This window comes from Protopterus annectens, chromosome 4.part1 (genome assembly GCF_019279795.1).
Source record: "Protopterus annectens isolate FY-2018-M chromosome 4.part1, PAN1.0, whole genome shotgun sequence".
NCBI lineage: Eukaryota > Metazoa > Chordata > Ceratodontiformes > Protopteridae > Protopterus > Protopterus annectens.
In genome coordinates this window covers 569,329,150-569,473,328 of record NC_056734.1, presented here as the reverse complement: position 1 = coordinate 569,473,328, position 144,179 = coordinate 569,329,150, and positions in this window count along the sequence as shown.

Below are 144,179 nucleotides of genomic sequence, written 5' to 3'. Positions count from 1 at the left end.
GGTTAGAACCTAGCACTGTATCTTATCACAAAATTATCCAGCCATCCTTCAGTAATAAACTAGACCTTAGTATCCTAAATAGCGTCCATAAATATCTGCATCCCAGTTCAGGGCAGCCAACCGTTACATCAGTTGAAACCTCACCCTAACACTGCTGTCACCTAACAAAGTTCTAGTAAAAACTAACACATTTTGAAGATTTGTACAGAAATGCCCTCTTCAGATTTTATGTAGGCAACTTCAGGAGTAAGCTTTCACAGTTACCGACTTAATAAACTACACATCCTTTAAAAATAAACTTATACTGCACTTTGAAAAACAAACCATATGCAGAGCCTTAACCAAAATACTGATAATCATAAATGATATTTACCCAATATGTCTTAGTTTATTTTCTGACAAACAGTTCCAACTTGTTTTAATTGTATGTCTGCAACGTGCCACTTATGATTTCAGGTGACATCATTACCTCTTGCCTTCTCTTCAGATGTTCTATTCTCATATGAAGCACAGAGTTTAACTCCTGTATTCTCTTAGCCCAAACTTTAAATCCTAATATCATACGCTTCACAATATTCTTTGCAACTTCTAACACTATCCCCTACTGAACAGAAGCTGAAATAGGTAAGGAACGAGTACATGTGTGTGTGTGTGTAAATGCCCCCATATAATGGGCTTGGTGGCTAGAGGTATTCAGGCTCAAACCCTATACCTTTAGTACAGGGTAAAAAGAGCCTACTATCCCTAGCTACCACCATTTCTGAGTGAGTTGAGAGCTATGATAAGTGAGAACATGTTTTTCTTTGTGCTAAGAGTTTAGAGCTATGATAAGAAGTGAGCACACAATTTGTATTCCCCTATTATTGTTTTTGTGCTAACAGTTCAGAGATATGGTGAGTGAGAAGTGAGAACTGAATTTGTATTCCCCTATTGGCTTTGTTGTTTGTCCATGTTTTTTGTGTTGAGGTTAAGAGTTATGTTGAGAAGTGAGAAATGAATTCACTAAATGACGGCTATTAAGTTTTAGTCTTCCTATTTTTCAGGCAGCTGCTGATTTGGGATAGTGGTATGTTGTTCTGAATGTAGTGCCTAGAGTCCTGTGTTCAAAACCTGCCAGTGAAATGCATGATGGTAGCACAACATTTTATTCTAGCAACTTTACAAAATTATACAAGCAATGTGTAAAATGTGTCCCTGGTTGATCCTTTGTCCCCCCCCCCCCAAAAAAAAATGAAATTGAAAATTCAAGTGCGATACGCTGTGCAAGATGCCTATGGCTTACACTACTGTCATTCTATGTATAGTGTGGGTGTGGAAGCAGACTTTTATGATGGAAAAGTACTGAATTGTGCAGTTTTGTCATTATTAGTTCATGTGTTTTGTTTCATTGCCTACAGTACAGATTACTGGTAAAATGTTCAAACAATAAATTTAAAATGCTTTCTAACATGTGTGTTATACAAGGAATATAATTTAATAAAGTCAGGAAGGTGTATAAAGAAAAGAACACATGTATGTTTTTTGTTTTGTGTGCAAGGGGCCAATGATTTGAAAACAGCCCAAAGGTAATCTTTATCCACCACTGACCAGATGCATTTTCTTTGGATGTGGTGTGGGTTTCAATGCTGTTTCAATGAATGTGAGTTTCAAGGGCAAAGTTTAATGTCAAGCCTATTTTCATTGTGAGACAGTATTGCTTTGTTTACCAGATGATGTATTTTAGTGTTTCTGTATTGTTGTGCTGTAAAATGTAAAAATAAAAATTCAAATCATTGTAGAAGTAAAGCAGTAATGCATACATTAGTGTTTATGGTAAATGGGGCAAAATAGCCAGGTAACAGGACACTGCAATGGCTGCAGGGGGACTCTGGTGCCATGGTTTGGTTGTCTGTTCTTCAATTTGCGTTCGAAAGTTGGTTTCCCACAATTACATTGGAGTGGGTGGGGTTACATAATTATGTATGCAAATTAGATGTTAATCAGCGTACAGATTCGTACCTATTTTTCATGGGCCTTGTCCAAATTTTTGATGTTTCCAGGTTGAGAGGTATGGCCTGCTGTGTAATACTTCAGATAACCACTGTCATGGCAACTCAGTACTATAAAATACTGACTCATGTGGGTGTTGTCCCTTAACCTTTCCAGTATGGAGGACATCCTTTCTGTATGTGGGCAGCTGTGTTACAGACAGCAGGTTGCAATACCTCTTACAGCAGGAATTGCAGACACAGGCCAATTACACATTTTTATGAGGTTCCAGACCTACAGTCAGAGTGAGTAGTGTTGTTATATGCATTGTATATTGCTGGTCTTGCAGTGTTTGTGTGTACATAGTAGTTTAGGATGGAATGCAGTCTGTCTGCATAGCTCTCAACTGTGGGCCTAGCCACATGATGGCCAGTGGATTGTCTGTTTGGTTTGGTCTGTGCACTACACAGGTCTTGTCCTAGATATATCACTGTCAGTCTGTATGTTGTGTGCTATCAGTACATGGCTACATCCATTTGTGTTTCTGATGTCGTATTCCTGCATAAGGGTATGTTGCAACAAATCCTGTAACACCAGCAATTTCCAGGATGTGTAACAGCGATATTGCTAGTATGGCCCTGTGTTCCTGCCTCTGTCCAACACATATATGGTAGGCTTTGTCTTGTTGTGATACAGGTAGAGGTTGTTGGGTAATGGCCTATTATTTACTGCTAGTGTTCCTGCTACTATCCCAGTCATATTGTGGACTCCCACAAATATGTTGGTCAGGGTCCATACATGTGACAGATACATTGACATTACCACAACTAATACATTTCCCCCTAGGGCTTGACTGCAGGGTGTAATTGGAGGCTGCTGAAATACATCTGTAATTGTTGATTGTTACCTATCTTGAAGACAAATCCTTTGTCTACTGTTGTACTAATTGAAGGCCTTGGCCTGGACAGCATAGTATGTTATATATATCCATATTGCTTGCATCTACTGTTTTGTGTGGGCCTTGCATTCATCACTGATTACATATTTCAAACTTTATATGCTGTAAGTAATGGCATACATTATTGTATAGTACACAAATAAAGGTTTTCTGTGTATGCATACCGGTGTGTCGTGTCATGTCCTTTGAATTGTGAGTGGGTATATGTTTAATGTAAGTATTCTCATTTGTGGGAATGGTTGCCACACCAAACATTTCACAGGTACCAGTTACAGGGCTTTTGGCTGAGGGATATACTTTGCACCCAATACTTCCACACTACTTCTACATATGTATGGCTACTGATACCTTTTGTCTGTGTATATGTGTATGTACCTATATATATATATATATATATATATATATATATATATATATATATATATATATATCATACATCTATATATATATATATATATATATATATATATATATATATATATATATATATATAGCCCAATATATATATATATATATATATATATATATATATATATATATAAAATATATATGCATATACCTGATCATATTTGTCAGTGTATAGATGTGTGTGCATGTCTGAACCATTGTAATGTGTACTCCTTCTACATTGCACATTCCCTATGGCAGAATGACTATTCTGCATGATATGTTACAGATATTGTCCTGACATTTACAGGTGAATTGGCTTACTGTTAAAGCATTGTGGCTGTGTTGTGGAGGGTTCTGCAGTCAAGAACTGCATGTGCTGGATATTGGATTGCACAGCATATCCGTTAGGGCTGTAGGGGGGGTAACATAGCACTAATTACCAGGTATCCCTCATTTGAGCCCCCACCCCCATTAACAGTGCATATGATCTGTTATGTTGTAGCTCAGGGTTTTGTTCCCATGTGGTAATGCTATACACAGTTCTATCTGTATATATATATATATATATATATATATATATATATATATATATATATATATATATACACACACACACACATATAGCTGTCTATCTGTCTACATTTCCAGATATATATCTGTCCATATGTCCATGCATGTTCAACTCATATTTTTGGCCTGTACCTCATTCTCTTGGCAATTGGCATGGATGATCACAGGACTGTGGTCAGTAACTAGTGCCATCACTTTTGTGTTTCAGACTTCATCTCCTTCAATATATGTGTTCTAATACATATAACTGTGTAACTAGCAACATTGTAGGTGTCTTAGAGCAGTATTTGACATATATCCTTACTTGTACCCACATTTTGGCACACTTTGCCCAGAATTCTTGCATTAAGAGGTTGTGTGGTATGATATTACTACATTTCCTGTACTGTTGACTGATTGTGTTGGATGATATGTTTGTGAAAACATCAGGTTATGTATATCTGCCATGGTTTAGTGGTAGATCACTTTGTGTATGGAGTGCAGGGTCCTGAGTTTGAGCCTTGGAGAGGCAGTTCATTTTGTTGCTGGGCAGAACAAGAGATGTTGGCTACAGAGTGATTAAGGCACTTTTAAGCAGTTGTAAGCGGATTTGCACAGGTTTGCGCAACGGTAAGCAATGCTAACCTCCGCTTATGTTTTCTTACAGTTAGTTAACTTCAAATTTCTCAACCTGTGTAGGCATAGCTTACCCCCGCGCATACCCACAGAAACCCACTTACTGCTGCTTAAAGGTGCTTACTGCCGCTTACCCCATGCTAATTTCTTTAAAAGAAAAGAAAAAGGGGTTGATAGGAAAGTGGTGAAAAATGGGGCACAAAGAGGGAAAGACAGTAGGAAAAATAGCTAGGCATGTGCAGGAAGGAAAGATCCATAGCTGCCCATTTCTTCTACAGCAGCAGCTGTGCATATATTTTAAATTTGCAGGTACATTTGGACCCTCAAACCCCTGGTGGAGGGGTGAGGACAACATATATTTATTGTGATGACAATTAGACCAGATTACATGTGTCCAGTGGACAAATGTGCAAAATGGACAGCTATGTATGGGGCGAGATTTTTTTTTGGGAACAGATTGCCTTTTTTTATTTTTTTTTCAGGTGAGAGTGGGATGTTGGGGAAGGGTAGTATGTATATTTGGGGAGGGAGGTTGGGTAGGTTAACAGACAAGACACACAAGACGCATACAGGGCCGGTATATGACACGTGGGGGGTAAACACCTTGGACGGGGAGGGGTATTTGGAAGTAGCAAGCCCATGAGCCCCGAACTGGAAACAGTGGGACTGAGGTCCCTACCCATGGGCAGTCACCACTGCACCTTCACGGCCCCAAAGGTGGTTGTGCTGGGGGCTGTGTAGGAGAGGCAGGCTCACCCTCTAATAGCACCACTCGGCCCTCAAGCTGGCGTAGCCGCTCTCAATACTCCAGATCGAGCTCCCTATGCACCACAGCCTGGACCTGTTGGTGGGTGACAGGCTCCCCTCCGTGCCCACTCCGAGGGGGGGGCGAGCCCCATCCCCTGCAGTGATTCCTCCCAAAGGTGGTGCAGGGCCCACGGACGAGTAGGTCCCAGGCTGGGCCTCAGATGTGCTGGTGCCCGGTGCCATGACCAGCTGAGGTGGGACAGGTGGGTCCACTGGGACCGGCCTTCCCATACGAGCTGTGTTGTCACAGGTTTATGACAGATATGGGTTAGTAACAGTCAACAGCATTCAGGATTAGTTATAACAGCAAGCATAGGTATTCCAATTAACCCGACACACCAGATTTAACACAGCTGCAGAGCAAGCAGAACACATGCATATATGGAACAGCAGTGGCCATTACAGGAGCATGTGGGTTTCATTGATGTCAACAGGCCACCAATATGGATGTATTTTAACATGGCACATGCATAGAAACAAATATGAATATTTATAAACCATTAGGGCATATGTCCCAACAAAAGTTTGGAGTGTACACATACCAGTTGAGGAGTGTCATTGGGTTATTATGCACATATGATAGGGGTGAGAGAGAGGGTTCAGTTAACAACTAATATGTCCTTGTAGTTTTCACAACATTCTTAGTCACTGCAGTGATCTTTCCCTTACATGTATTATTACACTACACAATGGCCTTATATTGTACACTGGTATATTTATAGATTATTATATATGTGACATGTTCATAGGTTCATAGGTATGTACTAGGCTATTGGCCCTAGGGCCTATATAAGCCTAGCCAAAGGTACCCTGGCTTTCGCCACCCAAGAAAACTATTTTCCTGTGCCACTGTCGAGCAGAGCCACAGAAGTGATCCCTGGGGTGAATTTCCTATCTCCCATCCAATCATCAATATTTTTCTTGAACAGTGCTAATGAGGAGCTTTGTTTGATATAGATAGGTAGTTTTTTCCAGAGTATGGGAAGTCTCTGGGACAGGAATCTATCCCTCCAGCATGTTCTGTTTATTGTGGTGATGAGGTTTAGGTCCCTAGAGCGTGTAGCTCGTAGGGATTGGGATTTCTTTAAGTGGAGCATGTCTAAAAGCTCTGGGTTTGACATAGCTTTGTGTGTTAGGCAGAGATCACCTCTGAGTAGGCGATATGCAACAGAGTAAAGTTGCAGTTATTTGAGACGGTCTGCATAGGGCATCTCTTTGAGGTCGGTAATCCTCTTTGTGAGGTATTTCTGTGGCCTTTCCAGTTGTTGCAGATGTCTTGTGAGGTACATACCAAAAGGGGCATTGTACTCTATAATGGGTCTAATGAGTGACGAGTAGAAGGGAACAATGACCTCTTTTTTCCTGGATGAGAAACCTTTTGTGATGAGGTGTGCCACATAGAAGGATTTCCTGACTACTGTGGCAATGTGATTATCAAAGAAGAGACTACTGTCTACCTGTGTCCCAAGGTCTCTTATCACACTTTCGTTGTTAAGTAGACTACCACCTATGTCGTAGTTCATGGGTACTGAGTTTTTACCAAAATGAATGACAATGCACTTTTTGGCATTGAGCTTGAGGCCATGGCTTTGACACCAGGCATCTGTCTCAGCAAGGCCCTTTTGTAGGATGTCCACATCTTTTGGAGTTTTGATTATGGCTCCTAGTTTGCAGTCATCTGTGAACTTCATTAGCCAAAGACCTTCTGTGATGGCCTGTACTTCAGAGAAGTAGATACCAAACAGGAGAGGACCCAGGACTGAACCCTGTGGTACTTCACTTGTCACTGGTCTGAAGCTGAATTTGGAGTCTGCTACTTTCACAGTGTGTGTTCTGTCAGTGAGCCAGTTGGCAACCCATCTTGTGACATAGGGATTTATACCTAGTTTAGTGAGTTTATCTATAATTCCAGAGTGGGGGATGGTGTCAAAAGCCTTGGCGAGATCTAGATAGGCTGTGTGAACCACCTTACCCTCATCTATGGCTTTGGTGACTGCTTCAAAGAAGTCTATCAGGTTTAGGAGACATGATCTGCCTTTTACAAACCCGAACTGGGTGGGGTCCTGAGTTTGGAGATTACCAATGTCATTGTTTATAAGTTCTAGGATGATACGCTCCATAGCCTTGCAGACCAGACTCGTTAGGCTAATGGGACGGTAGTTTCTGGGGTCTCTGGTGGCTCCCCCTTTGTGGAGTGGGATAACTGTCACTGTGCGCCATTCAGTGGGCACATAGCCTGAGGTGAGGCTATGATTGAACATGGTACTTAGGTGGGGTGCCAGTTCGTTCTGTAGTTCATGTAGAACACAGCCTGGGATGTCGTCAGGTCCCATGGATGCTGTGTTCTTGGCTTTGGATAGTGTTTTTTTACCTGTGCAGCCGTGATTACAGGAACTTTGCATTCTTCTGGTATAGAGGTGGGCCCTTTAGGGGATGACAGAGGGGTAAAGTTAGCACTGAACCTATCTGCCAGGATGTTGGCAATATCCGTTGGTTCTGTATATTTAGTGCCATTGTGCTGTAACTCAGAGCAGATCTGAGTGTTGCCATTGAGATTCTTGACATAGCTATAGAATGCTTTGTGGTTGTCTTTAGAGTCAGTGGTGATTTTGTTTTCATAACTAGCTTTGGAGGATTTTATGAGGGATCTCAGCTTCTTACTGAAGCTGACCAGGGAGTTTCTCCAATCATGAGATTTTACTCTTTTTTGCAACAGTTTCTTTCTTCTGTTGTAGAGTTTGTTTATGGTAGGGGACCACCAGATTGGCTTCCTTTTTTGGAGGATAGCATCTTGGTTCTGTTAGGGATTGCACGATCCATGCACTCATGTAAGTGCTTATAAAGTGCATTTGTGTAGGATTCAGCAGTCATACCTCTATTGTCCATCAGCATGGGTGCCGTGAAGTTTGCCACTTCTGTCTTAAGAAGCGTGAAGTTGGCTTTGGAGAAATTTTTTACTGTGGTTTCCCTAATGGGGGGTGGGGGAGGGATGTGGATTACATACAGGTGTGACAGGCTGCAGGTGTTGATGTAACATATGTTGAGAATTGCTGTCATACACTTTGGGTGAGGTGCTAGAATGACAGGTTTGTTTTCATATACATTCTCTGACTATGTACACGTTTGACTATCAGTTATATGTCATTGACAGCTGCCTAAATTTCTTGGATCATCACACTGAATTTTCAGGGGAACAGGGAACCAAGCTGCTGATATGGGCCATTTATCTGGACATGTTGGACAGATTGGAACAGTTGTGGGTTATAAATATGCATACAACGTACAATTTGAACATTCAAGCAAATTCTGTACAGTTGGGTGTAATTATGCATGCAGCTTTCTATCTAAACATTGTATCACAATCTGTACAGTTGTGGGGTATGATTATACATACAACTTAGTAGCACACCCAGGAGTCAAACCCCTGCTGTGTGTAACAAAAAAAATTATAGCTAACATCACAGTACACTGTGCTATCAGGAAATTGATATATAACTTTCAACTGTTTTCTATCTAAGTCTCCCTAACTTGTACGATATGACTGACCTATTGGCACTTCCAACATTGTTATGCAGGACTTCATACCCATTTTATCTGCATACCACAGTGTGGGTGACACTGCTTAAGATACAACAGTACTATTTATAGTATGGAACAGCTCACCAACATATGAGAGAAGAGTAAACAGAAGCACTCCAGGGGTTATGCCTATATTCACAGACTATTACACATTTATTTCTACTGGTACAACACTTTCTAAGGCTCTTATATTTTTTGTTACGACAGTACATGCAGACTGATTACTAACCTGCCTCGCGATGCAGCATTTGCAGCCAAGCATCATGGGCTTGCTGGTTCACAGCCCGCTCATCTGCAGCTGTCAGAGAAATGCACTGATATTTAGCCATACCTATCCGTAGTATACACAAGCTGGGCAATTATTTACTACTTAGTATAATGTGTACTTACTCAGTACTGGGGCATTGGCCATCCACTGAGACTCCTGGATCCACTGTTCCAGTACATTCCCCCTCCGCCGCTTCAGGTCAGCATGGTAGTGCCTGACCTGCTCACCAGTCCGGGAGATACCTGTGGCACTAGTGAGGTCACGGGCGCGGCTATCCCAGGCATCCATTTTGTACTGCGAGCCCTGGTACTGGCCCTGCAGTAGTGTCTGATCATGGTGTTTTACCAGGAGCCATACCATGATTTTTTACTCCTGGATGCCTCAGCGCTGCGCTCTAAATCGAGTGCCTTCACCCACACCAGCCATTCTGCCTGCAGTAGGAAGCTACAACCAGTTATGAGAAGTATTCCCACCTGTGGGGTTTAAATACGGCCATTTTCCCACACTTTTCCGTGATTGGCCAGTTTTGAAAAGGTTAAGCTATGGGCACACCTGCTTACATAAGGTTGGCACTGCTTAAAGAGGTATACCACTAAGCAGATTGAATTGGCTCCGCTGCACATTGCTTACACTTACTAACATGAGCTGTGCTGCGGTTAGCATTGCTTAATAGTTGATTATCACTATATTTGCCATTTGGCAATGATTTATTCTTCATTACAGGTTATATATGTGTCTGGTATCCGTGATTCGTGTGTACATACACTGTATGGGGATCTGGGGACTTCTACACTTTATTACAATCACACCTCAGATCTATGCTTACTGCAGTACTCCAGTTCACATATTTATCTTATGTAGAAGGTTATACCACTTCACACTGTACATAGATTCAGTTCACATGTTTGGTTTTCCTTTGGTGAGGATTTGTTTGCTGATACCTCATTCATATCTATTGCTATGATGGCTTAGTCGTTAACTACTGTGACTGTAGTGTACAGGGTCCTGAGTTTGAGCCTTGCAGAATCAGTTTATTTTGTTGCTGGGCAGAATATGGGCCGTTGGATACAGAGTGATTAAGGCACTTTAAAGCAGTTGTGAGCGGGTGTCGCAGGTTTGCACAATGGTAAGCAATGTTAACCTCTGGTTAAGGTTTCTTATACTCAGCTTCTACTTTGCTTAATCTGTGTAGGCAATGCTTACCCTCGCGCAAACGTACTTAAACACGCTTAATACTGCTTATTTGTGCTTACACCTGCTTACTAGTGGCTTATTCATTATGACACTGACACTTCACATGTGCATTTAATGCAGTACTCCAGTTCACATTTAAATGTTATTATGTAGGTTATACGGCAAAAAGAAGTGAGAATATGTTCATATACAGGTTTCACATGGAAAATGATATGTGCTGCAGTGGGACTCGAAGTGGGAATGCCTGTTCATTAGGCGGATGCTCTAACCACTACACTATTGATGTGCTGCTTCATTTGTATATATATTCCTTGTTATCCTCTTCAGCCTTTTCAGCTGCTTTACCCTTAGCTAAGCGATGGGCAAACCCACGCACCTACGGTTAGCTGTACTTGGGGTTTTAAAAAAATTACTACAAGGGTTTCTTCATTTTATTTCAGTGTACTGTTGATGTTGAACACATGGGGACTATTGGTGGGGGTATGCAGACACTTATGAGCGGTCTCGCTCATTTATTTACACATTCTTCTGTTCTACTTTGCAGGGGCGTGTTTATTCTGAGAGCTCTGCTCTCAGACACGCCCCCTGCACTCGTCCTCGCTCCGTGTAGCTTTAGGAGTTCAGACAGCATGCCTTCCTTAATATGCATGGCGCATTGCCATCCTCCTCTTAAATTGCCACTTCCGTGCAGGACTAGATTAGTCCTGCATGGAAGATTAGTGAATCTGGGGGCATATGTTTAACATTTTTTAAATTGTAAAAAAAAAAAAAAAACCCCGAAAAACCTACCTGTACATTGCTAGCAGGAGGGCAAGCCCCCCCCCCCGCTATTTAAATATACCAACTCTGAGATCACACCACAGTGTGGAAAATGGAAATTTTCCCGTTCCACATTATAGGGAGCTGTCCGTACAGAATGGTCGAACTTCCAAAAGTCAATCATATGGTCTCGGACATATGAAAGTTGGCCTTTTGGAAGTTCGATCATCCGTAGGGGACCCATATATATATATATATATATATATATATATATATATATATATATATTTATAAACGTAGTAAAAATTCTGTGGGATGTTATTTCTAGCTGCTTTATAGTTTTCAATGATTTGAGATTTGATGTTATGAGTTTTTGACGATTTGAGTTTTCGACGATTTGGTCTCGATGATTTGAAATTCGATGAAATGATAATTCGATGATATGAAGTGGAACTATATATATATATATATATATATATATATATATATATATATATATATATATACACACACACACACACACACACACACACACACACACACATATATATATATATATATATATATATATATATATATATATATATAGATTCACTTCATAACACTGAAAACTCAAAACACTGAAAATGAGAAAACTTCATAATATAGAAGACCAAAACACTGAAACTTCAAAACACTGAAAACTCAAAACACTGAAAACACATATCATACATATACTGAGTTTAAACAACATAAATCATAGCACTTTCCACCAAGTGTAAGATGGGAGGCAAGCACCCCTGCACCCCCACACCCCCTGCTACTTAAATATATCAACTCTAAGATTGCACTTAGTATAGTTTTCTATATTGGTGCGTATATATATATATATATATATATATATATATATATATATATATATATATATATATATATATAAATATATATGAAACACTGTGAATGCAGACTGCAGAAACTCATATTGCTTCCACTGGCAAAGTACAGGCTTTCTCTTATTAATACAATGGACATATGATTACAAAAATAATAAAGTCATTGTTTGTTATCCTTTTGTAATTGACCTAATTCATCATGTAAACAATAACTGACATACTGTACATCAAATGTCCAGATTTTTTCAGAACGTCCAGATTTCTACCTCATAATTTTGGTTTATCTTCATAAAATTTGCAATTTTCTGGCAAATCACCAAGGATTGTAGTCACTAAATAATGGCATACATTTTAGTGTTAGACTTCATTTCCTTCAAAAAAACTGCATGCTAACACATTTTATGTTACTCTGGCAACATTCTAAGCATGTAAGAGCAATATTTAAAATCTGTTCCTATTTTTAGGCCTTTGACCCCTCATTAGTTTAGGCTTTGTCCAGAAATCTTGTGTTAAGAAGTTGAGAGGTATGAAATTGACGTTCATAATTTTACATACACACTTTTTTTATCTTAGCTGAGCTTTCCTGGGCAGGTTGAGACATTCATCCACTCCCCCAAAAAGGACTCACCATTAGGAAAAACAGCTTTCTATATTTGTACGTCATTTAGTTTCAGAATCATTTATTCAATAGTAATAGCATCTATTTCCCTTTTCTTGTAACAAACATTTGGTGGACAAGAGCATTAGGTATTAAAATTGACTGATATGGTGAGCACTGAACTATAACTGACAAACTGAAGTAGTCTAGGACAAATTACACATTTCACAATCCATTAAAAACAGTTCATACATCCCCACTTATTTATACTGTGCAGAATTCTGGAAACCTAAATTTTGCAAACAAGTAGGCAAGATAAATGGTGGTATTCATAGTTCTGACGGTCACATTTTCATAATGGTTATTCATGAAGATTGCTGCAGTGCATATATGCAAATTCAGTTATCACAGGTTATTTGCTCTAAATGAGTACATGTGAAAGCATTTTTTTAAAAATGCCAACTTTCATCAAATGTGTAAACTAGTTGAAGGAAATCTTTAAGTATGTGTCAAGTAATGTGTGAAAACATAAGTGCTCATATAATTACAGAAATTTTGAGGTATTATGAATGAACTCAGCTATGCGCAAGCATGTCTGAAATATTTAATGCAAGTGACATGCAGTGCGGATATTTTTATTAACTTTTAAAAAATATAAAGGGATTTTATATGTTTTTTATAGTGGTATCCTTTTGTGGACACCCTGTTGGTTTCTTTGAAAGCGTGGAAAGAGGAAGATAGGAAAGACTAAAATGAGGAAACATAACAAAGAGGGAAACACAGAAGAAATACAAAAAAAGGGTTGTGCTGGTGGATGTGGGAGAGGAGGTGTACTATATTTTGGTGAGGGATAGACCTCTTATTTTTCAAAATTTTTTTTTTTTTTTTTTTTTTAGGTAAGAAGTTAGTTTGGGTAGGAATCAGGTTAGATGGTATAGCACAAAGGATTAAGGTAGGAGGGAGATGAAGAGGAGTTAGTCTCAGATGGGCACCTGGTCTACAGGACTTTAAATATTTCTACTGCCTGATGGTGTTGCAGTGGATTGCATGGAAGCCTGTGGTGACATGGTGGTCAGCGCCGACCAGAGCAGTGAGTCTTGAACCCACTTAAGAGCATCCTGGAGTGGCTGGAATGCCTCTCTGCTTCCTGCTCTACCACATCCTCAGCCAAGTCCCAAAGCTCATGGTCTGTGAGACTTGCCAGGCTGCCATGTAACAGGGTGCCTACAGGACTGGTGCCACCATCCTGAATATGTGAGGATGTCCCTTGATGAGTAAAGTGTGAATGCTCCCTGACCTTGGAGAAATTTAGTTGTGCTGCTCCTAGGGATTCAGGACTAGTAGAAATCAGTTTTGTGCAGCATACTGGTGTTTCAGTTTTCTCCATGTACAAATCCCCTTAGAGGCAGACAGTGATTTGGTCAGACCAGTTTGAAGTTCATCACAGGTGCTGCTATCTTTCAAAATGCCAGTACCAAAATGAATTATGTCAGTGCAGGGCTGTGGTTCATAGGGATGGAACCACACCCTCTGGAGTGACATTACCATAACCAAACCTAGCTACCATGCAGTGCATTAGACATGGAACTGGTATTACTGACAAGTTTGGTTTTACCAAACTGCTTTGTCACAGATCATTTTTTCTAAAGGAATATTTTTTACATTTTCTTGCCATGGTAAATAAAAGTCAGTAAAGAAATAATTACTTTTTAATGCTTTTTAAGTCACTTATACAGTGGATATAAAAAGTTTACACACCCCTGTTAAAATGCCAGGTTTTTGTGATATAAAAAATGAGACCACGATAAATCATTTCAAAACTTTTCCCACCTTTAATGTGACCTATAACCTGTACAATTCAATTGAAAAAACACACACATCTGTTAGGGGAAAAAATATAAAAAATAAAAAATGTACAATATGCTGGTTGCATATGTGTGCACCCCCTTAAACTAATACTTTGTTGAAGCACCTTTTGATTTAATTACAGCATTCAAGTCTTCTTGGGTAGGAGTCTATCAGCATGGCACATCTTGACTTGGCAATATTTGCCCACTTTTCCTTGCAAAAGTGCTCTAAATCTTTCATATTGAAAGGCCATCTCTTGTGCACAGCCCTCTTCAGGTCACCCCAGTTTCCATGCTGACTCTCTCACATCTCCTGCTACTCACCCGCTAAACATCTTTACCTTCACACTTCAGCACAACCTATCACATCATCCAAGTTTCACTATCCAACATGCTGCAGCACACTCACCCAAGATAACACCCACCTCATACTCTCCCAATACCACAGACTGTTTCAAATGCAAGCTACTCTTATGCAACCCCATAATTCATAACCTAAAATTAAAATTTAAAATGAAATGCTTATCTTACAACCAACATATCTCCCCCAAAATAAAAGTTAATGGCAGTATTCATCCAAATCCTGGACCAGCTACATCTTCACAAACCTTTAACTCTACAACCCCCACAAACCACACCCCTCCAATAAAACATAGCACTACTTGCTCTTCCCTTAGCATTATACATTTAAACATTAGAAGCATATGCAATAAAATACCACAGCTCCATGCCTGGCTTAACCTACATGCTCCAGATGTAGTAGTACTGAAATCTGGCTGAAAAACAGAAGATAATAAAATTCTACCCACAAACTATAATATACTAAGAACAGGCAGACAAAATAAATAGGCAGATGGAGTTGCAATACTACACAAAACTTCTCTGCAGCTTACCAATTCATCACTAAATTCTCCACAATTTGGTAAGGCAGAAGTTTTCATATCTACCCTCAAACTCAACCAAAACATGACATTGGCTATCATAAGTGCTTATTTGACACCAGCTATAATCTCTCTACTGCAGACTTCTTCTGCTGGATCTCATCCAGCATCTCCCAAGAAAAATACATACTGAGTGATTTTAATATTGACTGACTCTCTCTCTCTCCTCTGACTCACCTAAAAAATCAATAAATCTCTTTTGATCTCTCACAGCTAATCTCCACTCCCACCTGTTATAATAAAAATAGCACTAAGCGAACATTAATTGACCGGATTCTTACATCTATGCCTCATAAAATCTTTATCTCAGGTACATTTCCAGATAGCCAAGAGATCATCTCCTTACCTACATAATAAGAAAGCAAACCAATATTCAAAAGCAGCCACATTTCAGCATAGCACATAACCTCACACATTTCAACAAAGATTCCTTTATCTCCTATCTAAATCTATATAACTGGAATGCTCTAAAATACAATTCACTAGATGATGCAGTAGTTCTTTTTAATTAAAGAGAGTAAGGGCAAAATCTCCCCCAGGTTGTCTCAAAATAAAATAACACATTATGAGACTTAGAGACAGCCTGGAATATATGGCTATCCAATAAAACACTAACAAATCTCCAAAAATACAGAGAACTCAGAAAGCAAACTAAAACTTAATCAGATTTAAAAAAAAAAAAACTTACTCCACTGACCTGCAACATAAAAAACAGGTGTTCAATCCCAGCTGTACCACTCAACATTTCCTACACTTAACACTAACAACTGTAACAGCTCTAATGATGCTTTCAGGTTTCATTTCATTCACTCAGTCTCATCTGTACTACAAAATTCCCATAATACTAACAACCAGACAACAGCACCACCCATTCCTCTTCATAACCTCTCCTTCTAACCAGTCCCCATTTGCCATAAAAAACTATTGCTTAAATTGAAACCCACTGCCTTAGCCCCCCAACAATCTACATGGTGAATACCTTAAGATGGCTACAAAAGCAGTAGACTATCCCTTCTCAATTCTAATAAATCACTCCATCAGTGAAGCATATTTCCCTACCCTTTGGAAAAAAAGCCACATTCTTTCCCTCCACAAAGGAGGGCATTTAACAGTACTTTTCCAAGTACAGCCTCATTGCTATCATCTCGTCTCTATCAAAAATGCTTGAAAAAATGCATCCAGTCATAACTCTTCCATTACCTCATGAAAAATAGAACAGCCTCCTGTCTTCATCTCAGCATGGCTTCCATCCCCTCCAAAGTACCTCTACTGCTTTAGTTGCACCAATACAGTAAACACAAATAGGAATGGTGGAAACCTGGTGTCTATTATCTTCTTTGATTTATCTAAGGCATGTGACACAGTCTGTCTCTCTGTTCTCTACACAAACTTCATAACCTAGGATTTGACACCACTGTAATATCATGATTTCATAGCGACCTCCAAAATAGAACTCAAGCTGTCATGTGGCAAAAAGACATCTCATCCTTTCTCCCTGTCCAAGTTGGTGTACCACAAGGATTAATCTCTGAGCCCCATTCTCTTTAACATCTTCATCAATGACCTACATAAAGCCTGTAAAACTGCATTCCTAGTACAGTATGCAGGTGATACCACAGTTGTCTGTATCGCAAAAAACATTAACAAACTACAAGAACTTACCCAGAAGTCCTTCTCCTTTCTAGAAACCCTGGCTGACATCTGCCCAGCTATTCCAAAAAACAAGCAAATCCAAACTAATCCTATTTACTTGCAAACAGCTTACAGTCAACCAAATCTCCTTCTAAAAATCGAATTTGTCACATATACTAAACTGCTAACCTAAAATTCGACACACTCATCCAAAACATTGTGAAAAAATTGCACTGAAAACTACATTCTCTCTGCAGAGCCAAACCCTTCCTTTTAGACACTATAAGAAAACACATTGCCTCTTCTCTTCTCTTGCCTACTCTGACATATTCTGCTCCTATCCTTAACAACATCTGAGTGACATAGCTAACAAATTCAGTGTTACTATAAAATAGCAAGATTCACTGCCAACCTTCAAACAGAACCCACCACTGTGCCATCCTAAGGGAATTACAGTGGCTGGAATTCCCACATTATCTAACCTACAAACAACTTCCAGAAATCCATAACATTTTATATAAACCTAACAACTGTCCATCCATTTCCAACCACATACACATATATAACCCTTCCAGGCCACTATATTCATTGGACAAGTATCTATTACATGTATCCAAACCCAACAATTCTACTGGCAAATTACTACTCTCCCACCACCTCACTAAATCCTGGAATTCCATCCCACTATCACTATGACAAGAGCATGCCCTAAAATCATCTAAAACTCAACAAAAGTCCTACCTACTCAGTTGCAAGCTCTGTACATATGATATTCCTGGATAATCTCCAAACCCTTACTGTCACCCCTCTTTTATGAAACTGACCATAATACAGCTACCTCTTCACAATCTGTAACTATCTGACTATCATCTACACTCCTCCACTACTATCTCTATCTCTCTTTTACCTGGATCTCCTCAATATTCCTTCATAGGTTCATAGGTGTTTACTAGGCTAACGACCACAAGGGCCTTTTTAAGCCTAGCTATGCATCCCAACACATTTCATAATTTGTAACCCTCTTCATCTTATAATTACTTCACTGTCTGCTACTGGTACCATCCGCTGAAAATAGGCTTGTGCCCAGTCAGACTTTCTCAATAGATAAATAAATAAATATTACAAAGAATGCTACTGGCACTGCCCTGGTATGACTTAGAAGTACAGTACAAGCCATAAAAACTGATGGATACTACAGATACCTTAAACAGAACATATTTCAGAGAATACAATGATGATTTGCTGGAAGAAGACTTAGAACTGTTATGGGCTGTGACACCAGTGCCGATATAAGCTGCTCTTAGAGAAGACCTAGGGATGCGACTGTTAGCTGAAACCATCAAGACAGGGTCGTTAGTCAGATGGTGTAAAACAGATGCTTCCTTGACTCAAGCCTTACTTTAAATTTCTAGAAGAGCTTTCCTGTTGAGAAGAACTTGCATTCAAAGGTAGTAAAGTCGTTATTCTACTCATTTAGAAGTTAAATATTACAACAGCTGTATGAATTTGTAGTGCAGCTGTCCTGATGTAGTCCAGGGTCTGAGTCCATTAGCTTTCATTTGCTTACAGTGTGATCTTGAGCAAGTTACTTAACCTGAAAGTCCTCCTTGTCATCCCTGTAAAGGGACACTTGTCGATAACAACTAAATAAAATAAAATATAATAAAATAAGAAAAAAAAGCACCTTTTGGAGGGTATGTCAACATATAAAAAGAGTTTGGAACATTATTATCTACCAGGAATACCTATACAATTAGACAAAATACAGGATTGTGCTTGTATGGCATTTTTAGAAATAAAAATTAGAATAAGCAACTGATTCCATATGACCTTCCAATATTGCCACAGCTACAGCTGGGAATTGATTTATTTCCACAAACCAAAGGCAACATTCGAAGCTGTGTTGATTACTATTCAGACTAAATATTTGAAAGTAATTCAGTTTAAGGACAATACAGCCAATATTGTGATCAATGTGCTGAAGACCCTGTCCTGGTCTTCAGCTGTTAGGACCACAACCTTATGATGCATAAGCAGAAGCAATAGCCAGAGCCACAGAATTTGACAAAATTTGTACCGCCACTTAACAAATTTTGGGAGGAACACAAAAGTGACCTTTACAGAAATCCCTTTCAAAGTCTTTATATATTCAGTCCTGAAGGCACTGTACATCTTAAAAACATGGAAAAGGAGGACATGGTCCACATTGCTTGGGTTGTGAGATTACTTCTGTCTCAATACTCCTTGCCATGATGCAGAGATTCAAGTGTCTGCTGTAGTTTAGGCATAGTGTCCAGCAAAAGAACCAAAAACAAATTGGAATGAAACATACTAATCAGGGTAACTTCCAGAATTGTATGGGTCTTGTAGATCAATGTGTGTATGTACCTTTAATAAGCTATAGAAGGGCTTGCACAAGTGTATAAATACTGAGCACTTGCAAGTCTGACTGCCATTTTGTAGTAAGTTGTTGAGATATAAGCATGTATATAGGTATGTAAGGTCTGTCTGTTAATCAGTTTGTTTATATTTTATGATGCTGCTATCCATCCTGATGTGTTTCTATGTATTAAAGCATCTAAATAAAATACCCACCTGCTGGTCATCTATTTTAAGAGGGATGAATGACATGGTGTTAGAATCAATTGTCTAAAGGGACATAAGGTTAGAAGAATGGCCAAAAAATTAATTCCCAGAAAGAGTTCCAGTTTCTTCCACTTAAGTCTGAGAGGCACCCGGATGGCATTGGAAGAATATAGAGGACTGAATCATCCCTACTGCATGCAGAATTCGCAAAACAGGTCAGAAATGAATTTCAGATATTAAAACTTGGTCAAAACTATTTCTTATTCACAAAATATGAAATGAGGCATACAGAATGCTTTAAGCGATTTTCGAATAAACCGATATGTCTGATATTGATAAAAAATATTCAAATTACTATGAACATTTTGAAATAATGTCCAAATTGCACAAAACAAATAAGAGAAAAAATATTGCATTTTCTCAAAGCACATATTTCCATATTAATTAAAGATATCCGAGTTATCAGAAGTGTATAAAGTGTTTGCATGTTTGTGCAGTATTACAGTAAAGTTATTTTGCAAAATACAACCATTACAGAGCATATTTCGCAAAGTACAGTATTTCAGAGTTTACAGCAAGAGGTTCTCCCATTCAGTTCTCGGCTGGAGCTCCTTCTGTGTGGAGTCTGCATGTCCTCCCCTCCCCTCCCTGTGTAGAATGGGCATGCCTTTGTTGAAGGTTGGGCGTCGAGCTGGCACCTCGACACCCATAAAAAATCTACTGCCGATCATTAGCGGACCGGAGTTCCGCTGTGGCGACCCATAACCAGGAAAAGTCGAAAGAAGAACAATAACAGTATTTCATTTTATTGATCATTTCAATGTTATTACAAGCTAACAGAACAGTTTGTTCGTACATAATTACAAGGGCCATATATTCAGTGTGTTTGTGCATACTTTGTGTGCATGGCAGATGGATTTTGAAAACCCATTGCACTTGTGTTTGACAATAATATTGCAGAGAACTGGAGAGTGTTTGAGGAAGAGTACGACATTTTCATACAGGCTGCATTTTGTGATAAAGATGACCTACAAAGGCATTTATTCTGCTTAATTTAGCTAGGTCAGAACCAATTGAAAGGGAACGTTTATTTGTGTATGCATCTGCTGTCTAAGCGGGAGAGGAGAAAACCATCATATTATAGTACAGGCTGAGTCAAGGGAGGAGTCTGAGTGCTTAAAACATAAATTCAGAAAAATGTATAACCCCCAGACAAATGTTACAATGGAAAGGCACTTATTTTGCACAAGGGACCAAAAGCTTGGTGAACCTTTTGCAGCATATATAACTGACTAAAGAAACAAGGCTAAAACATGCCAATTTGGTGATTTAAGGGATGAGTTGATAAAACACAGGCTATTTGTGGTATTAAAGATGATGCAGTGAGAAAGTTTTGCTTCATGACAGTGATTTAACTTTGAATAAGGCCATTGAGATTTGTCAGATATATAAGCTCACAGAAAAGCATACAATATGCTTACAAATGAGATCAGCTCTAGAAGGCAGTGATAAAGCTCATGTTGATAGTATGTAGTACATGGTTTAAAGAAACAGACCCAAACACATGGCAGCAACTGCAGACCCTGCAGCACTTACTGGTAAACCCCAGAGCTTTCCAGCAAATTCCAGAGTTCACACAGTCTCAGTAAAGCATAAGAATGAATCAGCAAACTCAAATCATGGGGTCCAACCTAGTTTCATTGCCAACTGTCGTAACTGTGGTAGAAATCATGAATCTAAAAGGGAAAATGTTTAGCTTTTGGTCAACAATGCCACAAATGCAATAAGTGGAATAATTTCAAAAGGTTTTGCAAATCAAAAGGCCAACATTCTTTCATTAAAAAGGAACATTTTAAGAAATGAGTTGATCAGTTAGAGAGCTGCAACCTTACTCTATGCTGATGATGTGTCAGTGCTTCATGAAACAGTCAATGCAGTAGATTTAAGGGCAAAGAATGAAGTGTTTTGTACTGTTCAGATAAATGGCAAACCCATAGAGATCAAAGTTGACACAGGTTCCAAGTGCAATGTTATGTCAGCAGAAACATTTGCTAGAGTGTGTTATGGTGAAAGGCTTGATTTGGCAAGGTTTGCAAAGCTTGTTGCTTATGGAGGTGAGGAAATTCAAACTGAAGGTTCAGTAGTGCTTTCATGTTACTCTGCTGGAAGAAGCTACGACTTGTTATTTTATATGGTCAAGAGGCATGTCCAGTCATTATTAGGGCTCGAAGACAGTTTGAAAATGGGATTGCTTTCATTTAATAAGAAAGTCCATTAAGTTAGCTTATAGACCACTACTCTAATTTCGCCCAGTACATTTTTTCTACCTATGCTGATCTCTTCGAAGACAAACTAGAGAAGCTTCCAGTTGTGTACTTCATGAAGTTAGATCCAGATGTCAGTCCTGTTATCAGGCCAGCTCGAAAAGTTCCAAGAGCAATGCAGGACAGAGTCAAAACCGAGTTAGATAAAATGGTGTGACATTTGTCCAGCTGGTTCTGCTACTCCAACTGAATGGGTATCTTCCATGGTGGTAGCTCATAAAAAAAGGTCAGATGACATCAGAATATGTATTGATCCATGAGATTTGAGCAAAGCTATAAAATGGCCTCATTGTCCAATGCGCACAGTCGAAGAAGTCTCAGCACTTATGCCAAATGCCACTGCTTTTCTGTCTTAGATGCAAAGAGTTCATTTTGGCAAATTCAGCTTGACAAGAAATTATCGTTGCTCACTACGTTCTGTACTCTGTTTATCAGGTACATATTTTTGAGAATGCCATTTGGGATAAATTCTGCAAATGAAGTCTTTCATTGTGCAATGGAGCAACTTTTTTTCTGAGCATCCTTGTGCTATTATAATAGATGACATACTAGTAGTAGGTAATAGTGAAGCTGAGCATGGCAGAAACCTCAGAAGAGTTCTGGAAAGAACACATCAAATGAATCTTAAGCTCAATCCACAGAAATGCAAATTCAGGCTACTTATGTTGGTCATTTATTTACCACTTTAGGTCTACAACCAGACTCATCTAAACAAACAGCCATTCTCGAGATGACAGCTCCAGACAATGTTCATGCCCTATAACGTTTTCTTGGCATGGTTAACTATCTAGGCAAGTTCATTCCAGACTTGAGCCAACTTTCAGCACTGCTCAGAGAGCTGACACTTAAAGATGTATCCTGGTCTTGGTTAGAGTGACACCAAACAGAATTTGATGTCCTGAAACAAAGAACTGCTAGTCCACCAACTCTCAGATACTATGATGTTCACAAGCCAGTTACTCTTTCATGTGATGCTTTGAAATTTGGTATTGGTGCAGTCTTTTTACAAGAGGGTCAACCTTTTGCCTATGCATCGAGAACTCTTACCCAAACTGAGATGCAGTATGCTCAGCTAGAGAAAGAGCTTTTGACAATTGTGTTTGCATGTTCCAAGTTCCATGATTATGTTTATGGTAGACCTATCCAGATTGAAACAGACCACCAACCTCTAGTCATAGTCTTGAGAAAGCCTATGCATTCAGCTCCAGCCAGATTGCAATGCATGATGTTAAGATTGCAAAAGTATCATTTCACTCTCATCTACAAGAAAGGCAGACTTCTTTATCTTGCTGATACATTGTCCAGATTACCCAGAAACACCACAGAACAGCATGAGAATGAGAACCTTGATTTTTGAAGTTATGAAAGTGAGAAATATTTCTTCCACACGTCTTGATGGGCTGAAAGATCACACAGCCACAGATCCAGTTCTATAAAGGCTCAACCACGTTATCAATCAAGGATGGCTGTCAAAGCAATCTAGTTTACCTTAAGAAGTGTAACCTTATTTTCCATACAGATATGACATTTTGTCTGACAAAGGTATCATTATGAAAGGTCTGAAAGTAATAGTTCCAAAGTCCTTGCAACAAGAGTACATTGCTATCTTGCATTGTGGTCACCCAGGAACTGACTCTACCAAAAGAAGGGCGAGAGGTATAGTATTTTGGCCTTCTATGTCACAAGACATTGAGAGAGTACTTTCATCTTGTTCCGTATGTAATAGTACAAAGCCACATCAACAGAAAGAACCACTTCAGCTAAACCAGATTTCTGAACTACCTTGGTCGACAGTAGCCACAGACATTTTGAAGTGGAATCGTCAACATTATTTGGTGTTAGTAGATTCTTAATCCAATTGGTTCAAGATTGACCTACTTCCTAACCTAGCATCCAGTACTGTCATTACTAAGATGAAGTGTTATTTTGCAGTCCATGGTAGTCCACACAAAGTTATTTCTGACAATGGCACCCAGTTTACAAGCCAACAGTTCAAAAGATTTGCAGTAGAATGGGACTTTTCTCAAGTCACGAGTAGCCCAGAATGTCCACAGTCAAATGGTTTGGCAGAACGTGCAGTTTATAGTGCAAAACAGTTGCTAGAGAAGTCAAAATGAGACAATAGTAATGTTTTCCTGAATCTCTTGAATCTCAGAAATATTCCCGCCGATAAACATCTTGGTTCACCTGCTCAGAGTCGTCTGTCGAGACAAACCAGAACCACATTACCAATCAGTATTCAGTTGTTGGTTTCATGTGTCAAGCACAACAGGTCAGTGAAAACCAATCTGTTGAAGAAGCGTTTTACCTAGAAGTCCTACTATGAGAAGACCAGTAAACCGCTCAATCCATTTCAAGAAGGAGAAGTGGTAAGGATGCAAATGTCCAGAGGTTATGATTGGATTGATGTGGTGAAGAATATTTGCCGAGAGCCAAGATCGTACATTATGGAATCACAAGGATAGCCTGTGAGAAAGACTCTTTATCTCAGAGTGAGTTATCTGGTATTCCAATTCCAGAGGAAGTTCCAGAGAATATTCCCATTCCTGTGACGAATCCAGAAGTTCCAGATACGGGTTGTTCACCAAAGACTGTCCCTGTTGCTAAATTCAGTCCAGATTGTTATGTTTTGAGATCCGGTTGTATCTCTAGATACACGGCAACTTGGACATGATCATTGTGTTTGTTTCTAATGTCTATAATAATGCATGTCTAACTCTAATGTAAATGTTTTTACCAAGGGCAATCTTTTTAAGAGTGAGGATGTAGATCAGTGTGTGTGTGTATGTACCTTTAAGAAGCTATCCAAGGGCTTGCACAAGTGTATAAATACTGAGCATGTGCAAGTCTGACTGCCATTTTGTAGCAAGCTGTTGAGATGTAATCATGTATGTATGTAAGGCCTGTCTGTTAACCACTTTGTTTATATTTTATGATGCTGCTATCCATCCTGATGTGTTTCTATGTATTAAAGCATCTAAAAGAAATATCCTGCCTGCTTGTCATCTATGTTAACAGGAGTGACAGGCCTCAAGGCAAGGGTTCTCAACAGTCATCATGGAAGCACAGTCCACCCACTGGACAGCAGCAGCAGCCTAGAGACCTTGCCCATCTTCCTGTCTTTGTTTCTCTGGTGGCACTCAGGAGCATCTATCCTTCAACCTGCCTGATTAAGAATCCATTACAAAAAACAGTGGGATTGGGGCAGGGGTAGGTATAGGGTTAGCACTCGTGTGCTAGCCATAACCCTGACCCTGCCCTTAATCCCAGTCCTACACATTATCTTACAAAAAAACTTTCCCTAACTGTACCACTACATAAGTCACTCACTCACACACACCCCCTATTCACTTGCACACATGCAAAATGCTACAATTATCTCCTTATTTAGCTCATACTCTAACCCTAACCTGCAAACAGCACTCGAAAAAGAGTGTTTTCAATAAAAAAATACACAGAAGTACCTTTTATTGACAAATTCAGTATATGATAAAGTGAACTGCAACTCTATATAAATATAAATATATATATATATATATATATATATATATATATATATATACATACATATATACACATAGGTATGCATATATACATCACATACATTTACAGGTGCATGCGGGTGAACACCCACACACAAATATGTGTGGATACAAAGATATAAATAGATAGCTAGATAGATAGATAGATAGATAGATAGATAGATAGATAGATAGATAGATAGATAGATAGATTGATGGATAGATAGATGCAGATAGGTATTCATATGTACACAAGTATCTGAATTCGGTATACAGAATTATCCTTTTATTTGTTACTATATTCTGCTTCACTTTTGCTTGTTCAGTTACCTGTAGACACCAGTTATCTGCTTAGATCTGCAGGCAGTATAAGCTCTTTTGAAGTTAAGAAAGGATTAATGAAAGTGTTAAATCCTGTTTTGTTCTAATAATCCCAAACCAACACAGAAGCCGGAGCACTTCCACTGTAGATGGTAAATCTCTTAATTACTATCACTGTAAAAAGTTTTACTCTTTGAAGTAGGTTTGCTGCTTTTGCCTGCTTGTTTATAGGTACTTATTTTGCCATTGTATATTTGAGGCCACATCTGAACTTGAGAGATCACCAATTGTCCCTGCTAACTCCAGTAGCTTTCCCCTGCAGCTGCACTTGTCCCATTGGGAACATTGGAATTCTCCCTTTGGCAAAGTAATGGCAAAGGGAACTGTTTTGCACCTAGTTAAAGGCTGCAGCCTCTCAAGTGTGTCTACAGCTAAAGGCAAGGAAATCGTCTGCAGTGAACATTTCATGTAATTATTCAATGAAACTCTGCATTATGCAGTATGTTTGAGAGAATGTTTGCTAATTTGTGCAGTGTTACAGACATACCATGAGCATTCCTCACACTTTTATTACTACAACAGATAAAGATATGGTATATTCTAGAAAGATGTGAGAATATCAACCACATTACAAATTTTAACCAGGCTAGAATGGGTGTTCCTGTGTGAGTGTATCAGAGAAATAGTTGATGAAAATAAATGTACAGGGTAACAATACTATCAGAAATGAACAAATATTGCCAAGGAAGTAAGACATGGAAAAACACATATAGAAAGAAATGGGAATACACAAAAGGAAGACAGGTCATGCACGTTAAAATCAGAGTGAAGTTGACAGTTTGCAGCACAATACATACTCCGAGGAAAAAAATGAATAACATGCAAATATATTTAGATATGTAATTAAAATTTAATGTGGTGATATTTTGAAGGAGCTGCAGCAAAGAGATAGAATGAGAACAGACAGCCTTTGTTCGGCATTCATTTCAAAGACAAAAAGGAGATGAGCTGCAGAAAATAATCAAAGCTTCATCAGAAGCAAAGTAGAAGGTAACTGCTTTGGAGCACACCATAATTAAGCAATTCGTTAAATCTGAATCTGAACAAAGAACTAGGAGCAGGTAAGGTGTATTAAATGGTACTAAGAGATTAAATAGATAACAGACACTATCTTTGATACTTCTGTTAATATCTTGTTGGAAATGAGTGGTTTTGGAATCTGAATGTTTTTTTCCTGTCTGTCCTTATATCATGTCTATTAACTTTTTGGAAACAAGAATGGCTTTAGAAGAGTGGAGGCATTTATCTGTGTGTCTAACTATTTGTCTCTTTATTTATATTATCTAATATTTTTTAATTGGGTAGTCCTGCTGGGCATATAACAGTTGTTGTTTCTTCAGTGGGGACATGGAAATTACAGCAACAAAGATTACCAGAAAACAATATACAGTTCCACTTAACATATTAAAATTTGCAAATATTGACAAAATTATAAAGTTAATGTGTACAATATAGAATAAAGCATCTGTAAAGCATACATAATAAGATGCATTATGTAAAATTGAACAAAGGGGTTACAGATGACTTAATTTGTCACTGGAAGTGATACTCACAGGAGAACTTAATCAGCTTTGATATGTGAAGGGTGCCACATGCTGGACTCAGCAGTGAAGGTAAAAGAAGCCCTATGTTCATGCATAATTTGTTCTAGATCATGGGAGTAGAGAATGACAGGCTCAAGGTTCAGCAGCCTTAAAACCTCTAGAACGATGTAGAGCCTGAAAGACCCCCTGGTGAACTTAAGTGCACTCATGATTCCAACCTATACCACACCCTGTATTTCTAAGCTAGAAGTATGCCAAGCATAACTGAGCACAGTGAAACTTATGTAGAAGCAGCAACAAGTTTAGAGGAGCCAACACTGTACAGTTATGCACATTCCAGGGATGCTAGTTGCCAAAAAAATACACATTTGTAATAAAATCTTTTTGACTTCTAAATCTATCTGTTATAGAGGGTAGTTAAGATTGGGCCCGCATATGTCACTATTTGGAGAAACCTACATCAGTGTACTCTCAGTTTGGAGTCAAAGAGAAGCAGTGGTGTAAATCTAAATATATAATTCATTTTCCAATGTAGCCTGGACACCACCTGCTTAATGTGCTCTGTTTTCTGCTTGTCTTTCTCAAATCATAAATCAAGAGACTTGCTAAAGGAATAATTACAGTGGGAACCACCTGATCTAGACTTTGTTTAGAACAAAGAGCTTGAGTTGGAGCCAAGGCAGCTATAGTCTCAATATAAAACTGGTAGCACAGGTGATGTGAAGGAAGGAAAAAAAAAACATCAGCTTGACCTTGGTGATGAAAATATTCATGGAATCATTGCTGAAAGCCAATGACAATGAAGTAACTGAAAGTCAGCATATTACATTTCTAAATTGGCATAGCTTTATAAAAAGGTAGATCAGATTGATTTACTTCACTAGGAGATAGGAACATGAAACAATGACTTGGTTTCTATATTAGTGAAAGGTTCAGCAGGACTCCACATATGAAGTTAGTGAGGTTACCACCAAACTTAAAACAGCCTAAAGGTAATGTACTTCACAATACATTTAGTGAACAGCACAGCTGTGCAGTGGCTAGCACTGATGCTTTACACCATATGATTCTTCAGCTTGTTTCTTGGCTGAGGTGTCTTCTGTGTGGAGTATACATGTCCTGCATGTGCCCATGTGGGTTTTTGCTGGGTACACAGGTTTCCACTCACCTGCTAGTGAAATGCTGTCAGGACCTGGTGATTGCCCAAACTGACCAGAGGTCTGCACGCCACAGGCCTGTGTATGTATGTTTCCTGCAATAGACTGTCATCCTCTCTGGTATTTTGTCTTTGCCTTATGCCCATTAAGTGCTGGGACAGGATCTGGATCCCCTGTGACCCAGAATTGAATAAAGTGGGAAATCAGAAAGTGAATGAATAATATCTTCATTTGGTTGGGAGATAGGTAAGAGGACATAAGGGTAAATAGAGTTAAATATCTAGAAGTATAGTGACCAATGGAATGAAATGAGTCTCATTGTTGTGATTACTCTCAGAAGAGGTTTGTATGTAATATTGCAGAGGGGCTGGACAGGGAGGACACCCTCTCTGTTTATGACAGTAACATTTCTTAAATGTAAATATCACAGGAAGGATCAAAACGGATGGACAGCTACCACAGATAAACAGAATCATGGTAACAGATATAAGTAATTTTGATTCATTGTAAGAACAATTTTATTTAGACCACTAAGACCTAGTACAGAGAATAAAATAGTCCAAGTAGTGCTAATGATCAAGCAGGAACATGTCTTGTGAGTATTCAGATTGCATAAGTTAAAGTGGGCTACTCATTGCAACTAAGCAGTAAGAAAGGTAAGTGATCTGCTGGGATACAGAGGTAGACATTTCAGCAGGGGAAAAATCATGATGTTGTTTTTGTACAAGTTAATGGCAAGTAACCATCAAGGTCACTGCTTCCATTTCTGACGTTTACATGTTTAATGAGAAATGGCCTTGAGGATGAACATCTAAAGTGGCGTAGGGTCTTCATTAGAAAGCGTGTCAGTAAATATTTGAGAAGAATTTTTGAATTCATTCTTGGAACAAGTGAAGATCTGCAGAGTCCCCTGGCAGTGCGCACGCTAACCCATCCTGACTAACCCACTACTTTCTACAGGCAGACCAGCTGTTTAAATAATCTTCCTCTTCTGCTTGAATGCCAGTATCTTCCAGCTTCAGCACTCTCAGGATCCCTACACTAAACAGAGCTAAACCCACTACTTTCTACAGGCAGACCAAGCCACTTAATCAATCTCCCTTTCCTGCTTGAATGCCAGTATATTCCAGCTTTAATACTGCCAAGATCCCTACACTAAATATAGCTAAATCATGCTTGTCTAAGGTTTTATACCCTAATTGTTATATCTTGATGTAAACTAAAGACATCTGAAAATGACTGTCTTTAGTGTGCACACTGCTAAGGGTTAGCTTCACATTGAGATTTCATGCCCCCTTTTCTATACTCCTTTACAAACTATCCTGCTTCCTTTGCTTGACCTGCAAAATCACTGAATACCAACTGTTCTCCTTCACTTTATGTGTGTAGTGAGTCACTCTTTGTCATAGACCCCTGTTTCTGTCTGAGGTCCTATCATCTTGTTCTGTAAATAAACACCTTTTTAACTCTTCACCCCTCCCTTCAACCCAATCAAGCCTGCCTGACTTGTATCCCTAGCTCCTTCTGTCCCTTTTCCCCTAGTCTAATCCTTCTACAAACTGAATTTATTTTTCCTTCTTTCTTCCTTTTCAACTATAGCAAAAGCTATCTTTTAGCTCCTTACCTTCGGACTGCAGACTCTTCTCTCTTCACTGATTGTTTTCTTGCGATCTACAGCCGTGATGGTGGTACCTGCCATACAGAATATTCCCTAGTGTTACAATCTACATATACCCAGCCTCCCATTCCCATAATCTTTTGTGATCCTTAAAGCTTGGTCACTTGTCCAAGTGCCATTTTTGAATTCATTCTTGCAACGAGTGAAGACTCATGGCATCCCATGGCAGTTGCACGCTAACCCATCCTGACTAAGTAAGCTATTTTCTGTGTTTTCCGTCACTCCTGAGGTTCATTCTGCCTGCTTTTATTGTTTGTATTTAGAGGTCAGTTTATTCACTTGCACAGGACATCCTAGCTCTCATTGCTCACTTGTCCAGCACCATTTATTTTAGTTAACATATGCTACTGGTCTGATGTCCATACAACTGAGTGTGTAATAAGCACAAACAGGGTGATTTTTTGATGCAATGTAAACAACTAAGGGAAATGCTACCTTGCAGATTGATTTTCTCATACTATTGAATTTAAATACTGAAATCTTGTTAGCCGTGATTCATTGCTGCAGATGCTAAAATGTTCTAGTTGTTCGTAAAGTATAATGTGTTACATGTTATTCTCAAACTTTAAGGCATATCCTACGGCAGTGTTATGTAATAAACTGTGCTAAATATTTTCCTTTTGGCCTGTTTACAGTATCGCATGCCATACATGCTTTTTTTTGTTAATGCTATAGGAGTTTATTTTTCTTTTTAATGTGGCCATTCTAACTGATAGCAATGCCAGTTCACTGGAATTTATGCTGAATGTGCACTAGAATCCCACTGTGGTATTTTTCATATGGTGTATTATAATTACTGACTTCTCTGTCTCTTTGCCTGCTATAACTACTTGCAACTTAGTTTCACTGACTTTCTTTTTTTCCTTCCAGCTCACTATTTTCTACAAGCAGAGCAAAACATTTAACAACTCTCTCTCTGTCCTGCCTGAATGTCAGTATCTTCCAGCTTCAACACTCACAGGATCCTTCACTAAATAGAGCTAAAGTATGCTTGTTATATCTTAATGTAAGCTACAGAAATCTATCTGTAAATGTCTCTCTTTAGTGGGCACACTGCCAAGGATTAGCCTCACATCATGGTTTCACCCCCCTTTTTCTCGGCACTTTAACTATCCTGCTTCCTTTGTTTGACTTGTGACATCACTGAATACAAAGTGTTCTCTTTCTTTTTATCTGTGTAGCACGTCGCTCTTTGTCATAGACCCCTCTTTCTGTCTGAGGTCCTAACCTTTTGCTCTGTAACTAAACTCCTTTCTGTCTCTTCTCCTCTCCTTTCAACCCAGTCAAACCTGCCTGACTTCTATCCCCACCTCCTTTTATCCCTTTTCTCTAGTCTAATTCTTCTACAAATTGAATTTATTTTCCTTCTTTTTCTCTCTAAAACTGTTGCAAAAGCTATCTTTTAGTTCTTTACCTTCTGATTGCAGACTCTTCTCTCTTCACTGATTGTTTTCTTGCTATCTAGAGCAGTAATGGCTGGGCCCCACTCTTTTGAGCCCTCGCTATGCTTGGGCTTCACTTCGCTCCCTTACCCTACCCCCAATTTCCACACACTCCCACTACCTTTACATTTATGCTCTCACAGCCACATCACTTCCTCTAACAACTCCTCCTCTTCCTGCCCAAATTATCTAATTGACACATTCTGCCTCTCCTGTTCACCACATCTCTTTCCCTTTGTACTCTTAACTCTTTCCCTTTACCTTTCCTTTACACCTACTCATACAATACATTCCTTTTCCTCTAGCTCTCTATCCCTGAGCTTTATCCACCTTCACCCACATCACCTCCCCTTCCAGTTACTCATTCTACATACTAGTCTTTTCCCAGCTCCTCCCACTATCCATTTCTATCTCTTACCCTTTTCTTTCTGTCATCCATCTACTTCCATTCTTTTTCCCCAAGCATGAGTTTTGTATATATCCTTACTCCTTTGCTCCTCCTACTATCTCTCCTTCCCTGCTACAAAACTAATATCTCTCCCATCAACCTACCACTGACTCTTTCCCACCCACTTTTTAACACTGACAAACCCTACCATGTCATAATAACACCCTATTTGTTTAAAGCACCTACCTTTCTCATGCACAAACACAAACTCTAACACCAGTCCCCATCCTCACAAAACAATTGTTAAATCATCATACTAATAAATTTATATGTGGAGATATACAACCCAACCCTGGCCCCAACACCTCTCCTAATCATGACACCAACTGCATACCTCCTACTTTCTCAAATTCTAAACCACCCACCAAGAATCTAACTATCATCTCTATGAATATTCATAGCCTCCTAAACAAAATCTCTGAATTTTATGCATGGATTACCCATCACCTACTCAACATAGTTGTACTCAGGGAAACTTGGCTTAAACCTCATATCAGAGACACTGAAATTCTTCCTCCAAACTATAACATCATCTGAACTGATAGAATACACAAAAAAATCTGGCGGCATAGCAATACTTTACTCTAACCATTTTATCATCACACTACTGTCTATATCACTCCCCAACTTTCACCCTGCAGAACACATGCTAGCTAACTGCAAAATAAACAACTACAAAATACTCTGCATCACTGGTATCTATATCCTCCCTGGGAATAATATCCCAGATCTAGAAAATGTTTTCTCCCGTTTCTCCTTATATATCTTAAATGAAACTCTAATCCTTGGCAATGTCAATATTGACTGGCAAACCCTGACCACCGACTTCCCTACCTCTAGCATAAATCTCAGTGGCTTCTCTCAATTAATTTCTACTTGTACCTGTTACAACAAATACTCCAATGCAGGCTTCATCCTTGATTGGATCCTTGTATCAAACCCTAGCGTGTTTCACAACTGTAAAACACTGTCAAATTATGTCAGTGACCACCTACCTATCCATGTTCAAAGACTTTCTCTGCATCACATTAGGCAACACAAAAACAAAGAATGCCATAGTGTCACCAATTTCAATGCAGAAGTGTTTAACTATATACTTGGGTCTATAAATTGGTCCTTCCTCTTTAGCCAACCACTACAGGATGCTGTTCTGAATTTTAATAACATTTTCTTAAGCACCTTTAATTCCCTAGCTCCCCTCAGGAAAAAAAAAATCTTCCCATGCACCCTGGCTTTCTCATTTCACTCGAGTCCTTATGCACAACAGGGGCATAGCATGGAAAAATTGGCTAAAATCCAAATCCCCAACCACCTACAAAACTACAAACAACTTTATAACCTCATAAGAAAGTCAATGCAGATTAAAAAAAAACTATTAACTAAAACCTCAAATATACCATGAAAACAATCCCCCCCAAAAATCTGGAACACAATTAACAAGATCCTTTACCCTGAGTCTCCCAGTATACCAAACCCTTGCCCAAACCACTCTCCCTCTGAAACTGCCACTATATTCAACTCCTCCTTCACAGACTCCATTAATAAATTAATACAAAACAGTCACACCCCTAACCCCATGCCTTCTCTCCCACCCCGTGTTAACAAACCAAGCCACTTTTCTCTCATATCTGTTCCTATCACCTATATTAAATCTCTCCTAATCAAACTCAAGCCCAACTGGAGATAATCTCCCTGCAGAATTGCTTAAACTATCTGCTAACTGAATATTCTACTCTATCTCCATCCTAATTAATAGAACTATTCAAAATCTATAATACCTTCTATCTGGAAACAATTTTTCATTATTCCACCTCACAAAGGTGGACAATCCATAGAACTTACAAACTATAAACCTATAACAATTCTGTCTCCTTTCTCAAAAATTATTGAAAAATGCATTCACAAACAACTTCTTGAAGGCCTCCTTAATGGAAATCTACTCACTTCAACCCAACATGGCTTCAATCCTAACCACATCACAACTACTTCTCTAGTTTCATTTACTCATGCTATCATTAAAGCAAGAAAAAACAATAACCTGGTATCCTCCCTCTTTCTGAACCTCTCCAAAGCCTTTGATACCATCTCTCACATCTCACTTCTCTCTACAATGTCTGCTCTTGGTTTCTCTAACTCTACTCTCTACTGGTTCTCTAGCTATTCTTCTAAGTGGCAGTAGTCTGTTAAGTACCTTTCCTCCTTCTCCAACCTCCTCTCTGTTAATACTGGTGTACCACAAGGTTCCATTCTTGGCCCAATACTATTCAACATCTTTACCAACAGTCTTCAATCATCCTGTACTCATTCTTACTGTATATAATACGCTGATGACTCTACTATTATTTGCTCATTTGACAATCTTACACCTGCAATCTCTTACTCAAAAATCTTTAATTTAATTGAAAACTGGCTAAATTAAAGCCAACTTGTACTTAACCCCCCTCCCCCCCAATAAAAACTACTTCTGTTTCTCCCAAAGTCTCTATCTCACTAAAAATCATCCATTAACATTACACCTCTTGATAACATTTTAATAGAAGCAGACTTGAATAAAAAAGAACATAAATACAACAGGGATTTATGAGACAGACAGTGTATGCCAAAATATGACTCCCAGAAATATTTTCTACTACTGTAATACTGTCAAATTTATTAATATTTATTTTATATTGTGTTAGAGTATACTTCAGTGCATGTTCAAATTGCAAAATTACAGATAAGCATATTTTCTTGCTATACTGTGCTTGTAAAATGAAGCTTAAGAAAAAATTGTCTTGCTGTGAGGAAACCGAATATGTACACCACCAGTGAAAGTTAAACATGCCTCCTATTTCTGTCAATGGTCCAAACCCAGTATATGTGCTTCTTCATTTCTGCAGTTAATTATATTTCTCTGTTCTTCTTTTTAAAGTGACAGTGCACAATAAAATATTGCAAGAAATGGCTCCACACCCAATAAAGCAAAAATATGTAAACTACACAAAAATGTAATCAAGATATTATATATTCAAACTGCATTTAAAAATATTTCATAATCTATCAGTACACTTGAACTAAGGTTAAAAGTATAAATTGTTGTAAAAGACTTATATACCTATTTAAAAATCTTGGGAGCCTGGAAAGGCACAATGAGATAAAATGTTCACAGGTGTGATACAAAGGTGTGTTTACTTAATTTTAGTTTTGTACATATCAGGCAGTTTTAACATCGTCAGTAGCACAATAGGTAGCACACTTGCCTTTGGTGCAGAAGGCTGCTAGTTCTATTACCACACCAGATAGATTTATTGCTAACAATGTGGTGCACCATAAAAGGTATGCTGCACTTTTGAGTATATCACCCTTTGGATGAGACATTAAACCGAGGCCCGTCTACTTGAGTCGGTAGCAGCTCAAGTGGATGTAAAAGATCTCATGGCACTAGTGTTGCCACCTATCCATTTTTCTGGACTATCCAGAAATCAATCTGATTGTCTTGTGGTATGGAAAACACTGTACAAACTCCAGAATTATGTTTCAAAAAAAGAAACAGACCATCAGAGTTTGTTAAATCAGCAGGAAAAAAGGCATCACGAATGGAAAAAGAGGGTGTTCCCCTTCGTCTGGCATGGAGATGACATCAAAAAATGGGTGGAAATGGGTGGGGTATAGGTGGGTGTGGGGTGCAAGGAGTGTGGCCTAAGTCCAGTTTTAGCCACAGTGATAGGTGGCAACCCTACGATGGACCTATCAAAAAGAGCGAGGGGTCCTTTAATTAACACAACATAAACAAAACATTATACATATATTTACAAAACAGACATATTTACAGATACATATCTGTACATTCCTGTGTACTGTCATCATTATTATTCTTCCATAATTGACCACACTCTTTCTTCTACAACCATAATCTAATTTTTCATAAGATATCAGCCAAAATTCATTTCCCTTTAAACAAAATTTCATTCACTTTTTTATTCCTATTAGTCCGTATTACATGAAAAAAAATATTTACCCTTTTCTCATATTCTTTCTTCTTGTTGTTATAATATTCACACATAAATCATATTTATATCTATATTGTTTATGTCATTAATATTCTGAAAAAGTTTTCTTCACACATTTTCCAGAGTTTAACCACTCTTACATTTCAAAAAAACATGCTTTGTTTTCTTTTCCTCCCCTCAAAATAAACACATTCTTTCAACTTTCTTTTTAGATGGCATATTCCCCTTTATCAGTAACTTATTTATTACCTGTCTCCATAGGAAATCTTGATACTCTACAATCTTAGTACACTACTTTTTCCTTACTTTAATGGTTTTTATCACTTCTTCTGTTAATTTTTCCTATGGATTTACATAATAATATTGTTTCATCACATTGTTATACCACATCCTTTTATTCTTCTGTATATCATCAGTTTGCATTTACCATATTGGTATTTTTCTTGATAACTTTTAATTTCTTCATTTATATAATCTATATCTCTTTTTCTTATATTCATCTCTTTTTTTTACTTATATTTAAATATTTTCACAATTAATTTCTCATTCTCTTTATTTACCTACTTCAATACTCTATACAAGTTTAAAGAAACAGAATAAACAACTGCATTAATAATTCAATTCCCATTCATCTTCACTCATACATAATGCACCTATTTTCACTAAATTTCATCTTCAACCTCATATGAAAGAAAACACTAATTTATTTTTTACATTTTCTTTGATCATATAAACATTTGACATATATACTGTTTTCCCATTAAAACAGAATTCACCAGATAAACCATTTTCTTGAATGCTAAACTATGAGTCCTCCATATAAGACACATTTCTTTTATTTCTTTTATCAAACCCTCCCATTGCCTGAAAACTACATAATTTTCCCAAATTTCATCCCTAAGAAGGATACTTCATTCATTGAAAAAAAAACCCTCCAATTTTTACAGCACCACTTTATCTTATTGGAGGTCATTCCTATTTCCTTTAAACATCCAGTCAGACAAAACACTTCCCTCATCCATATTTTATTTTCAGCAACTACAGCTATATCATCTGAACATGTCAAAACTACTGGAATCACCACTTCCTTTTGCAATACATGTCTAGCATCTTTCATTTTATAAGCTATGTCACTCACTATCACAGTCATTACAAATTCAAACAATATTCCACTCATTTGACATCCTTGTCTTATACTACAATTCACGTATATTTCTTTACTCAGTCATCCATTCACTAATAGTTTTTGTTATTTTTATATGCTGACATACATAGACCTGATTCTATTACCTATTCCATACTTTTCTATGACATCCCACAAACCATCATGTCCTACTGTTTTAAATGCCTTACTAACATCACCTACCATATGTTTCATATCTTCCTTTTTACTTATAATATGATCCACAATTTCTCAAACCACCAATAGTAATTCCTGGCATTCCTTCCCTTTTTTACCAGATATACTTTCTTCTATAATTTTCTTTATCATTTCTTCCATTCTCCTCTGTATTATTCACATAAAAATATAGGCTATATTATTTAATGTGATAGTTCTCTATTTTTTATTTTATTCTTTTCATATTTCTTCCATATAAATTTTAATATCCCCCTGCATGACTCCTCATGAACAAACCCTTCTTGGTACCATTCATTCAAAATATTTACAAAACATCTTTGCCACTCCATTAATTTCTTATACATTTTATCTATTTTATAGAATCTAGACCTGATACTGAATCAACATTTACTTTCTTAAGTACTTAATCCAATTCACTAATAGTAATTTATTTTTCAAATACTTTCTTAAATCATTCTTGATTTTTTTTACTTTCTATTCTCTCTTATTTTCTTTCTTTTTACTCTTATACATATTTTCTACATGCTGTACAACAATATTTGTAATTTGCTCCAGTGTTATTTTTACCTCTCCTTTTATATTTTCACTTTCCTCATTATATTAATATTATCCTTAACTATTTTACCTAGATATGTAGACACCTCATCCCTTCTCCCTTGTAAATAATATATCTGCATAAACAGTACTGGCTTCATTTTTTCTCAGTTTTTTTATATATTTCCTTTTCCATATTGTAATGTGTTCTTGCATTCATCTCTAAATTGTCCAATACTTTTCTATACATCTTTGCATACTTCGCTTTCTGTTTCTTTCATACATCATCCTTTCATTGAAAAAAAAAACTTTTTATACTTTTTAAATCCAGTCCACCATTCAGACCAATTTTTATAAAAGTCCTTCATGCTTATATGATCTCATCATAACTGCAATGCTGCCTACTCTCCAAATCCATCCCATAATCTCTCATTTCTTCTTTTTATTCCCTTCCTATTTTAATATACATCTTTTTTCTATCACCTCCATTCATATTGCTAAATTATGCAAACAAACTATCTCTACTGTATCACCATCTGCTACATCCAACCCTTCCGAAAGTACAAAATAATCAACTTCAGATCCAATTGCCTCACTTGTATAAGTCCATTGACTTTTATACCACACAGCTAACTCACCAAATTTCATCACCTCTTGTAATTGTTATCATTTCCATTTCTTTTTACATTCTCTTCTTAAATCACAATTAAAGTTTCCTGCAGTAATAACTTTCGTGTTAACCACTACATAATCTAATATTTAATAAAACAGATTCTCTCTTTCCTTGCCATTTATATATGCATAATGCTATAACTCTATAAACATATTCTCTTCACCTCAGTTTCACAACAGTTAACCTTCCCATCCTTACTAACATTACATCTGTTAACTTTACTGTTTTTTCAGACAATACAGCCCCTCCAGAATAACATTCACCTTCTAAATTCTATATTAATTTCCATCCCACAATTTTTCTGTTTGCAATCTTTCTTAACTTGTCAGGAATCTTACATCTTCTAGAAGAATAATATCTATACCACAGTTGGCACAGCATTTCAGTTTCCCTAGCCTTCTTACAATATTAATAATACTATTCGCATTTACTGAAAGCACTCTAAAATTTATACTTTTCCTTCTTTTTAAGTTTAAGGGAAGCATTTTACATTTTCATTTTCTTATTTTTTATTTTTTACCCAAATTAATATTTTTCTGAGTTCATACACAACTATTTCTTGATCCTCAGAATCAGATTTCTTACAGTTTTCATTAGTAGAAACACATCTAAAATCACTCTTTGCCTTTCTTTTTAATCTTTGGTGATGTATTTTTAAATCTTCTTTTCCTCACCCTTACCCTAGTAGCTATAAAATCTATTTTCCTAACATCCTTTACACTCCCTTTATAAACATCTGTCTTATTACTTTCAATTTCTTAATTTTCAAGACTGTCAGTAGAGTCACTTCATCCTCCTGAAATATAACATTTATCTAACTCATCTTTTATTACTTCATCCTCTTTTTCATTAACATCTTTCCCCTCTTTTCCCTACTTCCTCATTACTTTCAGACAGTACAATACTTTCTTCATCACCCTGCTATATTATATTGCTTAGGCTTTTTTACAATCAAGCCAAACTGCCCTTCACTTTTACATATTGTACATTCCTTTTTACATTTAGTCATCATATAACCTTTTACCTGCATTGATTACATCTTTTTGTATACTCATTTATCAGATGATTGAAATCCCAAGAAGAAACATGTTTTTGGCTGTCCCATATACCCAATTGTTCCTCTTTTGCCATCTACATAGATGGCACTTGGTAAATGCTTTATCATTTTTTTCACATTTTAAAATAACATCCATTTCCCACCCCTTTCCAAATACCAGCCTCATGTTTAACTTTTACAATATCAGAAATTGAATAAGAGAAAAATGAAAATTCATTTTTAACATCTTCTAACTCACTTTTATTAGTGAGAAATTGAACAAACACTTTTATTTAATTGACTCCCTTGTCCATAGAATTTAAATTAATTCTATGGGTAATGGTCCTTCTTTTTTCCCAGTTAAATCAAAATTAAATATTCAGTCTGAAATGTTTTTCCCCCAAATGAATCACTGATTTAATGTCATTTGCTTCAAATCCCAAAGGTAACAGTAAATTATCCCACACAAAATAGCTGTCTATTACTTTTTCTTTCTTATCTTAACAGCAAACCTTTTTTTTCTTTTTAATAGAGCTAAAGTAGAGCCTGTTCTTCCAAGTGCATCAGCATATGATTTTCCAAATTCATCTCACTTGTAACCTTATGTCCATACAACTCATGTCTCCCTTCCTTTCTGCCCAACTCACTGTCCATTCTGAAAATCTTTTCCATCATATCTGACAATGAAATCAAATCTCAGAATGTTGTCAAGGGTCACCTTTGTTCAATAAACCAACTAGTTTTTCATCAGGTAAGTCTCCTGAAGAAATTTCAGGTACAACTTCTTCAAAATCCTGAGGTTTAAAGTCAGCTAAATGCTGACTATTTGTACTGTACACTTGCTTTTCAACAGTTTTCTGTCTGACTAATAGAACCACACAGCTATCATCTACAGAACAACTATCTTCTCCCTCCATTACTGCACAGCTTCTCCTAGCTGCCTCCATGCCAGGAACAGAAGCAGTAGTTGCAGCAATAAAGATGTTCCTCCTCGCATCAAAAAGAGTAGTGGGTCTTTATTGATTATAACAGCTTATACAAGATTTACATTTTATTCAATATATACATTATATACATTATTTACAATTGTTTACATCTGACATTACATCATATAACTTAATATATTTCAGTTATTCCCCCTACTCTTTTTTCCACAACCAAAAATGTATATTTTTCAAAATTTCAGCTAATATCTATTTCCCATTATATTTTATCTCATTCAATCTTTCATTCTATATGAGCCACAAAACATAAAACAATTTTTATCAACTTCTTTCACTTTCTTTGTTTTTTTTTTGGCTACCATAATATCCATTGTCTATCATGTTCATGTTTAAATCTTTCACAATTTTAGAATCATTCAATACATTCATTTCATATAATATTTCTCACAATTCTCTCACTCTTGTACAATTTGAGAAGACATGTTCCATCATGTGAATCTTTCTACAATAGTTACATACCCTCCCTGAATCCTTTTATAAGGCATATTCACTTTAACAGGCACTTTACTTATTATTAATCTTCACATAAAATCTTTAAGTTAGTACATTTTTCTCCATATAAGCCTTATTTAAATTGCATTTCTTTGTCATTATCTAAGTTTTTCCAAGGATAAATATAATAATATTCCCTCATTACATTTTCATGTCATTCTTTTCTGTTTTTTTTTCTACACTTCCTAATTTCAATTTCCATGATAATATCTTATTTTGATATTTGTTAATCTCATTGACATTATTCTTCCATCTTTTCCCATATCTTAAATTTTCACAAACATCTTTATATTTGATTTTCATTATATCATTTACTAAATTCCTATTTTCTTAATCCCCTCAACACTTTATACAAATTCAACAAAGCTGCATGTATTATAAGATTTATTAACCCTAGTCCTCCTTCTTTCAGAATATACAAAATTCCTGCATAAGTAAGAATAACTGGGATATAAATCCCCTGTATTATTGGGTCTATATTATCTAATCAAAGAGGCATTACAGCCAATGCCTCTTCATCAAGCCTTAAAGAGCAAAGCGGCAGTTATGTGAATGGCCAAATCAGCGATTTTTTTTCCTAGGGAAAAAAATCAATTGGTCATCAGAGTGAATCTGCCCCTTTCCCCACTGTAGTGTGATGTTGGAGTTGGTGTATTTAGTTAGGGGGGATGTGGGGGGTGAAGCCCCCCACTTTGAGGTGTTGTTAGTGATGATGTCCTTCGTGGTTCACTGTTGCAGTCATGACTGTAGGGTTCTTCCTGCCAGCAGCAGCCCTCGATCAGCCAGAATCCCAAAGTCTGGATTGGGCATCAGCTGAGGTCGCTTTTATCCTGACGTCAATGCACCAGGAAGTATAAAGACCTCAGCTGATGCCATTACCCCAGTCTTTCTTGCTGCGCGGTGCCTTGAGCAGTCCGCTGATGCCGGTCGGCCTACTTCTGTCTGTTTTTGGATTTACTTCCAGGATTTTTCTTTTTTTTTTTTAAGATAAGTACCCCGTTGGGGAGGTCTTTTTCTTGCTCCAGTCAGATGTCAGAAAAAGTTAATAATTGTATTTCTTGTGGGAAACAAATACCTCATAGGGATTTTCACTCTTATTGTATTCCCTGCCTGGGGCCTGACCACGACGTTGGTAATTGTGGGTTTTGTGCTAGATTTAATCAGCGTACTATTAGGCGTAGGTACAACTTTGCCTTCTACTATTTTGGTAAAAGGTTTAATTAAAATATGTCTTCGGATTCTTTTCCGGCTTCTGGTGTGTGTAAGAGGCACAAAGATATAGACAGGCCTCTGAGGTCCAAAGCAGAGGATATTACTCAGTTATTGCCAGTTGCTGGTTCATGGGTCGTCAGTGAGGCACCTTTGCAGCCCCTGTCGTCCGCCTCTTTTGAACCAACTGCCTGTACCAACTCCGGTGTGGAGCTGATGGGGCCTTCAGAATTTCCAGGGAATGGACCTTCGGATACTACTCCCTCAGTTGGGTCCGGAGCTGGTAGGCAGGTACCGGCTTCTGAGGGAGTTTTCAGGCCTTCACAGCTTCATGTAAATATGGATTCAGTTTTGCATTCTAAGACAATGACTACGGCTCCAGCTAAAAAGAAATGGCAAGCACAGACGCCTTTTGATCAGGGTCCTAGGCCTCAAAGGCAGATGCTTAGGATGGCTGAAGATTTGTTATCTATGATCAGGGGTTCTCATCCCCCTCCTGACAAAAAGCCTAGATTACAGTCCAATTATGATTCTTCAGACCAAATTTCTGTTTCTTCTGCTTCTTCCTTTGAGCACGATTGTTCCTTTCTTCCTTATGAGGATTCTGATGCTGAAGATTCCTTTCCTTCAGCCTCTCCTCCTGAGGATTATTCTTTTGGTGCATGATATGAGGGAGCATTTTCACTGGGAAGGGCAGGAATTCTCTGAAACCAGGAAAAGGCTTAGGGATTTTCTTCTTCTCCCTCAGCATAAGCCTCTTGTTATTCCTCCTGTATTGGACATTGTAGATGTTTTTTCAGAAGCTTCCCTCTCTCCTGATTCTTTTCCCCCTACTCCGATCAAACCAGATAGGTATTATAGGGCTCCAGATTCTCACAAGTTTCTTTTTAAGAATCTTTCACCTGATCTGGAAACAATTTCTCAGGGCCCTAAAGGTGTTAGGGCGGCCTCTGCTAAACATCCTATTCCCTCTGACCGAGAGTCCAGGGCTTTGGAAAGATGGGGTAAAAAAGTTTATACTTCTGCTACATTGTCTATTAGTGCTTTGAACTGTCAATTTCATATGCTAAAGTATCAGCAATACCTTTTGTCTGTATTTAAACAAAAGATGTCAGCTGTTTCTATTGGTGCGGATGACAAGGCGTTACAGGATTTATTGCATGCTATTGAACAAGTGGGTAAACATACCCTGCATTGTGGTTTTGATTCTTTGGAAGCTTCTTGTAGGGCTGCGACAACTGGCGCAGTTATTAGAAGACATGCTTGGTTAAAGGAACAAAGCTTGCCGGATCAGGTTAAAGCCAAACTTTTGGATGCCCCTTTGCAGCACGATGTTTTGTTTGGGGCCAAAGCTGAAGAGGTATTAAAGAAAATGTAGGACAAAGCCAAATCTATGCAGACGGTTAAGGATTTTCTGCAGGTGCAACCTCCTAGATTTAGCAGGCATTGGCCAACTAAACCTTGGTCCTTTCCAAGCTCGGACAGGCCTCAGAGAAGCAGATTCAGGCGTTCCAGAGGTAGGGGACAGGCACAAACCCTTTTCAGGAATAGGCAGTGGCCTGCCCCCTCTCCCAAAGGTGGTGAAGATAAGTCTCAACCCTACCGGAAACAGTCTTTATGACTCTCCCTTTCTGGTTCCAGGGGCTCCTCTCCTGGAAGCACCTTTGGGAGGAAAGATTTCTCTTTTTTATCAAAATTGGGGCCGCATAATCTGGGACAAATGGTTTCTGGACATAGTCTCAAGAGGTTACATATTTCATTTCCACACCTTGCCAAGACCGTACGGTTGGCCATATCTGCCGAATCATCAATGGGCAGAGGCACAACTGCAGGTTCAGTCCCTCTTAGCAATGAGGGCCATAGAATTGGTACCAAATTTAGAAATAGTGCAAGGTTTTTATTCAAGACTTTTCCTGGTTCCCAGGAAGGAAAATTCGTGGAGACCAATGCTGGACCTTTCCGTACTAAACACCTTCCTATATGTACCAAAATTCAAGATGCTCACTCTGCAGCAGCTGCTGCCTATGTTGGGCAAGAACGCTTGGATGGTGACTCTGGACTTAAAGGAAGCTTACCTGCATATTCCTATAAGGCGAGAGTGCAGAAGGTATCTGAGATTCAAAGCGGGCTTGAAGCATTACCAGTTCTCTGTGCTGCCCTTTGGCTTATCTACTGCACCCCGGGTCTTTACAAAGTGCCTGGCACCAGTAATGGCATTTTGCAGACAGAAGGGGATTCAAATATACCCTTATCTGGATGACTGTCTTATTCAAGCGGACAACAAAGACACTCTACTTCAGCATCTAGCTTTTGTGCAGTATCTTCTACAGTACCTCGGATTCACAGTGAATCTAAAGAAGTCAAATCTGGTGCCCACACAACAGATTACTTTCCTGGGTGCTCTTCTGAGTACTACAACCCAGATGGCTTCCTTGACACCAGACAAAAAAGCGCAACTGGCTTCTTCTTTTCAACACCTGACTTCAATGAAACAGCTGACTGCAAGAAAGGTTCTGCAGGCTTTAGGTTACATGGCTTCCTGCATTCTCCTAATACCATATGCAAGACTGCATATGAGGAAACTACAGTGGTACCTCAAGAGTGTGTGGTCTCAGCATTACCACAGTTTGGAAACAGTGATCACGATTTTGCCTTGTCTACAGCAAGAGTTTCTTTGGTGGGCTGAAGCCTGCCTCCAGAACAAGGGGAGGCTTTTTGTCCTCCACCAACCAACCAAGTTCTGACAACAGATGCTTCAGATTATGCCTGGGGATCCCACATGCACGGGAGATGTCTTCAGGGTGTTTGGACAAAGGAGCGAATTCACCTGCACATAAATTTGAAGGAGATGCTCTTTGTACAGAATGCTCTGATAGCCTTCAGGGGCTTTCTTCTACCAGGGCAATTGTTGATATAGACAGACAACACAGTAATGTGGTACATAAACAAGCAGGGGGGCTCTCACTCTTACCCCCTGTGCAGGTTAGCCATGGCTCTGTGGTACACTGCACTGACCTGCAGAGTCCACTTACAGGCACAATTCCTGCCAGGAAAAGACAACACTCTGGCAGACACATTGAGCAGGACATTTTTGGATCTGCACGAATGGATGTTGGATGTTCGGATATTCAGGATGATAGTACAAGCATGGGGATGTCTGGACATAGATCTTTTTGCATCCCCTCAGAATCATCAACTTCCAACATTCTGCACCAGGACCTACCACAAACTAGCATGGCAAGTGGATGCCCTCTCATTCAGTTGGAAACACCTCTCAGTATATGCTTTTCCTCCTTTTCCTCTTCTACCTCGGGTACTTCTGAAGATAAAACAGGACAGACTGCAAATGATTTTACTGGCTCCCAATTGGCCTCGACAATTCTGGTATTCCACTCTGATGAACCTAGTTCAGGAGCCTCCCTGAATTCTGCCTCAAATCCCTCATCTACTGTCTCAACAGGATGGCTGAATCCTGCACAGTCATGTCAAAACTCTGAATCTAGCTGCCTGGTGGATCCAGGGTCTGTAAACACCTCTACTCTTTCCAAACAGGTAATGGATGTAATCCTTGAAGCTAGACGGCCAGCACTAGGAAATCTTATGCAGGTAAATGGAAAAGATTTTGCTCCTGGAATCAGGTCCAAGGTGGTGATTCTACTGTTCCGAACATTCCTCTGATTTTAAAGTATCTGGCAGAGTTGTTACATACGGGCCTATCTTTTTCATCTATCAAGCTTCATGCTTCTGCTATTTCCGCACATTACAATACGGATCCTCCGATTTTTTTCTCATCCATTACTTAAACAATTTCTTAGAGGGGCTAAGAATGTTCAGGCCCCTATAAGAGCACCTGTTCCCATTTGGGATCTTAACTATGTTTTGGAAAAATTAACCTTGTCTCCTTTTGAACCTGCAGCTTCCACGGATTTAAAATTTTTGTCTTGGAAAACTGCTTTTCTTTTAGCTATAACCTCTGCTAGAAGAATTTCAGAATTGCAAGCACTCATGGCTGTGGAACCCTTCATTATTTTTCATCAGGACAGGGTTTCCCTAAGGACTAATCCCACCTTTATGCCTAAGGTGGTTTCGGCAGTGGCCTTGAATCAGAATATTCATTTGCCTACTTTTTATCCTAATCCTCAAAGTGAGGAAGAAAGTCTTTTGCACTCTTTGGACGTGCACAGGCAGCTTCGTTTTAACCTGGACAGGACCAAGATATTCAGGAAGTCTGACCAGTTGTTTGTCACTTATGCTCCTACTGTTCTAGGGAAAGCAATCACTAAGCAAACTATTTCTAAGTGGATTGCCCACTGCATCAAGTTCTGTTACTCTTTTCATGACAATCCAGTTCCTGTTAATATTAGGACTCATTCTACCCGGGCTACTGCTACTTCAGCAGCCTTTCTTTGTGGGGTTCCTACCAAGGATATTTTAGAGGCTGCTACTTGGAGTTCTGTGCATACTTTTTCTAAGCATTACAACCTCCCTCTCTATTCTAAATCTAGGGCCGGTTTTGCTTCTGCAGTTTTGCAAAGTTTTGTGGACGCTCCTTCTGTTTCTCTTCCAGCCACCCTTTCTTAGCTTTGGGACTCAACCCTACAGTCATGACTGCAACAGTGAACCACAAAGGACATAGTACAGTTGTGTACTCTTACCATAAATATAGATGTTCGAGTGTGTTCACTGTTGCAGTCTGAGTTACCCTCCCTCCTACCCCCTCTTTTGTTTTTTCTTTGAGTATTGTCTGTTATGAGGTATTTTGGCTGCTGAGGTTTTGGGCACCTGACATCTGGGGCAAGAAAAACTAGGGTAATGGCGTCAGCTAAGGTCTTTATACTTCCTGGCGCATTGACGTCAGGATAAAAGCGACCTCAGCTGACGCCCAATCCAGACTTTGGGATTCTGGCCGATCGAGGGCTGCTGCTGGCAGGAAGAACCCTACAGTCATGACTGCAACAGTGAACACACTCGAACATCTACATTTATGGTAAGAGTACACAACTGTACTTTTTGTTTCTGGCCGGATCAGTGATTTTTTTCCATTCATATAATTGGCAGTTCGCTCTTTAAAGGTCAATGAAGAGGCATTCGCTGTAATGCCTCTTCGATTAGATAATATAGACCCATATTATCCTATACCTTGCTATTTTTCAATTCTCTATTTATTGTGCTTACAATCACATTCATGACTAATGCAAATATGATACTGCTTGCTGGATAACCTTGTCATATCCCAGACTTTGTTCTCATTTCTTTACATAACCAGCCAAGTATTATTATTTTAATAATATTATCCTCATATACTGATCTTATAACTTTTATTATTTTATAGCTTACATTATAATCTCTTAATATATTCCATAGTTCTTCATATTGTATTCTATGAAATGCTTTATTTACATCTCCAACCAATACTTTAGTTTCCACTTTTTTATTTATAATGTCATCTATTACCTCTCTTAATAGCCATAATAAATCCTGACTTCCTTTCCCTTTTTTCAAAACTCATAGGTTCTATCAGTCTATCCACAGCTTTTCCTAATCCTTTCCCTATTATTCTCATAAATATTTTATAATTTGTATTGTTTAATACTATTGGTTTCCAATTCCTAATATCTTCCTTCTTCCCCTTCTTCCATATAAATTTCATGGACCAAACATACATCTCTTTTTCATTTATCCCTTTTTCTAATCATTCATTCAAAATGTCAGCAAAATATACTTTTTGATAATTTTTCATATATACAAGCCACGGTGGTGCAGCGGTAGCGTTGTTACCTCACAGCAAGAGGTTCTCCCGTTCGATTCTCGGCTGGAGCGCCTTCTGTGTGGAGTCTGCATGTCATCCCGGCTGTTGAGTGGAGTTCGAAAGACATGCGTAGAATGGGCGTGCCTACGCTGAAGGCTGGGCTTCGAGCTGGCACCTCGGCACTAGTAAAAAATCTACTGCCAATCATTAGCGGACCGGAGTTCCGCTGTGGCGACCCCTAACCAGGAAAAGCCGAAAGAAGAACAACAACTGTTCTATTATCTCAAATATTTTTTCTTGTGTATTCACCTTTTCTGCTTCATTGGTTTCCAATTCTCTTATTACCCTCTCATTTTCTCTCATAAATTTTCTCAAATATGCAGCTACTTCCTTTTTCCCTTGTAAAAAATACCTTTGCTTATATAACATTTTCTTAATCTTCTCTTAATTCACTTCATATATTTCCTTCTCTTTTCCATACACGTTTTTATTATTTCTTAATATTTCTCTGAATACTGTCTGACTTAACCTATATTTTTGCTTTTCTTTGTTTCTTTTCATAGGTTCATAGGTTGGTACTAGGCTATCGGCCCTAGGGCCTATATAAGCCTAGCCATAACAATTCCCTGGCTATTTCTTCCCACACTATTTACTTCCCAGGACTCCTGTCTAGCATGGTGACTGACGTGATCCCTGGGGTGAATTTCCTTTCTCCCATCCAGTCATCAAGGTTCCTTTTGAAGAGGGCCAAAGAGGCACTCTGCTTGACATGTATGGGCAGTCTATTCCAGAGTCTGGGGAGTCTCTGGGTCAGGAACCTATCCCTCCAGCATGTTTTGTTCATTGTGATGACAAGGTTTAGATCCCTGGAACGTGTGGCTCTGAGGGATTGGGATTTCTTTAAGTGTAGCATGTCCAACAGCTCTGGGTTTGACATGGCCTTGTATGTTAAGCAGAGATCGCCTCTGAGTAGACAATATGTGACAGAGTATAGCTGAAGTTTTTTAAGGTGGTCAGCCCGGGGCATCTGCTTTAGCCCTGTGATACTTTTAGTGAGGTATTTCTGTGGCCTTTCCAGTTGTTGCAGATGTCTTGAGAGGTGCATACCAAATGGGGCATTGTATTCTATAATGGGTCTAATGAGGATGAGTACAGTGGGACAATGACCTCCTTTTTTCTGGATGAAAAGCCCTTAGTGATGAGGTGTGCCACATAGAAGGATTTCCTGACTGTTGTGGCGATGTGGTTATCGAAGGTGAGACCACTGTCCACCTGTGTCCCTAAGTCTCTTATCACACTTTCGGTGTTTAGTGTACTGTCACCTATGTGGTAATTCATGGGTACATGTTTTTTTCCCAAAAGAATAACTATACATTTCTTGGCATTGAGCTTGAGCCCATGGCTCTGGCACCAAGCATCTGTTTCTGTAAGGCCCTTTTGTAGAGTATCCACATCATTTGGGGATTCAATAATGGCTCCCAGTTTGCAGTCATCTGTGAACTTTGTTAGCCAGAGTCCCTTAGTGTTGGTCTGTACTTCAGGGAAGTAGATGCCAAACAAGAGCTGTCCCAGGACTGAACCCTGAGGTACTCCACTTGTCACTTGTCTGGAGCTGGATTTCGAGTCAGCTACTTTTACAGTGTGGGTTCTGTCAGTAAGCCAGTTGGCAGCCCATCGAGTGACATAGGGATTAATGCCCAGCTTAGTAAGTTTATTGATGATTGCAGAGTGGGGGATGGTGTCAAAGGCCTTGGTGAGGTCCAGATAGGCTGTGTGGACTGCCATACCCTCATCCACGGCACTTGAGACTGATTCAAAGAAGTCAATCAGATTCTGGAGACAAGATCGGCCTTTCACGAACCCAAACTGGGTGGGGTCCAGTGTTTGAAGGTTGCCAATGTCTTTGTTTATAAGTTCCATGATAATACATTCCATGGCCTTGCAGATCAGGCTCGTCAGTCTGATGGGGCAGTAGTTTCTGGTATCCAAGGTGGATCCCCCCTTGTGGAATGGGATAACTGTAGCTGTGCACCACTCAGTGGGCACGAAACCTGAGGTGAGGCTATGATTAAACATGACACTTAGGTGAGGTGCCAGTTTATTTTGTAGTTCATGTAGTACACAGCCCGGGATGTCATCTGGTCCCATGGATGCTGTATTCTTAGCTTTGGAAAGTGCGTTTTTTACCTGTGTGGCCATTATTACCAGAATTTGGCAATCTTCCCATATTGAGATGGACCATTTAGGGGGTGAGAGGGGGGTGAAGTTGGCACTGAATCGCTCTGCCAGGATATTGGCAATATCCTTGGGATCAGTATATTTTAGCCATTCTGTTGTAGCTCAGAGCAGATCTGAGCATTTCCATTCAGATTCTTGACATAGTTATAGAATGCCATTGCTTGACATTCTAGAAAACACTTTTTATACTTCCCTTTAAAACTTAACCACCAATCAGTCCAATTTTTATAAAATATTATAATTTCTACATGATCTTCTTATAAGCAATTAATTTCTTTTCTCTCCTTTCTTCTTCATCTGAATCTTTTTTGTTCAATATTTTAATACTTTTGCCTGTCCTTATATATTCTTCCTTTTCTTTTACTTCTACCCATAGATCCAAATGGTCTGAAAAACCTGTTTCCTTTGTTCTTTTATTATAATTTTCAAAGTACCAGATATTAGAAAATAATCAATTTCTTTTATATTTTCAATGTATATTATCCCATATGTATAACCTTCCACTTTTCATTATTTCATACACTGTTTTAGCATCATTCTCTTCTCTTCTTTCTTTTCCTCAAATCAGAATTAAAATCTTCCTACATTATTATTTCCATATTCACTGCTACATAATTTAAGATTTTTTTTTAAACATTTCCTCTCTTCCTTTTTTAGTGACATATGCATATATTCCAAAATTCTATATACTTCCTTCTTATATCTTATATTTAACACTGTTATTCTACCTAACTCAACTAAAATATAATCTAAGACCTTAACTGTTTCATTACATAACACATGATCCCTTGTTCCATACAATGCTCTCAGCCCATAAGTTTTCCATCTGCTTCCTTTCTTCTTCCATTAAGGTTCTTGTATCCTCTAGGATAATTACATATGTATCAAGTAGCATACACCATTCCAGTACACCTAACCTTCTTTTAACATTTTTATACTATTAATGTGTATTGATAAGATTCTCAGGTTCTTCCAGATTTATTATGTTTTCATCTTGCTCCTTATCTTTTTTATTTTCTTTCATAACCACACTTTTAAATTTTCTTTTCCCATCTTTCACCCTTCTCCCTATTGAATTGTTTTAGCTCTTGCTATTTTCCAGTTAGTATCTTCCTCTTCACTTGTTTCTAGTGCTAATTCCTCACCTTCATTATTTTTATTTTCTTTATACTTTGTGTTTTTATTTTGTTCTTGTATGATATTCTGTTTTTCATGTTCATGGTTTACATTTTTTGCTACATCGTGTACATATTCCTGTGTCTACTCTTTTTGCTCAACATATAAGGGTTCATCACAATTAACTGAGTCATGTCCTGTTTTCCCACATTTTTTGCACACAAAATCACATTTCTTTGCTTCATGTCCCACTTTTCCACAAACAAAGCATCTTCTGTTGTCACAATTGCTTATTAAATGATCACCGTTTCCACAAAAAAAAAGTTTTTGTCTATCCCTTATATCTTATATTACCTCTATTTCCTTCAACAGTTGTTATACTTGGAATATGTACAATATTATTTTCCATCTTCAAAATAATCCCACAATTCCACCCCCAGTCCATAAACCTCTATCATCATACATTTTTGTAATGCCCATCACTTCTTTGTATACAGTATTTAAACAGTCTTTCAATGCTTCCTTATCTACCTCTATTCAAAATTGTACAGTGATTCTCTTTTTAGTCTCTCTATTAAAAGTCTGTACCACATAAGAGTTTCACTGACTACAGTCTTTCTTTTTTCAAACCTCTCTCTGAGAAATGTTCCGTATATTGCCCAGTCTCAAATATAATGTCACAAAAAGTCTGTCTATTAAGATGAATAAAAGCTCTTATCTTGTTAGGTGATATTTCCAATGCTGCAATAACTGTATCCCATACCTTATAGCTTTCAAGTTCTTTTTTTTTACATTACTGCAGAGAGATACAGCAAACTTTTTCTTCACAACCTCTCTTCCTCCCTCTCCCTTTCTTATTTTCTTCTTGTCTTCTTTCAGCATCATTGCATATGATTTGTTGCATTATGTAGTTTCTCTCACTTCCTCCTCCTGAATTTTATCCATAATGTCACCCCAGGATGCTGCCACTTCACTTTCTGGTTCACTCTGCATAATCGTTTCTTTAAGATAATCATCCCACAACCCTCCTGACGGGAGGGTTGTAACAACACTGTCTTGTGTTGCAACCTCCGACTCAAAGAGGTTATGCTGAAAAAAATCCTCCAAATCTTATGAACATCCTTCTAACTTCTTTTACTGTTTTCTAAAAGGGTCCACCACCTGTTCTAATACTTCAGACACACCATCACTTCCTCTGAATGTCTCCTTAGCTTCCAACTCCTTTTCCCACACAAATGATACATCCGCTGATCGACAATCAGCATCCAACACAGAAACATCTGTCTCTCAAACCTCCATGCTTCTCCGGGCCACCTCCACACCTGGAACAGAAGACAGGAAGTGCAACTGCAAACAATGTCCCTGTACACAAATGAGTAGGGGAAGTTCCCTGATGCCCTGGCCAAACTTCTCCCTAGTAGTATAAATGCCACCTTGGGTTTCCTCTGAAAAGTGTCTACTAGCCCAGTGGGAGTAACCCCAAATAGTGCATATAATGCTGTAATTATGTAGCTGAAGAAGAAAATGCAATACAAATAATCAACTCTTTCAGTAACTCTCTCTGCATGTATATAAACCACAGCTAATACAGAGCTAATACAGAAGATAATGTATCGCTCTAACACAGCAATTGGTTTATTAGTGAACTTTGAGAGCAACTTCTAAGAGGTTTACAATACCATAGAATCCATAAAATAATAACTTTAGTTGGCTATTGCTCTGGTCTCATTTCTTATAGTTTATGGAGTCCAAAGTAACACACTTTTAAATGAGTATTCCTCAAGAAGGATAGGAGATAATATTCAGGATATCCATGAGGTGGTGTGGTGCAATTTGGTGGCTGTAAGAATTTACTTTATTGAAAAACAGTATATTTTGTTGATGTATCAGTAATGTAACACACTACTGATAAGTTAACATAAATGGTAATGGCTGACTGCATGGGGATATCTGCTTAGTTAAGTCTTTGAGATGTCATCAGGTAATCTCAAGTGACCTTGGGAATGAAGTCTAAGAGGCTACCTACATTACCTGGTGATACTCAGAAAGGTGAACTAATCTTTAATTCTCAGTATTTATACACTGTCTTTTTGGGATACAGGACCAGATTGCTTTAAAATAAATTAAAAAAAAGAAAATCAACTAGCTATCATTCTTACCACAAGCCAATACATTCAGTTCCCTGCACATTGCTTCCCGCTGTCAGGTATGCAGCTTAAATAGACAGCAGTTATACAGTACTGAATATCAAGGCAAAATATATCAATCAGGTGTATGATATAGACAGTATACTACAAAAACAATAATACTGTTGTTGAATTCTTGCTGCAACAAACTGTACCAATATACTACAAACTTACATTCCAATAATGGTAAAAGACCCAGCTATTGAAACAAGATTCTACCTACCATACCCTATAAATCTCAGCCATTGCACTAATTAGGGAATGTGATTCCTTTATGTTGCACTGAGAGCTGATTGCCCAAAAAACACTCTGGCAATCACAACTCGTATGCATACATACATACAAATGTTTCAAGCACAGGCATTCATGCCCTTCTAGTCTGCCAATATACCAAAACACTTGTTCCCATAATAAATGTCCAGGCTGTTCTTAAAAATATCTAAACTAGTACTTGCTTTAATGTAATTTGGTAGTCTGTTCCAAGCATCAGCTACTCTGTCAGAGAACAAATTAGTACACTTCTCATTCCTATTGAATCTCCTACATAGGTTGTCTGATGATTCTCTAGTACTTTTTGATAACCCCAAACATTCCCAGAGGTAGTTGTTCCTAAATGTCCTATATACCTGAATAAGATCTCCTCTTAAATATCTGTAAGAGACACTGTATAAGGTTCAGATATTTTAGTCTTTCATAATAACTTAGATTTTCACATCCATGGATGCCCTTAGTATATTTCTGCTGTACTCTTTCCAGTTTATTCATGCTTGTTTTTCTATAGGGTTTCCATATTGTTATTCCATACTCAAGTTTGGGTCTAATGTAACTACCAAACAATGACTTCATTATGTTTGATTTCCTAGACTTTATAAATCTTTTTATACAACCTATAGTTCTATAACTACCATTAGCCAATTGGTTGATATGATTAGAAAAACTCATAGCTTAATCTACCCATCTACCCAGGTCCTTAAATGAGTCTACAGTTTCAATCACTGTGTGCTGTATTAAATATTCACCTTTCAGTTTATGTCTCCCAAATCTCATTTGCTGAGTTTTTGATGTATTTATCAACATATTATTCTCCTTTGCCCAAATGGTCAAGTTAGTCAAATTATTTTGCAGACATGCCTTATCTGTAACACTTGTAATCAGTTTACCCAATTTTAGGTCATCAGCATATACTGTAGAACACCTCAGATGAAAAAGTAAGGTCTGAAAGATACACTCTAAACAAGTAAGGGAGCTAGGACTGAGCCCTGTGGAACACCTTGACAGTAACCAAGAATTTCACCTGTCCAACATGTCAGATATGTAAAATAGCCTCTGCCTGAGGGTACAGTTTCAAACTATTTTGGAGCTAGGACTGAGCCCTGTGGGACACCTTGACAGTAACCAAGGATTTCACCTGTCCAACATGTCAGATATGTAAAATAGCCTCTGCCTGAGGGTACAGTTTCAAACTATTTTTTGTTTGCAGGGATACAGCCGCTGCACCTACCAGACACCTCAAACTTATATACACCAATACCATAGTCGCACAAAATTGGGAAATAGAAAAACTCTTCAAAACAGCACATGTTGGTCTCAGGCAATTACTGTTTTCACTCAAGTATAAGTGAGGAAGTGAATTTCAAGGAACCACACACTGAAGAAATGCAGGACAGCCAATGGTAAAATGTGCTATGTTTTCATTTAAATTCTCCTCTCCAGGAAAGTTAATGACTATAAATATTTTCATTTTATTCAAGATAAAATGAGCTTTTTTTTAGAAATGACCTTACTTTCTGAGTTCTGCAGCTTAGGTAACAAAACCTGTTATGGTTTCTGTTGAATCAGCAAACCTTTGTCCAAGTAAGGAGTAGTATTGTGATAAATTTTAAGTCATAGCTCAAGCTATGACCAATTTTCCATTTTATCCTAAATTAACTTTTTAAAAGTGTTTTGAAATACTTTGTGCATTGTGGTATATGATGAGTTACATGCCCCATTGTATTTTGATCCTGTCACTCATAATACGATTGGGCTATTGTTTAATAAAAAGCTTCACAAACTATGTCTCAATTAAAATCTAAGAATCACTGGTGACATCAGGGTAGACTTAGAGTCAGGGTCCATCCCTAGACTTCAATGGGCAGTCTCTGGGTACTCCATGTAAACTCTATCCTAAGGTCACTGGTTATAAATGGCAATGGACATCAGGGTAAGGAAAGTTTTATTTTGCTGAGCATGATGGAAAGTGTGTTATGGCAAAGTAGGTACTGCATGCCATGGTGCAAAAGGCAAGTAAAATAAATGTTACAAGCACTTTAAACATTCCTATAGGAGAGTAAAACTTAAGAAAACTACATCAGCACCAGGCGGTCTCATCAGCTGCAAAAGACTGTAGCCTGCTTTCCTCATATGTTTTACTCTTGGAGTTGTCAACTCAATTTATTTCGATATTCAATCATAAATCACTCAAGTTCCACTGTAACTGATTTAATTATTTGTTTAAATGTGTAAAATAGTTGTGGAGAAAGAGCAGACAACTTGCACGTAAAAAAACCCAGCAGCACATCTGTGTCTTTCCTGTGCAATAAAAGATAATTATACTGCAACTAAGGAGAAAAACTCACACGTATAAGAAAAAATCTAACAAAACTAAATTCAGAGGGAAAAAAAATCAAAATTAACCAGAAAACAAATGGGAGCTGTAGGATTTCTTTTTGTGAAAGATTACAATCAAAGTGGCTTTCAGTGTTATTTATTCAGTGACAGTGATTTCAGTGAAATTGCCTTTAATAAAATAGCATGATCTCATTTTTATATTGGATGGCTATATTTGGCTTGGCTTCAAATGGGTATTTCCTTTTGATGTGAGACCCATGACAAGCAATAACAAATGAAAATTTCCTGGCAGCTAAATGAGATAATAAGTTTATCTGTGCAGTTACTGAAACATTGCTTAAAGCTGTGGAATGCACCCTGGCAGCACAAGGCTATAATGCATTCCACACATTTAGACCGGCTACTGCACAAAAAGGGACAAGAAGTGGAGGTGTATCAATCTACATAAAAAGTAAGCACACCTCAAGATTAGTCAAACAGTATCATATGCATGAGCTACTCCATGTCCAACTAACTAAAGTCTCATAACATATCTTTGCTAGCTATAGGTCCCCATCTATGAGCCAAGATAATAATAAAACTTACCTGAACGTTATGTAGTCATTAAAAATTCAGTAAAAACAACGTAAAAAACTCCTGTTAAGAGATGAACGCTCCTGGTTTCAAAACAAGTGTTAATATATAAAGACAACAAACTGGAGCGAAATGACCTCAGTAAAATGACATTTCCAAAGGCACACAAAAGAGTTATTCAACTCAATAAAAATAGCGTTCCAAAGGCACTGAAAGGTTATTCAACCCAGTAGAAACAAAAGTTCACACTTTTCCAGTCCAGTAACCACGCACAATGACATATAATCCAAATGAAATATTTATTTGAGCTAGCAAACAGTAAGCGCTTTCACCATAGGGCTTTTTCAAACTTCAACAGTAGCATTTGAGATTAGGCAGCTTATATACATAAGGGAAGAAGTTCATTAGTACAATCAAATCAAGTTAATTGATTAATTAGTTAAAATCCATCTCATTTGAATCTTTTGTGTGCCTTTGGAAATGTCATTTTACTGAGGTCATTTCGCTCCAGTTTGTTGTCTTTATATATTAACACTTGTTTTGAAACCAGGAGCGTTCATCTCTTAACAGGAGTTTTTTATGTTGTTTTTACCAATTTTTGTTTTACCTGCTAAGAGAAATGGCTATCAGTCCCTCGGATGTGAATTTGGAGCTACCATATAGACCGGATGAACCGGATCCGGTCAACCAGAAGTCAACACGATTTAGGAACTACATGGCAGCCACGGAGAATATGCTACTGCTCTTTGAACCAGATGTTGGAGTGGACAACAACCCTGACGCTGCGGAAATAGGGAGAGACCTTAATAAACTAGAACTGGACTTTACCAAATTAAAAAGACTTCAGTTGCAACGGCAACACTTTGAGGCATGCATCGAGAAACGCGTAATACCTCGAGGGTTACGCGTTCTCAAGATGCCGACATCAGGTAACAACTTTCCTGAGCTGCTGCTGAAATGGCAGCAGCTCAACCTTGAATTAAGTTTCAATTATATGAGACTCCTCAATGAGTTTCATTTACAAGAAGAAGAGACATTGAGGAAGAATGTAACTGATCAGTATGAACGTTTTAATAATAAATTTAGAAGCTCTCAAGCACAATATGGGATGGAAAAATTATTAGATAATATACAGTTGTTTGAAAAAGGACTTTAGAGTTAAAGAAAAATAAATTGTTAAGGGACATACAAGATTTCCGATGTGGGAATGTCTTCACTTGGCCACGCTTTAATAGGGAACAAAGCAATGGCCTTGTGCACAGAAACAATGCTGAACGTAATATTGATAGTAATGTAAATGTAACTGGAGCAGTGCTTGCTAACACTGAATCAGCTAGAATTCATGGTGATGAAGGTGTCAGTGTTGGAATTTCTAATGGGATCAACACTAACAGTATGACTGAGAATGTTAATGATGTTTTAGTTGAAAACACATCAGATGTTGTTCATATTGTTTATGAAGGGAACAATGCAGTTCCTGTTTTAAATACAGGTAATATGGCTAAAGATAATATGGATATAAGGAGTGAACCTGTAGTTAGGAAAAAGAATACCAAGGACACTCCTAATTCCCTCCATTTAGTTTATGGTAGTAAGTCCCCCCTCCGTACCCCTTTCCCTATAGCCAACAGTTCCTTCCTAGGGAGACAGAGGTCCCAAAGCAGAGGGAGGAACAAACGGAAAGGATCGGGAGGGGAACAGATGGGACCGACCCTAAAGAAATTATGGGAGAAAACAGGGGGACCTTAGTTGTTAATTTATCCAGTAGGTCTTTGGATGTTTTTGAAGAAGAAGTCCTGAACAAAGGACTAAATTTTATACCTACATGTGATAGTGACCTAACAGACTCAGTTCTAGATATAAAGATGTTCACTAGAAATATTCAATTGAAATTAGATTTTGGAACTCAGCGAAATATTAACAGGGAAGCGGACATAGAGAGATTCAGACCTAATAGCCTATATGTCCCCTCCCTACATCCAGTATTAGATACTTTTACAAGAATGGTAGAAAATGATATTTATAAGTACTATGAAAGTAAGGATAGTAATACTATAAGGAAACGTCAGTTTAATTTGACTTACTTACAGAGACAAGCATTGACTAATCTTAAAAATGACCATTCCATAGTCATAAGACCAGCTGATAAGGGTGGTCCTGTGGTTATTTTAGACACTTCTTGCTATGTTGATATTATGACCACTATGTTGAGTGATGAACTATTTTATGCTAGTATAACTCTTTTAGAGGTTGGTGTGAAGGTCTTTCAAGTGTATGACACTCTAGAGGATTTACATAAAAGTCAAATCATCTCTGACACTTTATTCGGATATCTCAAAGTAAAAAACCATCTTATCCCAATCATACAGGGGTTGCCAAAGATACATAAATCTTTGAACACCCCTCCCATGAGACCAATAGTAGCAGGGCAGGGGTGGCTAACTGAGCCCTTTTCTATTATTTTGGAATTCTTTACGAGACCTTTAGTAGATGTGAATAAGCATATACTGAGAGACAGTAAACATTTTTTAGTTGATTTATATGAATATACTAGTACCTTGGAAGATAGGGAACCCTATTTTCTTGTAACACTTGATGTAGTAAGTCTATTTACTAAGATCCCAAATGAAGAGGGTCTAATAAGGTTCCAGAGGTATGTTTGAAACCATTCATATTTTAATGAAGGGACTGTTGACTTACTTTCATTGTTTTTAGAAATTGTTCTTGAGAACAACATTTTTGTGTTCGAGGAACATATTTACATACAAAAAGATGGCGTAGCTATGGGCACTTCATGTGCCAATAGCTACGCCAATATTGTGATGGCCGACTGGGAAGAGAATTCTTTATTTGTTTTATCACAGTTCCAGGAAAATATTGGTCACTACAGACGTTTTGTAGATGACCTTTTTTTCATCTGGAAAGGGGATGAAGAATCTCTCTTGGATTTCTTTGAAATAGTTAATGGACTCTCAGATTTTTTGAAATTCACTATTAATTACTCCCAAAATGAAGTGTCATTTCTAGATATAACTATTAATAGATTACCCTCTGGTCTTTTGAATACCTCTATATACAGGAAAGCATGTTATAGGAACACACTATTACACCGTCAAAGCATGCATCCAAGGTTTGTTTTTGATAACATTATGAAAGGTCAGTTTATTAGAGCGTCCAGGCTGAATCCTTGCCATATGGGGCATTCTAAAGAAGTTAATGCCCTTAAAAATAGATTATTAGAAAGGAAGTACCAAGTGAAAGAGATAGATAGGAACATAGGATTAGTTAATAAGTTGAGGGAAACTGTGGCCAAACCATATTTCTCTGAGAAGGAAAGTCCACATGTAGCATCTGCTAAGAATGGCAATGATAATATTAGGCTGTCCCTATTCTTCTCGAGAGATGTAGATAGTATCAGGGAAATTGTTAAGTAAGCACTGGGAAATCCTTGAATTGGATGATGATATATCTAAGATAGTGGGTGATGGTCCATGTTTTTCCTACAGAAATAAATCTAATTTGAAAAGGACATTATGTCACCGTCCTTTAATTAGACAAGGCAATGTGCCTATGAAAGATTACAATACTACACCATGTCTAGAATGTAATCAATGTCAATACATAGATAACAGTGATAGATTTATACATCCATCTACACAAAAAGTTTATAAGTTTAATACTGGGACTAGTTATGCAGTACTAATGTAGTATATATTGCTAAATGTACGTGCTGCCCAGTATTTTATGTAGGCAAGACCTGTAGGCAACTCAGGAGCGTATTAGAGAACATGTATATAGTATTAGGACTGCTTCTGAGAATAATGCCTTAGCAAAACATGTAAGGAATACAGGACCAGGTCATCTATTTAACTTCAAGGTGTTACAACAGGTTAAACCTGGTATTAGAGGTGGAGATATAGACTCTTACCTGCAGGAATGTGAACTTAGATGGATTGTCCGCCTAAGAGCTGACAAGTTTCCAGGCATAAATGATAAAGTACAAGTGAAACCTTTACTACGCAGGAAAAGGTTGGCTAGGCCTAAATCATGAATTAATCTGCCTTATAGCCCTCTATCACAAGCTTTATATCATCAGACCCTAGACCTTTAGTTGTAGTTTATTGTCTATGCTCCAATGCTCACATTATATATACATGCACACACTTCCAGCCTACTCATTATGCATAAACTTTTATATGCACTTTTCATTACCTGCTTAGTTTTTTAAATATAAGCTAGGAATACATTTTCATCATATGTCCTTTTATGTGTTTATTCCCTATTGGTATGACTACTCATATCTCAGTATTGTGTTTTTAACTGTGATTTTCATATGTATTTTATATGTATTTTATATATTATATTATATATATTTTATACTTTCCTTATTTATTTATTGTATTATCATTAAAGATATTTATGATTAGAAATGAATTGAAGTTATAAAGTTATAGGGGCTACTGAATTAAATAGTATTACAAGAATTCTGTATGTATAAATGTTACCTTATTCAAGTTTCAACACATGCTTTATAAGGATAGGTTTGGTTTGCCCTTAAATGATTCAAATGAGATGGATTTTAACTAATTAATCAATTAACTTGATTTGATTGTACTAATGAACTTCTTCCCTTATGTATATAAGCTGCCTAATCTCAAATGCTACTGTTGAAGTTTGAAAAAGCCCTATGGTGAAAGCGCTTACTGTTTGCTAGCTCAAATAAATATTTCGTTTGGATTATATGTCGTTGTGCATGGTTACTGGACTGGAAAAGTGTGAACTTTTGTTTCTACTGGGTTGAATAACCTTTCAGTGCCTTTGGAACGCTATTTTTATTGAGTTGAATAACTCTTTTGTGTGCCTTTGGAAATGTCATTTTACTGAGGTCATTTCGCTCCAGTTTGTTGTCTTTATATATTAAAAATTCAGTCCAAAACCATATTCATGGGTGATTTTAAATATCCCACCATAAAATGGGATATATACCCAACCACTAACATACAGGCTCAAAGATTCCTGGATTTTGTCTATGCAAACACCCAGGAAAAGCTAGGCTGCACATCTACTAAGGGTGCAAATATCCTGGATCTGGTACTCACAAATATGAGAGAGCATTGCAACCCCCCCCCCCCTCCCCTGCCTTGTATAATGGCCACACTGGTTAGATCAGAACACAAAGTGGTCACCCTTGAAATAAATATAAAGACTGAATTCCCAGCAAAGTCCAGACATTTTAAGAACATTTCCAAAGCTAATTACCTCCCATTAAACTGTGGCATAGTTAAATTCCAAGCCTGTCAAACTCAGAGAATATGGTGATCTATCGGAAGTGTTTATAGAAACCCTATACAAGTATATAAATAACTATACAGAAATAGCACTATCAAACCAAACTTAGGGCAAACTCTAAAGCTAAGACCCATTGGTGAACCCCAGTTTAAATAGATTGTAAAACAAAAGAATGAAAATCCTGTTCAAAAATAGGAGGAGCTACACCCAAAAGACAAAAAAGCTCCCTCATCTGTCTCAACAAGCAAGTCAGGGGATTAATCAAGCCCACCAAAGCCAACTTCAAGGGAAAAAATATCATCTTAGACTAATGATAACCACAAGGCATTTTTCAGTTATGTAAGTAACCTTAAATAGAATACTCAACAATGTGCTGAACTAATAGGAAATGGAACTTCCTGTAATGAACTGAGGGATATAGCAAATTTGCTGACTGATAAATTTAGCTCCATTTTCATCCCCCTATCACCCCAACTCCCCAGGAAACATTCTCTACCATTTCTCCCCAACTATCTCTAAAGAACTGGTTCTCATTCCACCCTCCAGAGCAAAAACACTACAGCAATGGATCCTAATAATATCCCAGGATGCTTCCTAAATAGCTTGAAATATGACCTGTCAGCCCCACTAGAATATCTGTTCAACCACAACTTCCAGACAGGCTTCATCCCTAGGGAATAGAGGACTGCAATGGTCATACTTCTACATAAAGGCAAACCTTCAACAGATCCAGGAAACTACAGACCCATAAGTTTGACTAATCTTATATGGAAGGTGTTTGGAAAGAATTATCATGACCTGATAAACAAAGATATAGGAAATTTTCAAACACTGGACCCATCTCAGTTCAGTTTTGTCAAGGGCAGATCATGCTTACTAAACTTGTTGGACTTCTTCAAGAAGGTTAGTAGAGCTATGGATGAGGGAAAAACGGTATATACTGCCCACCTTGACCTGGCAAAGGCATTTGACACAATCACTCACTTGGGGGTTATAGACAAACTCATAAATTTAGGCATAAATCCTGATGTCACCAGATGGACAGTCACATGGCTCACAGATAGGACACATGAAGTTAAGGTTGGGAAATTGCATCTGCTGTAAGGCCTGTTACTAGTCGTGTCCCACAGGGCTTGGTAATGAGACCTCTCCTGTTTGGAATATACTTCTCTAAAGTCAAGGTAAATGTAGAGGGCCTTTGGCTGACAAGATTTACTGATGACTGCAAGCTTGGTGCAATCATTGAATCCCCCAAAGATGTAGTTATTCTCCAGGAGAGTCTGACACAGACAAATAACTGGAACCAGGACCATGGCCTAAAACTCAACGGAAAAAATACATAATGATACCGTTTGGGAAGACAACCACCCCTGCAAATTACAACACTAATAGCACTCCCCTAAGAGCAGGCCTAGTGGTAACGGACTTGGAAACTCAGATTGACAGTAACCTGAACTTTGATCACCATGTGTCCATGGTAGTGAGAAAATCCTTCTATGTGGTGTGACTTATTCATGAGTAAGGGCATGGCATCTAGATCTAAGTAGATCATAGTCCCTGTATATTCAGCCCTCATTGGACCAATAATGCATACAATGCACCCTTTGGCATGTACCTGACCAGGCATTTTGCAATAACTGAGGTGGCCACAAAGGTTCCTCACTAAAATAATACAGGGTTTAAATAATATGTTCTATGTGGACCACCTCAAAGCCCTGTCCCTGTACTTGGTCTCCTACAGACTACTGAGGGAAGATCTTTGCCTAACTTGTAAGGTGTTCTCTGATCCAGGCCTGATGGATCTGCTACACAATCACAAAATAAAGCACTAGAATTACCTGATCTAAATCTTATATGTGACATAAACAAAACATTTTGGAAGGACAGGTATGTGCCACAGAGATTACCCTTACTCTGGAACAGACTCCCAGTTCATTTGAAAGTGTTCTTCTCTTAGCCAATTCAAATGCAGTTTGGAGCAATTGATGGGAAATTACAAATTGACCCCTGGCTTGTCACTTGTGGCCCTTATTGAAAGGGGGAGTTTGTAGATGCCCTAAGGCACAAGCATATATCAAAGCCATTCTAGCCCATGGGCATTGACAGTTGGGAAACTTGGAGCATGAATGGCTAGGCTTAAAAAGGCTCTAGGGCCATTAGCCTAGTAACCCTTCTATGCTCCAGTGATCTTATTTCTTGTCTGCCCTTAAAACCCTTCAGTATTCTACCTCCTCAATCCTTCTGCACCTGAGCTATGTTTTTTTGAATGTCTCCTTTCATTGCCTCTCCACCACCCATTTTGACACCCTCTCCATGAAGTACTTGCTGACCTAGGAAGTAATTGATCACTAGCATCTACTGCCTGTGTATCAACTTTACTATCCTTTCTATTCCAGAAAACCCTTCCACATCTTCCTGATGTGATTTTTGTGCAGCCATAATCATAACCCTTCACTCTCTTCTAGTCTCTAGAGAAAAGAACTGTAGCTTCTCTAGTTTTTGTTTGTATCCTTACCCCTTGAGCCCACATACCATTCTTGTTACACACCTTCGAACTCCATCCATGGTAGTGAGAAAATCCTTCTATGTGGTGTGACTTATTCATGAGTAAGGGCATGGCATCTAGATCTAAGTAGATCATAGTCCCTGTATATTCAGCCCTCATTGGACCAATAATGCATACAATGCACCCTTTGGCATGTACCTGACCAGGCATTTTGCAATAACTGAGGTGGCCACAAAGGTTCCTCACTAAAATAATACAGGGTTTAAATAATATGTTCTATGTGGACCACCTCAAAGCCCTGTCCCTGTACTTGGTCTCCTACAGACTACTGAGGGAAGATCTTTGCCTAACCTGTAAGGTGTTCTCTGATCCAGGCCTGATGGATCTGCTACACAATCGCAAAATAAAGCACTAGAATTACCTGATCTAAATCTTATATGTGACATAAACAAAACATTTTGGAAGGACAGGTATGTGCCACAGAGATTACCCTTAATCTGGAACAGACTCCCAGTTCATTTGAAAGTGTTCTTCTCTTAGCCAATTCAAATGCAGTTTGGAGCAATTGATGGGAAATTACAAATTGACCCCTGGCTTGTCACTTGTGGCCCTTATTGAAAGGGGGAGTTTGTAGATGCCCTAAGGCACAAGCATATATCAAAGCCATTCTAGCCCATGGGCATTGACAGTTGGGAAACTTGGAGCATGAATGGCTAGGCTTAAAAAGGCTCTAGGGCCATTAGCCTAGTAACCCTTCTATGCTCCAGTGATCTTATTTCTTGTCTGCCCTTAAAACCCTTCAGTATTCTACCTCCTCAATCCTTCTGCACCTGAGCTATGTTTTTTTGAATGTCTCCTTTCATTGCCTCTCCACCACCCATTTTGACACCCTCTCCATGAAGTACTTGCTGACCTAGGAAATAATTGATCACTAGTATCTGCTGCCTGTGTATCAACTTTACTATCCTTTCTATTCCAGAAAACCCTTCCACATCTTCCTGATGTGATTTTTGTGCAGCCATAATCATAACCCTTCACTCTCTTCTAGTCTCTAGAGAAAAGAACTGTAGCTTCTCTAGTTTTTGTTTGTATCCTTACCCCTTGAGCCCACATACCATTCTTGTTACACACCTTCGAACTCCATCCAAGAGCCTGATTTCTTTTACTTGTATGTTCTCCAGAACTGCATACAATACTCAAAATGAGCTGACCAAGAAGTGTTTATTCTTTTCTTCTGGAGTCTATCCGACTGAGGACTCACCCCAGTGTTCTGTTGGTTGTTGCCACTGCCCTCATATTCTCCTCTGATGGTTCATTCTAGGTGTGAGTAACACTCCTAGATAATGTTCCTGCTGAGTTGTCATCAGTTCCATTCTCCTAGATGATACCTCACTCTGGGGTTGCTATGCTGCAGGTGCCATACTTTGCAATGACTCTTGACTTCCATGTGTCTGCTCAATTGGTCAGCCTTTCCAAATCCTTGCTTAGTCTCTTCCCCATCCTTATTTGCTACACCTAACTTTGTGCCATTAGCAAAAAGATCAGACATATCTGAAATGACCACACATACATTTATTGAACCAAGGACAGAGCCCTATGCTTCACCAGTGGTTACTTCCCTTATTCCTAACATTGTACTCACCACAACCCTCTATGCCCTACCATTCATCCATAAAACTATGCAGAGCAAATGCTATAAAAATAAATCAGTTGTAAAGATATAGATTAAGCAATATATTGCACTTAAATTATGACAAAGCAAATAAAAGAAGTATAATTAATTTAAGCATAACATTTTGCCAACATATGCAAATGCAAATCAAAGTGTTTCAAGTGTAGGCAAGAAGTAAAATAACTTTGACATGAGATGTACAAAACAGCCAAGTGAAAAGTATCATTGTAAATAATTACTCTTTAAAAATGCACCTTTTAATTAAATATAATAAACCATTTATAATTGAAGTGGCATAAATACAAATAGCATTTTGTGACAGAAGCATCTAATTTAAGGGAGTAGCTTCAGAAACTGCTATTAAGTTGCTGATTTAAGAACTTTTTGTTAAATGCCAGTAGAAAGAGGTACAAGAACTCCATTCATATGCATTCTTTTTCACTTTCATTATTGACCTAAACCATCCCATATGCAGTTTTTTGATTGTTGTAAACTGAAATATAATGTGACAGTTCTAATGACTACTAATCCTTCAGTAGCAGCAGACTGCAGTTCTAGGTCTCTCTTGCTGCACATGAGTAAACTTCTTTATAAACATAGCATTTCCAGACAGAGCCTTAGAAAGAATGAAGTGGATAGGGTTCAGGCCCTCTGTGCTGCTGTGGGATAGATGGTATTCACTCCCAAGTGCTGCTGTTTACTGGGAGGAATGTGAGGTGTTGCTATATTTTTTAAATATTTTTGGCTGGTACACAAGTGAAGACATATGTACAGTAGCTCTGACTTTGTGCATTTATGGTGTAATATTGCACTATGTAAGTTCAAAATAAATGGTAATGAAGCCATATTATGTGGATAGAGCATCTCTGATTACAACAAAGAGCAGAATTTGACCCAAAAAAGGGTGAAAAATAACACAGTGGTCCAGCAAATGAAAAAGAAACATTGCACTGACAAAGGAAAAAACTATACTGTCTACTGCTGCTTTAAGTAGTTAATTGCACTGTATTCCATTGTATCTGTTAGTTTTAGGGCTGTTGTGAGTAGTTTATGTGGTGTTGTTATACTTGGGCTCCAAACCAGCTATTCTACATTAAGATGGTGTTTTTCTACACCCTTGTGGCAGAAGTGTGGTGACATAACATGTATGAGTTGGGATTGCTGGTGGAAGGCTTAGTGTGCTTTCCTGATTGGTAGTTAGCTTAAAACTTGTTTCTCTTTGCTCATATTTAAGCCTTTCATTTGCACAGGCTTTGGCATAAATACTCAGAGCTGCTCGTCATTTGGTTGCTTTGTTACTGATTATTGACAATCTGCTTTCACCTGAAGCAATCCACTATTGAAAAGACAAAACTAAGTTTTTTTTTGCACTTATATTATATCCCTGGGATTTCACCAGTGTCCCTGCTGGACAGGGGCTTTGGGTGCTGACTTGTCTAAACATGGGCTAATCTCTTGGCTAGGCTTATAAGGGCCTCAGGGCCAATAGCCTAGTAATATCCTATGATCCTATGCTCTTATATGCTGTGGCTGCACTTTAATCAGTTTTTTAAGCTATTTGCTGTTATTTTTGTACTTTATAGCAAAAAAAAAAAAAAAAAAAAAACTGTACTGTCTACTGCTGCTTTAAGTAGTTAATTGCACTGTATTATACTGTATCTGTCAGCTGTAGGGCTGCTGTAGGTAGTTTGTGTGGTCTTGATGCACTTGGGCTCCAGGCCAACTATTCTACATTATGGAGGTGTTTTTCTGGACACCTGTGGCAGACATGTGCTGATCTAATCTGTCTGATTTGGGAATTACTTTCCTGATTTGTAGTTAGCTTAGCACTTGTTTCTCTTTGCTTGTATTTAAGCCTGGAAATTGTGCGGTGCTGTCATGCAGCAGTGGCTAGCAGTGCCCCGTATAGAAGCAAAAGCCCAGAAGCTCAGTTTTTTCCTAAACAGCTGTCAGTAAAACCCTTACAAGGTTTCCTGCTGCTCTAGGAGCAACTCAGTTGCGCACTGTGCGGCATTGCCTTATTTATCAAACTTAGTCTACACAAAGTATAAGTGCCTCTTGTAGTCTCAGCACTACCAGCACAGTCCTGTCAAATTAACCCATTCCCTTTTCTAATAAAACATACAGTAAGAACCTGCTGACATGGATGGGCAGTTTCCCATCATCTCTCTGGCCAGCCTGATAGACATTGTCATCTTGAGGCAATGTAGCAATTGTCTCATGTGCACTGACAACCTCTTACTCCTAAAACAACAAATACTTTATGTGAGAGATGTGGTTACATTATGAAATTGGAGGCAAGACTCTCACATAAGGACAAATCAAATGCTAAACAGGTTGTCAGCGCACACACTTCCTACATTAAATAAGAACACGACACATAAATCCACATATGGGGAGAGACTCACTAGTAACTTACCAGATCAGAGGCCTCTCAAACAAAAAAACACACACATAATGCAAAAAACAACCACAACACATAACAGCACACACACACACACACACACACACACACACACACACACACACACACACACACACACACATACACACACAAACACACACCAGTGTCTCAACAAATAAGTCCATAAAGTGTAACACCATAAAACCTAATGTATTGCCCATAGGTGACTCCATTGTGAGACACATGGATGTTCCCTTCATCAGGCTGGATAAGGAGCAGGTTAGGGTTAGCTACCTGTCAGGTGCCAGGATCCATAAAATCACTGAAGCACTCAAGTCACTCAACTACATGTACCAGTATGACTGTCCTCGTCAATATATGAGTGAATGACTTGAGATGTACCTTACTGGACTATATGAAGAGAGACATGACTGGGCTCTGAGATTATGTGTCATAGGCAGGTATAAGCCTAACCTTAAGCAGCATTCTACCTTCTCCAAGGATGATGTCACAATACAAACAAAAAATGATTGACTTTAACAATTGGCCTAGCTTCTGGTGACAGTCCAAGGGTTTCCAATGACTGTCAGCCTGGGAACAAATGGTTGACATGCGACACTTCTTTGTCAGAGATGGTCTGCACCTCTGTCCTTCACGCTTTTGGATACTGGCAAAGACATTAACCACCCTCTACTGTGCCTTTTTAGGCAGTGTCAAAACAACCAACCTCCCAACATAACAAAATCCTGTCTAGACAAACTCATGGTACTTCTGCTTAATGCTAGGAGTCTAAACAAGAAACTGCACTCCCTGGCAACATTCCCCTCTTTGGAAGATGTTGATATCTCTGCAGTCATCAAGACACGGTTCAATGGCATGGAAAGGATCCCAGCTGTGCAGGGCTACAATGCTTTCCATATGTTTAGACCGCAAACCGAATGTCAAAGAACCAAAGGAGGAGGTGTATCCATCTTCATTAAGGATAAGTACACCTCGGGACTGTTCATACAGTATGACTCTCTTGAGTTACTCCATGTCTAATTAATTATAGGCAAAGCCCCCTACCACATCATAGCTAGCTATAGGTCTCCTACCATGAAACAAAAAAGCATACCACATACCTGGACTTACTGGAGTCACCTGCCATACAACCCAACACCTTACTCATAGGTGATTTTAATTATCCTACCATTGAATGTGAAACATACACAACCACAAACATGCTGTTCTTTGTCAATGCAAATGCTATGGAACAGCTAGTTAGCACACCCACAAGAGGCTAAAATATCCTGGACATTGTACTGTAACATGGGAGAGCATTGCATCCCTCCCCCACTTGATGCCGGATCTGACCATAAATCAGTCTTGCTTGATGTAATTATAAGACCATCAAAAATGCTTAAGAATTCTTCAAAGACAAATTACCTCCTACTAAGTGATGGTATAAGAAGTTTCAAAGCCTCCACGAACACAGATAACAAGGACTCCTATACAGAGTTGTACACCAAATACACTGTATAACTACTTAAGCAGTTGTATAGAGTTGTCTGTACTTGACTGGATTAAAACCAGGTCTTGACCAAAAAAAAAAAAAAAAGCCACCCTGGTGGACCCTAGTATAAAGAGGCTATATGACAAGAGAGAGAAACTAATATCCAAGAACAAGAGGGATCTGGCTCAGCAGAAGAAGAAATCCATGTCTAGCTTAAACAAACAAATTAGAGATCTTGTCAAGTCCTCCAAAGCTAATTACAAAGCAAAAATAGCCTCCCTAGCTAAGGATAATCACAAGGCATTCCTTATGTCTGAAATGTAAAAGGGAATAGCCAGCTATGGGCTGAACTGGTCATGGATGGCACCATCCATACTTAACCAGAGGTAATAGCCAACCTGCTAGCTGACAGATTTGGAGAAAACGTCACCCCCTGTCCTCTCTAGTCATTCCACAAAGTATACCTGCCACCATTCCTCAGCCTATTATCTCAAGACAGCAGGCCATTTTGGCATGGCATCAATGGGACCAGACAACATCTCAGGTTGCCTTTTAAACAACTTAAAACATGACCTAGCAGACCCACTTGGATCCCTGTTTAACCATAGCCTGTGAACTGGCTACATTCCAGCAGCATGGAGGACAGCAACAGTTTTCCCTCTGCACAAAAGGGGATCATCAACTGCCCTGGGAATTATAGGCCCATAAGCTTGACTAGCCTCATTTGCGGGCCACAGAAAGAATCATTATGAATCAATAACAAGGACATAAGTAATCTCCAAACTCTGGACCCAACCCAGTTTGGATTCATTAAAGGTAGATCATGCCTGTTAAACATGGTGGACTTCGAGAAAGTCACCAAGGCCCTGGATGAGGGAAAGACAGTGCATACCACCTATCTTGACCTAGCCAAGGCATTTGACACAATCCCCCACTCAGGTATTATAGAGAAACTCTCCCATTTAAGAATTAACCCCTACATTGCCAGATGGGTAGCCAACTGGCTCACTGACAAGACACATACTGTCAAAGTTGGTGACTTCACCTCTAGCAAAAGACCAGTCACCAGTGACATACCACAGGGTTCTGTGCTGGGCCCCTTACTGTTTGGAATTTCTTAGAAGTCCAGGTAAATTTGGATGGCCTGTGGATGACCAAGTTCACTGACAATTGCAAATTGAGAGCAATTATTGAGGTCCCCCAACAATGTTCATATACTGCAGAGGATTAATGTAGACAAATGATTGGTGCCAAAGCCATGGATTAAAACTAAATGCAAACAAAAATGCATTATTATTATTCCCTTTGGGAAAGCTGACATCCCTGCTAATTACATTATAGACAGCACCACCCCCCCAAATGTAGACCCAATGGTACATGATCTCGGTACTCAGTTTGATAGCAATCTGAACTTTGACCACCACGTATTCACATTAGTAAGGGAAGCTTTCTATTTGACACATCTTATAAGTAAAGGCATCACATCTAGATCTAAGAATATTATAATTCCTTATATTTGACCCTCATCAGACCAATATTTGAGTACAATGCTCCCTTTTGCATGTACCTCACCAGACACCTGCAACACCTGTAGAGACCACAGAGGCTTCTCACCAAGAGATTACAGGGTACACAAAACAAGTCTTACATGGAAAGACTGAAAGCCCTGTCACTGTATTCTATCTCCTACAGGTTGCTAAGGAGTAACCTGTGCCTGGCTTACAGGGCATTCTCTGATCTTGCCCTAATGGAAATGCTCTCTCTCTTTTCCATTCACACACCATGTGGTACATCGGGCAATTAACACCCTTCAGCGCTCATTGTTTCTGTAGCCTAAGGCCTAACCCTGCTCAGAGGGTGTACCACACACATTTGCATGCACACACTCACACCTAGGACCAATTTAGAGTGTCTGTTCCACCTACTGTATGTCATTGGAATGTGGGAGGAAACCCACATGAGCACAGGGAGGACATGCAGGCTGTGCACAGAAGGCACCCCATCTGAGAATCGAACTGGAGAACCTCTTGCTGTAAGGTGACAATGCTAACTGCTACACCACTGCACCGCCCTGATGGAAATGCTACACATTCGTAAATCAAACTGCATGAGGATCTCTCACTCCAGGAATCTTAACCTAGCCTCTGACATGAACAGATCATGCTAGAGAGAGAGAGATACATCTCCCAGAGACTGCCACTTCTCTGGAACAAGCTTCTAATTTATGTAAAACAGATCCCCTCCCTGACTTCAAATGCAATCTAAATCAATGGATGGGTCACCACAAATTCACTCCTGGGGTGCACCCATGTCCCTCCCGGACAGAAGAAATTAGTATTAACTACCATAGAACCTTACCTCTGCAAACTTCACACATCTAACCACCAACAACTGGGGCAACTCAGGATAAATATGGCTAGGCTTGTAAGGGCTCTAGGGCCATTAACCTAGTAATCTTCTATGAACCTATGATGGAGTAGATGGTTGTCTGAATAACATTTCAACAAAAAGAATGAATAAATGGAGTTAAGATTAACAGAAAAGTATTTCAAAACTATTTATATTATATAATGGCTCATGACTTGTTATTTTGGAGCAGAAACAACTGAATTTCAATATTACACAGTAAGACTTTTGGATAAAGGTGCACATCATGTGAACATTTTCAAAGCTACTGTTATGAGATTTACCTATCAAACTAACTTATTAATGATGAAAAATTATAAAAGTAATCAGACAACAAAATTTACATATTGAACACCATGACTGTGACAACTTGTGTTTGATTAGCTGCGTGGGAGCTGGAGGGGCTTGGCCAGGAGGAAGGGACTGAACAGCTAATACTGACTTGCCCATCTTGGGGAGAGGAAAATAGATGTGACTTACCACTTGAGTGTCACCTAGAGGGAGCACTGGGATTTGTACTCATTTAGATGAGCTTGTCATGATCAGGGAAGCACTGTGTGAATCAATCCATAGAGAAGGTGGGCCACTTCACTGGATCTGAAGCTGGTCCATACCTACTTTCACCAGAGGGAGAGCAAATGAGTTAGTAAGGCTTCCGGAGGAGGAATAAATCACTCATAGGAATCTTGCCTAGTCCAGGATGCCTGATGCCTGCTTCTCTCAATGGAATGAATAGGCCAACTATGTTACCCTAGAGTAGCCATCAGGGAAGTCAATTGTGTTTGTGTGTGTTGGTGCAAAAATAAGTTTTAGATATCAGCATATCTTTTGGCTTGAATGAATCAGGAAGACCTAAACAGTACATAAAATATATGTCTGACCATGAACACACTTTCAAAATGGCTGAACATGATGTAGATATTTATAAGTTTTTTTTAGGTGCTTGTTGCTCCATGCAAACAAACTGTCAAGTCCTACCCTGAATGGACTTGAGCGCATTTATTTCCCTCCACCAAGTGCCAGTCAAGGAGGTGAGAGCCTCTGGGGAGGATTGTCATCCAGGCAGCCATAAGGGTACTTTGTGTCCTAGCCCATGTCTACTTTAGTCATCCTCTACTATGGAAATAATGTGCTTCCCAATAGTGCAGAGGGCCTGGCTTCACTCCTCCAGACTGGAATTTTTCATGTTTCAAAATGAATTCTAATAGACCATAGGCTGAAGAACTACAAAATGTTGCCCCTCCTTGTCAGTATGTTTTTCCCCAGGACATATACAAAGGAGCATATCTATATGTAGTCTCTAACCCTACCCTGATGGCTGATGTGCACACTCACATGAGCATGGCAACCTAGAGTGCCATCCCACACATAAATCCTAAGGGCTACCATCACTGATTTGAGAATGCCAAGCCAATGTTCTCTCTGGAAATGACACTTCTCTATTTTGCAAGCCTCTACTTGCAGAGGAACACCTGTAGCCACTGAGAAACCAGTTCCTCCACTAGGATGAGTGAGCCATATGTCACTCATTTCTTATCCTTCTCACATGGCTCTTCTAGTGCCCAAGACACTGATCAAACTTGTGTCATCTGTGGCTTAATCAGGACTTTATCCCTGCTCACCACAGATCCAGGTCAGTATGTTAATGAATTAATGCTGCCATGTATGACTGATGAACTGGGGTGGCTGCTGAAAGTCTGTGAACCTTAACTATATTTCTCAAAACTGAGAATTTAAGTGCAAATAAGGAGAATATACACTAGTTCTAAGACAATATAATTATTAGGAGTGAAGAGGGTGCAGTCCTTACAGTGAGGGATGCACAGGGTAAAACCCCCCTTTTAAAAACCTTTAAAGTATAAGAATGAAGTCTGGAATTCACAATTTTTGATTAGAATAGTACTTTATTTTTTGAAGAGTTGCAGTATTAAATCTCACACTCATGACAGGGCACCCTTGAACTGTTTTGCACAACAAATGATATATGCTACATCTTGATCTGAATCCGACATGCTCCCACCTTACTTTCTACTTAGTCTGCATATTTGTTTTTACTCACCCTTTCTGGCACTTTCATGCAGTGTGACAGGAGTTTTTGATATCTCTATGCTGTCCACTGTTGTGAATGTACACGTTGTTCTTGCACACTGGCACTAGAATGTTTATTATCCAGTCAGCTGGGATATGCCTTTCTCTCCATACCACTAAGAGTACACTTGGGAGCCATTTCTCTCTAACTCACCCAACAGTTTGATCAGATCTGCCATGACTTCATCTGAGCCTCATGCTTTTCCTAATTTCATTTTCCTTAGTGCTGTTCTTACTTCTTTTATGGTGGATTCTTCTTCCGCTTTCATCATAGGCTGTGTATGTGGTAGCACAGCTTCTGTGGGGTTTTCTTCATTCAGAAGCTGCTGGAAATACTCCTTCAATCTGCTTTTGATGTATTGTGGACTGGTAAGCAGATTGTTTTATATACTTATTTGATGTATCTATCTATTGTTAGTCTGACTAGGCTAGTAGCCTCTTTCCAGGGGATACCTGAGGTAGTATTTATACTATTAGGGGAAACTTAGCCAGGGCATCGAAGAATTTCCCCTATTCTTTTTAATAGGCACTGCGGGAATCTTTTACATCAACCTGAGCAACCACCAACTCAGGCAAACAGTGCCTCTGATGAACATCTCATCCAAAGGACAGCACACTCAGGAGTACAGTACTGCCCAATACTGCACGGCAGTGTCAGCAATCAATATACCACGTGTGAACATACAGCCTTCTGCAACAAAGGCGAATGTGCTACCAGTTGCATTACTAATACTGAATGTTGCTGGCATCTCTTATGAACAGTCTGATGACAATCATTTTGAACTTTCTGTCTTTGTCCTGCAAGCAGATAGAGTTTATTTGCACCATCTACTAAGACACTGCCCAGTAGCTAGCAGAGTGCTTCTGACACCTTGTTCTTTGCTATTATGACTGCTCTCTTAGCTTTTTTTTGTTAGCCAACCCATATTCCTTCTTAGCCTGGTCTTTCTTTTCTATTTCTCATGTTCCTTTTTCTTTATTTTGATAACTTCCTGGATTTCTGCATTACACCACCAGCTTTCCTTATGTACCTTATTTCCATAGCTGGCTTGGCTGCACGTGTTCTATACTCCTCACACATGCTGTTTTCAGATGCTGCCATTCTTCTTCAACTCCATCTTTTTCCTCTCTTAACATTCATTCAGTGAGAAGAAAAACATGATCATAAGAGGTGAAGAGACGACCACTTCAATTCATATTTGCCTAATAGGATGGAATGTGATACTTTGTAATATGGAATTCATGCTTTTTCTGTTGCATTGGCTCCTGGATGGTACAGAATGGCTCCCTGTATTCACTTTAAGGTCATTGACTTAAGCTGAAAGTAACTATATCTACATAAAAAACTCAACGTAGTACTTGTGCAGAAAAAATATTTATACTGATTTTGGATCACCAGCCCCTGCTAGTCATATTCATTCAAAGAAATGGGTTATCTAGGATGACTACAGACTAGTTGAATAGGCAACATGCAAACACTGAAAATAGGAAGAAAGGCCCTTGAAAAATAGACATAGCCAGCTAAAAACCGGGCATCTAATTAGCATACAATCTGAATACCAAATAACATGTGATGCTTCCATTTTCTAGTAGGAATGTAGGATACTACTCAGAAACACGTTTAAAAAACAGAGTGAAAATATGATGGAAAAAATATTAGCACATTACCACAAGACGCACCATAAAATCTGCAGACATTAATGAACTGTATTGCAAAATTCTACCACACAAGATCATTTATTTTTGCTTCAGAAAAAGTGAGATGTAAGAAGTGTGCCCTCTTTCTTTAAAATTTTTGTTGTCACTAGTATGTTGATCTTGTAGTGTGGTTTCCTGTGTACTACACAACTTTAAAAAATCATGTGATGAGGGGGATTCTGAATATTATGTGAAGGGATAAATCAAGTCTGCAGATAGAGTCATACTTCCAAAAACAGGGTTATGCTGTGCAAGGGTAAATCAGGTCAGGATATAGGAACATTCATTCAAAATCGGGACAGGTGAGAGGTGTCTACTTCTAGTGGGACATCCAAATGATATTCAACGTAAGGAAACAAAACAACAAGGTAATGCTGCTGGACTGCCACAATTGCCATATGAAAAAAACGGAGAAACCAACATCCCTACATCTTTTGAGATAGACATCTTTGTCATGGCATTATATTCCTTTTGACTTTGCCACTACTTTCATGGACTCATTGTTCCTAAGGGCAGGGGATGCATTAACAATATTGCCAGACGTTATCTGTATGAAGGCAGTGACACCAGAAAAGACAATGGGCAGGATTCACAAAGCCTCCGTGTAAGAGATACATGGCTTACACGGAGGCTGCAGTTAAACGGTGTGACGTCAGCATGTCATGCATATGCATGAGGGCATGCTGAATCACACCTAAGGCTAACACGGTCCGTGGAAGACAGTAGGGGGCATGTCCGTAGGCCGAGCCCTGCAAGCGGACATGCCCCCAGAAGAGTAAAATTGCCCAAAGACTATGAACATAAAATATATAAATGAACATGTTATATATTTTTTTTAAATCGTAAAGATGTTTGCCCGTGAGTGCGCTCGTTTGCACGGGCGTGCCCGTAGCTTAGCCACAGTTAGCAGTCAGTGGAAAAGGATATAAGAACTAAATATGCAAAGTAAGCCAAGAAGCCATAACGTAGCGGTAGAGATGTCGGCTGAAGAGCAGGCATTCATGGTTCGAGCCCCCACAACATCAATTTTTATTTTTAGTAAAATAAGCACGAAACAAGTCCCTGACAAATATGTACACATATAAAATCATAATTTATGTAAAATGTAATGAAATAGTCCATTTATTTTGAAGAAATGTGAGATAAAACAATAAAAAATGCGAGATGTGCCTATAACTGAGCTACAGTTTAACAAGGTGAGTGCATCTGCCCGTAGGTGAGCAGTGGTTTAACAGGTGTAAAATGAGTGCCCGTAGGTGAGCAGTGGCTTAACACGCTGGAACTGTGTGCCCCTAGCTGAGCTGAGTGTAATATGCGTGCTAACAGCCAAATGAAGCGTAAACCAGCGTACCCCGTTTGCGCGGAGCTGCGCACCGTGCCAACAAGCTAACCGACGGGCAACGTTGAGCAAGCTGTATCAAAACTGCCTTTACACAGACACACCCCCTAGCCTGTCTAGACAGTCATAAAAAATAAAAAGCAGTGGCCAGGTTCGAACCCAGGATACTATGCACCATAGTCAAGGTACTAAACCACTAAGCCATGACGGCAGTACCTAGAAATGCAGTAATAGCAAATATATAGGAATGAATACAAAGTGGAGCATGACAAAGCAGGTTTTGTGAAGTTGATACAATTCCAAAATGGCCAATCACAGATATGTGTGGGAAAAAACGGCATATATAAGCCCCATAGGCGGGAATACACAGCATAAACGATTGTAGAACTAACTTGCAGCCAGAATGTCAGGAGTAGGTGAGGGTAGTTGCTTTCAAGCACAGAGGTGGGGCATTGAGGAGTTCAGATACATGGTCTGGCTCCTAGTCCACAATCATGAGGCCCAACTCATGCAGGGCCAGGTCCTGTGGGGAGCATATAGGGCTGAGGCGTGGGACCGGTTGGCTCATGATCTCACCAGTGCCACAGGGATTCCAAGAACTGGTGAGCAGGTCCGTCACCACCATGCGGACCTGAAGAGACACAAGCAGGACCAATTGAACCTTTGGATCCAGGAGGCCCGGCAAATGCCCAACGCCCCACTACTGAGTAAGTTACATGTAATTATGTATGTAAGAAATTAAACTAGCTGTTATTATGGAGATGTGTATTCCAATATTACTTCATTTATATTACAGCTGCAGGTGTCCGTTCTGCGAACCGCAGAGCCTATGGCGATAGGCTGGTGCGGTTGCGCCACCAGGCAGGTCAGTAATCCTCTCCCAGTAACTGTAAAGAAATATAAAAGTATGACAGTTAGCAAAAGAGTGCAGTGTAGTCACTAAGTAATAAAATGTGCAAGTAACAGTGTAAGAGTGTTTGCAAGTATTGCTTGATTACAAACATGTGTTGCAGTCTGTAATCCAAACAGAAAAATGAAAAAGTCTGAAATAAAGATGCCCCACCTTTAATATAATAGTACACAACCTGCAGCAGGCTGAAAAGTACAGCTGCAGAAGATGAGCAAATCACATATGTGAAATATACACCTGTTGAAATACTGAAACATGACAGAAGTGAGACTGCTGGAAAGGATTGTAATAACTACAGGTAAAACATGTCAATAAAGCCTAGAAGTAAGTACCATCCAGAATAGTAAAATGAAAACAAGTGAGAGAGTGTGAGAAAGAGTTATGAATCCACCAATAAAGTAGTAATAACCCCTGAATAAAGTATACTGCAGTCAGTACAAAATGAAATGAATGCGAGAAGCAGAACCAAACAGCGAAATGTGTTCAAAGTGTTGCTGCAGCTGGAATGTGTACCCCAAAATCTGGATATGTTGCTCTCAGTCTGCAATATGCAGATAGTATGATTGTCTGACATACCAAATATCCACAGTTGTCTATAGCTATATAAAGCAAATGTAGCAGGATGATGTAGCTGAACAAAGCCAGATATGAATGTGTATGAAGAACAATGAAATGTATATTGATGTAGCAGTAACAGTCCTATCACCAAATTGAAGTAGTTATCATATAGGAAACTGTAGTTAGAACAGTAGTGTGTATATATGTGCAGCTATTAGAAATGTACAGCATATGTATTGGTATTCGAAGGTGTTAATATTATTTTCTTCACCCCACCCTATAACCACATATAACCCATTCCACGTTAAAATGGTATGTGCAATCACAATTAACACCCCTGGACATTTGTCCTGTTGGGTCATAAATATTTGCATGTCCGTTGATGCATCTGCCCTGTTCATACATCCAAACCTGATGGCCTGTTGCCATCAATCAGCCCAGCATGTTGTTGGACTGTGTATTGCTGTTCAAATTATGCATGTCTTATGCTCGCTGTTCAATGGTGTGAATATCTGGGTGTTTGGTTAATGGGAATACTAATGCATGCTGTTACAACTAATTGCGAATGGCATTGTATGTTACTAACCCAAACTGTCATGACATAATGCAAAACATAGGACGACAGGGAAGGCGGGTTCCAGCGGACCCGCCTCTCCCACCTCAGCTGGCGAGTGCACCTGGCACTAGTGCCCAATCTGGACCCTCCTCCGGTGGCCCTGTGCCACCTGCAGGTGGAAGCGCTGCAGGGGATGGGGCTCGTCCCCCCTCTGCAAGCATGGCCGGAGGAGAACCACCACTCACCATCCGTAGCGTCCGGACTGTGGTGCGTAGGGAGATCTGGGACTCTGTTCTTGGGCCCCTACGCCAGCTTGAGGCACAGGTGGCACAACTTACGGGCATGCCTGTTGCCCGGCCTACACAGCCCCCAGCACAGCCCCGTCCTGGGCAGTGAAGGAATAGTGGCAATTGCCCATGGGTGGGGATATCAGTTCCACTGTTGCCATCTGTGGGCTCATGGGCTCTGGATATCCAAACATCCGCCCCCGTCAATTGTGTAACCCCCCACACGTGTCATACACCGCCCCTGTATGCGTCTTGTTTGTCTTGTCTGTTGACCTACCCAACCTACCTCCCCAGCTATACCGACTTCCTTCACCTGACATACCACTCTCACCTGAAAAAAAATAAATAAATTACGCCCCATACATAGCTGCCCATTCCGCACACATGTCTGCTGGACATGGAAACTATCAATTACAATTGGCTGTACAACAAGTATTATTGTTGTCCTGACACCTCTCTCAGGGGTGGAAGGTTTCAAATGTCACACCAAATTACATACATATGCACAGCTGTTGCTGATGAAGAAATGGGCAGCTATGGGCCTCACCTACATCCCTCCAGCAAATCCCAAGCTTGTTTCCCTACTGTCTTACCCTCTTTGTGACCCCTTTTTCACCACTTTCCTGTCTCCCCATTTTCATTTCTTTCAAAGAAAATAGCGCGGGTGTGCGCTAGAGTAAGCACTGTTAAGCGGTTGTAAGCGTGTGTGCGCGGAGCTGAACGCCAGTGCGCATGCGGGAGCTCCGTGCAAACCAGCGCTAACCCAGTTACAACTGCTTAAAAGTGCCTTAGTCACTCTGATTGACAGGTCCTGTAGTCAGTTCAAAAGCAAAATAAAATCCCACTGTCAGTCCCGAACCCAGGACCTTGGAAACAGTAGTTTGCATGACCTACCACTAAGCCATGACTCTTATACAAGAACATTGTGCTAAAATAAATATATCATGTAATAGTAGGAATGAATGTAAAGGGAATATAGGATGTGTAGTACACAAAGCATGTCATTTATACTTACTGTCAAAACTAGTGGATTACCATAATAGCAGTGTGTGAACAGAAACAGCCATGCTAGTTGGTAGCTGGTAGGTAATAATGTCAGTTAATGTACATATATAAATGTATGTATATTTACATATATATATATATATATATATATATATATATATATATATATATATATATATATATACATATATATAGTTGTAGGTGTCAGTGTGCATACACACTTACTACAGGAAACAGGAGAGAGGAATGGAGAAATGTGAATCTACAACACAGCCTGAATCATGAGAGAGATACTAACCTTTGCACTCACAGAACAGTGTCCACAGCATACCAGCATGGTCCCCGCCCTTACAATCTGAAAGGGCAACGCCTATCTCACATACCCTTTTATAGCACTGTCCTGAAATCACAGTGAGAACTGCAATCAGTACACAACTGGCTGCATGCAATTAGCAAATGCTGGCTTACAATTGGTGCAGAGGCCATCACATGGACTTATGCAGATACCTACAAAAGCATCCTGTACTCACACTCCACACATGCAATACGTTCATTGCACTGTCTGGAGGCAGACAGACAGAGAGAGAGAGAGACAGACAGACAGAGACAGAGAGAGAGAAAAAAAAAACAACACAAACAACAACAACACACGGTACACACACTGAGTCTAAGCTGTCAGCAGTGACAGTAGCAAGCCATGCCAGCAGCAGCAGCAGGAAGCAGTAGTAGCGGTAACGCAACCAGCTGCGACAAACACAGGTAATGTAAAGTAACAGGTTAATAGTCTGCATACTGTGGACCCTCCATATGTGTCATAGGTCTGTATCTATAGGTATGTCCATGTGATATGTTGTGTGCATGTAGTTCCACCAAAAGGGGATGACTATACATTACATGTCATTCAGTGTTAGGCCATGATCCTGGCAGCAGTTTTCTGTTGCAGTGAGGCCTGTCTGTAGGATGTGTATGTCAGCTGGTGTAACGACTATGGCGCTTAGTTAGCAGTCATCTGGGAACTTTGTCATCCACAACCCGCACATGTTCGCTTTTACATCTGAGAAATAAATGCCGAACAAGAGGGGTCCTAGGACAGAGGCCTGTGGGATACCACATGTGACTGGCATTGAGTCTGACATGGCTTCTACAATATCGATATTATGGATTCTGTATGTCAACCAGTGTGCAACCCATCATGTGACATATGTAGTAACATGTAAGCTAATGAGCTTGTCTATGATGCCTGAGTGGAGTACTGTGTTGAAGGCCTTAGGCAAGTCCAGGTAGGCTGTATGGATTGCGTTGCCCTCATCAATGGCTGTAGTGACTGTTTTGAAAGGTCAACCAGGTTCAAAAGGCAGGATCAGCCCATCACAAAGGCAAACTGGCCGTTAACAAGTGTCTGCAGGTACCCAGTATCGCTGTATATGCGTCCCATACTGAATCATTCCATAGCTTTGCAGACCAGGCTGGTTAAGCTTATGGTGCGTTAGTTCCCAGGGTCAGTAGAGGTGCCTCCTTAGTGGAGTGGGACCACTGTTGCTGTATGCCAGTGTTCAGGTACATATCCTGTAGTACGGCCAAGGTTAAATATCAGTCTTATATGCAGTTGTATGTCCTCTTGGAGTTCACGTAGCACACATCCAGGGAAATCATCAGGTCACATTGATGCTGTGTGTTCTGCTTTGCTGAGGGCGGCCCTCACCTGGACATGTGAGATGATAGGGAGGTTACATTCAGCTGTGATAAGTATTTCTACTTGTGGGGGAGAAGGAGGGGGGATACGTGCACCGAACCTGTCTGCAAGAATGTTGCCAATATCTGTGTGTTCGGTGAATGTTAAGTAGGTGTGTATTAACTCAGAGCATATCTGAGGCGTTTGGTCCATATGTGTAACATAACTGAAGAAGGCCTTGTGGTTATCTATAGTGTTCGTGACCATTTCCCTCCCAGAGTAGGCCGTGGATGTTGTTATGAGAGACCGTAGCTTATTACCAGTGCTGACCACAGATGCCTTCCCTTAATGTGAATCTTCTCTGTCCTGCAGTAGCCTCCTTCTATTGTTATACAATCTGCCTTTGGCTGGGATCCACCGGACAGGATGCCTAACCTTTGTGCATAGGGTCTGGGTCAGAAATGTGTGTGCATGTTCCATGCAATCTTTGGGATGTCTGTGGGAAGCATTCGCAAAGAGGTCAGCAGTGTGGGTTGTGGCTTTCACTGGCCCAGTGGGCTGCATGGATACCATCACAGTCCTAACAAGTGAATAACTGTCTAATCACATACATATCAAAGTAGTCTACTGTGCTGGTGGTGGTGGTGGTGGGATATGTATATCCAGGCCGAGTAACTTGTGTCCAGATCACACTAGTGGATGGCGTTCCACATACAGTACCTTGGTATGAACCCCCAGAGTGAGGTTGTGCATTGGACCTGTCGCAGTGTGCTGACCGATGGGGCATGCTACTATGTTGTATGGAATGTGGCAGGTATTGTTGCACAGGTGTTGGCTGAGCACTGATATCTGGCCATGTACTTGTGTATCCACCAAGAGACACACACATGCTACATATGGGAGTAGTAGTATATCACTACAGTTGTATAGTATACATGTATAGTATGTGTGCCATATATTGCTGACATAGTCTGCTGATATCCTGTTTGTGTTCTCTTCCAGGGACATGGCGTGTCAGCGTAATCCCGCCTACTCTGCAGCAGAAGATGAGGAGATACACCAGAGCCTGGTGCGGGATTATGACATACTGTTTTCCCGCACCAGCCAGAATCAGCAGGAGAGGGCTGCACTGTGGCAAGACCTTGTCCGTAGGGTAAATGACATTGGCACGCATAATAGGACATATGAGCAGGCACGACATCACTGCAGTGATTTAATCAGAAATGTCCGTCAGCGTGCGTCGGATATCCACAGGCAACAGGTTGCCACAGGAGGTGGGGTGGCCACACATCCCCCCCTCACCAGACTGGAGGGGTTACTCCTAAGTGTTGTGGCTCCATCCCCGGAACAGCAACAGCAATACACCTGTATCATGATGGAGGCTGGATCCACACAGCAGCATGACATGGAGCATGCAGGTAATATGCCATATGTACACTTGACTGTTCTGTACACTGTTAGTTTATGCATGTGTAAGGTGTGTCCGTGGTATGTAGCTGTCAACATAGTATGTAATTGTGCAGGTGTGATATTGGCAATATCAGCAGCTGACGTGTGAAAGGCAACTGGTGTACTACTGCACTGTATCATATGCAGTATCAATGGCACAGTTGTGCCCACTGACATTAATCTCCTCATTTCTGCAGGTCCCTCCGGTGTTACAGCAAGGCAGGCCATCCATGCTGGTGAGTGTGTTTTAACAATACCTATAATAGTCCTGATAGTGCTAGTAATACTAGTGTAACTCAGTAGTGCTCTGTGTGTATACTGCGGGGTGTGTATGTGTGCATGTGTGCCTGTGTCCACGTGTGCATATGTGCATGTGTGCATGTGTGCATGTGTGCATGTGTACACGTGTCCACGTGTGCATGTGTGCATGTGTGCCTGTGTCCACGTGTGCATATGTGCATGTGTGCATGTGTGCCTGTGTCCATGTGTGCATGTGTGCATGTGTGCAAGTGTGCAAGTGTGCATGTGTGCATGTGTGCATGTGTCCATGTGTGCATGTGTGCATGTGTGCATGTGTGCATAAGTGCATCACTGGTAACATTGTGTGGACACTGTAAACTGTGTTTCCTGTCTTCCTTCCACAGGTTCTGGTGCTGCTCTGGTGTCCTGCAGCAGGGAACCTGAATCTGGTGCCACAGGTACTGATAATGATGATATCTGTGTAATGGCACAGGAAGGTGTGTCAGGGTCTGCCATTGGTCAGCCAATTGACAGTACACAGCTGTCAACCCCATCATTGCGCACAGTCATCCTGCCAGTACATCCTATGTCACCATTGTCCCTAGGTGATGGACAGGATACAGTGGGCATTGACCAGGGTAATGTGGTATCTGTGGCACATGCTTCCCCACACAGCAGCCATGGGCAGGGTCCTGCGATGGTACCACACAGACAGTTGCCCATAGGTTCTCGTGGGAGCATCCATGGGCGTACTGCCTCTGGCAGACGTGCCCAAAGAGGTCTGTCAACCTCAGCTATGTTTCAGGCTGTCATGCAGGCACAGTCACGTATGGAAAGGTACACCAGACAGGGTCTGAGGGAGCTGAGAGCATGTCGCACAGCCATGACTGACAGTATGTGTGACATCGCGGATGCTATCCGCAATTTCACCGATGTCATAGACAGACGTTGTGGGGACATATTACAGCAGTTCCACAACCACATGTCCATGAGCCAGGGCAATGGTGGGCGGTTGCGGCGTCGATGTGGCCGTATGCCAGCAACAGCAGCAGCTGGCAGTTGGCGCGGACGACAACAGGCCTGTGGATGCCCCATAGTGCCAGCAGCAGCCCCAGCAATGCTGGGTCTGTGCTGTCATCGGAACGCCCCCGGAGACCACGTGCACGTGGCTCTGGACAGTCCCAACAGGGACCTGTGTCCAGTCAACACACTCCCACTTCTGATGACAGTACCCAGTCTGGCTTAGTACCGGATATGGTCCGTAGCACCCCTGCCAGGCACAGGTACCGTGTCCGTGCCCACAGACACTGATCTGTATGACCTGCCAAGTGCAGTCTGTGGCTGTCCACAAACTCCTGTATATGGCAGCCATGAGGTGGAACTGTGTGCGTGCATACACACATGCGAAATGTTAACACCTAGGGTTACCACATACACGCACACACTGCATCAACAGTGCCCCACCCTGTACTGCTGTCCCTCACCAACACACATACACACACATGTCAATTGGTGGTATCAGTGGCAGACTCAGGCATACCTAATTCACACCCTGTGCATATGATGAAACTGTGCCATCTCCTGCAATCTCCAACATCAGTGCAGGAACAGGTAAACACATTGCTGATGCACAGGGTGACTACATAGAAGTGTATTAGTAGTATCATGTTGGTAACAGTACAGTGTGCTGATATGACTGTGTGTATATCCCAGCATGCCTGATGCAGTAACCATATGACTGTCCTGAATTCTTATCTACACCCATAGTACGTACCAAAGTGTAACAGCTGCACATTATTGAATACCGGTGGTAAGGATGTCAACAGATAGCCACATACATGGGTAGCACAGGGGGGAAGCAAATGCAAGTAGTGATACGCAATGATGGACATGTACAGTAATGGTGGCAAGTTGCCCACAACGACTATGCAATGTGGATGTTTGCGCATGTTGATATGTGTGCAGTAACAATGTAATCCAAATCACAATTAACTATGACATAATATCAGTTCTACCATGGACATCTGAGCTGTGCATTCCTGGGTACATGTTGATAGTGCCTACATATTTGCACTGTTACCTACTGTTAGTGTTACCCCTTCTTTGTTGTACAATGGACTACTTCCAGCCCTGCTTACTGTAGCTTTGTTTGCATGCATGTTCACTTGGGGTTCCTTGGAACACTGCTTCTACCTGCAATGCAGAGTTACAGTGCTTCTGTGGACTCCTAGTGACATCTGCATAGCGTACTATACGTATGTCAAGTTTACACATGACAGAACGTCACTGTCTGTCCTGTTCACATGTACGTTGCCTGTGACACATTGCACATGTCTTACCTGGCATTTACCCACGTGTGCAGTCATATATGCCAGTGCTATGAAATCAGTAGCAGTACACCCACACATACACACCTTCAGTATGTTGTTGCCCATTGGCCCTATGCGTTGGTAATCACCATGGCAATCACACTACTATGGTAGCATGTGCAAAGGTAACCTGTGAATCACCTCTATGGTCCAGTTGTGGTATATGTGAGTCATGTGGCAATGTCACAGCTGCCACATGTATGCAGTCAACCCTCACCCCTGGCCAGGACCGTACAACACATGTGTGGGATGCCACCACATAGCCAATCTGGGGACTGAGCACTCTGAACCCAGTAATGCCATACCCTGTCAGGTGGCATGACATACTACAGTGACTACAATACCAGTCAGACATAGACCCGCACTGACAGCAATCTGAACACACTGGGGCATACTTGGAGACTCACAATAGCATCCTGCCTGAGCATCACACACCTCCGCAGCTGGCACACAGGCATACGTTACATCGGAACAGAGCACATGCCACACATGGCACACACATCCCATGTGCCACACTCTCACAGCCTGTAGGGCTACACAACACACCTGCTACAGATGTGTCAGGTACATCTCTTGGCCGCTGCAGTGGGGTCCCGCTTAACAGGCTGTACATGGTGAAGGTCACAGTGATATGCCTGTGGGGCACTATGGTCCACCACAAAACACATGCATACAGGTCAGTCAGAGGCATAGACACATATGACTCAGTCATTGACCATGCCACTATGGATGACCTGAGACATACCTCCCTGGACTACATGATAGAGAACATAGAAGGGATCTCTCAGCATGTGGCACGGGCCAGTATGAGCCTGATCTTGGTTGCCATCATACCCTCACCAGGTATGCTACCACTATATGTAGGAAGGGTGTTCTATGTCTACATTCTGCTCAATCTCCAATGTCATTCATAGGGTATCCACTGGCTGTCAACGTGTGATTACATGCTAGGAAGCCACAATGATTTGCGAGGGGCAGCTTGCACGTGACACCCATGGGCCATTGTATATTGGCGAAGCCCCTTGATACACACATAGTGCCTTATGCTGCAGGACACGGATTACATAGCCACCTCCGCAGGTATCACACAGGATAGGACACTAACAGTGATGCTACACAACACCAGCAGTGTACACCGCAAGATGCATGCACTGGACACTGTCCTCAGCACGGTGAACTGCAATGTCTGTGCAGTACCAGAGTCCTGATTCACGGCTCACAGGTGCAACCCATCACTGCCAGGTTATACCTCATACCATGCCTGTCGTAACACACATGGACAGGGGGGTGGTATCCCAAGGCACCACAGATACACACACCTCCAGGTTGTTGGCACAGCACAAAGCATCAGGGCCTATTCATGTGCAGCTAACAGTGTGTCGGACTGCCTTCTGGTTCATAGCCTGGCACACACAACCCTCCCATACACAGGAAACCCACCTATCCTCCATAACAACACTGGCAATATGACAGTCTCAAGAAATGTCTTTATATGACTGGACTGCATCCAGCCAAACATTGTGCGTGAGCATTTCTGTAGCTACAACACACTAGTTGAAAGGTTCCCAGCATGTGGTCACTGAATTGCAGTGGAATAACATGTTACCACTCCCACAACAGGTGGGAACATGCAGCACCTGTACATCGACTACATGTAGACTATATGGCCCAGACCAGATGTGTATCCCCTGCTGAAGGTATTTTACCATATACACCCACACTGTATAGACACATACCGCGTGCGGCCCCTCAACAGTAAGACAGTCATATTGTTATGCATTGCGAATACCATTTATCCACTCGAGGCATGTGTCAGACATGGTAACTACTGCAGGTCAAAGGTATTTATGTGTATGTGTCACACACATACATCATGTGTGCATTGCCATTGCTGGTTTAGGCAATGGCATGCATTGTTATGCACAAAGACCCACACAAGGTCATAATGTGTGACACAACCACACGTGGCAGTTGTGGGTTTCCATAACATACCTATCTGTACTCTGACAATGGTAATAGACCCAGTAGCGGAGCACACTATTGGCATTAGTGGCCAAGTAGCCCTGTTTGGCTGTGCTGATAGTGTGGTGACATCCCCTGTGTTTACTGGGGGAATATGCAACATCTGGTGTATTGTAGTATTTGCCAAAAGGATCTGTTCTCTCACACTTGCAATTACACACACCCTACTACCCCCACACACACACACACTTGCAGAATTCATACCCCTACCTAACTATGTCATGACACGTGAGAGAAACGCATTAGCGAAGCGCACTATTCGGATTACTAGGAGGTTCCTCTTGTCTGGCTGTACTTATAGGGTGCTGACATCATCAATGTTTGGAAAGGGTAATGTGCATCATGTAGTGTGATCTCCCGATTGCCAAAAGAGACATCTCCCTCACACAGACTTGCACACACACTAACCCCCCTCCACACACACTGGGCAGTTGCAGGATTCAAACCCCTACCTAACTATGTTATGACACTCATGACAGACGCATTAGCAGAGCACGCTATTCGGATTACTGGGAGGTTTCCCTTCTCCAGCTGTACTTATAGGGTGCTGACATCATCCGTGCTTAGATAGGGGAATGTGCATCCTGTAGAGTGCTTTCACAGTTGCCAAAAGGGACACATCCCTCACACAGACTTGCACACACACTAACCCCCCTCACACACACTGGGCAGTTGCAGGATTCAAACCCCTACCTAACTATGTTATGACACTCGTGACAGATGCATTAGCAGAGCATGCTATTCGGATTACTGGGAGGTTTCCCTTCTCCTGCTGTACTTATAGGGTGCTGACATCATCCGTGCTTAGATAGGGGAATGTGCATCCTGTAGAGTGCTTTCACGATTGCCAAAAGGGACATCTCCCTCACACAGTCTTGCACACACATCAACCCCGCTCACCCACACACACACACACACACACACACACACACACACACACACACACACACACACACACACACACACACACACACTGAGCATTTGCATGGTTCGAACTCCTACCTACCTATATTATGACACTTGAGGGAGACGCATTAGCAGAGCACGCTAACCGAATTACTAGGCATCTGGTCTGCACCTGCAGTATTTATAGGGTGCTGACATCTTTATTTCTACAAAGGTATGTACATCTAGTACTACCTGTCAAGTGGGGGATAGCATATATATGCATTTGCAGCCACCTAAGTCAGGGTCAGATATGCACATCACACTGGCAGGTTATGTTCTATACCATGCTTTGTGATCACAGGACCTGTAACACACAACACAACCAGTCCAGAACACCACTCCCACATCCAGGACACACACTTTGCTTCCCTGGGAACAGTGCCGGGATATGCAGGTGTTCACATACACCATTCCAGTTGTTAACATCAGGTACAGGCATATTGTGTGTGAGAACTACTCAGGCCTCTACCACTTTACCCTACAGCCACTACAATTTGTGGGTCCATGTGCTATGGCAGAACCACTCACCACAGCCACATGGGGGAATACATATTGCACCTGTCCATCTGCAACATGGATACTCACTGTTCCACACCAGAGGTAGACCACCATTGTTGATATCTGACCATACCCACCTTTCCCTGGACATCCATATCCCATCCCCACCCCTAGGCAAGGTTGTCACTGCAAACAAACTGTATTTAGCACAAGCAGACTCTACACTTGTGAAGACTGGGGTGGACGACTTCAAAGGACCCATGCTGGGGGACTATACTGGCCACTCTGTATAATCCTTGACAATTGCATTCTATGAGCATGTGTAAGGTTTGCATTGATCATGCTATCCCACATATACCCATGACTGCTCCACAACAAGACACCTGTCAGGTGTACACCAGCCATATATGAGCCGTTCAACAGACAGAGTGAGCTAATACATTGCAGAGCTGTAGCCCACAGAGGGAGGACATCTGTGAACAGTACCGGCATGACACTTCATTCCCACAATCATCACAACACAGTGTTGACAGTGGAATTGTCCAGACCATGCAGATAGGGCTCTCCTCAGTCTGTTATTGATGGCCACTTACTGTTAGAGGTCCTCAGCAACCCTCTTCCAGCACACACCAACAACATGGCTGTGGCTTAGCACATTCAAACCCTGGGATCTCCACTGTGCCCCTGCATGACAGAGGCACAGCTCACTAGCCTCACACGTTGCCTTATGTGACCTACTTTACAGTGGCACAGTAGCCTACTGTACTGGGGATGCAGATGCCAAGCACACTCTGGCTAAGCTGTCGTTCCCTAGGGCAACCAGCCTAGTATTGACCTCTACACCCATATGTTCAATTGTCAGATGCACAATATTTGTTGTGCTGTTATACTGTTTGCAGGTCTTTATTGCCATAGCATTCCCTGTTCCTATGAACAACTTGTGTATCTGTGGAAGATGTTTGAATATGAGGGCGATCCACTATATCACTTATGTCTCTGTAGTCATTTACTGTGTGCACTGGGCAGATTGCTGTGTTGTGGTTGGTTTCTGGAATGACACGTACAAATACCAGATATGTGTGGCCAACTGCTAAACGGAGATATGGCCTAAGTGTGTGAGCATGCTCAGTTCAGCCTTTCCATGGCATGTTGTCTGACATATGCCTCATTTATCAAAGTGTGCAAGCATGCCCAGTGTGAGCTTTCCATATGTTGAACTCTGAAGTCCACCACATATTTGGGTGTGTGTGAACTTCAACAATATGTCACGTTTATGGTTGTGTGTTGGGTGTCATGTTGTGTACTAACTGGCCAACTGCTTCGTGTCTGCCACAACAGGGATTATACTGTGCCTGCAGGGATTGCATGGGATACTTTGCATACAGTTGTCAACATCCTTTCATAATGACCTAACACTGTAGTACCGTATAGTGTACTGGTTCAGTACTTTCACTGTGGTGGACAGTATCCTGGGCTTTAGTCCTATTACTGCTTGACATCTTCATAGTGAGCACAATAGACTGTGTAGGGGCCAGTTGTGCACATATGACCATGTTGCATTATGTTCAGATATGGACTACCTACACCAGGCTTGTCCAACATTGGTAGTGTATTCCACAACATAGGTGGACATTGGCAAACACTAGTGATGTTCCCTAGGCCATTTCTGATGCTAGTCACAGAGTGTGTTTGTCCTTCGACACACATTGTAACTGGAGTTTGCCATGACATATGTCATGGTTAGTATACTGTGCCTCCGTCTACCTCTGACATAACAGTGATACCCAGGGTTAACCTACCATCTCCCATCCACTCATCGGGATTCCTCTTGAGGGGTGTCGATAGGTGACTCTCTGGCTAACCTGTACTGGGAGTTCACTCAAGAGTGGGAGTGCCTTCTGTGTTATGGATCATTCTGTACAGCTTGTCCTATGTATGTCAGTGCTGGGGTTCAGGTCTCTCATGTGCATAGCTCACTGCCATTCAGATTGTACAAGGTGCAGCATGTTCATTGATTCCAGCTTGGACATGGCTTCATACATCAGGCACAGCTTGCCTCTGGCTGGGCAGTATGGCAGTGTGTGGAGCTGCAGTTTGTTTACTCAGGCAACACATGGCATCTGTTCATGCTCTTTGCTACTCCTGGTGGGGTACTGTTGTGGACTTTACAGTTGATGGAGGTGTCTGCTGAGGTATATCCCACAGGGGCTATTGTAGTCAATTGTGACGCTGATGAAGGATGACTGCAGAGCCACAGTGACCTCCCCTTATCTACATCTGACAACCTTCATGATTGGGTGGGTATATGGTATGTTTCTGCGAACACTACAGCCACATGTTTGTCCAGTGCAGGATATCTATCACCTTGTATCCCCAGGTCTCTCATTACATGTTAGGTACGTAATGGCACGGATATATGAAACTTGAATCATGTCACTGATAAAACAGAATGAAAAAAAGATGAAAAAACACTTCTTTTAAATCCACAGAAACCTCACTGCCAGCCGAATTGGCAAGATGTTGAACAGTAACAAAGACTGTTACACACTGATGTTAGCAGTTCAAAGTTAAGTAGGACTAAATCTGTTTTATCCCAGGCATATACATTCCATAACTCTTCCAATGATGCAAAGTAACACAACTAACAGTCTGTGGGAGACATAACAAATAAAGTACCAGAATGTTTGTAAAAGCAGATGAAATGTTGTAGAATGCCTGGTTGCTCAGGAGTCTGACTATCCGTTTAGCTTGTGTAGAAAACCAATCAATACTTTGTAGTTAGAAAACACAAGAAGCTTTTTGCAAACTCAATAGTTCCAAACTTGCAGGAAGCAAATGAAACTAGAACACAGCACAATTGCTATGTAAACAAACTCAGAAGTTCAACTCATGCACTGTTATACACTGATTTAGAAGTTCAAAAGTAAAGTAGGACTAAATCTGTTTATATCCCAGGCATACATTCTGTAACTCTTCCAAATGATGCAAAGTAACTGAACACAACAGTCTGTGGGGAGACCACAACAACCATAAAAGTACCTTAGAATGTTTGTAAAGCCGATGAAATGTTGTAGAGCAAATGCCTGGTTGCTCAGGAAGTCCTGACTATCCGTTTAGCTTGTGGTAGAAAAATCATACTTTGTAGTAGAAAACACAAAGTTTTGGCAAACAATAGTTCAGACTTGCAGAGCAATGAAGCACTAGCACAATTGCTATGTAAACAAATCAAGTTCCAAACTCAGGAAGCAAAGGCGCTAGACTGAAAATAAATCCTTTATTAACGATAGCATTCTTAAGCACTAGTTGAGCTTCATCATCAGACTTCATCAGAACTAGTGCAAAACATTTAATTAACTCATTTAAAAACAGTTTTTGGCGCCAAAACTTTGTTACTCAGTTTAAAGAAACAGTACTCCATTTGTAACATAACTAATATTGGACCTATATAAAAAACATATAAATCTTGGTGATTTATGTATATACATACCAAAAGTAAATACAAATGTATATATAATTATAAATATTGATTTTAAAAGTCACTAAAAATAATTATTCATATGGTATTGTGATTGATTGTAATATTGAGTAACAAAGTTTTGGCGCCAAAAACTGTTTTTAAATGAGTTAATTAAATGTTTTGCACTAGTTCTGATGAAGTCTGCGATGGTGCAGATGAAAGCGCTCAACTAGTGCTTAAGGAATGCTATCGTTGTAATAAAGGATTTATTTTCAGTCTACAGCGCCTTTTTTGCTTCCTATGAGTTTGGAACTTCTGAGTTTGTTTACATAGCAATTGTGCTAGTGCTTCATTTGCTTCCTGCAAGTCTGGAACTATTGAGTTTGCCAAGGGAAGCTTCTTGTGTTTTTCTAACTACAAAGTATTGGATTGGGTTTTCTACCACAAGCTAAACGGATAGTCAGGACTTCCTGAGCAACCAGGCATTTGCTCTACAACATTTCATCAGCTTTTACAAACATTCTAAGGTACTTTTTTATGGTTGTTGTGGTCTCCCACACAGACTGTTGTGAGTTGTGTTCAAGTTACTTTGCATCATTTGGAAGAGTTACAGGAATGTATATGCCTGGGATATAAACAGATTTAGTCCTACTTTACTTTTGAACTTCTAAACATCAGTGTATAACAGTGCATGAGTTTGGAACTTCTGAGTTTGTTTACATAGCAATTGTGCTAGTGTTTAGTGCTTCATTTGCTTCCTGCAAGTTTGGAACTATTGAGTTTGCAAAGGAAGCTTCTGTGTTTTTCTAACTACAAAGTATTGGATTGGGTTTTCTACCACAAGCTAAACGGATAGTCAGGACTTCCTGAGCAACCAGGCATTTGCTCTACAACATTTCATCAGCTTTTACAAACATTCTAAGGTACTTTTTATGCTTGTTATGGTCTCCCACACAGACTGTTGTGAGTTGTGTTCAAGTTACTTTGCATCATTTGGAAGAGTTATAGGAATGTATATGCCTGGGATATAAACAGATTTAGTCCTACTTAACTTTGAACTGCTAAACATCAGTGTGTAACAGTCTTTTGTTACACTTAGTTCAACATCTTGCCAATTCGCTAAGCAGTGAGGTTTCTGTGGATTTAAAAGAAGTGTTTTTCATCTTTTTTCGCTCTGTTTTATCAGTGACATAATTCAAGTTTCATATATCCGTGTCATTTTTGAACTTTAGTAGCTATCCCAGCTACGGTCCACCACTAGTCTATCTGCAGGATCTGATTATATTTTATCAGTTGTTTGTTCTTGCACAACCTTATTAGTTGCCTTACAGTGATGGCGGAAGCAGTGGTTGGGGCCGGCTGTATTGGATGGTGAAGAAATTCTACTTTTAAGGGCTGAAGTAGCCAGATTACACCAAGATGTCAGCAAGCTCACGGAATTAGTCACTTCATTGTTAAATCTACACATATTAACGGTAAACATGAACGAACATCTTCCCACAAGGACATACCCAGGATTCAGGACAACAGCGAGAATGACTTGATATTGACAGTGGATACCAATGTTGAAATACCCAATGGACAGGGGTGTTTAAATCAAACAGGGTCATCACACAGAACGGGCAATATAGATATGAACCCAAGGGGCGTTGATGACCTATCGATACCTGAAAAGGACTTTACCTTCGATTTCAGCTTTTTCACAGTAGAGCTGAAATGGACTATAGAGGGGCCAAGCGAAACATGCACCCCCCAAAAAAACCTATTCTGCTATGGCATGCATGCCAAATACTAAAACTCAATGTACTATACCTAGTAATTCTAACTTGTTACACAATGAAAATACTGTAAGAAACAAGAGAGTTACACAAGGAAAACATGTTGATAATAATTATTCCACGCTTAATAAGTTTCTCAAAATGATTATGCTTTTGATCCATCACACTCTAATGAAATGTTTCAACATCATGATAATGTTATTAACAAAAATATGGGGATGATGATCAAAATGAATCCATCAAAAGTAGTATATACAAAATGGGAAACATTTTAATACAAATACAGAATATTAAAGTTGATAAAGCTTATTTGAAGCAATGCATTAATTCGAAGGTAGTTCCCAAAGGGATTAGGTTTTTCAAACTACCTATGGGCCTAGAATACAATGAGAGTACAATTTCAGCTTTCAACAGTTTGTTTGATGATTTTGGCATTTGTTATATGAATTTGTTATTGAAGTGTTACGAGGATAAGTTGAATGTACTCATTGATGAAGTAGAGCATGTTAATGAATTTATTTTATGTAACCCTGCATTTGAACAGTGGTATGATTTATACCACAAACAATTCCAAATGGCAGAAACCATTAGCGAAAATATTTTCCAAGGAAAACAAAAATTAGAGCGTGATATGGAGCTATATAGAACTTGTAAGGTATATGTTTGGCCACAAGATAGGAAAGAAAGATTAGATGAAGGATATACACATGTAAGAGGTAGAAAACAGGTGGACAGACAGGAAAATTTTCAGGGAGGAAGACACCATCAAAATTATGGAAAAACAAATTACCAGAGCAGCAGAAAATACAAGTAAAATCCAGAGTTTGTCAGTTTAGAACGACAGTTGGAGGTTTTACTGTCTCTCCTCCTGCCATTTTAGTTCCATCTAGAGAGAGTGACGTGGTCCCATCTCCCTTCAACATCAACAATGAAAATTCAAATGATGGACATGATGAAACTGTGAAAATAGACATACAGGAGGTAGATACATCAGAATTAGAAAAAGAAAACCTAGTATCACGACTATAAGGCTTCAACGTGTACAACTACACAGATGTCCCTATTCATGAAGAATTATGTTCCCTTTTATGCAAAGGAACCAAATTCATCCCTACACAGAAATTCAATCTAGTAGATCATATCAAAGAAATTAAATTATATAGTCGCAGACTTAACCTGGCTCTACTATTTGAAAAAGGAAAGGATGATGAGGCCACATATATACCCACTGAATTAAAAAGAAAAAGTACATTTATACCTCAGTACAATTCACAAGTGAATGTATTTGAACAAATGATATGTAAAGAACTGTATCTACTCAACCATGAAATCACAAGAGAATATCGGAAAAACAGGAATTAACAAAAGATAACACCATCAAAGAAGCAAGAACGGTACTGAATGAATATATGTATAAAAAGACGTAAGAATAATGAAACCCGACAAGGGGAGGGGCAGTTATTTATCCCCAAAAGATTATATCACTGAGATATACCATATTTTATACCATTCTGGGAATTACCAACAGGTTTCAATCAATCAAATTAACCAAGGTTTTAGAAGAATTGACATAGCTTTGGAAGAATACTTTATTGATAACCGTGATCACAGAAGAAGTATATAGGTTTCTAAAAGTTGATCATCCAGTGATGGCTTGCATAATAGGAATACCGAAAATTCACAAGTCTCTGACCAAACCACCCTTCAGACCCATCATCTCAGGTTCAAAGTCAAAAACATATAACATAGGAGTAACGATCGATAGATGGATCTAAACATATTTATACACATGTACCATTCATCATCAAAGACTCATGGGATTTCTTGAGTAAACTCAGTCCTGACAAATGGACAGAACAATGTACATTCATCACCATTAATGTATGTGACTTATTTTCATGTATTCCTAAGGACGAGGGACTAGAGAGATTTGCCAGGAGTCTTAGAAAGTTTTCTACATTGACCTGGGATAAAATAAATCTAATCATGGATATGATGGGCCTAGTGTTGGATCACAATTATCTTACTTTCGAGGGTGAATTTTACAGACAAAGCAAGGAGTTGCTATGGGCATCTTGTGCCCCCATATTTGCAAACTTGGTTATGTCTGATTGGGAGAATGAATTCATTACCAACTGTGCATTCTCCAGCTACATCACCTTCTATGTAAGATTTCTGGACGATATATTCATTCTGTGGAAGGGACCCAACGAGACAATACCACAATTTATTGAATACATCAACGAAACTACCAATTTTTGAAATTTACCTATGAAACAAATAACTCAGGTATTTCATATTTGGATGTGTTCATAGGTTCCAATGAGGAAGGTTTTACATCCAAGATACATAGAAAAGGCACATTCTCTAATGATTATCTATTTTTGGTAGTGAACATCCACCACACATTTTCAAAAATATTATGAAGGGACAGTGCATTAGATGTGCCAGAATGTCATCAACTAGAGAATTCATGGAAGGAGAAATGGTTCTGTTGGCAGATTTATTTGAAAGGAGAGGATATCCCAGCAACATGATTAGTGACACCATTGAATTTGTCAAATCCCAATGGGGAATAAAATACAAACCACTGCTAGGTCTTGATAAAGAGATTAACGCTAACTTGCAGAAAGCAAATATGGGCAGAGTATGTGTTCTGACCTATACCCCTCACAGCACCAAGATTAAGGACATTATAAAGAAATATTGGGACATTATCACAGTATCAGATGTCAACAAAAATATACTGGGTGAGGAACCTAAGATAGTATACAAAACTGGTCCCAACATAAAAGATTACTGGAACATTCCAAGTTAGGGAAAGGCAGAAACAATAATAAAGACAAGGTTTTCACCAGAAAGTGCGGAAGATGCAAACAATGTACACATATAAACACCAACAGTGATATTGTTTTGAATGACATTAATCACAGTAAAATTAGGAGCATAGGTGGAAATTGCAGCACCAAGCACATAGTATATTTAGCTCTGTGCAAAATGTCCAGCCTATTATATAGGCAAAACAGAAAGAGAGTTAAAGAAACGTATTTATGAGCATTATTATAAAATTAGGAAAATGGATAGTAAAATGCCTATACAGACACATCAAGGAATATGGTGAGGGACACACATTCTCCTTTATGATAATAGATGAGGTGAAGGAAATTCCTTTTGGAGGGGATTGGAAAACAAGACTGGCCTGTAAAGAAAGCAAGTGGCAGATTTTAACTGATTCCACCAGGAATCCAGGTATTAACGATTTTATAAGTATAAAACCATTTTTAATTCTTGATACATAATATTTTTATGGCTGCAATATTTGATGAAATGTAAGTACACATAGTGAATTTAATTCATGTTTTAGTATTTCAATCACAATACCATATGAATAATTATTTTTAGTGACTTTTAAAATCAATATTTATAATTATATATACATTTGTATTTACTTTTGGTATTTATATACATAAATCACCAAGATTTATATGTTTTTTATAGGTCCAATATTAGTTATGTTACAAATGGAGTACTGTTTCTTTAAATTGAGTAACAAAGTTTTGGCGCCAAAAACTGTTTCTAAATGAGTTAATTAAATGTTTTGCACTAGTTCTGATGAAGTCTGCGATGGTGCAGATGAAAGCGCTCAACTAGTGCTTAAGGAATGCTATCGTTGTAATAAAGGATTTATTTTCAGTCTACAGCTTTTTGCTTCCTATGAGTTTGGAACTTCTGAGTTTGTTTACATAGCAATTGTGCTAGTGCTTCATTTGCTTCCTGCAAGTCTGGAACTATTGAGTTTGCAAAGGGAAGCTTCTTGTGTTTTTCTAACTACAAAGTATTGGATTGGGTTTTCTACCACAAGCTAAACGGATAGTCAGGACTTCCTGAGCAACCAGGCATTTGCTCTTCAACATTTCATCAGCTTTTACAAACATTCTAAGGTACTTTTTATGCTTGTTATGGTCTCCCACACAGACTGTTGTGAGTTGTGTTCAAGTTACTTTGCATCATTTGGAAGAGTTATAGGAATGTATATGCCTGGGATATAAACAGATTTAGTCCTACTTAACTTTGAACTGCTAAACATCAGTGTGTAACAGTCTTTTTGTTACACTTTAGTTCAACATCTTGCCAATTCGGCGAAGCAGTGAGGTTTCTGTGGATTTAAAAGAAGTGTTTTTTCATCTTTTTTTCGTTCTGTTTTATCAGTGACATAATTCAAGTTTCATATATCCGTGTCATTTTTTTGAACTTTAGTAGCTATCCCAGCTACGGTCCACCACTAGTCTATCTGCAGGATCTGATTATATTTTATCAGTTGTTTGTTCTTGCACAACCTTATTAGGTACGTAATGGGTTAACACTTGTGTGGTAATTTGTGGGCACTTACTGTATATCCACGGTGGTTGTCTATACACAGTTCTGCAATTAGCTTGCTGACATGGCTATGGCTCCAGTTGTTTCTAGGTGGCCCTTTTGTGGGTTGCTTGTGTCAGCTGGGGGTCGGATATGGTGGGCTGTTTGTACTCCTCTGCATACATGTTCAGTCACAGTCCTTCCATGTTGGCCTGTACCTATGGGACATATATACAGAATGGGGGAGGGTCCCAGGACCAAGCCTTGTGGGATGCCACTCATATCTGCTTTGTAGTCTGACGTGGATGCAGCATGTCTGACCATGTCAGTTCTGTCCTTGGTCTGGTTTGCAACCCCTCTACTGACATAGGGGTTTATATTTAAGCTGGTGAACATATCCATACTGAACTCATAGGGTATTGTCTGGAAGCATATGCACGGTCCAGCTATGCTGTGTGGACCACATTGCCCTCATCAATGACCTTAATGACTGTTTCAAATGGGTCAAACATGTTTAGGGGCAGGATCTGCAGTTACGACAGCCACACTGTGTAGGGTCCGGTATCAGTAGGTCCACGATAGCTTTATGTCTGCGGTACATACTGATCCTTTCCATATCTGTGCAGACCAAGCTTGTCAGGATCCTGGGGTGGTAGTTTGCAGTATCCATTCAGGCAACACCTTTGTTGTGAAGGACCACTGTTGTTGTACACTGCTCTTTGGGTACATATCCTGTGGTAAGGCTGACATTGGGCAGTAGTATGATTTGGCATTCCATTATTCTTGGAGTCCATGTTGGCCTCAGCCCAGGACACCATCACATACCTTTGCTGTTGTGTGTTTTGCTTTGCAGATGATGGCTGTTACCTCAGCATCTGCAATGTCAGGGGACCAGCAGTCTGCTGGGATAGATATTTTGCATTCTGGGGGGGGGGGGTTTGCACTGCACCTGTCAGGTTGTATGTTGGCAATATGTGTGTGTGTTTGGTATGTTGTTTGTAATATCTGTGTGATTCGGAGCATATCTGTGGATTCCCAACATAGTTCCTACCATCAGTTAAGTAAGCCTTGTGATTATCCTTAGTGTCCTGTACAATTTGTATCTTCATAGGTTCATGGGTTCATACTTGGCTATCCACCCTAGGGCATTAGTATGCCAAGCCAGAGTGTGTGTGTCTTTCGCCGCCCCTTGCTATGTAACTATTATGGCCATTTATGATTTTCTTTACTGTGCCTCTGACTGGACGTGACACAGTGAAGACCCCCCCAGTGTACATGTACGATCATCCATCCACTTGGCAATATTCCTGTTGAGGGGTGTCAGTGAGGGGCTCTGCCTAACATGGATTGGGATCCTGTTTCTGGGTGTGGGGAGCCTCTGGGTTATGTATCTGTCCCTCCAGCACATCCTATTTCATTATGTGTTGAGGCTGACATCTGTCACTTTCACAGCTCCAATGGCTTTGATTTCCTGTGGTAGAGCATGCCCATTACTCCTGTGTTGGACATGGCCTTGTACAACAGACATACAATGCCTCTGTGTAGGCAGTCTGTGACTGCATTCAGCTGGGGTGTCTACAGCCAGGCAGCATATGACATATATTTGACACCCTTTATCCTCTTGGTGGGGTACCTTTGAGGTCTTCCGAACTGCTGCAGGTGTCAGGTACGGTACATCCCATATGAGTCATTGTACTAGATTATGGGTCTGATAAGGGAACAATACAGGGGCACAGTGACCTCTGTTGATGTAGATGTGAATCCTTTCATGATACGGTGTCCAATATCGACAGTCTTCCTAGCCACATTGGCATTGTGAGTGTCACATGACAGGTTACTGTCAACTTGTGTCCCTAGGTCCCTGATTACTCCTTGCATACATAATGGTTTACCACCTATGTGGTAATTTGTGAGTACCTTGTCTGGTATTTGGTGGGACATTCATACTGTCCAGTGTCTTCAGGATGTCTGGGTGGGGTTCTTGTGTGTGAGAGTGTGGTCTGTCACATGCTACAGACTGTACAGCAGTTTTGACTACACTTAGGTGCACATGGGTGGTCTCCGCTGCTTCGTGCATTGTCAGTTACCTGGCCATATGGGTGTCTGTGCTGCATATGGATACTTCCTCTCCTTTGATGTTTTGGTCCAGGTGTTGGGGCCATAACGCATGATATGTGGTATAACCTGGTAGTGCTGGTGTGCTATCAGTAGGCTTGCAGCAGGCTTCTGTCACTGCACAGACATCAATGTTCTCCATACTGGGAAGTGCCTCGGGGCATGCATATTGCAGTTTACACATCTGGCATTGGTCAGCATTACCCTTATGTTTCTTACCACTTATGTTTTCTAGGGTGGTGGGTTAGTCTTTTTGGCCTTGCCTACGTACAGCTCTATGGAGGTGGCAAAGGCCTTATCCAGTATCCAGACGCCCAGGTGTAACAGGTGCAAGCCATCCCTGGAACAGCAGCATGGCTTGTCATGCATGACATCTCAAGCAGACAGACATTAGACCCTCTTGGACTGACAGCTGTAACTGTGCCACCTGTTAAAGCTGATCATTCTGTGTTTGTACTGTGGCATCATTCTTGGTGAGGGTTGGATGCTGCAAACGGCCAGTGTCATAGCGGCCTGGGGTACATACTCAGAGAGCTCATCCATGTCTCTTTTCATGTAGTCCAGGGAGGTACATCTCAGGTCATTCACACCAGCATGGACAATGAGTGCATCATATTTCTGCTTGCTTTGGGGTGACCTGCGTACTTGTGTTATGTGGCATATTGTGGCAGCCTACAGGCAGCTTAGTGTACCCTTTCCCTTGTTCAGTCTGGAGAGTGGGACAGCAGTGTATCTGCCTATACAGACACCTATTACAACTGTATCAGGCATGTTGTTTCTCCTTCTGGCCTGTGACTGTTTGGCACACCAGATTTGTGTACTATGTGTTGCATGTGCTATGTTTGGAGGTTGTGGTTGCTTGGGATCTGCTTTGGAGGCTTCTGTTGGTGTGGTGTGTTTGTAATTAGGGCCTCCGGGAATGTTTTTCTGTGTTTATGTGTTTGGTTTACAGTTGTGATAGGTCTATGTGGGACTGGGTTTGGGGTGTATGTGGTTACCTTCTCCTCCTGACTAGTTTTGACAGTACTGAGTTGGGGGAGCTCAGCCTCTGGTTTGGATACATGGTTGCATCTCTCACATATATTTGTATTTATTGGGGGGTGTTGTGGGTTGTCTGTGTACTTGGGCCAGGTGTCACATTGCCTCTGGATTCACAGATTCTACTTGTTGTGGCTGGCCTTAGTGGATTGTATGTGTGGACATATTTTATTGCCATACTACTGATCAGTGATTACTTCCCTTTTTATGTTTGCTCTATCATGTAGTAGCTTCCTCATTCTCTTGCATGGTTTGGTAATGGCTGGGGTCCAGCATGCCAGATGCCTGCATGTATGGCATTGTGTCTTGTTGTTATTTGTGATTGCATACTCCAAGCATTCCTGGCTGTGTTCATGGAATGCCTGTATAACATGTTCTGCGGTGTGTCCCATATTCTGCACTTGCATAGGGCCTTTCGTGGATTCCACATCAGTTTGGAGGGGTGCAACCTATGCTTTACACATGTTTTTCACTGTGGTTTTCTGGCCAGGGACTGTGGTCAGGATGTGTATATCCAGTGTGATTACTCTATGGTCTGGTCTTACCAGTGAGGGATACACTTCTCATTTTGCCATCCAGTACACATGTTGCTGATTATCACATCCAGTATGCTTACCCCTCTTGTGGGAGTGGTACGTTGTTCCTGGGCATTTTGGTTTATGGATTCTGGGAACTTTTCTCCTACTGTGTTGGTGCTAGTATAATGCTCCCAGTGTATGTCTGGGTATTTTCAGTCAAGCAATATAATGTGGTTTGGGGGCTTGATATATTCATGTATTCCAACATAGGCCAGGTGCAGTTCCTGGTATTAGGACAGTAGTCTGCAGCAGGCTATATACTGGGAGGCAGTTTTAGCCATTGATATTTGACCATGGCTAATCCATGCTGCTTCTTGTTGTGGTACCAACATGGGGGTGTGGTTATCCTTGACATTTATTGCTAGTCACCCTCCGTTTGTAGCTTGTTCCATGTTTTGTGGCTGTACAGCACAGTATGAGGTGTAACCTGGTAGTGTTAGGGTGCTGATGTGAGCCTTGACCCAGTTTTCTATTACAGGACTGATATCAACATTCTCCATACTGTGTGCGTTTACACTGCACACATCTTGCTGTTTAGACTTCTGGCATTGGGTAGCATTACATCTAGGTTCCTATCCCTTGTGGTACCTATGAAGGTGGGTTTGTGTTTTGAGACTTACCTATTCAGGGCATGCTGTGGGTACTGACAGCCTTTGCCAGTATCCATGGGACCTGGACTGATAGGTGCATGCCACCCCTAGCAGGTGGTGCATCATGTCATGCTCTGCATGTCTTCCCAGGCTGGTGTGCATATAGTACATGGTGTTACATTACTTAACACATGGCATTCATGCCTCAAGTGGTGCTGCAGGGCTGCCTCTGTCGGATGCGCATATTACACTCCCTGTACATGTTTGTGAGCAGGTCATGTCATTTTAGGCATCCCTGTTATTATTTGAGTGAGTCAGAGGGGGTATCATTCCCAGGGTTCCTACTGAGCCAGTGTATGTGCTATGCGTTGCCTCTTTGCCAAGGCCAGGGCATACTGGGCACGCCTCCTTCTGCCTACTGGGGCAGGCTCAGGTTGTTCCTCCTCCGAGTCATGCTCTGCCTGTGATGGCCTTGGCAATGGTGGGGGGCTGTTTGGCCGGCCCTATGCTGGTCCTGCTGCAGCTGTTTTCACAAGATCATATTATGTAGCATAGCACATACCATGACAATTTGGGTACATGTAGTTGGTGTGTACTGCAAGGCTCCACCAGATGTGTCCAGACACCGGAACCGTGACTTGAGCAGCCCAAACACACGCTCTATTACATTATGTGTTTGTGCATGTGCCTCATTATGGCGTTCCTGTTCAGGTGTGTGTGCGTTTCTGATGGGTGTCATCAGCCACGGCTCCAGTGCATAACCTGCATCCCCCACTAGATGTCCGTGTGGGATATCCCCATTGGCAAATGTCTGGTACAGCTGCGTAAAATGCCAGATGTGGGAATCATGGTAGCTCCCAGGGCAGCCATCACACACATTCATTATTATGCCCTGGGCATCACACAAGACCTGGCAGTTGATGGAGGGGAAGCCCTTGCGGTTAATGTAGGCCCTACCCCGCTCACCGGCTGGTGCTTTGATGCATATGTGCGTGCAGTCTATTGCACCCACTACCTCAGGGTATTCCGCTATTTGCTGGAAGATACGCATATTGCTGGCCAATACCTCACGGGCATTGGGGAAATATACATGATCACCGACATGTGCTGACATGGCATCCAGGAACTGGTGCAGTACCCTGGAGGCTGATGCCTGTGATATCCCCATCATATCACCAGTTGGTCTTTGGAAGGTACCTGTTGCTAGTATTCTTAGGCCAACACATACCTTGGTTTCCACTGGGATGGGTTTCCCTCTGTTGGTTCTGTGTGTGAGGCGTGGCCTGCACAGCTCAACTATTTGCTGCAGGCGCTCTCTGTCCACTCTATAGCGCTCTACTATCTCCAGCTCATGTAACCCGTGGTAGGTGACCCTGGGCCTGTACACTCTTCTCCGTCTCCTCACTGTGGGTTGTCTGGTACCATCTGCATTGACACCACCCTCAGTAAGTCGCCTATGTCTCATTATGACAGCTATGGCAGCCCCTAACATTTCTGCTCTGAGTTCAGCTTTTTCAGTTTTCACTTCTAATAGCTTACTCCTGTCTTGCAGTGTCTCTTGAGAGAAACATCCTGCACTGCTGTTTACAGAGTTTTAAGTACTGGGCTGGGCTACTATTCTGCCTGTGTAATTGCCTGCTTCTAATTGTTTTCACCTGCTAGCTCCAGCAGTATTCCCTGCTAGCTTCCTACTAATTCTGTTGCTTCCTTTTTCCTTTCTGTTTCCTCAGGGGGGAGCAGCGTGCATACCAGCAGAAACACGCTCACAGTGGCTTACACGCACGCACACATGCTTACACGGTTCAGGATCTGCCTATTCAGGTTAAAACACGTGCACACCAGCGCAAACAGTGTTAAACATCTACCAACATGCTCCCACATGCTCAGTCTGCCTTACACGTGCACACACTGCCCTACTCGCGCTTCATGGCACGCACACGTGCGCATGCACGCCCAGCAAGAAACTTTGGTGTAAGTAACAGTGTACACCTTCCATTTCTTGACTTTCCCATGCTTATCTTGTGGCACTCCTCTTTCCCTGATCTGTGTCTGTCATCTGTCATGTTACACTGACCTCCAATGAACTGCATTTCTTTCTACCATTCCCCCCTGTGATGTCACCTATCTCCTACTCTATTCCTCCCCCTTATGTATCTCTTACACTACTCAGACTGTGCTCATTTTCTATGTGTCTGTGGGATTCAGTATCCTAACCCTCATTTACATGAGATTGCCTACTAATGCTTAGTTACATGTCTTAGACTCAGCTTCCCCCCTTAGCAACCACTACACGGTGGCAATGCTGTTTTTGGTCTGCTGGTCCCTGCATTGTCATTCCATGTATTGCATAAAACCCACATTTGTGGGTTTATAACCTCCATTTTTATATTTTATACAGCGCAGCCCGTTTGCGCGGGGCTGCGCTGTGTTTAAACATCGGCGATCGCCGAAAAAAATATATATATTTTATAAGTTTTGCATCGGGTTACTTTGCCAATGGCCACATATTTGGCCATTGGCATGCTGCCTGACACATATGCACCCTTTATTTGGAGCTGACATGGCTCTGTTGTGATTTTTGCAGAAACGTACTCAGTTGTCAACTGAGTACATTTCTGCAGCTAAAACGTCTCTTACATGGGCTGGTTTCTGCTTCGTGGATCGCTAATATACCTCATTTGCATACCTTTCGGCTGCAAGTGAGGTATTTAGCATATCCACACCCAGTCCGTGTAAGAGACGTTTTAGCTGGTCTCTTACACGGAGTTTCGGGCTGTTCCTGGATCACGTGGCTTGCATGGAGTGTTACACGTCTCTTACACTCCGTGCAAGCCTTCGTGAATCCTGCCCAATATCAATATTAAGAACAGTATTTGCAATTAAAGATTGATCTGAACAGTTTGCTAGTAGTAGTAATGCCCCTCAGTTTGGCTCAGAATGTAAGACATTCGTAAACAAAATGGAATTAACTGTTGTATGTCTGTAAATCCTAACACAGCCACCACTGGTTGGATTAAAAAATTATGCCAAATATTCAGGGAAAAATGTGAAAGCCAAAACCCCAGGGGTAAACTCCTGCAGTGTAAGAATGAAGAATCTGTCTTTGCTTCCAGTGATATTAAACATGCCATCTACCAGTGTACATCAACAATGTTATTCTTGGACAGATTTGAGTTCCAGACGGAATATAACAAAACAACATGCGTAAAGACAATTGGACAAAACACAGATTCAGCACTTTAATAGCATTTCACTGAGAAGTTTCCTGAAAACTAGCAGCTATTGACCAGGCACTTCAAGCCTAAAACTGACTATCCAGCCAAGTAATTTCAAGGATTGGGAGTTAAAGGTACATTGTTGTTAGGGGACATGGTATTTAGTGAAGAAAGAATGGCTAAGAAGCATCCAGCAATCAGATTGTTTTCTGACAGCTAAGTGTGGTAGAACCACATACATAAGATTATATTATGGACCGAGCATTGACTTCATCCTCTGAACCATTGGTAGCAAAATCCACACAACTAAAGGCATAACTCCAGAAAGATGATGGGCCAGATCATCATCCAAAGAAGGGTAGCAAACCCAGACATATTTAGTGGGAAATGACTGTCCAATGGCTTGTCCCAAGAGGTATAGCAGTCCAAATCTCTGACCAAAGGAGATGACTACTCAGATTGGACATGCATCGCTCAGTAGCTTAGATACTGATACCCTGCCAGCCCCAACACAACACACATAACACATCCACAAAGGCCCTACCCATGTCACTGCTCTTAGACTAGTGAGATTACAGAGGCGTTATGATGAGCACCTAAAAGGGCACCTAAATGAAGCTAGTTATATGAAAGAGAAAGTATGGTTTCCCTACAAGTAGTTAAGGTGTAGTTTATTTATGTGCATTATGTTTAATTGGTGGTTTAATGGGTTTCTGTTACAACATAAGTTTTATTTTCTTTTTTACACAGTACTTGGTTAAGGGAAACATTTATATTGTGGTTTTTCAGATACTTTTCACTCAGAGGTTAATTCACTTTTCTATCCTTTTTTCAAGTAAAGGTTAAAAAGTGATTTCTTCACACTTTGCCCTATAGATTATTTACTTTTTATGACACTGTATATATATATATATATATATATATATATATATATATATATATATATATATATATATATATATGTGTGTATATATATATATATATATATATATATATATATATATATATATATATGTATAAATACTTTCTAATGCTTATGCTTAGCACTGTTGTTCTCTGTCATTGTCTACATATGGAATGTGTGGGGTTCTGGGTATATAATGCCTGAGAGAGCTTGCACTGCAGATTTAGGGAATGATGAGCAGAAAATATATAATAAACCATTCATATATATGAAGGCATAACTGTGTCAGTTTATCTTTCACCCTTGCAGGTGACTTTGAATACCTTTTATAGCTGTGGGTGATAAAGCCCAAGAATAGTGGAAGAGATTTAAAACAAAAAAAAGCTAAAAAACAGGCAAGGTTTGTTGTGCAGCTAATATATTCAGTGTGTATGGATGTGCACATGTGTGTGTGTGTGTGTGTGTGTGTGTGTGTGTGTATGTTTATATACAGTGCTGCACAACTTAATGAATCATCATCATCATCTTTCGGCTGTTCCCGTTAGGGGTCGCCACAACAGGTCACCTGTTTCCATTTCTTCCTGTCCTCTGCATCTTGCTCTGTCACACCAACCACCTGCATGTCCTCTCTCACCACATCCATAAACCTTATCTTAGGCCTTCCTCTTTTCCTGTTACCTGGTAGCTTCATCCTTAGCATCTTCTTCCCAATATACTCAGCATCCCTCCTCAGCACATGTCCAAAACCAACATAATCGTGCCTCTCTGGCTTAGTCTCCAAACCTTCCAACCTGGGCTGTCCCTCTAACATACTTATTCCTAATCCTGTCCACCATTGTCACACCCAGTGCAAATCTTAACATCTTTAATTCTGCCACATCCAGCTCAAACTCCTGCCTTTTTGTCAATGCCACTGTCTCCAACCCATATAACATAGATGGTCTCACTACCCTCTTGTAGACCTTCCCTTTCACTCTTACTGGTACTCATCTATCACAATTCACTCCTGACACTATTCTCCACCCACTCCATCCTGCCTGTACTCTCTTCTTCACCTCTCTTCCATACTCACCATTACTCTGAACTATTGATCCCAAGTATTTAAACTCATCCACCTCTACTCCTTGCATCCTCACCATTCCTCTATCCTTCCTCTCATTCACACACATATATTCTGTCTTAGTCCTGCTGACCTTCATTCCTCTTCTCTCTAGAGCATATCTCCATCTCTCCAGGATTTCCTCCACCTGTTCCCTACTCTCACTACAGATCACAATGTCATCTGCAAACATCATAGTCTATGGGGACTCCTGTCTAATCTCGTCTGTCAACCTGTCCATCACCATTGCAAATAAGAAAGGGCTCAGAGCTGATCCTTGATGTAATCCCACCTCCACCTTAAATGCATCCGTCACTCCCACTGCAGACCTCACTGCTGTCACACTACCCTCATACATATCCTGTACCACTCTTACATACTTTTCTGACACTCCCGACTTCCTCATACAATACCACAACTCCTCTCTAAGCACCCTGTCATATTAATGAATCCAAACAAGAAAATATCAAAAGTAGGTGGCATCACATGTAACATTAACCTTGATGGGACCAGCAGTGGAAAGCATCCAGACCACAGAGCAGGATGACACCAAGGGATAACCTGAAAGAGCAACACAGTTATTTAACTTCTGTTCTATAAATACATTCTGTAGTTCTAAAACACAGTAGAGCTGATGTATAAATAAATTCCAATAAGTTTCTTTAGTAGACTCAACACAGACAAATCCTTTTATTGATCATCTTGGGTGGCATAGAGAAATAAAGCCCTGACCATGCCATGGTCTAGGCAACCTGAGTTCAACTAGCAGCTTGGGGTGCTTGAAGGAGATGGCAGGGAAGTATAGGTGTATCAATATTGTGGGAGGGGGAGAGGATAAATATTGCCCCAATCTCTCTGAGGATGGCTGACATTGGATAGGCATCCTTGAAGTTGGCTTTTGGCTTACCAGGCCACCATCTGGTGGTATTCCACAACAGTTAGTAAACAGGAATGCACAGTTGCAGGGAGGAGAGCATTGTTGGTCTTCACAGTGATGTGGGTTGCTTGACGATCTACCCAGATTGGGAGGTTAAGTCATTCAAATATCCTTGTAGCTGGGATGCTTGTGACGACACAAGCAACTGTTATGGCTGCCTGAATGATGGCCCCTCCAAAAAGCTCTAACTTTTATGGCTCTGGGGGCTCCCCACCATGGAGGAACCCATGGACTTAAGTCTAGATGGGGAGGCTTGATGTCCGGTACTCATGTAGCTAAAAGAACAGAAAAAAACAGCTAAGTCCTTTATAAAGTTTCCACAAAGTAGTACTTCAGTATACTACTTTCAGGTTTTGTGAATGAGAATCCCCGCTCAGAAAAATACCCTATATAACCTTCTCTGTTTCAAAATAACCAGAATAAGCATTCAAAGTTTTTAGGTAATCCTTTCCTAGGATAGTGGGAAAATATTGAAATACTTCCACAGGTTTTGCTCATAGGTTCATATGCAGTTACTAGGCATGCAGTCCAGGACACCTCTGAGCAGTCTAGCCCAGTTTTCCAACTGCCATAAACCACTGTCTGGGTAAGTAGCTTTCTTAGGTTCATAGGTTCATAGGTAGGTACTAGGCTATCAGCCCAAGGGCCTACGTAAGCCTGGCCAACAAGGTGCCCTGGCTTACGCCACCCAAGAAAGTTATTTTCCTGTGCCATTGACGAGCAGAGACACAGAAGTGATCCCCGGGGTGTATTTCCTATTTCCCATCCACTCATCAAGATTTTTCTTGAAGAGTGCTAATGAAGAACTTTGCTTGACATAGATGGGTATCCTGTTCCAGAGTATGGGAAGTCTCTGGGACAGGAATCTATCCCTCCAGCATGTCCTGTTTATTGTGGTGACAAGGTTTAGGTCCCTAGAGCGTGTAGCTCGGAGGGATTGGGATTTCTTTAGGTGTAGCATGTCCAACAGCTCTGGGTTTGACATAGCCTTATATGTTAGGCAGAGATCACCTCGGAGTAGGCGATACGCTACGGAGTAAAGCTGGAGTTTTTTGAGGCGGTCAGTGTAGGGCATTTGTTTGATGCCAGTAATCCTCTTTGTGAGGTACTTCTGTGGCCTTTCCAGCTGCTGCAGATGTCTTGTGAGGTACATTCCAAAAGGGGCATTGTACTCTATAATGGGTCTAATGAGTGTAGAGTAGAGGGGAACAATGACCTCTTTTTTCCTGGATGAGAACCCTTTTATGATGAGGTGTGCCACATAGGACTTCCTGACTACTGTGGCGATGTGACTATCAAAGGAGAGACTACTGACTACCTGGGTCCCAAGGTCTCTTATCACACATTCGGTGTTAAGTAGATTGCTGCCTATGTGGTAGTTCATGGGTACAGAGGTTTTACCAAAGGGGATGACACTGCACTTTTTGGCACTGAGCTTGAGGCCATGGCTCTGACACCAGGCAATTGTCTCAGCGAGGCCCTTCTGTAGGATGTCCACATCATTTGGGGACTTGACTATGGCCCCTAGTTTGCAGTCATCTGCGAACTTTGTTAGCCAGAGGCCTTCTGTGTTAACCTGTACTTCAGAGAAGTAGATACCAAACAGGAGAGGTCCCAGGATGGAACCCTGTGGTACTCCACTTGTCACTGCTTTGAGGTCAAATTTGGAGTCTGCAACTTTTACAGTGTGGGTTCTGTCAGTGAGCCAGTTGGCAACCCATCTTGTGACATAGGGATTTATACCTAGTTTAGTGAGTTTAGCTATAATTCCACAGTGGGGGATGGTGTTGAAAGCCTTAGCGAGGTCAAGATAGGCTGTGTGAACCACCTTACCCACATCTACGGCTTTGGTGACTGCCTCAAAGAAGTCGATCAGGTTCAGGAGGCATGATCTGCCTTTCACAAACCCGAACTGGGTGGGATCCAGAGTTTGGAGGTTACCAATGTCTTTATGAGTTCCATGATGATATGTTCCATGGCCTTGCAGACCAGGCTCGTCAGGCTAATAGGTCAGTAGTTCCTGGGATCAGTGATGGCTCCTCCTTTGTGGAGTGGGATAATTGTTTCTGTGCGCTATTCAGTGGGCACAAAGCCTGATGTGAGGCTATTATTGAACATGGTGCATAAGTGGGGAGCCAGTTCGTTCTGAAGTTCATGTAAAACGCAGCCTGGGATGTTGTCCGGTCCCATGGATGCTGTGTTTTTGGCTTTACAGAGTGCAGCTTTTACCTGTGTAGTTGTGATTACAGGGACTCTGCATTCTTCCTGTATACATATGAGCCCTTTAGGGGGTGGGGGGGGGTAAAGTTAGCCCTGAACCTATCTACCAGAATGTTGGCAATATCAGTTGGTTCTGTATTTTTCATGCCTTTGTGCTGTAACTCAGAGCAGATCTGGGTGTTGCCATCAAGATTCTTGACATAGCTATAGAATGCTTTGTGGTTGTCCTTAGAATTTGTGGCAATTTTTTTTTGTAGCTAGCTTTGGAGGATCTTATAAGGGATCTCAGCTTCTTACTGAGGCTGACCAGGGAGCTCCTCCACTCATGGGATTTTACTCTCTTTTGCAACAGTTTCTTCCTTCTGTTGTACAGTTTGTTTATGGCAGGGGACCACCAGATTGGCTTCCTTTTTTTGGAGGATAGCTTCTTGGTTCTGTTTGGGATAGCACGATCCATGCACTTGTGTAAGTCCTTATAGAGTGCATTTGTGTAGGATTCAGCAGTCATAACTGTATTGTCCATCTGCATGGGTGTCGTGAAGTTCACCACTTCTGTCTTAAGAAGCATGAAGTTGGCTTTGGAGAAATTTTTTACCATGGTTTCCTTAATGGGTGGGTGGGATGTGGATATCAAGGGTGATTAGCTTATGGTCGGATCGGACCAACAAGGAGTTGACTTCAGGTGTGGAACACCAGTCACTTATGCTGGCAATGACTAGGTCTAGGATATTGTTGCCCCTGGTGGGGGTGTGGATAAGTTGATCCAGGGCATTGGAGTTTATGAATTCCAGAAAGCGTTGAGCTAAGGAGTTGGTACATGAGTAGTTTTCGCAGTTAATGGTGGGGTAGTTGAAGTCACCCATTATTAGGGTATTTGGTTAAACCCTAATATTTTCCAGTACATCAAGAAAAGAGGAGTGGGAATCCTGGGGCATGGTGGGGGATCTGTAGCAAGCTACACTTTGGATTGCAGTTTTGCCCAGAGTTAGTTGCACTTGGATAACCTCGGATGCATTATGCTGAGCAACTAGCCTGGAGGTGTGGATATCCTTAATGAATATGGACACACCTCCACCTTTGGTGTTTCGGTCCAGGTTACATGGCCGAAATGTGTGGTATGAGTTATAGCCTGGTAGTGCAGGGGTGCTCTCTGGAGCCTTGAACCAGGTCTCAGTCACTGCACAGGTATCGATGTTCTCCATTTTAAGGAGTGCCTTGAGTGAGTGCATTTTGAGATTTAGACTTCTAGCATTGAGTAGCATTACCCTCAGTTTTTGCTAGCGCCACATGGCAGGCAAATAGAGACTGATGGATTCAAAACACAGAGACATGTTTCACCACTTGATTCCACAATTAAAATGAAAACCAAATTACGCCACAAGTTGAGAGTCTGGATCTATATTAAAAAGCAACTAGCATGTCAACTTACAACTCCTTCAATGTTAATAGCTTAGCAAACAAGTGCTGCATATTTGTTGACTGTGAGCAAAAACTTGACCAATCAGCAGTATCAATTGATGACTTCAAAGCAAGGGCAGGTGGCTGCAGGTAGCAAATGAAGGGATGGGGTTAATTGGAATGATGTGGGGCACTATTACAACAGGTCAATGACCATCACCTGCCATCAAACAACAGATGACATCAGTCATTTTCATCCACAGACTACCTCTGTACCCATTCATTATAGTGACTTTAAGGCCTATCTGCACCTCAGATATCTTACTGCAAGACTCTGTTTTTTCCCCATCCTGGTCCCACATGATCCAGATAAATTGCTTTTTTTTTTTCCACAATTTGTCTTCTTTTTAGCTTTTCCTCTGTCATTTAAATGGACCCTAACTGACCAAGACTCTGATGTAATAAGTCTGGAGGAAGTAATCAAATTAAGATGGGGGCTTGGGGCAGCCAGTTTCCTAGAAGTCATACAGTTCTAGATTCTGTGAGATGCCATCTTAGATTTTTTTGAACACCCTTTTGATTCACTGATGATCTCAATGAAAATTGTGAGCTAGGAAAGAAATTAAGTCTAAGTTTTTTTCCAAGGAAAAATAAGTTATGCCTAAAGCTTAATGTGCAGATCTAACAAAACAGTAGTTTCTAATAAACTGAGATGACAAAAGCTTGTAAAGAAATACAAATTCTATATGAAAATGTCTTGGGATGAAAATAAAGAAATAGCTACTGGCATACATTATACAGCTGAAGATCTGGAAGAGATAGCTGAAATGTCTGGATACAATCGAGAGAGACAGGAGTACATGCAACCTCCAAAAAGAAGGAATCAGAAAAAAAAACTCAACCACAGAGCCAAGCCCTGTGAGCTGGCAGTGCCGCTCACTGTGCCAATGTTGCTTTCACACATCCTGCTCAGACCAGTGCTAAAAGTCACTTATTGTGTACTATGGAGATATTTGTGATGGAAAGTTTAAAAAAATTATGGCCATCTTCTTAATTTTAGATACAATTCAACGCCCTGCCATGGTCATTTTTATCATAGGTAATGCCCAAACCCATCGATTATATTCATTTTATTCACAGTGCACAACATGGACTTCTGTGTTAAACAAAAGACACTGTAAAGTTGTCCAGTTGCCTTTACATAATTTCACACTAGTTTTGCAAAACAAGAATAATGACTACTTAAAATGACCAAATGATAGCAGGGTCAGTCATTTGTATTCACCAACAGCCCTTGTGCCCAGAAATTAAAGCTAAATGTGTTGATTGTATACACCTCCGATATGAGATTGTAATACAATAAAAAATAATAATTGGCCACAATAATTTATTTTAACCCACTGAAACATACATACACATACACAGACACAAACAGGCACACATATACATGATCATCAGTTACAGACACTTGTATGACTATGACTGTTAACATCAGAAGATTGCAGTCAAATGAATGAATAAATGTATAAATAACTATTACACAGGAACATATCTTTGTGGCTCACTGCTGTTAGAATGCATTGTTCAAGCTACTGCAGCTCCCCTCACATACTTCTCAGCCTCTTAACCCAAGGATCAAGTAGAAATCTATTAAATATTGGGCTACAAAGGACCAAAATAAGGGACAGATATTACTGTTAAAGGCTTAGAAAATTGCTGGAATAACAGGCTTTTCATTAATATTCTTTTTCTGAAGGCAACTAGGTTTGAAATTCAAATGTGTGTCATTATTTAGTTACTGCAATCCTCACTGATTTGCCAGAAAAAACAAAAATGTTATAAGAAACAGTCCAAAATATGAGGCAAAACCAGATACCCAGACATATTCTGTGAAATCAAAGATTGTTGAGAGCACTAAGTTCTGCACACATACATATATTACAAATACACACACACACACACACACACACACACACACACACACACACACACACACACACACACACACACACACACACACACACACACAAAGATGTGACTGCTATCAGTTACATTCACTTGTATTACTGTGACACTACACCCCCAGACATCTGAAAGTGATCACATGAAGGTGATACACAGCTTTATAAAAAGCGGTATGATGAGAGTGCTATGCTGACAGTTCAGAGCCATTAAGAACATGGTGCTGTGCTAATGTCAGTTGTGCAGTAATGAGCAATTAGCCACACTGGAGACTCCCAAGATGGGCTCACTGTGTTTGAGGATTTCCCTCTCGCATTCCACAGCCTCACAAGTGACTAAAGACTGATGGTAGTTCCCAGAAATGGAAACTGATATTTGTGTTTTAAATAAAAACTGTCTAGAATATTTTGCTTCCTTCTGGACAGCTTTCAATCATTACATTTTTGATGTGTTGTGAATTTGTTTACCAAAAGGTATCATTAGAACGGATAGAATACCAATAACTCAAAATGCTTATATTGCCACAGCTCAGACTACATTCCTGAGGGGTTTGATGAAAGGTGGCTTAAGCAGATTGAAATATGAGGAAAGGAAGATACCTTGGGCAGAAGGCATACTAAAACCCATATAATGCTATGTCTTAGCCATAGTGTTTGTCACTTATCTTGGTTTATAATTGAAGATGAACAGGCGGGCTCATTCATTTATATGCTTTCTTACATAGAAACAAATCAGGATGGATAGCAGCAGAAGTGGTTAGCTGACAGACTACACAGGCATGCATGTTTACATCTCAACAGCTTACTATAAAATGGCAGTCAGGCTCGCATGTGCTCAGTATTTATACACTTGTGCAAGCCCATGGAAAGCTTCTTTAACAGATGGGCTTTCACTGATTTGTTGTTCTTAACATATGGAACCAACAGATTACTGCTGATTGGTAATTTGGTTCTGGTTTGTCTTGACAGAAGTCTCTGTGCAGGTGAACCAAGATGTTTATCAAGAGAAATATTTCTGAGATTCAGGAAAACATCGCTATTGTCTCATTTCAACTTCTCTAGTAATTGTTTCACATGTCAAAGTGCATGTTCTGTCAAACCATTTGACTGTGGGTACTCAGGGCTACTTGTAACATGAATAAAGTCCCACTCATCAGCAAATTTCTTGAACTGCTGGCTTGTAAACTTTGTACCATTATCAGAAATAACATTGTTTGGACTACCATGGACCGCAAAACGACACTTCGTCTTAGTAATGACAGTACTGGACACTAGATTAGGAAGTAGGTCAATCTTGAACCAATTTGAATAAGAGTCTACTAACACCATGTAATGCTGACCATTCCATTTGAAAATGTCTTTAGCTACTGTCGACCAAGGTAGTTCAGAAATATAGTTTAGCTGAAGTGGTTCTTTCTGTTGATGCAACTTTGCACTATATTACATAAAGAAAAAGATGAAAGTACTCTGTCAATGCCCCTTGACATAGAAGGCCAAAATACTAGTCCTTTCACCCTTCTTTTAGTAGAATCAGTTCCTGAGTGGCCACAATGCAAAATAGTAATGTACTCTTGTTGCAAGGATTGTGGAAAAATCACTTTTGGACCTTTCATGATGATACCATTGTCAGACAAAATCTCATCTCTGTAAGGAAAATAATTGCACTTCTACAGACAAACATGATTGCTTTGAAGGCTTCCCTCAACTGATAAAGTGGATCAGCTTCCGAAGAATTTGATCTGAAGCTGTGTGACCTCTAAGCTCATCAAGACATGTGGAAGAAAAATTTCTCACTTCGATGACTTCATAATCAATTTTCTCATTCATGCTGTTCAGTGGTAATTCTGGGTGATCTGGCTAAAACATCAGTAAGATAAAGAAGTTTGCCTTTTGTGTTAACAAGATTGAAACTATACTTCTGCAATTTCAACATCATGCATTACAATCTGGCAAGAGCTCTATGCATAGGCTTTCTCAAAATAGTGACTAGAGGTCGGTGGTCAGTTTCGATTTGAATTGGGTGGCCATAATATTATCATGGAACTTTGAACATGCAAACACTATTGCCAAGAGCTCTTTCTCTATCTGTGCATACTGTATTTCATTTTGGGTTAGAGTTCTGGATGCATAGGCTACTTGTCTACCCTCTTGAAGAATGACTGCACCAAGACCAAACTTTGAAGCATCACAAGAAAGAGTTACTGGTTTTTGAACATCATAATATCTGAGAGTTGATGGACTGGCAATTGCCTGTTTCAGGACATTAAATGCTGTCTGCTGTTGCTCTGACCAGGACCAGGATACATCTGTGCATGTCAACTCTCTGAGCAGTGCTGATAGTTGGCTCAAGTCTGGAATGAACTTGCCTAGATAGTTAACCATGCCAAGAAAACGTTGTAATGCTTGAACATTGTCTGGAGCTGGCATCTCAAGAATAGCTGTTTGTTTGGAAGGATCTGGTCGTAAGCCTGAACCAGTAAACAAATGACCAACATAAATAACTTCTTGTAGCCTGAATTTGCACTTCTAAGGATTCACCTTAAGACTCACTTCATGTGTGCTTTCCAGAACCTTCTTGAGGTTTCTGTCATGCACAGCATCATCATTACCTCCTACTAGAATATCATCTACTATAACAGAACAATGATACCCAGAAAAAAAATTGTTCCATGGCATGCTGGAAGACTTCACTGGCAGAATTTATCCCAAATGGCATTCTCAAAAATCTGTACCTGCCAAAAGGAGTACTGAAAGTAGTTAGCAATGAAGTTTTTCATTCAAGCAAAACTTGCCAAAATGAACTCCTCGCATCGAAGACAGGAAAACAGTGGCATTTGGCATAAGAGCTGAAACTTATTTGACTGTGCGCATTGGATGATGAGGTCATTTTAGTGCTTTGTTCAAATTTCTTGGATCAGTACATATTCTGATATCATCTGAGCTTTTCTTATGAGCTACCACCATGGAAGATACCCATTCAGTTGGTTTGTCATCTGGACAAATCACACCTTGCTGCACCATTTTATCTAGCTCGGCCTTGACTCTGTTCTGCATAGTTACTGGCACTCACTGGGCTGGTTCAACAACTGGGCTGACTTCAGGGTCTGACTTCATGGAGTACACAACTGGGAGTTTGCCTAGTGTGTCTTTGAAAAGATCAGCATAGGTAGAGAAAATAAACTGAGCAAAATTAGAACAGTGGTCTTTTAAGCTTACATGGTGGACATCCTTATTAAATGAAAGTAATCCCATTTTCAAACTGTCTCTGAGGCCTAATAATGATTGCACTACTGAACCTTCAGTTTGAATTTCTTCGCCACCATAAGCAACAAGCTTTGCACACTTTGTTAAATCAAGCTTCTCACCAGCATATACTCTGGCAAATGTTTCTGCAGGCATAACATTGCACTTTGAACCTGTGTCAACTTTGAGCTCTGTGGGTCTTCCATTTATCCAGACAGTATAAAATACTTCATTCTCTGCCCATAAATCTACTGCATTGACTGTTTCATTAAGCACAGACACACCAACATAAAAAGTAGAGTCACAGCTTTCTAATTGATCAACTTGTCTTCTTGAATGTTCCCTTCTAATAAAAGAATGAGCCCCTTTTGATTTACAAAATCTTTGAAAACGACTTTACTTTTTGACTGCGGTGGTGGTGCTGCGGTAGCGTTGTCGCCTCACAGTAAGATGTTGTCCTGTTCGATTCTCAGCTAGACCGTCTTCTGTGTGGAGACATGCGTGAATGGGTGTACCTTTGTTGAAGGTTGTGCGTCAGAGCTGGCAATTTGGCAAGTAAAAATCGACTGCCAATCATTAGCGGACCGGAGTTCCACTGTGGCAACCCCTAACCAGGAAAAGCCAAAAGACACAACAACAACATCTGTGGCATTGTTGACCAAAAGCTAAGCAATTTTCTCTTGTAGACACATGATTGCTACCACAATTACTACAGTTGACTATAAGGCTAGTTGAGGGTGCATGCTTTGAGTATGCTGACTCACTCTTGTGCTTCGCTGAGACTGTGCATGGTGTGGAATTTTCTAGAAAGCTATGGGATTCACCAGGTATTGTTATAAGGTTCACAGTTGCTGCCATGTGCTTGGGCCTGTTTCTTTTAACCACATGCTACATACTATCAACATTAGTTTTAGAAGACACTGGAAACATGCATTTCTCATTTGTAGGCATATTTGTGTGCTTTTCTGTATGCTAATATAGCTGACAAATCTAAATGCCCTTATTCAAAGTTAAATCACTGTCATGAAGCAAAACCTTTGTCACAGCATCATCTTTGATACCACATGTCTGTCTTTTATCAACTCATTACTTAAATCACCATATCTGCACGTTTTAGCTATCTTTCATCAGTTATATATGCTACAAAAGTTTCATCAGGCTTTTGATCCCTTGTGTAAAATAAGTGCCTTTCCATTTTAATATTTGTTTGGGGGTTACACATTTCTCTAAATTTATGTTTTAAGCACTCAAGGTCTTCCTTTGACTCAGCTGGTACCACTATATGACGATTTTCCCCCTCCCCTCCAAATACAGCAAGTGCATACACAAATGAATGCTCTCTTTCTATGGCTTCTGAACCAGCTAAATGTAGCAGAATAAATGCCTTTGTACATGTATCTTTGTCAGAAAATGCAGCTTGAATGAAAATATTGTATCCTAACTCAAACACTCTCCAGTTCTCAGCAATATTATTATCAAATATAAGTGGACCTGGTTTCTGAAATCCTTCAGCCATGCCAACAAAGTATGCCCAAACACACTGTAAATATGCCCGTTATAATTATGTATGAACATGCACATACACAGCAGGTACTTGTAATATCATTCAAATGCACAATAAACTCTTTGAAATACTGTACTTTGCAAAATATGCTTTGAAATGGCTGCATTTTGCAAAATAACTACTGCAATACTGCACAAACGTGAACACTTCATACACTTCAGATATCTCGAATAGCTTCAGTTAATTGAAAAAGTAGCACATAGTAAAAAATGCATTTGTTTTCTTTATTTTGTCCATTTTATGGTATTTGGACATTATTTCAAACATTTCCGTTATTATTTTGAATATTTTTATTAATATGTCACAGTTTCAGACATTTTGTTTACTTAGAAATTTTTTTTGAGTGTTCTGAGTGCTTAGTTTTATATATTTCAAATACAAAATCATTTAAGCAAGTTTTAGTACCTGGAATTTGTTTCTGACCTGTTTTGCGAATTGTGCGTGCAGTAGGGATGATCCATTCCTCTATATTCCTCCAACATTAACTGAGTGCCTCTTGGTCTTGAATCTGGATCCCATTCTGACACCATATTGCTCATCTTGGTTTATAATTGAAGATGAACAGATGGGGTAGTTCATTTATATGCTTTATTACATAGAAACATCAGGATGGATAGCAGCAGTACAAAATATAAACAAACTGATTAGCTGACAGACTACACAGACATACATGCTTACATCACAACAGCTTACTACAAAATGGCAGTCAGGCTCACATGAGCTCATGGAAAACTTCTTAAAGGTATACATGCATACTGATCTACAGTGTTCTTGAAAAATATAGGTATCAGCAGTTTCCAGAAGAGAAGGTCAGTTATTCAACAGCCATCTGTACATGCTGGCAGTGTTAACCACTTCATTGTAAGTGCTGATTCCTCTAAATGATCCACTGTAAGGGGAATTTCTCCTTAACTCTGTGTTGCAGTAACTCCAGAGCTGATTGTAAAGTGCCAGGAGTTCAGCCCATTGCAGAGTGGCTATTGGGGTAGGAATGTTCCCACCCACAAAAAATACATTTGATAATGTTTGTTCTAGTGAATCATGTAGACAGCCTGCAACATGATGAGTGATGTTTACCATAGGAAATCACTGCCATTGTTATATCTGTTACAGAACCAGTAACGATTCACAGTTGTTTAGTTTTTCTCTCGCTCAACAGTTGTGTAACCATGGAGTTAGTATAGAGAAGTGTGAGTCTGGGGGGTAAAATCCACAATGGAGCATGCATGGCAAAACTTTTTTTTCATTCAGCTATAACTGTGAAAAGTCATGTTTATCTGGCTGTAACGTTATCAAGATAAATGGAACTGATAAATGTAGTTTTGGTACTGTTGTCAGTCAAAACTACATTCATTCAGTATGTTTTCAGATGACTAGACAAATTCAAGAGCTCTTGCTTATCTAGCCAGTAGAGTTAAAGATCAGATCAGAAGCAGAACATAGGGCTCACTTCAGACACCATGAGAAGCAGAGAAGAGGGCTCACTTCAAGATGTAATAAGTGGGAAAGTATTTATTAAGGTTGCAGAAAGTTGGAGTGGGTAGTAACCAGTGTCATTTGTAACGAGAAGTTCTTTCTAGTGTGAAGGGATTTGTGTGTAATCTGTAATACAAATATTCTTTTTAGTGTGAAGGAATGGTTTGTAGGTAACAATAAGTAGAACATTAGATAAATAATGTAAAATCTCCATTCGTTGGTTCACCACAGCAGGTAGCTTGCAGTTTAGAAAGCAGGACCGTCTATCCACACCATTTTGAGGTGCAGATGGTTGGGACTGAATACACTGTCAAATAAATTTGTTGATTATTTTAAAAACAATAGATTATGGTAGTTTCTACTACAAAATAACCCAATATTTGTGAAAATCTTACACAAACAGAAAGTTGTTTTCATGAGAAGTATCAGCCTGGCAGCCCTTTAAATAAAAAGGCCCATCATGTTTTCTTAGACATTACCATAAAGTTGTTTCTCACTGTTTTAAAGAACTGTAACATGCTTCAGTGTGCAAGCCATAGCTACCCATCTCAGAAGATTTGTCTTGTCTTATCTCAGCTATAGGGTTTATTTCATATAGTAAGCTGTCTTCTAATGATCTCATGGCCTAACAGAGATAGGCCTGTTGAGAGCAAAATGAATTAATTTTTTTATTACCTGAGAGCTCTTGTTTCATTTTATGTTACAATTTTTTAGCTCTAAACATATTTGGTACAGTTTAATTTTAGTTAGTAATAAAGCACTTTGGATAGAGATTTGTGAAAGCTGTAGTAATACTGACTCACAGTCTATTAACTTTGACTGATGTTGTTCTGGTACCGAGGATACAGTTAAATCTGAGGCAGAAGTCCATTAAATTTGCTTTACTTTCTGCATATTTGATATGTTCCTAGAGCTGTTTTACTTAACTATTTCAGTCTTTCATCCAATGAGAACATTTTATACCGTGGCAGCTGAAAAGCAAAAGAAAGGTGAAGATTCTGGAATGTTGTCTACTCTATGCTTTATTTTAAGTACTGCTGCCATTTACCAATCATTTGTCTTACCCATCTGGATATGACGGATGGCTTCAGCATGAAAGGTCACTTTCTATTCACTAGAGAATGGAATTTATTCCTGGGGTTCCTTTTTTTTTTTTTTTAAACATCTTTATTAAATTATCACTTATGATATAGACAAGCATACATTCACAGAAAAGAAAACAAAACATTTTAACTTTTTTCCATTTAAATACAATATACATCACATATATTTTCTTTGTTACTATCATCAGCCCAACATTACAAAAAAATTCTGAATTCCTGCCTTCCTTTAAACCTCACTCCTTCTCCTGAACATTATTTTACATGTATTGTTTCCACAATTTCTATTCATTTCTATGTAATTTGTTCCTTCCCTTTTCTAAAGATCCCACTTCCAGTTCTTTTATCTCAATATCTCAAAACATAGATGGTTTAGACTTTCATTTCCATTTTTGTAGTAATTGCTTTTTTGGCAGTCAACAGAATTAAACTTAATAAAGACTTACTATGTGTAGGTAATTCAGATTCTGTAGCCCAGCTCAAAAGAATAATTTCCTTACTTACATCCATTTGCTCACCCAATATTTATGAAACAGCACTCTGTAGGAAATTTTTAAAATCTGTCAGCTCATTACACTCCCAAAATATATGTTCCCAGTTATCTCTTTCTCACATCGAACATTTACCTACCTGAGGAAGAATTCTTTGAAGCCTGTTTGGAGTATAAAAATACCTATGCAAACACCTCCAAGCAAAGATTCTAAACCTTCTGGACTTGGTTGCATACATGGGAACCATACATATGTCTTCCCCTTGTTTTCTTGTAAGTTGCTTTTTCAGTCTTTCTTCCCAATCTTTTCTAACCTCCTCAGATTGATTCTTATAGTTCATAGGTTCATAGGTGTGTATTAGGCTAACAGCCCTGGAGCCTTTACAAGCCTAGCCCAAAAAAAATGCCCAGGCACCGTGCTACCAAATGATCGTTCGCAGTGCCCCTATCCAACAGGGCAACTGGAATGATCCCTGGAGTGAACTTTCTGTTACCCATCCACTCGTCAAGATTTCTCTTGAAGATGGCCAGTGAGGGGCTCTGCTTGACATGGATGGGAAGCTTATTCCAGAGTATGGGCAGTCTTTGGGAGATGAACCTATCCCTCCAGCATGTTCTGTTAACTGTGGTAATGAAGTTGTGATCTCTGTTATCATGTAATATTATATGCCCTGCTAATTATCACCTTTTTAATAACTGATTCTGTTCTAGATTCAACTAAAAAACTCTACCATAGCAAGTCTTTTATTTAAAAATGTATTGTCCCTTTTTCTTTGCCTTTCCTCTGAGAGCAAGCCCTGGTGGGGAAGGCAGTCTTTAGCCTGCAATCCAAATCTGTTCTTGGCCTTACCCCACTCTGTTATCATTCCTGCTTAAGTTATTTGCTCCCAATATCTTGGTTCTTTTGCCAGGTTTCTCCAGTAACTTCTAGCCCCCTCTTGCCAATTTCTATACCTCTGCTTGCAGTCATCCCTATTGGCAAAATCTCCTTAATCCATTCTTATACTGGCTTAGTTCCTAGAATTCTTTCCACTGCTCCATGAATATGTTTCTCTCTTTTTTAATTTCTCCAAGTCTTTTGGGTCTAATACCATGATAGGAATGGACCCCATTCCTAAGTCAAAATATGATTAAAGTTCATGAAATTAGTATTGTTTCAATCTTTGATGTTAGCCAGAAATGCGCTTCACAGTACCAGCAATGTGCACAGAAATTACTCATTCTGCAATTCGTTAAAGAGATGAGATGCGCATTCTGCAATTCGTACGGAGTTATATGTATTGGTAACATATCTAAATAAGATTGTAGATTCTTAATGTTTTTAATTTCTCCAAATCTTTTGGGTTTCTAATACCATGATGGGAATGGACTCCATTCCTAAGTCAAAGTATGATTAAAGTTCATGAAATTAGTATTGTTTCAATCTTTGATGTCACCCAGAAGTGCTCTTCGCAGAACCCACAATGTGCCCAGTAATGACTCCTTCTGCAGTTCATACGGAGTTACATGTATTGTCAACATATCTAAATATTATTGAAGATTCTTTTTTATAAGACTCATTGCTCCTACTACTATTGGAACTGTACAGGTATCTTTCTTACACATTGCTCTAGTTTCTGCCTGCAAATCTTGATATTTTATGACTTTGTGTCTCTCTACACAAGAGCCACAGAGTGTAGTGATTTCAATGATCAATGCTACTTTTGTCTTCTTTTCATGGACCACTATATATCTGCTATTCTCGCATCTATCTTTTGAATTGTTGTTAATGGGTGATCCCATGCGATGTAGACTTCATCATTTTCTATGACGCTTTGTGGTTCCTGTTTCCAGTGTTTTTCAGCCACTTCAATACCATAATGTTTTCACAATCCCCAGTGCAACAGTCTTGTCACATTATTGTGCCTTTCTGTACACAATCCTTCTGCCATTAGTATATCACAACCAGCAGCAAGGTATGCGACTGTTTCCAATTCTGTTCTACAAAACCTACATTTGTCTATTTCTCCCACATGTTCAATGGACTTTGTAAACCAACGTGTACTTAGCCCACTATCTTGGGCCGCCAATATTAACCTTTCATCTCTTGGTTTGAATTCACCTCTCCTTTACCATTCCTGCTTCTGTTCCTGATCAACATGAGGTTCTTCCAGAAGTTTTCTATACTTGCAACTATATTTATGCTTTTTCCACATTTCTTGCCTTCTCATCTGGTCCTTCACCTTACATTCTTTCTTTTGTTTTTTGTCACATTCAGTTGCTGCCTGCTTTTTATCTACTTCTGGTTTGATTTCCATTCCTGCTTGATGTCGATATGCTTCTGCTAGACTTTATGGTTATTATTTTTCTTAAGGATCTGCATCCAACCCCCCTCTTTATACACACACACACATATATATATATATATATATATATATATATATATATATATATATATATATATATACATTACATCTTTCGGCTGCTCCCGTTAGGGGTCACCACAGCAGATCAACTGTTTCCATTTCTTCCTGTCCTCTGCATCTTGCTCTGTCACACCAACCACCTACATGTCCTCTCTCACCACATCCATAAACCTTATCTTACGCCTTCCTCCATTCCTGTTACCTGGCAGCTTCATCCTTAGCATCTTTTTCCCAATATACTCTGCATCCCTCCTCAGCACGTGTCCAAACCAGCGTAATCTTGCATCTCTGGCGTATATAAACACATATACATATTTGAAAAAGTTAATACAGGGAGAGTGGCATGACGAACAGTTAATGACACACACTATCAAACCTTGAAAATGGCGCCAAATGTATAAATTCAAAATCTCAGCAGTATCGGCAGTTTTTCACTTCACCGCAAATATATTCAAATTAATTCCTCTCATTCAAGGTTCGTATGTATCTTCTTACATATCCAAGTAAGTCGCAATGTAGAAAACGACATAAACTCACAAGTGCATTAGATAAAATAAAGATGTAATTTATTGAAATATGCAATCTGGCAAGCGCTTTCACACATAGGCTTCATCAGGCCAATAGAATAACAAATTCTAAGTGCTGCCTTTATAGTACTAAAACATGACATCACTTCCTTAGAATCAATTAATATAATATATTTATATTTAAAGATATAAACATCAAAATAATTATTAAGATAATTAAAATACTCAATGAGTAATCATGCAAGAAAATCATATTTACATAAAACAAAATATAGCGTAAACTCCGCTATCTTTTAAAAACATAAGTGAACTGAATAGCTTTCCTTTATAATAGTTCAAATATGTTGCGCTAAGTTCTTCATTTAGCACTTGCACCACTTAGAATATTCTTGCATAATTGTTATTTAATACGTCACTTTGTTCAAATAAGAATAGACTACTATAGCAAATGACTAATAACAAAAAATGTTTTCACTATAAACTTCAAGTTCCATAGCTAATAAGAAGCTAAATATACATAACAACCACAGAACTGAGCTATTATAAATTAGTATATAACATCCCTTTGCAGCTTTCGTTGCATGTATAAATCATTACGATCTTCTCTCTAATAACATGCGTAGCAAACAAGACGGTATTAAAACGAAACACTTGCAAGGGATGATGATGTAAAACATCCCCTTGCAACGTTCGTTACATATATAAATATGCAACTGTCATCTTAGTACTTAGGTACAGTTGCTAGAGCTAAAAATTCACAATATCCACTTTAAAACCAATTTGGCGTATCAATTATGTATTTCATAACTCACTAAATGCCATCTTACCCAAATTGATAATTAAGCTTAACTTATTTAAATGTTACTGATAACTAATAAAATAAAAATAAAAATTGTAAAATTATAATCATAATATATTATTGGTTATTTAACATGTCTTGTATACAAGAATAAGCTCAGCTTACTAGTATAAAAATACCAAAATGGATGGGATATATGATGGTATAAAGCATTTCTTACTTAATCATACCATGTATTACATAATTGTATAATGTTCCCCTATATATATATATATATATATATATATATATATATATATATACACGAAGAACTTAGCGCAACATATTTGAACTATTATAAAGGAAAGCTATTCAGTTCACTTATGTTTTTAAAAGATAGCGGAGTTTACGCTATATTTTGTTTTATGTAAATATGATTTTCTTGCATGATTACTCATTGAGTATTTTAATTATCTTAATAATTATTTTGATGTTTATATCTTTAAATATAAATATATTATATTAATTGATTCTAAGGAAGTGATGTCGTGGTTTAGTACTATAAAGGCAGCACTTAGAATTTGTTATTCTATTGGCCTGATGAAGCCTACGGGTGAAAGCGCTTGCCAGATTGCATATTTCAATAAATTACATCTTTATTTTATCTAACGCACTTGTGAGTTTATGTCGTTTTCTACATTGCGACTTACTTGGATATGTAAGAAGATACATACGAACTTTGAATGAGAGGAATTAATTTGAATATATTTGCGGTGAAGTGAAAAACTGCCGATACTGCTGAGATTTTGAATTTATACATTTGGCGCCATTTTCAAGGTTTGATAGTGTGTGTCATTAACTGTTCGTTATGCCACTCTCCCTGTATTAAATTTTTCAACTATTAACTGTATTATATCAAGGGGAGAGTGTTTTACTAAGCGGCCAATATTTTCTTTTTTCTAATTTACATATACATATTTCCTGAACTTCCTCATTGCTTCATCATCATTCCTTCCCACTTTGACTTATAACCTTCAGGATGTGTTATGTATATGGGCCTTAACTGTGTAATCTCTAAAATATCCCTTCAAATCAGGTAAACCGAAACCACCTTGTCCTATTGGAAGGATCAACGTATTTCACTTAACTCTGGCCAGCTTTCCCTCCCAGATAAATTCCTTCAATTCTTTATTAATTATTGTCCACAACTTCTCTTGACCTGTATACAAGACTAAATGGACTAAAAACATTTTCACTGTTTGTATCTTACAATCCATATTCATAAAAAAGAGTTTCCAATTTCTCAGTTTTTGTAAAATCTTTTGTTTAGTCTCTTCCAACATATCCTTAGCTGCTATAACAGAAACCTTTTTGATCCATACTCCTAAATACGTCATCTTATCATGTCCCCATAAATATAGGCATTGATGAACCAATTCATGTGTTTGCACATCTTTGCACAATGTTCTTTTCTGACTTTGTTCATGTAAGCCTGATTAAGTTTAGGCTAGCATTTACTGTCATACCTATAGTCATATCAAATGCAAACCTTAACTGCCTCTACATAATTCATGGGTATAACCTTTGTTTTTATATTCATTAATTTTATATCCAGAAAAGACCTGAAACTGTCTTAAAATGTTCCACAACACTGAGATGTCTTTTTCTGGATTTATCAGTTACAAAATAATATAATTTGCAAATAAATCCAACTTTTCTTGATTACCATACCAGTTTTATCCTTGTATTTCTGACTCGCTTATTTTCTTTACAAATGGTTCTAAATGTAACGCAAATAAAAGTGAAAAAGGACACCCCTGCCTGGTTCCTCTGTTCAAACACAGTTTATCTGAAAAGAACCTTCCCACTTTAATTATTGTCTCTGATTCTTCATGTATTATTATTGTAACAGGGAATGCAAATGCTTTCAATGCCCTTTTCATAAAATCCCAGCTTATTCTATAAAATGCTTTCTCTGCATCAAGACCCACCAACAACCAAGGTATTTTCTTACATTCTGCTTCCCTCTGGATCACCATTGTTCTATTAATTTTATCAAATGTTTGCCTTCCCTCTACAAAGCCACACTGATTGATATCTATCAATTTTGGCAACACCTTTGCCATTCTTTTAGCTAGTATAGACATAAACACTGTATAACTGTGGTTTAAAATTGAAATGGGTCTATACAAAGCTGGGTCTGAAGGATCTTTAGGTAACACAGTCACGACAGCTTTCTTCCAAGATGTTTGTGCTTCCTTCCTTTTAAAATAAAAACAAAATCTTCCAGATCTTTATTATTTTCTTCCTTCCTAATTTCCAAACTTCCACAGGAATACCATTTGTTCCTAGACACTTTTCTGAAGATTGATTATACATCACTGTTTTTTTATTTCATCACCTCCTATCTTAACTGTTAGTTGTTGAGACTCATCTACCTTTAACCTTGGCATAATTAAGTCTTCCATTAATATTTCCATTTGTGCTCTTTCTTGATTTCCACATTTCTGTGCTTTGTACACATTTTCATACAATTTCTGGCATACCTCTGAAACCTCTACTGGTTATTTATCTTGTTATAGATGCCCCAAGTTTGGCAACAACTCTTTCAATGTTCTGTTGCCTAAGTCATTGTGGTAAAAGTATTTGTGCTCTGGACTTGTTATAAAAAAATAGTTGCTTAAATGTAATCTTTCTAAACTCATGCATATTATCGTAATATTCCCCTATTTTCTCTTTAACATTATGCATTTGTTCCTCCTCTTCTTCTTCTGTTAGACTCCCCTTATTCTGCAATACTTTTTACCTTTGTCAGGGCCTCTAAGTAATTTCTATTACTTCTTAACCATATCTCTTTCTCTTTAATTTCTATCATATTTTTAAATTCCATTTTCATTTTATCCCAATCACTAGATATAACTTCTGAAGATATTTCTATCTTCCCTAAAAACTCTTGGATAACTTCCACTACCCATTACTTAAAATCCTCCCTTTTTAACAGGTAGGTGGGCAAGCATATGTGTCTTATTTTTTCTTCATTGCCCTGCATTTTTCTTAATTTTTATTGGTGCATTATCAGAAATAGTTATTGGATGTATGTCAAAGCTTTCAATTAAATGCACATGTTCCAGTGAAATATAATTTCTATCTACTCTAGACCAGTTATTGCACCTTGATAAATAGTAAGTAAATTCTGTCTGAGTTCCTAATACTGAATTCACATCTTCCACACCAAATATTTTCATAAATTTCTTCAGAAATCTACCATCTTTTGTTATATTGTCCCTTCTGTATTCTACCTGATACATCCTCTCTATCGCAAATCAAATTCCATTCCCCACTTATAAAAAATATTTCCTGCTGAAAGCTGATTATTTCTCCCAAAAATTTCTTAACCTCTTTTGATAGAGTGTGCTCAGCAATACACTAAGGTTGAAAGTAACTTTGCTACAAATATGCAACATAAATAAGGTATAAGATAAAGCTTGCTTAAATGTAGAAATAGAGTTTAACAATATGTGATCAGCATCCATACTAAATGACCGTGGCTTGGAACATAAGGAATCTGCTGAATGGACATTATTTCCTTACAAACAGGATGTATGCAAGAGCCAAAATGCAAAATTTGCTTTTAAAGAAGACTGTGACAATCTGTTTCCTTAAAAACAAGTTTTTCTGCATATAAAAATAATGGATACAATATGTTTCCTTAAACAACAGGACATGTTTCTGCATATAAAAATAATGGACACAATATGTTTCCTTAAACAACAGGACATGTTTCTGCATATAAAAATAATAGACACACTGTTTCCTTAAACAACAGGACATGTTTATGACACTGTTACAATCTGTTTCCTTGGCGCAAGGACAGATGTTCTTATACAAAAGACAAAAAACAGGATGTTCACACTGTCAGAAAAGCTGAAAAATAATATTATTGAGTCAGCAGTTTGCGTCAGCATTTGCAACAATCAGTATTGTTTCTACAGGATGAGCAATTCTCCAAAATAGAATACCAAGAGGAAGTGTATATGTATGTGCATGACTAAAATTGTATATAAAGATCTGTATGAATCCAATTATGTTAGGGGTATTTGTAGAGACACATTTGTCTCGAGGTAAATGTTATATCTCTCACATCATCTGTATTATATGAGAAGTAAAGTGGAACAATACTTTAAGCTGCAACGCTAGTCTGTTTGGTTTATTATAAAAAGTTACTTGTTACTGCTCTAATTTGATGCTGCAAAGTATATTCTCTCATCAGTGTATATTCTGCAAGTTTCTGTATGCAACAGACTGGGAATGCAAATAGAACCAGACTTTGATTTTAGCAAAATCCAGCCAGCAAGACTGAATGTCTTAAGAAGACTTCAAATCCATCACAGTAAGCAGCACCATATAATTTTTCAATGGCAAGCTAGCCTGCAGAGGGTCACTTCAGTTAAATTGCAGTAACTAACATTTGTACGTATTCCAGTTTATGCAGCTTGCAGTAGTAAAGTTTTTTAGATGTCTACATCCGGAGTGAGACTGAAGTTCAAGTCACAGTGCCATAACTTCTCTAAGAAAAGGTGGATATCTACTAGCACAGCAGTCCGCTGCCTGTTGTGCTTTACCAGCTTCTCGAGTGACTTTGAAAAATTTCCAGCCATCTGCAACAACAGCCTGATCACCTGTTTTCTTGCTCACTGGTAAGACTTTTTTCTGCATCACATTTTTTAGTATGGATGCTATCAAGCAGAATTCTAGCAAATGTAAGCCAAGTTTTACTCTTAATGTAGCAGAACAACCAGATAAGATATGGAGTAAATTGCAATGTTGATATACACAACACATTAGTAAGTGTAAAACCTTGTTAGGGCAAGTTGACATACATGCATTATGTAAGTGAATTGTAACATTTGATTGGTATTTGCAACAAAAAATGAAGTATATCATAATAAATGTTTATTGTGTGATTCAAGAGAAACTGCATTTTGTGTAATATGCCATAAAAAAGTCTTGCATGATATTGCTAAAAAAATAGACTGTGCAGACAGATCTGTTCATGATAAAGAATTAATTAAGGGTACACAGTTTTCATTATATCCAGATGTAAAGCAGTTATGTCCTGTCAGTCCATTAATCTCTGAATTACAACAGCAGTCAAATCTGTTAGTGACAGAGTCCCCTGTAGATCTTGTAACTCCCTTTAAAAATTATGCACAAGCATGGAATGATGCCACGGCTACACATACAGATGAGGATAGAAACAAAGCTTATGATACATTGACAGAAGAATTTAATACATTTTTAAAAGAGAAACAAAGTGAGTTTAAAACATTCAGAAATGACATCCAAGATCTCTGTCAAAAGTGCATAGGAGCCCTGCAGTCCACAGAGGAATCCAATAACAGGTATCACACATCCCTTAAACACTTATAGGTAGAAATGACAGACTTAAACAGCGTCTGAAGGAAAAGGAAGAAGAATTAGATGAATTAACAGAGACTAACCTCCAAAATACTATTTTGATATCCCAGCTTAAGGAAGAGTTAAAAAACACAAAACCAGTCCAAATTATAGAATAGGGACAGGGAACCACTACAGATTTATATACACAGTCTAGATTATTACAGAGTTTACCACAGTGGAATGATAAAAAAGGCATATTTTATAACATGCTTACATTTGAAGAATGGGTGGCATATACAGCAAGATCTGATATATGGACAGATGCATTACTTAGATGTTTCTGGATTTTCATTCCCAAATTTTTTAAAACTTTCATTCAATTAAAACAAGATGATTATCCGCCAAACACTAAAGTAGGACGTATGACAGCCATTTTAATGGCATTTACACAAGGGCAACCTCTTACAGCCAAATTATTAGATAATTTTAAAATTACTATCACAGATAAATTAATGGAACAAAGTGAACATTTTAGACTTGCATTTCAAATCATATATCAAAAAACAGACAGAGACATGGGAAAAAGAGACATACAAAAACAGTTAATACATTACTTCTTAGAACAAGTCAAAGGGGTTCCAGGGGATATTAAATGTATCTACGAAGAAAATTCTGATACCCTCACTGATTTGGTACAAAAACTAATGAGCGGACGGACTATGGCCGATGATGGGACATTATACTCACACCATATCTTTGCATTTGAAGATAATAGTGAGCCATTTGAAGTAATTGGTGAGGTTAAAATCAGGGGAAGGCAAAGGTGGTGTGACCAACCACCAGCAGAAAGAGCTGTGTCGGCACCACCAGCTCCTGCCTCTATGTCTGTAGTACCTGGATCAAGCACAGGTAATGAACAAAAGGCATCAACATGCTTCTTTTGTAAAAAAATCGGACATGTTAAGCAAAATTGTGATCATTACAAAGCCTGACGCAAAAAGCAGGAAGAACAGGGGGTGTTTCCAAAAAGAGAGCAAACAAATTTACAAGAAAAGTCAGAAAAGCAGGATTATGTACAAAAACCTTACAATATTGGTAAAGACAGTTATAAGAGCCATCAATATACAGGAAAAGGGGAAGTATGCCCGGTAGATTTTCAAACAGTTTCACCTGTAAATCCAAAACATTTGATAGAAGAGGCAGAATGAATAGCTAGGCAACAGTTAAAAAAAGAGATTGAAAAACCTAAATATGTAGATCATTCAGACACAGAGGAAGATGACAAGCAGAAACATGAGGTGTGTCATATTGCATTTGATAATAAAGGAGAGGATGAGTGGATTTCCTTACAATAGGGATGTGCCCCCCTACAATGGTATCTTTCCTGACTACCTTTAAAAAGGGTCGAGATGGAAGACCACTGATTGATATTTGGGTAGAGGGGTCACTGTGGAAAAATGTCTTAATAGACACAGGAGCAGCAGTATCTGTCACAAACAGACAGTTACCAGCAAATCCTATAAAAAAGGTTTGCATTTCAGCATTTAATGGCACAGGATGCTATGCAGTGAGTAGCCAAAATGTGGACATAAAGTTTAGTCAAGAGGGACAGATATGGAAGGGTGCATTTTTAATGCATCCATCTTGCACAAATACCATTATTGGTATGAACATTCTAGGGCCTTTAGGCATAGTAATTGATTTACCTAATGAAATTCTGTGGATGGGAGACAAACAACAAAGAGAAGGAGAGCAAAATACAGGTTGCTATGCAATCTCTCTACCTGACAAACCTGAAAAGCCTACAGGCTATGTAAATACAGACAGTGAGGATGTATGGAAGCATTTACAATAGCAATTCCCAAATCTGTGGTCCAAGGGTCCCAGTGATTGTAGGAAACTAGAAAGCCCAGTAGGGGTAGGAAGTGATCAGGACTATATACCGCCTTTTCAAAAACAATATCCTATTCCTAGGGAAGCAGAAGAACATATGGAAAAATGTACTGCAGAATGGGAAAAAGAAGGGATTATACAAAAGGGCAACAGTCCTACAAATTCACCAATCTGGCCAGCTAAGAAAAAAGATGGTAGTTATCATCTTGTTATTGATTTACGGAAGGTTAATCAATATACTACTCCTAGAGCACATTTGATTCCAGGAGTCCCAGAGTTGGCTGCACATATTAAGCCACAAAGTAAGTGGTTTACAGTAATAGATTTAGCAAATGGCTTTTTTGCAGTACCACTCAGGAAAAAAGATTGGCCAAGATTTGCCTTTACATTTAAAAACCAGCAATATGTCATGACAAGGTTACCACAAGGGTTTCAAAACAGACCAGTTATTTTTCATCAGACAGTAGGATCCATTCTACAACATTTGGAAAAGGATGATTCAGTAATATATTACACTGACAATATTTTAATTCAGTCAGAAACAGTAGAAGAGCATGTACGACTTCTTAAGAGACTTTTTCATACTCTACAGCAAGCAGGGTTTAAGGTTAAAAGTGAAAAAATTCAGTTTATGGCACAAAAAGTTAAGTTTCTAGGTACTATTATAAAACCAACAGGAAGGTCTCCTTGCCCTGTACATGTACAAGGCATTTTACAAATGGAAAAGCCACTGACTATAGCAGACTTACATAAATTCATGGGAATCATGAATTACAATAGGGAATTTATAGAGGATTATGCAGCCGTGGCTGCTCCCCTATACAAAATGTTACAGGAACAAAAGAACTCCACCTTTTTAGAGTGGGGATCTCATGAAGAAGAGGCATTTTCACAAATAAAAGTAAAACTAGCACAAGCTACAGAATTAATAGCACCCACACCAAGGTTACCATTTGTGTTACAAGCAGCAGCAGGGAAAAAAAACACTGTTTGTGGTACTACTACAGGAATGGCCACATGGTAGCGACAACAGAATGGAAAAAACATTACGCCCAGTCACTTTCTTTAGCAGGAAGATGACTCCAGTGGAACTGGGCTACCATCCATGTATACAGCAGTTATTAGCCATTTACTGGGGTATTAAACAAACTGAATATTTGACCGTATTTTCCAGCATTATAGTACAAACACCACATCAAGCAGTAAAAGCTCTGATAGACAATTTTGAAATGAATCAAATTACAGATAGTATTAGTCAGGCAGTCTTTGCAAAATGGATGGCACTTTTTGGAATGAAAACTGTTACTATACAGACAGGGGACAAATACTATTTGTCAAACCACATGGGATACGAAGGAAAACAGCATAACTGTTTAGAAAAGATAATGTCACCTGAGGTGCAATTTTTAGCATCTGATTTTGATCACTTTAAGCCATCCATCTTTGTGGATGGAGCACGATATTGGGACCAAGGCAGATACTGGACAGGATTTGCCATAGTTCCAGAGAATCCACAGCTGGGTTCTCCTGAATTAATCAAGTTACCAGGGCATATGTCAGCTCAAAGAGCTGAACTGGAGGCAGTACTGTGTGTGCTAAAGTATTACAATCCTATTAACATTTTTTCAGATAGTGCTTACGTAGCAAATTCTTTAAGACTGCATATGGAAACCTGGGTAAGACAAGAGTTTGTGGATAGTGTAGGTAAACCATTACAGCATGCTGAAGTATTAAAAGACATATATGAAATTATAACAATGTCAAAACAACAAGGACAGTATAGCATCTTAAAAGTAAAAGCACATCAAAAGCCAACCAGTGAAACTTACAGGTTAAATGTGTTAGCTGATACTTTGACAAAACACGCAGCACAAAATGGAAAAGAACTTCCAGAATATGAGTATGCCAGTCTAGAAGTTAGTGTCTTAAAAGAGTTAGATAAAGAGTCAATAGAAAAAGACCTTGTAAATATACAAAAACAACAGGGCTTAAAAGAAGAAACCGATCAATGCAGATTAGCAGGTATACCACCAAAGGAGTACTATGCATACACCACCTCCAAAGGGTTACAGTTGCCATATGTACCATTTCAGTTGGCATGCCAGTTGGTCAAGTTAAATCACCAAATACTGGGCCATATAGGAACTGATACACTATGGGCAGCTGTAAATAAAAGTATTGGAACCCAAATTTAAAAAAAAGGTCTGCAAACTGATTATAGAAGAATGTTTAATCTGTTTGTAGGTAAATGCTAAAAGCAAAAGGTCTCCGTTACATCGAGTACAGCCAGCGGATGAGCCATGGTATGCAGTTCAAATAGATTATGCAGGTCCATTACCAACAACAAAGGGAGGTTACAGGTATCTACTAGTAGTAGTGGACATCTTTTCAAAATGGGTAGAAGCAATTCCTACTAAAACCATGACAGCAAAGGCAGCAGCAGAAGCCTTATGGAAAAATATTTTCTGTCATTGGGGATGGCCATGGGTCATAGAGTCAGACAATGGCCCACAGTTTGTTAGTGATCTCATTAAACAAATGTGTAATTTGTTAGGCATACAGCAAAGGTTTCATGTACCATACCATCCACAATCTAATGGCACTGTAGAAGGTATGAATCAGACGTTAAAAGAACGTCTAAAAAAGGCATGCTTGGAAAAGGGCAATACATGGGTACATCATCTGCCTGGTATTTTAATGGGTATTCGAGCAACATCAAACAGCAAAACAGGTATTTCCCCGTATGAAATAATGACAGGCCACAAAATGCCCATACAATTACCATTTGACCCAGATTTACCTAATGGTAGGCCCATGCTAGAAATCAGCAAACCTCAGGAATGGCTAAAACAACTTACTAGTATATGTGACTATAATGCAAGGGAGCAAGCATTCCATTTATGGAAAAAGGTGCCAATATTACCAGCTGAAGAAAACCTTCCCTGTGGAACCAAAGTATTGGTAAAAACATTCCAAATGGAAGGACCAGGGGCTAGCAATTGGCAAGGCCCTTTTGAAGTAGTGGAACAAATTGGACCATTAGTGTACAAAATCAAAGGAAAAAAGAAAAACAGAACAATGTTGGTACAGAAAGATCAACTAAGAATGATCAAAAATAGTGAGCAATGTAAATCTGATTAAATGTATTCTCTTGTAGGTTTCCAACAGAGAAAACCATAATGAAATTGACATGGTTTAAAGTGCATCCTTTTGGAAATCCAGTTTCGGATGACCAAAGGCAAAATGATTCAACAATGGAATTTCTATTTAAAGGATGGCTTTTTAAATTGATAATAGCTATCATACTAACTATTATTGTATTATTAGTATTAAATTATACTTACAACCTGTTAATCAAACTGTAAAGTTACATAAGAGAGAGAGTAAAGAAATGTGGAAAAATGAACAAGATTGGTCACCATCTTTTAACACTTTTTTTAGCAAGACAATGTTGGTATGCAAAAAGCATGAATGTTTCTAATTGTTGGTTATGTAGTTTAATACCAAAAATAACAGGGGTAATGCCTCTAATACCTATTCCACTAAATTCTCTTAGTAGTTGGTGGGTATTAATAAATGAAACAGGAGATCAAGTCATAAATGTACAATTACGTAAAGCAAGAGTACAGTTATCTGCAATAATGCAGGGGATCACATGTTTTCAACAAAATGGAACTGTTCCAGTGGGTAATAGCAATTGTATTCAAACAATTGAAATGATACATTTTCACAACCACATACCTGTACGTGGAGTATTTTCTCATGGTTTTCCTATTTTAATACCAATTAAGGGTCAGTTAATATTAAGTGACACAGCAGTATTTCATTTTTCACAAAATGATAAAAATGAATGTAAAACCAATATTACATGTTGGCGAAGTAAAATAGATAAAAAGTTAACAGTTGTACATGATAAAACTCCTACTATGGGGCAAGTAAATGGCAGTCTGGTAAATAGCAGTGTTGCTCTATCAGATGGGTTATATTACATCTGTGGTAAATATGCTTATAAATGGTTACCAAAGGGATGGGATGGCACCTGTTATATAGGATTAGTGGTACCAGCAATGCATCATGTAAAAGAGTTACCAAAAGGAAGCATTAGAAATGCAAAAAAGAAAAGGGATATATTATCTGTGATTGAAAATCCAGAAAATACAGTAGATATCTTAGATACATCACGTATATATCATCAAAATTTTGATTATATTAAATTAAAAGATATGGATTTAGGAGATGATGTAATCTCTGGAGCAGGTATTTTCCCTTGGTACGGGGCTGCAAAAGCCATCTGGGAGCTGAGAAAACTATCTAAACTAGTTGAGGTATTGGCAAATGCCACTTTCAATGCAGTCCTTGACATTACTGTCGAAATGACAGCAATACGAACTATGGTTTTGCAAAATAAAATGGCATTAGATTACATATTAGCATCCCAAGGGGGTACATGTGCTTTAATAGGAGAACAATGTTGTACAATTATTCCAGACAAAACAGAATCTCTAAAAGCACATTTAGAAGTGATTGCACAAGTGTCTCAACATACTAGAAAACACTGGAATGATGATTGGAGTGAATGGTTTAGTAATCTATTTACAGGATGGACAGGAAAAATCACTGTATTTTTAATTTCTTTTATTGTAATTGTAATGCTTGGTTGCATATTATTTACATGTATTAAAGTCTGCTTAGCAAAATCTAGTCAAGTTACTGTTGTTAATTGTCATAATGAAAAAGTATTATCAAATAATGCTGAATTTATTTCCCTAGTTTAAAATAAAAAAGAGGGAATTGTTAGAGTATGCTCAACAATGCACTAAGGTTGAAAGTAACTTTGCTGAAAATATGCAACATAAATAAGGGATAAGATAAAGCTTGCTTAAATGTAGAAATAGAGTTTAGCAGTATGTGATCAGCATCCATACTAAATGTCTGTGGCTTGGAAAATAAGGAATCTGCTGAACGGACATTATTTCCTTACAAACAGGATGTATGCAAGAGCCAAAATGCAAAATCTGCTTTTAAAGAAGACTGTGACAATCTGTTTCCTTAAAAACACGTTTTTCTGCATATAAAAATAATGGATACAATATGTTTCCTTAAACAACAGGACATGTTTCTGCATATAAAAATAATGGACACAATATGTTTCCTTAAACAACAGGACATGTTTATGACACTGTTACAATCTGTTTCCTTGGCACAAGAACAGATGTTCTTATACAAAAGACAAAAAACAAGATGTTCACACTGTCAGAAAAGCTGAAAAATAATATTATTAAGTCAGCAGTTTGCGTCAGCATCTGCAACAATCAGTATTGTTTCTACAGGATGAGCAATTCTCCAAAATAGAATACCAAGGGGAAATGTATATGTATGTGCATGACTAAAATTGTATATAAAGATCTGTATGAATCCAGTTATGTTAGGGGTATTTGTAGAGACACATTTGTCTTGAGGTAAATGTTATATCTCTCACATCATCTGTACTATATGAAAAGTAAAGTGGAACAGTACTTTAAGCTGCAACGTTAGTCTGTTTGGTTTATTATAAAAAGTTATTTGTTACTGCTCTAAGTTGATGCTGCAAAGTATATTCTCTCATCAGTGTATATTCTGCAAGTTTCTGTATGCAACAGACTGTGAATGCAAATATAACACAGACTTTGATTTTAGCAAAATCCAGCCAGCAAGACTGAATGTCTTAAGAAGACTTCAAATCCATCACAGTAAGCAGCACCATATAATTTTTCATCTATAATAGCAGTTTTTGGTGGAATATAAACATTGTAATCCTTCTCCCTTGCCAGTATTCCTTTACTACCACAAATCCACCATTTTTATCTTTTTTCTCATCTATCACTAATGGAATCCCTGTAACAATTAGTATAATTACTCCCCTTTTCCTCTGTCCCTGATATTCTGCTGAATATCCATTTTGAAATCCTCTCTTTGTCAAATTCACATGCTCATTTCTTTCCAAGTCTGTCTTTTGCAGCATTACTATTTGCACTTTGCATTTCTTAATATAATTCAATGCTGTTTCCTTTTTTATCTATTCCTTTAAGGCCATTCATGTTCCAGGATAATATATACAGCTAAGGCATCATGATAAAAAAATATTGTTCCCATCTGTTATACATGACTTTTTTTTTTGAATGTGTATTTCCAGCTTTTGGATTATAGGCACATATTAATGTTTGGCAAGCTAATCTTTTGTACAGTTGTTTCTTCTCATCTCCATTTGAACCTATGTCACATTTTCAAGACTTTTTGTTTTAATGAAAACCCTCAAATAATAACTAAATACAAAGCACCCCCACCCTCATTAACTTGGAACAAACTCGCAAAACTACGTACATCTTCAAAACATGAAATTTGTCTCTCCAGAAGAGAACTACTGCCCCAAATTGATGGTTTAAAATGCCTACAGGCATTATCTAACCTAAAATTAAAGTTCCCCATGCTAAAGCATATGCTACAGCCTGTGCTCCCTCTTACATTGATTGCTGTCTGTTCTTTTCTTCTTTCTCTCTTCCCCTCCCAGATATGAAAAACAACTGCTTGTATGCTTTGAGAAAACACTAACTTTTAGCCCTAAGAAAAAAATGTACTGGCTATCTTTACATAAAACTAAACCATACACTGTTCTAAAAACTGCATTAAAGTATTAAGGCTGCTAGGGAGGTTGTTACCTCTTATTCACTTCCCATAATTTCAAACTAATTTTTTCATTGAACTGCTTGACATTGTATCTTTAAATTTTGTATTTCCCCAGTAAAGAATACTCTGAATTCTCAAATTAACTGTTTGCATCTACAGACAGCTTGTTTCTATAGAAATGTACCCAGCAATGAGTCTTTGTAAATTTCACTTAGAAAAGAATGCACAGCTGCTCTCAGCTGCAGACATCTTGACTCCACTGAACTTTTGCCAGTGGAAAACAAACAAGCTAATATCTTTGTAGTTGTAAGAAGCTTACCATTTTCATGGCTTTCATCATTTTCAAAGTAGAAATCTACACATTCACCCTTGTAAAATAAAAAGAGAAAATATTCTAATTCTACATATTGTTTGTGTCTTTTGGCTTTTCCCAGTTAGGGGTCACCACAGCGAAACTCCGGTCCGCTAATGATTGGTAGTGGATTTTTACATACTGGGTTACCAGCCCTGATGCACAACCTTCAACGAAGGCACGCCCCATTCACGTATGCCTCCACACAGAAGACGCTCTAGCTGGGAATCGAACAGGACAACGTCTTGCTATGAGGTGAGAACGCTACCACAGCACCACCACCACAGTATATTATAATATACTCAATACACTTTTACACCGCATCCCACCCTAGCAGTCCAGGATCACAGCACATGAACATTAAACTTGCTTTTGACTATCCTTTTTTTCTGTTGTTATACTGTAAAACCTATATTTCTTACAAGTAAAAGTACTTGTTTGCTTTAATATCTTTAACACATGCAACAATCACTAAAAAGACTCCCCCACATTTAAAATACCATTGATTGCACACTACACAAAACTGTTTTACTGTATATATCATTCAGATTATATAAAATATATAAATACTAATAAGAACCAATATTGTATTACTTATGTTAGTTTCCCCTTTTAATGTCCCTCAATGATACAAAATGGGATACATGCTTTACAGTCCACCCACAATAAAGTCAACAAAAGTTGATTCTTTTTCAGCCACTTTTTTTCTTGCAAAACCATATTTCATAAGTGTGAGAAAATGGGTTATAGTCTTCAGAGTTGTTGGTCTTCTTCTTGTCCATCTCCATCTCTCAACACCATGCTCCGGTTCAAGTCCAAGGTACTGCTGATTCTTCTAGTCAACTCCTGTGCTTTTGTCTGTCTCTCAAGCACTTTCTTTTGGAACATTGACAAAGGTTTCACTCGCCAAGTCTCTCTATGAACCTTATCATCAGATGAATGAGAAGCAGATCCCATTCTGCTTGCTGACTCACATTTTGTTGGATAAACTATGTCATTTCCTCCTTAATTTCTCTGCTTCAAAAAATGACCTTGATCCTGCTGGCAAAAAAACACTTTCAAGACAGCTGGATACAGCAGTTTGAATCTCACACCTGCCGCTCGATGTTCCTTGATTGCTGGGATAAATTTGCTTCTCTTCTGCCTGCTGTACAGTGAATAATCATTTTCTACAAATACTCTGGCATCTCAAGTTTTTAGCAATTTTCCATTCTACCACAACTTTTGTCAGGGTCAGATCTTTCTGCTGGTATGATTGCATCTTTACTACTATTGGTCTTGGCTGTTTACTCATGGCTAAGTTTGGAGTGTACACTTGATATGCCCTTTCAATTAACAAATTCTGCTGTGGAGCACCAGTCCAGTTGCTTATTGGTGCTTTCATAAATTAATACAGTCTATTCTTTCCAGTTTCTCTGGTACAGCAGAAAATCTCAGGTTTTATCTATGCATTCTATCTTCCAACTGTAAAGTTATTTCTTTAACTAGTTCTTCATGTCATCCTTTGATTTTTGCAGTTTTATTAGGTCATCCAAATGGCTTGATAAAACTTCTTCTATTTTTTCCAGCATTTTGTTGTTTGAGTTGATATATTCCTTCAATGTTTAATTTATTTTCATCACATCTGAGTACATTTGATGTATTTTTACCTCTAAATTACTGGAAGCCATCTCTTGAACCAAAGCTGAAGCTTGAACTGATTTTTGCTGAACAGCTGCAGAATCCTTCCCAGACCGTATTTTCACTTCACCTTTTCTGGTTGGGTTTCTTTTAGGTTTTACAAATGTCTTCTTTGTTGGCATCTAGGCAGTGTATTTACTAGCTAGTAACTAAATTTTACCAAAAAATTTTTTTTCAATGGCACCCCTTTTTCTCAGTTTCTGTTTTCACACTGGGAGAGCTAAAATAATGCTGTGGATCAGTATGCAGCCATCTTGGAAGATAACCATGGCATTAGTTTCTTTATAAAGTTTTAAATATATTTATTTCCAAATATTTCTTTTATTTGACTTAGCCCACTTGGATAAGAAAAAGAAAAACACCAGTCTGCTCTTGTGGCAACAGAGCAAGTGTTCTACCTTCAGAAGTCAGCACTTCATTTGTATTGATATTTTGGCCAATATTAAAAAGAAAATTGCCAAAAGTGGAACAAATGTCACTGGTGACAACTGTGACATAATGTGCTGTCTATCTATATTATTTTCTTAAAAAACTCCTACATTGAATTATCACTTGTAAAATAGGCAAACTTTTATTTATATAAAAGTAATCAAAACATATCAGCAAGTTCACATTTATAAACATTATATATCATACATATTATTCTATACAATATAATCAAACCAATATTACATAAATTGTTCAATTCTTGCCTCCTCTTAAACCT